The sequence below is a fragment of the Alosa alosa genome, chromosome 20, assembly GCF_017589495.1.
Source record: "Alosa alosa isolate M-15738 ecotype Scorff River chromosome 20, AALO_Geno_1.1, whole genome shotgun sequence".
Taxonomy (NCBI): Eukaryota; Metazoa; Chordata; class Actinopteri; order Clupeiformes; family Clupeidae; genus Alosa; species Alosa alosa.
The window spans coordinates 14,412,446-14,556,624 of record NC_063208.1 but is presented as its reverse complement, the minus strand read 5'-3'; the positions used below and the strand labels follow the sequence as shown (position 1 = coordinate 14,556,624).

At 41.7% G+C, this 144,179-nt stretch overlaps 6 protein-coding genes across 9 annotated transcripts in view; 3 read left to right on the top strand and 3 right to left on the bottom strand.

The window, feature by feature from the left end:
* The window catches only part of vps50 (VPS50 EARP/GARPII complex subunit), a 137,970-nt gene extending 126,479 nt beyond the window's left edge, over positions 1–11,491 (top strand). For 2 of the 3 annotated variants that reach the window (XM_048229256.1, XM_048229254.1), the window contains 2 exons: positions 3,685–3,874; positions 4,123–5,459. In XM_048229256.1, the coding sequence (XP_048085213.1) occupies positions 3,685–3,874; positions 4,123–4,242 (310 nt within the window). In that variant the 3' untranslated portion in view covers positions 4,243–5,459. Of the gene's footprint in view, positions 1–3,684; positions 3,875–4,122; positions 5,460–11,463 lie in introns of those variants that run through there. The other variant, XM_048229255.1, reaches the window with a different exon arrangement.
* Positions 11,492–30,123: 18,632 nt separating this feature from the next.
* calcr (calcitonin receptor) lies at positions 30,124–80,833 on the bottom strand. 2 transcript variants are annotated; one of them, XM_048229521.1, is made up of 16 exons: positions 80,338–80,833; positions 55,476–55,535; positions 52,916–53,087; positions 52,223–52,330; positions 50,564–50,676; positions 50,315–50,438; positions 49,678–49,788; positions 49,074–49,186; positions 47,029–47,120; positions 43,535–43,661; positions 38,692–38,845; positions 36,913–36,973; positions 36,705–36,771; positions 35,855–36,073; positions 35,248–35,289; positions 30,124–30,467 (listed from the first exon to the last, which is right to left on the bottom strand). In XM_048229521.1, exons 2-16 carry the CDS (start codon positions 55,515–55,517, stop codon positions 30,174–30,176), a joined length of 1,839 nt encoding a protein of 612 aa, XP_048085478.1. In that variant the 5' UTR covers positions 55,518–55,535; positions 80,338–80,833; the 3' UTR covers positions 30,124–30,173. The 2 variants fall into 2 exon arrangements, with proteins under 2 accessions (XP_048085478.1, XP_048085479.1); XM_048229522.1 differs by lacking the exon at positions 80,338–80,833 and having other exon boundaries at positions 55,476–55,570.
* A 6,898-nt stretch (positions 80,834–87,731) lies between these two features.
* tfpi2 (tissue factor pathway inhibitor 2) lies at positions 87,732–89,762 on the bottom strand. Its single transcript, XM_048229755.1, has 5 exons — positions 89,621–89,762; positions 89,224–89,394; positions 88,948–89,127; positions 88,556–88,729; positions 87,732–88,429 (listed from the first exon to the last, which is right to left on the bottom strand). Exons 1-5 carry the CDS (start codon positions 89,757–89,759, stop codon positions 88,365–88,367), a joined length of 729 nt encoding a protein of 242 aa, XP_048085712.1. The 5' UTR covers positions 89,760–89,762; the 3' UTR covers positions 87,732–88,364.
* Positions 89,763–91,482: 1,720 nt separating this feature from the next.
* gngt1 (guanine nucleotide binding protein (G protein), gamma transducing activity polypeptide 1) lies at positions 91,483–92,650 on the top strand. The gene is made up of 3 exons (XM_048229433.1): positions 91,483–91,544; positions 91,820–91,918; positions 92,276–92,650. The coding sequence occupies exons 2-3, from the start codon at positions 91,823–91,825 to the stop codon at positions 92,402–92,404; spliced, it is 225 nt and encodes a 74-aa protein (XP_048085390.1). The 5' UTR covers positions 91,483–91,544; positions 91,820–91,822; the 3' UTR covers positions 92,405–92,650.
* A 266-nt stretch (positions 92,651–92,916) lies between these two features.
* zgc:85777 (uncharacterized protein LOC405871 homolog) lies at positions 92,917–109,824 on the top strand. Its single transcript, XM_048229431.1, has 9 exons — positions 92,917–93,139; positions 97,360–97,480; positions 102,251–102,380; positions 102,937–103,043; positions 103,690–103,857; positions 104,173–104,346; positions 105,214–105,375; positions 108,615–108,765; positions 109,459–109,824. The coding sequence occupies exons 1-9, from the start codon at positions 92,945–92,947 to the stop codon at positions 109,547–109,549; spliced, it is 1,299 nt and encodes a 432-aa protein (XP_048085388.1). The 5' UTR covers positions 92,917–92,944; the 3' UTR covers positions 109,550–109,824.
* bet1 (Bet1 golgi vesicular membrane trafficking protein) lies at positions 109,813–112,146 on the bottom strand. Its single transcript, XM_048229432.1, has 4 exons — positions 111,992–112,146; positions 111,327–111,436; positions 111,151–111,207; positions 109,813–110,956 (listed from the first exon to the last, which is right to left on the bottom strand). The coding sequence occupies exons 1-4, from the start codon at positions 112,008–112,010 to the stop codon at positions 110,801–110,803; spliced, it is 342 nt and encodes a 113-aa protein (XP_048085389.1). The 5' UTR covers positions 112,011–112,146; the 3' UTR covers positions 109,813–110,800.
* Between the last annotated feature and the right edge of the window lie 32,033 nt (positions 112,147–144,179).

Sequence of the window (144,179 nt, the reverse complement as noted above, 5' to 3'; positions counted from 1 at the left end):
ACGCTTCCAGGGGGCCGAGGGAGCGAGATCGGAAGCCCTTTGCTTCTCAGGGAGCCTCACTTCAACAAGGCTTCCCACACTACATTTTTCTCATAGGAAGGTAACTAGGAGAGAGACGAGAGAGAGGAGACAAAAACTGATAGGTAAGCAGTGCCCTCCATCCATGCATTACATGTGCTACGCATGAGAGAGGTACAAAGTAGGAAGGCCAAAGCTATACTTTGCCTGACCGTGAGTACGCAAGGGTCAGAGGGCCAGATTTTTTTTTGACAGAACGCTTTTGCGCCCAGTTCAGGCGTATTTGTTTCGCAATGTGTGTGTAAAATCATTGTGAGGTATGTACAAACAGGCCGCAATGATGTAAAAGCGCTGATAACGCTACGTTCGCAAATGTACGTACATCTGGCCCAGAATGTTGGCGTGAAGGGCGTGAATGTCCTCATCAGAGGGCATACGTGCGACTCTCAGTGGACGTCCGTGGCGTGTACCCTTCAGTTTTTTGCGGCGACGCAGAATCCACTACGCTACAAGGGCACCAACAGTGCATACATTGACCCCAAGTATAATGAGAGCAACTACGGGTCCACAGGTGCCCATGTGCACGTCCGGAAGCGAGTATGATCAATGACTGCAGGATTGAACACAAACTGCACTGAAGTTTCTTGAGGACGCAGTGTTTGAAATGAATGTTAAGCCAAGGGACTGGGGATGAAGCGCGATGGGTAGGGTAGTGTGTGAGTTTTGTTCGTGTCTAAAAAGAGAAACGGAGCTATTATCAGAAGACAGAAGACGGTCCTCTGCCAGTTATCTGAGCAGATGAGTCATCACCGCAGCAGTGGGGGGGTGGTTAAGAAGCGGGCGGTTCATCGTGGGGGAAAAAGAGATGCGTCATGTCCCCCGTCTGCACCGGAGATGAAACAATCTGACCTGTCCACGAGCAGGGAGGGACAGGAGAGTATGACCCCGTAAATCAGAAAATGATGCACACCAAGAATTGATGAGCACACACTGAAGAAAGTGTCACACACATTGACTCTGTGTAAATAAATGTCTCTTCAATAAAGGGGACTCCCTGCTTGATGACCTTGAGGAAGGTCAACAGGCCAAAACAGTCTACAAAATGACCAGGAAAAGATGAACACTGAATGCTCCTTTTGACTAGATGAATGGGGATGGGTGTTGATGAAAGAATACAGGAATGGAGTGAAATGAACGTCTTTTTTCCCCATGGGGTTCACACTAAAGGCGTTTAGTAGGCGTCCAAGTGTACCAATCTAGAAACCAACTGATGCATTAAGGACATACATTATGCACATAATTATGCATAGAGTTTTCATTCATATTAATGAACACGCCGATGTACATGCACCAGTGTTGGCTGCGTTGTTACTTGCTAGTCCTTCCGGTCACATCAGAAGATGCTTTTCCCAGGAATGTCCCTTTTATTTGGCGTTTCTGGAGTGGCCCTTTTAGAAACAGTCTTATTTGTTGTTCTCCATAAACAAACTCAGGCACGGACAAAATGCTATGTGTTTGCATTCAGAAGCTCTGTGTAACAGTGGCATCACAGGTGCTGTGACTACATGAAGGAGACAGTGGAGGAGAGAGAGAGAGAGAGAGGAAAGGAGGAAGAGAGGGAGGAAGAAAAAGAGGGAAGAAACAGTTGGTAGAAAAGTGCAGATAAGTTGGGAGCTCAGCTGCATCTGTAGCTCTGTAGAAAGCAATTACTCTTCTGTCAGCCAAAAAGCAAACAGGGGCGTCAACAGCCCCTCCAGCTGACTGGCTGGCCATGTTTGGAGCTGTGTGCTAACTTGCTCGCGAAAGTGTGTGTGTGTGTGTGTGTGTGTGTGAGAGAGAGATGAGAGAGAGAGTGAACGTGTGTGCGCGCATTTGTGTGTGTGTGTGTGTGTGTGTGTGTGGACACACTCACACTGTCAGTGGCTGGGTTAGTGTGGGCGTGTTGTCGGTGTGAGAGTGTGTGTGTGAGAGTGTTTGTTTGTTTGTTTGTTTGTTTGTCCTGTTGGTGTGTGGGTGTACGGTACTCGCACAGCATTCGTGCCCGCGTGCCCTCTGGAGTGGCTGCCAGCACCGGCTGTCAGACTCGGACACTCTCAACGTGACAGAGCGGTTTATATGTACACAGGCTGCTCAGCCAAGAGCCAAAACCACATGTCTACATCCAGCACCACTCTGCTGCTCCCTAGCAGTAAAAAGACCCCCCTCTTATCCCAATTCACTTTCACAGAGACATCGAGACGGTTCTTTTTACCCAAAACATTTTCTGTGCAAACACTGAAGAACTACTCTCAGCGTGCTGTCTGTTTGTAAAGTCATGATGTCACAAGTATAGTACCGTCAGCACTATCCTGAAAGAGTTGGCCTTAGAACCTAATCTAGAACCAAATCTAGAATGTGATCAATACACCTTATTGACTCTTCATGTGGAAAACCAAGACAGAGATTGAATAGATCCCCACACTGAAGATAGTCATCATATCAGCAGATCTCAGCTGTGGCAAATCATGAAAAGGCCAAGAAAAAAGAGGAATGCCTCATAACAACAACTCCTTTGTGTTGTGGCAAAAGGTCTCCATTGACACTTCAGCCTCTGTAAGAAGCTCCTCTGAGGGAATGTTATGACTAATCACTGTAAGAGGTGTCCATTCACTGCTTAGGAGTGCCTCTGTGGATCAGCAGGTCCTTGTGACTCAAGTCATAGGTGTTTGTGCTCAGGGACACACGTCTACTTTTTTGTTTATTTTTTTACCTGACCTCTGTGTAAAAAATATCTGCATGTAGTTTGCGCTCCCATTACTGTATGTGGGCACCCGGTAAGCCTGTCTGCTAAAGGCCCATCCACAGGATAACTATAAAGACTAGAACTAGAACTATAGAACTGGAACTAACAGTTAGATATACAGTATATCGTTTATCACTTATATGGTTATAGTATGCTGTTCCTATTACTGAGGCCAATACTTAAATCTTGTTTTTATCGTCACAGTCAGCGTTGGCAGTGAAGACGGACATTGTGGACAAGATTAGCCTTGTGGTTAATTCAGTCACTCTTTCGCTCACTTAGCCCGTTTTTATGATTTCTGCTCATACCATGTCGGCTCACAAAATTCCATGCAGGGTGCCATCCTCCTCCCATATCTCCGTAAATCTCGCCGTTAAACAATGCGCCAGAGCTCAGACAGAGGAGGCGTTGGAGGACTTTCAAATTTACCAAACGCGTTTTACGAGCTGGATTTAACAGTCCGGGAGAGAAGAGGAGAAAGGGTTTCTCTCTTCGACTCGTTATTCATTCAGCAGCACGTCTGATGAGGCAGCGGCTGTGTCGGAATCAGTCATCAAAAGCGGATAAGTAATGTTGCCTGGCAAAGCCCATAACATATGCGCCTCTTTGACTGGCGTGTGTTATGAAAATAAACACACATTCTTCAAAAAAAGGGTTACCCCAGGAACATTTTATGTGTGTGTGTGTGCATGTATGTTTGTGTGTGTGTCTGTCTGCGGTTGCAGTTGCTTGAGGTAGGGCCCTGAAGTCATGCAAAGTATTCCTCAGGAGAGAGCCCATCTAAACATCCCCTCCTCTTCTCTTCTATCAATCCCTCTTCTCTTCTCTTCTTCTCATCCTTCCTCACCTCTCTGCTCCTCTCTCTGCATCCATCTGTCTGCCAGCTATGCTAATGTGAAGAAGTGTAGCAACGAGGGACGTGCCCTCATGCAGCTGGACTTCCAGCAGTTCCTCACCAAGTTGGAGCGCCTCACCGACCTGCGGCCCATCCCCGACAAGGAGTTTGTGGAGACCTACATCAAGGCCTACTACCTGACCGAGAACGACATGGAGCAGTTCATCAAAAACCACCGGGTGAGGCACCGATGCTCTAGAGGACAAGGACAAGGCTATGAAGTTGTCGCCTTAGCTTTGTTGGAACGTTGTAGCTTGTTATGGAAACTAACAGAGTAAAGTACGAAGAGTTAATAGACTGGACAGAGGTGAAGCAACTTTGGTAAAAATAGACCTGTGTTAATTCCATCCACAAAAACACAGTTCATGAGTGTTAACATTCCCATTGTCTGTCTGTCTGATCCTTCTGTCTGTCTTTCTGTTTCTAGGAGTACTCAATGAAGCAGCTGGCCAACCTGGTGAATGTGTGTCTGGGCTCTCACATCAACAAGAAGGCCCGGCAGAAGCTCCTGGCAGCCATTGATGACATTGACAGGCCCAAGAGATAGACACCATTCACCCTGAGACACACACACACACACACACAAACACACACAAGTTAACACCATTATGTGTGTATAAACACCAACTGCAGCTCCAGCCGTCCTGCATGACTTTGCAGTCATCATAAACCAATGCATTTCAAACTCAACTCATCTTGAGCTTCTCTGCTTGTTTGATCAAGTTCTGCATGAATCTGGCCGATTCCTGTCTCTGCCTGTGAAAGATACAGTCAAGGACATGGTGTTCAGATATCAAGTCTATGGACGTTCCCTGATGGTGCAATGAAGTAACAGTCCGTGCACTGGTCAATGGCTTCTGTTTAGTGCTAAAGTGGAGATCGGCGAATGTTTGGGACAGATACTGGACAACTGCTTTGGACCGAATGCATGTAATCCCTTTTTTGTTGTCGTCTCCCCAGAGGGGGTGAAAAGCAAACCGGACATCTGACCTTTTTGAAGAGACTATTTTAAAATGCTGCCGGAAGCAAGTGCTTAGCTACCTGTTCCAGAATGTTCGTTGTTTTTTTTTTTTTTGTTCTTGTCGTCAAGCACCACATGTTCCACAAGGCCCACTTGAGTGTCTTTCTGTATGACAGATTACCCCATTGTGTTGCCACATGTACACTCAAATCAGCACTACTACTTAAGAGCATCTATAAGCCAGCCCAAGGACCACGTGCACAGTAGCCCGCACCGTAGAGCAGTAGGGCGAAATGTTGAAATGTTGATGTGCTCTGTACGCATTTGTGTATTCACAACAGTTATTCTGAAATCCTACGTAATCTGATCAAGAAGCTGTCAACTTATTACGTGAATGTTATGTTAAAAAAAGGAAGGGTTTGAATAAGCATAACTGCATATATTCTTGTTGATTAAAGATAAAAAGATGTGTCAATTTAAGATGAAAAAAGATGAAAGTGTACTATCGCACTCAGGCAAACTGTTGCATTCCATTTGATTGTGTGTGGATTGGGAAGAACTATAGCTTGTATTGTGTATATGAATGTGTGGACATTATTGTTTATTTATTTCCACTACTGTAAGCTCACATCCGAACATGGGCGAGGATGGGTCTTAGCCTTAGTTAGAGTTCTGTTCTTGGCGTTATCCTGTACTTGTCCTCCTATTTATCTTTTTTTTTTAAATGGTCAAGTTTTAAAAGAATCATTAACTGTAGGATGCTTTGATTGAAATCCTTAAATAAACACACTAACTAAAACTGAGAAGCTCTTCAAGATTGTATCAATGTATCAAATGGAGAATGGAAAATCTGGTTGTGTTTTATAAGTAATCATGTGTATGGAAGAATGTGAAGAATATCATAGTGTCCAGTAGAGTAGTGTCATACACAACGGCAGATTGAGGAAGGCCATAAGTTTATTCCTCACAGCTGCAGGGTCACTTGGAGGCCACAGGAAGTTCTGAATGACCTCGTGGAGCGGTGAGCAGCATGCGCTTTACATGCAAGAGCAGCAGATAACACCGAAGAGCACAGCGACCTGGCAGCCCTCTACCGCAGTCATCCAGTGGCCCCAGGACCGCTTGCTTCCTGTGTCGACATGTGCGTCCACCACAGCCCACCCATCTGAGGTGAGTGTGTGTGTGCAGAACCTGTGACCAACAACTAGACTTGTTGTAACAACTAGAGGTGTTGTAATGTGAAGACGCAACCCCCAACACAAACACACTGCAGCATTTTTTTCTTCCTCTCCTCATCTTCTGACCTGCTTCTCCTTCACTGTCTCTTGTATCTGTTTTTTCCTGTGTATGTGGGCGTGTGCGTGCGTGTGTGTCTGTGTGTTTGTAGAAGCGGATCTTTGCCGAGTGACACATCACCCTTCAGGTGGACGTTTCCCGCGCTCAGCACCGAGGCCCCTAATCCCCGTGTGATAGCATCCGCCGCTTCGCAGCCCAATTAATTAGCTTGTGCGCTTCCTGTAGCCCCCTTCGCTTTTAATTCCCTGTCTGTCAAAGGGAAAATGAGAGGAGGTATTGATCCACCGATGAATCACTTACTCGGATAATGGCACTGGGGAGTCCAAGTGTGTGTGAGAGAGGGAGTGTGTGCACAGTATGTATGTGTGTGTGTCTGGGTGTTTTTGTGTGTTTGAGAGAGAACCTAGAGGGAGTAATTGTGTGTTAGAGAGAAAGAGTGTGTGTGTGTGTGTGTGTGTGTGTGTGTGTCCACATGAGAGAGAGAGAGAAAAGAGACACAGGGTGTGTGTTCTCAGTTAATGTTTCAGCAGGGGTGCCGTTTAACTTAAATTTCTGGAGCTAAGCATATCTCTCCAGCACACACACACACACACTGAATATATCAACAAACGGAGGGCACTGCACTAACAGGTGCACACAAACAGTTTCATTAGCTCCCTGGATACACACCCCTCCCCACCCCCGACACACACCAGCTCTCCTCAGTCCAGCCTAGCATGTCTCAGCCAAGGCAGTGGCCACCTTATTTAAACCTCCCTGATCTCTCTCTCTCTCTCTCAGTATGGGCGCTGGCAGTGGAAACCTTAGTGCAGCTCACGTATCCTCATTGCCTTTAAATAAGATATCTACAGGCAGAGTTTTTGTTCCCTTGTGTGACAACATTTAAAAGGAATTTAAATGTTTTAGAATGTACTACAGTTCAGTAACTCTAATAGCAAATCATTCATCCTAGTAATTGGTCATAAAACAATAATAAAATAAGAATTAGAATCTGATGATGTAAATGTAGTATTTCAAGTATGAAGTACAAATATCCATGAAATTATCAAATTTCACATTATGAAAAAGATGTGGAAATGCTATTAATTGCCCCTTTTAAGTACACAAGTATTCTGCCATGCTGACATAACAGTGTGTACCACAGTGACCAATCCCTGCGCCTGTCCTCTGGGTTCCATGATTACTACTCAAAGCTCACACTCGCTATTATCCAAAAATAGACCTATTTCTGCTAGACCAGAGTTTACCTTGAAGAGAAGCGTACTGGGAGAATATCATTGTGAATATCAAGTTCTATTTCACTGATCGTGGACGTACATCACCTCTGGCCCGGAGGACCAAGGCTCGTATTCACTGATACAATCATACTCCAATCTGACCGCTATGTGCCGCCTCCCATTCGTTATTCATCTTGGGAGCTCTAAGCTAATCTAATCGGTGATCAGCACTCGGCCGCTGCCTGAGTGCCAGAGAGACGGTCATCCTAAGCAAGAGGTCTCATCCATCAAGAGAAGAATGGGCAGTAACCTGCTCACACACACACACACACACCTTCGGCGAGACTGCCAGCAGGTCACGACCAGAGCACACACTCCTGCCATCAGTTGGACACCAGGTTGTGACCTACTCCCACCCTCCTTCTGTCAGTCTAGGACCAGGCTGCAGTGTGGGTCACACAGCCCCTCCATCAACTCAGGAACAGCTCACAATAAGCCTACGCTCTCCCTCTGACCGCATGAGACCAGGCCTTGAGATCTTGCACCTTGCCTCCGCCCACCTTGGACCTGGACACAACCAACTCCCACTCTCTGTGTGCCCAACTGACACCAGGGCAGTGCCCTGTCCATCCACACCAGCTTCCAGCCATCAATCTCCCATGGAGGAGCACCATGTTCTCATTAACCTTTAATGGGATTTTTCAAATCTCATTTGACTCGCTATTTGTTCATCTGGCCCTATTAACCTTTATAAGACCCCTGTCTTCCCCTTTTTATCTCTCTCTCACTCTCTCTCCCTCTCTCGTTATACTTGTGTGTCAACAGCTTTTCTCGACATGTACTGCACTGCACTCTCCCTCACATTGCCTATTCCGTCTGTTCTTTTTTTGGAAGAGAAAAAAATGGGACTAATCTCTATTCCCCTTTTGGCTTTTTGCATCTGTCTGTTGTTCGCACTAATGCCCGGGCCCCCTATAAATCTATAAGGCCCTCGGCCCCAGCTGGATTAGGAGACACGCTCCGACCGGATTACTAACTCGCGGTGTTAGAGGGGGCAGCTGCGGGTGGATGAGCCCACAGGAACCCCGACCTTTGACCCTTGTGCTAATGTATAAAGAGCAAAAAAAAAAACTCAGGATGGACCACTGCAGCAGCTGCTGGTGCTGCTGTTCATGACCTGTCAATCACAGAGTGCAGTGCAGTGCAGGGGCAGACAGTCGATGGAAGCAGGAGATGAAAGCACATAGATGAGGTGAGGGTCCTGTGAGATGTCGGTAGACATTAGGAATGCAGAAATGAAGGGAGTGAAAGAGATGGCGTGGAGGGAGAGAGAGAAAGAGAGAGAGAGACTCCTTTATGGTCCCTTGTCGTACAAAATGAAACACAGCCATCTCAAACATTGCCATTGCTCTGTTTCATCTGTATCTATAAGATTTTAGAAAATGGATTAAGTATATACAGATGAAATGGATGCAGAGTGCTTGGTCACTGTATCTGTATTGAACATTGAGCACAAATGAGAGGTAGAGATAGAGAGAGAGAGGTAGAGAGAGAGAGAAGAGGGGCCCCAGAGCCGGAGGAGGAGGCTGCAACTGTGTAGCGAGTCCCTGGCGCACCGGTGGGGCCCCTGGCTGGGATGAGCTGTCATCCTGAAAGAGGTCATCTGTCAGTTAATTTACCTCTGTCCTCCACACTCCATCGCTCTGTCATGTTCACTCGCTTTTCCCCTCATTCCTCTCTCTTCCCTCTTTCTTTTTGTCTATCAATTGATTGCTTTGTCTCCTCTCGTTCAACAGGGTCTTTCTTTCACTGTCTCGTGGTGTCTTAGCTTTCTCAATGTCTATTTTCTATCCTTCCTTACTGTCCTATTCACTTCTGCCTCAGTGTTGCTGTCATGTGCATAGTCCTGTCCTTTTTCTCTTATTGCCCCTGTCGACCTGCCGCAGTTTAAAAGACATGCAGCCGATAATGAAACCGAACCTCACACGGTCTGGATGGGGCAGAGTGTTGAAGAAATACTCTGAATGTCACAGAACTGACGTGAACAAGAAATGTCAGTCTTCAAAACACATTCATCGTGATGACATCTTTTGATCGGATGTCGTCATTAACTGGACTGGATTAAAGTGAAAAAAGAAACAGGTTGTTGACAGAGATTTAGAGTTATGCTATGACTGAGAACTGACAGACCCACCGAAGGGGGTGGGGGTTAAGAAATAAGGTTAAGGTTGTCCTGGGAGAACATATTATGCCCTATGCCAATAATGTGGCTTGCCGGAATGCTAGTTCACGTTAATATCTATGTGACAAAGTCAGGTGCTCTTTGAGTTCAAGGGCATGAATTTAATGCATTCCAAAAGTTGGCTAGACTTGTTAACAACATGTGTACTGTGTGACATAATATCACACCAGTACAAAGAAATCAAGAAAATCATCAACTGGAAAATCATAGAAAGCGACTCATTACTCAAATAAGTGTTCCCAGTTTCACCAGTTGTGAGAAAAGCACCAACTATAGGACACAACTGGGTAACACTTAAACACAATAATGGTACACTATTTAGAATTAGTTAAGCATTAACAAACACTTAATACATAATTATTAAGTATGTTTTCAACATTACTTAAAGATTAACAAATGTGCTTTTCCTCATTAATAGTCTTATTTCGTAGGTGTTATCAGTGTGTTTTCCTTGTTATAAATAATGAATTCCTAATGTGTACATACTGAACTCATGATGAATTTATAAGGTACAAGGAGTAAACTAACTCATAATTCCTAAAACAGTTGAGCTCATAAGTGTATGAACCCATGCTAAATGTGACTAAAAAGAGGAATAAAAAATCTTTTGGAAATTGATCTTAATGCTTTAAGGAAAAAAATGATAGAAAGTATCTAACCTTTAAAGACACCAATTTTCTTTGTGAATGAATAATGCATCGTACATAAATAAATATTCTTCCTTAAAATACAGGGGTCATAAGTATTCAGACCCCTATGTTAAATTCTCATGGAGGCAGGCAGATTTTTATTTTTTAAAGGCCAGTAGATCCAGGATACTATGCATCCTGATGAAGTCAAATTATATTTGCTGTGAGATCTTGAATGAATGTCACATTGTATTGCTGTTCATGATACAAATAGCCAATTATGGCATGGTAGTCACAATTAGACGCAGTATTATCACACCCCACAACAGTACAGAGAGTGTAAACAATCATCATCATTTTAGGGAACTGCCACAACACTGAGAAAGCATCTGCATAACATCATCTATCATATTCTCAGAGCTCATCTCAAGAGTTTCCCACATAAACATGAAGATGAAACTGACTTCACTCTTCTGGCATTCTCTCTTTCTCTCTCTCTCTCTCACACACACACATACACTTGTGCTTTCTCTCTCTCTCTCTTAGCGCACACATACATATATACACACACTTGTGCTTTCTCTCTCTTTCTCTCTCTCTCTCTTCTCTCTCTCTCTCTCTCTCTGTCTCTCGATTTCTCCCGAGAGTTACCCTGCATGATCATATCATATCCCAACAGTGTGCATCACCATGTTTACCATGTTAAATATTACTCAGTTACTCATTAGTCATTGTTCCACAGACCTCCCTGTGCTTGGATTTATGGCTGCACAAAGAGGCAATTAGGTCACTCATTTATGAATAACTGCATATTAAACGTGGCTCCAGTGCAGCTCCTAATGACTGCTTGGGTACTATAAAGTTTTATGAAGCTGAAGTAAGAGCCGCCCTGGCTTTTAAAGCGTAAACCCTCATTCAGAAGTGCTCCATTGGGACTGCGTGCGTGTTGTTTCTGCAACCAATGGCACAACTTTTGATTTATAATGAAAAAAGGGTCTCATGGCAGATTGTCGTCAAGCTTATTGTTATTATTTGTCTCGACTAAGACATAGTGGCTAGGCACGGAGCGTGCTCAGTTTGTCTTTATCATGTCAATTTAGCCGCATGGCCATGCTGAATCAATTAGATTAAAACATAACAAGTCCCCTGCACATTATCAATGAATGAAACCATCTTCAAACCCCCAACACAAATATTTCATCCTAACTTCTTTGGTTTCCCATGAGGATGTCTGGGTTTTGACGGATGGGACTGTTGTGGGAGCCAGTGTCAGCATGCCAATAGCATTTCAGCCAAGGTGGTGTCTTTTCCAAGGTAATAGCCACCGTCTGAAAAGAGCATGTAAGTGACCTTCAGCATGGGCTTAACAGTTTGGGAGAAAGACTGTGTCATGGCCAACAACAAGGGAGGCCAGAGCCACACGCACACACACACACACACACACACAGAAAGCCCTTTTCCTCTTTCACCACAGGCAGTCGAGAGAGACTAACACTGATTTAGCACGCCGTTGTGTGAGCCCACATCATCACATCATGTGCTTCCGAAGGCAAAGCTCTCAGCTGTGAGGATAACTGACTCAAATCCTCCGACCCGTAATCAGAGGAGGAAGGAGAGGACTCCTGCTGAAGCTAGCCAGGAGGGCTCACGCTGCCTAAAAGCCTATGGTGTCTTTTTGCACTTTTAACTATCTCTGAGCGTGTGAAAATGACTGGGTAGGCAACATCTGCAGAAGGCTGCGAGTGCTCTGTGCCTATTAGGAGATCGTACTGTCCTCTCCACCGACTGACCACAGGTATCAAACTGAACACCGGTAGCATGATTCAGATTTCCAGTCATTTCTAGAGGAAATAGGCTAAACTGCTTTATAATGCCCACTGTGGACGGCGCTCTATGCTCTGTGGTAGGGGAGCATTAAATTACTGCGCATAATTGAAATGGCAGGGGCCTTAAGTGTAGTGGAACCACCACCACAATGTGCAGAGAACAGACGATGCTTGCCAAATACACATTTGTGCATTTTCCTTGCCAGGGATTTCTTAATTTTATGCCTATTTTCTTTGGCCATCTATAATGGTCTTATTTTCTAGACAGCAGAATCTCAGAAATGAGCATTATGTAGTTGTTTTTGCTGAACACTGCACACTTTGGTGAATGCTGAAGTTTTTTTTTCCCACCACCACCCCCCACAATTAGCCTGGTCCTTACCGCCTGTGACTACGTTTCTCTTCGTCATACAGTCTGGAACAAAGTAATAATAATCTGTCTCTGTAATGGGCGGATGCTTATTTTGAGGTTTAAAATCATTGGAGTTTCCTTAACCAATCAGCAACCGCCAGGGCAGTCTCTTCGTAGTGGATATATCTCTTAACTTGCGCCAGCCACAGACCGAGAGTTGTATACCAAAAGCGTCACGACACCAAGATTATATCAGCTCTTGTCACACGCCAGTTTTCCCTCTTATCTTTTCTCGCCGCTTATCAGACGATTGTTGTTCTATGCAGCCAGGTGACTTCGTCGGAGCTTACTTCGTTCTCCATGGGCTGTTCAGACTACACTCTCGGATAAGTTGGATTGTACTGACGACCTACGTGTTATTTAACCTGGAGCTTGCTCAGTTAAACTAACAGTTGTTCGGCATAAAACAACGCAGCCTCAACTTGAGCCACGCTCGGTGACTGGCTAACATTACTGTCCACAAGCACGGTAGCCTCGCCTGGAGCCCAGCTCGGCCACAGGCTAGCCTCTGTCAAACACAAACATGGAGCGGTTTACCTTGAGCCCAGCTCGGTAACCGGCTAGCTCACGTCAAGACACAACGCCTCGGTAGGCTAGCTAGTAGCTAACATTCCATTCCTTAAGTAGGCCTATGCCGCATTGATTTTGTTAAGGTAATTTGAGAGTAGGGGGGAGAATAACGAGCAGCAAACATTTATTTGAAAACATGATAAGTAGTGATGCATGTAGTACACTTGTGCGTTTAGGTTTAGTTATCACCATCTGATAAATCAAACTTTTCCCAAAGCCAGTTGGAAGGAGAGTTGTAAGACGTCCTTGCCATTTATAAAATTGACAAGACAAGCCTCTTGTTCCTGCTTTAATTGCGTGATGCTCTCGAGAGTTGAGACAACTTCGCGGATAGCTTCTAGCGTCTCTTCCTCAGTCGCCATTGTTGCTATGCTGTTGAACTACAAGCTTCGCTGGACTACAAGCAACTCGGCAGGCAAGTTCCGTCTCATCACTCAACTGTTCGCTGAATGGCTCGGCTACACGCGAGCCGTGTAGTGTGGGTTGGGCCAGACTACGTGCGAGGCTGAAATCAACTTTTGGCCGGAAGTACGTAGAATGGTAACGACCAGGCTACCCCACAATGGAGAACTATTTTTTCCTTTTCTTTTCTCTGTCTCTTTTTTTCTTACTTTCTTTTCTTTTTTTCCATTATAATAATGATCATAAGGAGACAATACAAAAATACATCACTCATGAGTAATAAGAATAATCAACAAATAATAATAAACAAAAACAGTAATAACCTCCTCCCTCTGCTTTTAGGAAGTGTGCCTATTTTATAAAGCATTCAATTATTTAGCATATTTATTTATCTATTTGTCCGTCTACCCATCTTATTTTTCAGTCTATCCATCTTTCTGCTTCTGTAAGTTTAGCCCATCTTTCAGCATACATAACCTTTTTTGATTCATGTGCCATTTGACATTCAGTTTTACAATACAGTTTAATATCATTTTTAAATCTATTAATATTAATCATATTTTTAGATGTTGATCTAAAAATAAAAATATATTTCCAAGTAGAATAATTATATTTTGTATATCTTCTGTCTCTGACAGTTTACCAAGTAACACTGTAAACATATCTATATATAATTATGACCGCCGCTTGGCGGCGCGGTCATATAGGTTTAGTCAGATTTTTTTTTTTTTTTTTTTTTTTTTTTTTTTTTTTTTTTTTTTTTCTTTTTCGCATGCCCAAATTTCCGTCAATGATTCCCGGGACACTGAAAGACCAGGGTACACGAAACTTGGTGGACATGTAACCCCACATGGATAGCATGGAACCATCGTTTTTCGTTTTGATCTGTAGCCCCTCCGTTGAATTGGACCCCCGAAAGGAGGAAGTAGGGCAGACACAGTTTTCTGTGAATATCTCGAAAACCGTAGGGTTTAGGAGGACCATTTTTTTTTTTTTGTATGTTGATCTCAAGGGGCCATGTCAACCCATTCCATAACCACTCATTTCATGTATAGCGCCACCTAGTTAAACACAAAAAAAGTAAAAAAATGAGGTGGTGTAATTGAAGGTATCTGTGACCTAACATAGTCAAAACTGCACAAAATTGGAAGTGTATGATCATTATGACACCCTATGTATGCACGCCAAGTTTTGTGGAATTCCGTTCATGGGGGCCACACATAAATTAATTTATGTTACTATACACCAACTGGCCTGTAGGTGGCCGGAGACAGTTTTCTGTGAATATCTCGAGAACCGTAGGGGGCTAGGAGGTCCACCTTTTTTTTGTATGTTGGTCTTAAGGGGCATGTCAACCCATCCCATTACCACTTATTTCATGTATAGCGCCACCTAGTTAAAAATTAAAAAGCAAAAAAATGAGGTGTTTTCATCTCAATATCTCTGGCTGACAAGGTCAAAACTGCACGAAATTAAAAGAGTAGGATCATTATGACACCCTGAATGCATGCCAAGTTTTGTGTACTTTCGTTCATGGGGGCCTTACAATAAAATAATTTATGTGTACATTTAGTGACGATACACCAACAAGGATTCCCGGACACTGAAAGACCGGGTACACAAAACTTGGTGAGCATGTACCCCCACATGGATAGTATGGAACCGTCATTTTTTCGTTTTCATCTGCAGCCCCCCCCCCTCGCTGGACTGGACCCCGAAAGGAGGGTAGGGCAGACACAGTTCTCTGTGAATCTTTTATGGTATGTTGGTCTCAAGGGCCCACATCAACCTGGCTAATAATCACTCATTTGTGATTTGCCCCCCCGTAAAAAATGAAAATCAGTAGGATTAAAAAGAAAGCCAAAATAAATATTCATCATCATCATCATGGCTGCATTTTCAGTATTGGCGAGTAGTCGCTTGTCCACTAGATGGCATCGTTGCAGTGAGACGCAATTTTGTTGGAAGTTAAAAGTGGGTTGGAAAACAATGGACGCCTCATACAAGGACTGTAATTTAACCCTCTTAACATCTAATAAGGATAGGACGATGTTCACATGAAGTGTAATTCCCATTTCTTCTTGAAGCCAAATAAATCTAAGGATGTTTCTCGACATGCTTGGTTTTACTGCAGGTAATGCTTAATCTTGTAATATCAATAAGGACCTAGGTAATGTTACCGTTAGCGTTGGTTGAGTGATGGAGGCATTTGATTGATTGCATTTGTAGAAAACTATAAATGCGGTTATACCAAGCAAATTGATAGCAGCACTGTTTGTATCTTTCGACTGTCATTTATTGCAACAAAATCATTCTGTGCAATGGAAGATTTACCAACGTTACACCGGTCTGATACAGTTTTGCCTATACATGCCTGAGACTGAGACGCTCTGTTTATTTTGTTTTGGCGCGTGCAGGGTGTGAGAGAGGGGAATCGATGTGCTTTGATTACAGCTTGGTAGTTGTAGTCTGTGAAATTAAAAAAAGCACGTGTGTGAAGTATCCAAACAATGACACCTTCATTTCATTATGGCTGCTTTTAGCAAAACACCTTAAGCTACTGTGTAGTGGGTCCCATTTAGAAGTGGCTACTTCATTCGCTTTCCTTGACTCATGGAGCTGCGTGAATGTTATTACAACTTTTCGCCATGGTATGACAGTTTAAGTCCAATACTGTAAGGCGAAGCCATTGGTTTCCAAAGGAGATTTTATTTGTGTCGCTATATTCTATTGACAATTTATGTTGTCAATAGGCCTACCTTATAATCCTACCTGTAGCTTAGGGAAGCTAACAACTTTCTATTAGGATCTAGTTTGTTAGTTACCGTTTTGTCATAACTCCCTGATGCATTTTTGCATTTAGAATAGCGTGGTATATCTCAATCGGAAAATTAAACAATATCGGGTGCCTATGGACTAGGCTGGGTGAACCCAGCCTGATCTGCCCGCTATTTATTTTTTTGATTTCTTAAAGATTGAGCTTGGTCTGATGAAAGCCAGACTAGCCATGGACCTCAGTTAAACAATGCAAGGGAACATGAATCAGCCTATATTTGCACTAACAATAACGGACAAAAGCTTTTCAACTTTGGCCCGCTAAAATGTGTATGAACAGTCTAGCGACGCATTTCATCAAGGCCCATTTGGACATGTCAGTTATTTGCACCACTGGTTAGATGTAAAACAGCATTTCGCTTCAGACTAGGCTACTGTTACTTAATTTGTGCATTAACAATAACGCTTTCAGACTACTGTTACTTAATTTGTGCATTGACAATAAAGTATTACATGAACTAAAGATGACTAAAATCTTATGTAGAAGAAGAAACATTCACAAAAAAAATCCATCCATCCAAAAATGACCTTTGTTTTTGATAGCTGTTGAAAACGGCATGGAACTGACAGAGATGTTTTGTTTATAAATACATAAAAAATAAATAAATAAATAACATTATGCTGATACCTTTTGCTTTTCCCAAATACAATGTAGCCTACAGGTGTAAGTGACCTTTCATCAATCCAGTTGCAATGGATGAACTGTGATGAACTGCCCTACTTGTGATTGTTTAGAGATTTTAAAGGTTTTATAACAATTCTACATCTTCTTTGGCTATTCTACAATCTATTCACCTTTTCAGCACCAGTAGGGTACTTTCTGTGCAGCCACACACACACTCAGGCATGCCAAAAACAAGCATACACAAAAAGTTTCAAGAGTGGGGATGGAGTAAAATATGGAGACAAATTGAAGTGTGATTTATTTTCGGAACGGATGTACAGGACTGAGCGGGCGGTCATATTTTGTACCGCTTATTTACATCTAGTTTACTTTAATTTTAGCGATCCATTTTGCCGTTTTCATATGAGGTCTACATACCAAATATGATCCAGGCAATTTTTCAATGTATTTTTTCCATAATTGAGGCATTGATCCAATTTGGTTATATTGTTGCAATGTACCTATGTCACCAAACTTCTGTCTTACCTGTATATATGATAGGATTCTACCACCCTCCACTATGTCCTTAACAAAAATAATTCCTTTTTGAAACATCCATTAAAAAAAAAACAATTTCCTCCCATCAATATGTTGGAGTTTAACCACAGCATTTGCTGTAATACTTGCACCGCTGCAAACTAGCAATGCTGAAGTATTAGCTTATATGATATAATGTAATATAAAGATAATTAATTATTACACACGGTTGCATCATTGCCTTAGAGTTATATAAGGTATTACACTTTACAGTACCTCAGGACCTTTGAAATATCCATAAAACCTTGAAAACTATATTGTGATTTTTTTTTTTTTTTTTGCTCTATGCTGAGATGGTGACATTTGAATGACTGGTGTGACCTTTGACCTGGAATAGAGAGGCGGAGCGAGCGGGATGGGGTTCTTCCAAATCCGCTATGCGTGCGATTGCACCAGGCGCTCATTTCTAGAGAGATGGATATGTGTAAGGTCAGGATGTCAAAGTGCGCCCCTCACGGATTACGGCTTTTACGAGGATGAGAAAAAGCTCAAGCCATATACTGTGCTGCATCTCTGCTTTTTTTGGGAAAAGTCAAGATCGCAGTGCAATCTTGTAAATCAGTTTTATATGGCCTAACAAATCAGAAGAAGAAAAGGCCGCTACCTCCCAGTGTTTTCTGGGAAAATCCGGTCCGTACAAGACGAGGCCGTGAATTTTCCTGTCAATTCCTCGGTGTGTCATTTCACCGTTGCTCGGGAACGAAAATGTCCGGGACCTCCCCAGAGTTTCTTCCGTGTTGCTTCTCCTCTGTATTCTGTGCCAGGCAACGAGAGGGGTTTTTTTTTTTTGCATTTGTCAGCTGTCACAGATTTGTCTGGTGTCTCCACACACCGGTCATGGTGTCATTTGCTGCATGGCAGCCCATGACACCTACAAGCAGGTCCGGCTCAGGTGTCATCGGGCAGAAAATGGACTTTGAGGTGGACAGACGCGATTTGGAATGCCACAGTGGTGCTGCTAATAATGCGAGTGCCAGTCTGTCTTGCCCCACTGGCTTGTCACTGTGTGTATGTATGTGTGTGTATGTCAAGGCATGTGTGTGTGTGTGTGTGTGCTAGTGTTTGACAAAGTAGAAGTGTGTCTGACTACAGTATGTGTGTGTCTCTGTACAAGCAAACATGTGTCTATGTGATTGTGTGTGTGTGTGTGTGTGTGTGTGTGTGTATGGGTATAGAGACAGGCTGATCCTGTATAATAGGGTTCTTTCATAGACTCAGGAAAAATGATTTTTACCCTTTCTCTCTGGCTGGTCAGTGCTGAGAGTTCTCTGGCAAACAAGACTATCCCATTAGGGCATTCATTTCGGGGCTTGAGACAATTGCCTAATGCCTTGGAGTCCAACCCAGGCTTGTAGGTTTCCAGAGTCTTTACACTGGTGATGTTGCTTGTGGTTAGACTTTTCCTGAGAGGAGAGCAGTTTTGTGTGCATAGGCAAAGTGCCACCCATAAGACAGGTGCTGTTTTCTTCTCTTACTTTCTTGTTTCATTTTTCATTTTCTTGCTGTCCTCCATCACTCCCCCCACCCATAATCAGGCCCCAGCTGTTCTCTCATGACTGTATCTCTCCAAACCAGCAAGACTCTTTTTTAAACTTATTTTGCACTGATTGCTTTTGGAGCGTAATTATGTTCGCTAAACCCAGGCATCTGTCTTAAGCTTAACGACCAGTGAGGGAACTACTTGACTTGGAAGAACGTCTCTTTTTCGATAAATCTACGTTCGAGCAGTTTGTCTTTCCCTCTCCGCTCGTACAAAAAACCTCGGGTCCCCCATCCACGTTGTGCTTTGCCATTTTCTCATTAGTGTCACGGGTAAAATAGAATTGCATCTCCTCGACTCTTAAATGGTGACGTCTTGAAGCAAAGTGGGCTCTGTGAGTATCACCGTGGCTGTGATTTAGTCTAGACCGAGAAGAAAAAAACAAACGGTAAATCTGTCTCAAGACAGCCTTTGAGAGCGGACTTCAACCAAATGATGATGCAAATGGCTCGATGTGCTAATGAATTGGTGGTTCTGCCTCAACAGCTTGTGAGCTTTTTCCTAAAAGTTTCTGACTTTTTTCATTCCATGAGACTCGTTTAGAAATCCCGCATGATCGATTGCCCTTGTCAGTCTGATGTTTTGATGATTTCCCTCAGCCTGAGTAGTAGGCTATGAAGTTGTGTTTGGTCAGAAAATACTTGTGAGAGTGAATCATCACCTTGTGTCTGTTTGAAATGCCAGGACCAATGAGTTCTTGATATTTTCATGACACTGTGGGGACGATAATGCTAGCCGTATGACATTCCACAAAAATGCTAACTCACATTTATGACCATGTCGAAAGTGCTGACGGCGCCGGGCAACCTTCTGTCCAAGGGGAAATGCCTGCCGAGTTGAATCCTACCGAGGCTCGGTTGTGAAACAACGATGACTTCATTAGAAGAGATGCAATCGCAAAGCAGCTGCAGCTGAAAAGCAACATCCTCTCGCCCCTTTACTGAGGTTTCAAGCACTCAAGTAATAGTGGAGTGGGCCTAGATGACTTGGAGTTGGAGACATTACAAGCCCTCTGGTAGTTGTGAGTTGTGAGTGGCCCTGTGCTTCTGTAGTCTCAGTCTGTGGAAACAAATGCAAAGCAATTGGTTAGAAGCTATTATTATCATTAACAGCGAAAAGTCCTTTGTAAAATTACATATAAATGACATTGAAACAAATTACAAATCAACCTGAAGGGTTAAAGAGGAAAGAAAATAAAACGTTACATTTTTAACTAAAAATTAATTCAAGGTTTTTTTTTCAAAATAATATGGTGTGCGTCAAATGAGAGATACACATAAAACAAACTCCTCTTGCCGCTCAGACATACCGGTACAAATCGTGTGTCAAACAGAGCCACCACCTTCTCTTGCCATATAAAATAAACCCCAATATAAAAGAAAAATATAATAAATGAATAGTCTGTTGTGAATCACATTGTCAAAGGCCTGTTGACTGTAAACCCTCTTCTAAAATGTAACATTTGTCAATCAACTATTTTCTTAATCACTTCTGTCTTTCCAAATATTATTCTGCCATTTTAGTCAGGGGGCCAATTCTGAAAAAGGCTTTCCTTAAGACTTTTGTGGATATGTTTGGGTACAAGCTGACAACCTATGTCTTATTTAGAAAGGACCCATGGGTAAAGTTCTAGGGTGGTTGTCAAGTTGAACCTTTCTTTTTGTGACTTTAACAAGCAATTTCAGGCCAATTTTGATGTTTCCTTTTGAGGTTTCAAATGTTGAGGTTTCCTACACGACATGCCCACAATAAATGTTGAATATCTCCACAACCACAAGGACCATATACATAAACATGGTATCAAATGAAAGCTAACACTTCTGGGCTGTCTGCAGAAGTATCAGAATCAAACTGTATTTTATATTGTAAGAGAACATATAAGAGAGATACAACATGTAAAAGTCAATCTCTGTCTAAAGAAAAACTGAATATCATGAAAAAAGTGAATATCGGCATGGAAACAGAATGTAGTAGCCCAAAACCTCTATCAATCAGTATCCCTATTTATGGGCATGAGTCATGCCAAGTTTAAAGCTTGTAGTGTTAGACAATGCAATGCTGCACAAGTTATAGTACTTAATGTCCAGGAAGAAATCTAGAATTCTAGACAGTGGCCTATGGTGCTATTTGACTTTATTCATGTACCAAAAAAATTATTTCATTTACATATCACTATAGTTATAAATTCCACCCATGCTGTCTCACTTTCTTAGAGTTAGGGTTAGTAACTACTGGCAGTTTGTACAGTAGTATTAACTACTGTATGTCATATGGCAAAGGTATGTTTCTCCATCCAAACTGTCGTGCTTTACATTTTAACATTTAAGGTACAGAGCTATAGCTACAGCAATATGATAACATTTAAGCTATTAACATTTAAGCTTTTAAACTACAGAGTTATAGCTACAGCATTAGACTAATGTTTAAACTACAGTGCCGAGGAGACTATAGTTAGGAATTGTCACTGCATCTGTCAATACTAGTACTAGAGAATAGGAGTGCCTACATATTAAGTACTAGTCAAAGTATGTACTGTAGGAGGAGAGGTGGTAGAGGGAAGAGGGGGAAGAGTGTGAATGTAAGTGTGAATTAGGTGTGTGAGATTGTCATAAGTGCTAGGAGAGGAGGTATTCTTGGAAGAGTTGTGTCTTCAAGAGTTTTATTGGAAGATAGAGAGGGACGCCGCTGCTTTGATGGAACATGGCAGATCATCCACCATCAGGGGATCACAGATGGAAAACAGTCTGGATTGCTGTGGTTGTAGGTGCCAGACAGCGTTCCTTGGAGGAGCGCAGTGGTCGATGAGTAACTTAAGCTTTATGAGAGCACTCAAGTAAGAGGATGCTGTTCGCCTGGCTCAAAGCAAGCAACAGAGTAGGGAAAGGCTACACGCGGAATAGCAATATTATATTTATTAAATTAATCATACTTAACAGAATTGGGTTAAGTAAAGTCAGTAGTGTAGTTGGATTTGGAAAATATAAGTGTAAACAAGCAATGTAATGCAGTGTAGTGAATAAGCAAATCAAAATCCTAAACGGTGTGGGAGCGATGGAGCGGCGGTGGTCAACAACCCGGGTTTTGTGAGTTTTTGGGTGTCAGTGGTGCTGTGGATCTTATCACTGCAAAAAGCCTTCTTTGCAGCAGTGACGCTGGATGAGAAGGAGGACAGAAACGGCCGGTAGCTTGAAAGATCAGTAGGTGTATTCATTTTTGCCATTTCCTCTCAGCAGCTCTGAGGCCAGTGCACAGAGTTTGGAGGGTATCGTTCAACCATGGTTGTGACTGGTTAGGACAAGCAGGTCTGGTGGATAGAGGGCACAGGGCAGAGCAGGGTGGGAAAACATTTTGACCGGAGCTGTCACAATGATGTCATGGTATTCAAAGGAGTCTTATTTGTTTGATGGTAACAGTGTTGTATATTTCCATTTGTTGGAAATTAGCAGGCCCATCCCACCCCTCCATCCAGACTGGCGGGAGGTATGAGAAAGTGTGTGGTTGACGTAAAGCGCAGCCAGGGACCAGGGTGGCATTGTTTACCGGTTTGATCCAAGGCTCAGTGAGAGCCAAGAGGCCCAAAGATATGTGGTTAGTATAGAGGTAGAAATGAAATCTGCCTGGTCGGTGTGATAATATTTTGGTATTTATTGATTATTCAGTTTTAAGTTGGATGATATTGCAAATGTGCTCAAAATTACAGGAGTAGGTTTAGAAGAATAGGGAAGCAGATCCGAAAAATACGATTTTTACCATTTTTGAGATTACAGTGATAAAATGGACAAAACAAATCTAAGCTAACAGCCGGGCTAGAACACATGTTAAGGGGTAAAATATAAATCTGGATAGATTGTCAGCTTTTACCCAGAGGTGTCCGACAAAGTGGCAATATCAGTTTTGGTCCCCTGACCATTTTAGCTAATCAAATTGATTGGATTCTAAAAACCAGCATTGACATCAGGTACTTAGCATTGTCAGTTGTCATTCCACAACCGTATAGATTGCCTTACACTTTTTCATATTCCATCTTTTGCTACAGGTTTCGGGAAACAAACGCTGCTCTGACCTGAAAGACACTCTTCACCAAGCCTGTTACCATGTGTCTGTCATGGTGTTTGACATTTACCGTCCTTTGATATTCCTCTCTGTCTTCCCCCTCTGGAGGCACATCGCCAGTCGACAGCATGTGTCTAAAGACGCACTGAGGCAGAACTAATGCACGTCATGTTTACATTATATACAAACATATCCCGCCGTTCACCTCTCCCATTTCTGTCTCCTCTTTACTCCCTTTGCTCTTCTTTTTCTTTTCTCAGCCCAAGCTGTGCTCTCCCCCTGTTATTCCATTCATCTTGTGGATTAATGTGTGATCCCCTTCACACAGGCTGCAAACTGCGTATATATCTCCCGCGCTCCTGAGAGGAATGCTACTCTCTGCTTTTTATGTTGGTGCTCAGTCACGGATTTGTTGACAAGTTCAAAGAACTCTCTCTCTCTTTCTGTCTCTTTCTCTCTACTCTCTCTACTCTTCCCGTCTCTCTCTCTCTCTCTACTCACTCGCTTCACAGGCCTGTGTATGGAAGCATCTGTTTGTAAGGGGCTGGTGGGGGGTGGGGTGGATGATTCTGTTCTCGCTTGACTTCACCACTACAGTAGACATATCACTGTGCCCAATCCCCCATCCTCAAAATGGGAAATGCCTGCAGAGCTCCAGAGGAGAAGCCTGGCTTGGGTGTAAGAGATGCTGGGTAATTGATTGTCAGGACTGAAGTCCCTCTTTTACCAGAACTTCCAGCTTTGATCTCAAATGGATGATGGCTGCCTACCCGATGTCAGCTCCCGCACACCCACCTCCACCTGCAACCCCACCCCCAAACCCATCATATCCAACCTGAAGAGCGGCAAAATCACCATCTGAAGTGAGCCTTACTGAAATATTTCTGCTTCCCCCCAAATTTGAGAATAGTGGACTGTCGACATAGCCCACCCCCACCCCAAGACTTTCCCCTGGCCGGTCCAAGGATGTGCGGCGGCTGTTCGTAGCAACAGGTTTTTGCCTTTTTTATTTATATCCTCGGGGTGAGAAGAGGAAACACATTATTGCCTATCCCGCTGTGTCTGAACAACCTTGTAAAACATTTTTTACTACCGTGAAAGTACAGGGAGATGGAACGTTTCAACATTCGGCTATTCTCGCTCTCTCTCTCTCTCCATCCACTGTGTACGCACTGCCGAACGCCATGGCAACCCCCCTCTGAGTCCCATCTCCTGTACACATCCATCATGTTCGGAATCCTGTAATTATATAAAGCATTTAAGACTCCATGGCAGAACCGTTTTATTCCATTTTCCTCTCTACCTCCCTGTCTGGGTATGGTGAAAAATGATGGTGTTTGAGACACTGGAGAGACATTGATCAGTAATCTGTTAAATTCTGTGTTGATTTTTTTTTAATCAAGGGCAATTAACGCTGATGGCTCAAACTCCACAACTGCGCTCATTAAACCTATGGCTAGCAGTTATGCAAAGTTTATTCTCAAAATGAATTCAACTTTTCATCAAATACCCAGCGGAGTGCAGTGCAGATGATGCACAATTGTCACCAAGCAACGCCGTCCATATCCTGTTGATTAACTGCTTGTGCCATGGGGTGTCAAGTAGCTTTAATAAATCTACTTTTTTCTTTCACAGCAGAAGGAAGTGATGATCAAGGCCATGTTATGGAGACCTTTTAATAGAAAACAATGATTTGCCTTGCAAATGTGCTAATGGCATAATATTCTTATGAGGACCCTCAGATGCCTGAAGAGGGAAAAGTCATCCTGGATGTTAATTACCACTCTCCTCCTTACACGGTGAGTGTAGGGGGCAAATGGCTCTAAATATGTTTCAAAGAATGTCATTGAGAAACTAGGCCTACTAAAAATGGCCAAATGCAAGAACATTATTGCTTGTTCTTGTTTTAGTTCAATTAAATGAAATGTTGCATTAAGTTATAAAACTGGGACTGAAATTTGCTCTGAGACCACTTGAGTGGCTCCGAGCTTGTGCTTTGTTTTGAAGTCTTATCCACTGATGTCCACACAATGAAGTGGCCCTTCAGAAGTAGTTTCTCTTTCAGTTGATTAGCAGTGAGCAGTGGATCAGAATAGACTTATGAGGGATGCTAATTTGTCAAAACAATCACTACATGAAGTGCCTTTGTGCCTGATGGATGTTTTATAGACTAGACCCTCTGAGGTTTATCTGCACTGAAAAAACAAACCAGATGTCAGAACTCAATAGGAACCACTGCAGTTTTGAAGAAGTGCTCTTTATTATGCTAATGTGGATTACATTTTCTTTCTCTCTCTCTCTCTCTCTCTCTCTCTCTGTGTGTGTGTGTGTGTGTGTGTTTGTGTGCACTTGCATATCAAATGGCATGTGACTGGGGGTGTTTGCAGGTTTATTGTATTGTGTTTATTTTTAAGAGCACCTGTGTTCTTGTAATTCAATTTTGTAGAATTAGTTAGACAGGCATGTTTTGGTGATACCCTACCCTATGTGCTTGTCTGGTTATGTTCATTGTCAACCCTAATGTGCGTGTGTTAGTGATATTTCATAAACTAATAAAGTATGAATTACAGTAATTAACAGATTAAATTGCTGAGTACTAAACCACCAAACACCTGTGATCATTTCTATTTGATGATTTAATATTTTCATTTCAAAACACAAGTAAACAAACAAACAAACAAACAAACAAAAAAAAAAGTAAATGATCTAAAAGGCTCCCAGCTGCATAAATACAGCTCCACCATTAGCCTATTTGATTATGGAGAAATATTACTATGTAAATGGATCAGCAACCTAATAATGTTTCCATTCATTACAACCTTCAGCATAATCCTAAACTCACCCATATTAATGAGTTTTTAAAGTGGTCCTCAATTATCTCCATACTGTATGTCATGAAATGTGCATATTTATGTGATGAGCTATGGAATATACTGTATGTGTGTTAAAGATCAGCAGACAAAGGTGTATATTATAAATATATTTCTGATTGCATTAGCTTAACATAGAAATGGTTCAGTCTGTGCATTTTCAAAAGAATGACATAGCCATCTTAGAAAGCATTGCACCGGGAAGGGCAAACAATGAAGGAACAGGCAAAATATTGTTTGAAAAAATTATGCTTTAAATATTTTCACAGTGTCATTGTGGAATACATATTTTACACAGAGCTTTCAACTGACAACCTTATCTTACACTTAGCCGACATACACAGTAACTATCTGCCATTGTGTTTACTGTCATAAGTGTCAAAAAACAAATTTCAGTCCATAGTCTTCACCGCTTTAATTGGAAAATAAAAAGAATGAGAAAAGGAAATCAAAGATGTGTGATGTGATTGTCAATTTGACACTGTGCGTCTGAAAAAAGGGGGTTCAAATTGAGCATAAGTGTCAGTTGCAGGAATCTATTAGGTTTTAAGTAGGCTACTGTTGCATCTACTTGTTTCTGACAGAAGGCAGGAACAAATATAACAAGACAGAAGAAAACAGAAAAAATACAAAATATGGAGACAGAAAATGACAAAAACAAGGCGAAGAAAGAAATAAAGAACATTTGCAATAGTGTTGGGGTAGGATGAGCTATTTGGTATAGGACAAAGCTGTTTGGTAAAGAGGAGAGCTGAGGCATTCGCTGTTGTCTGCTACTAGCGTTAGTGGTAGCATCGAGACATGCCACTACTTATAGCCTCCACTCACTTCTTTTCAGGGATGCAGCTGGCCCTGTGGAATGCTGTGTGCACGGAGGCTAAAGGAGCGCAAAGGAGTTTGCCGCTAACTGAGGAACAGAGCACGTTTGTCAGTCCAGCACCTGCATGGAGTGAAGCTAAACGGGAGTGACACCCTTAACAGAAATATCTTGGGCCGCTGTTAAGAGCCCTAATTGGTCCTTTATGGAGTGCTAAAATTTTACAAGTACGCGGATCCATGAGATGCGTAAAAGACTACTCGGCAGACATGGTTTGACAGTTTAAGGGTGCACTGCCCTTAAAGACCACCATCTCTTACTGGGTGCCATCAGTGTTTCCACAAAGCTGTACAATATAAGCTTACAAAACCTCACGGCTTCATTAAGATGTGATGGGATATTACTTACCCCAAACACATAGGCTCATAAGGCTGATCAGTCAAGTATTGGCCAAATTGTACTCTCCTGCCATCAAGTCTACTGTTGTTTTTTATCCTGGCGGTGTGTTAAATTAGTCCAGGCCTTGCACTGTATAGTGAGTTGGCTTTAGCGGTAGTTTTGCTTACATTTTGCAGCAGAGAGGGGCCTGAGTGGCCACGTCTGTTATCCAGGTTAGTAGGAGTACGCTGGCTTTTTTAAATGAACAATTCAGTATAACAGATAGCAACAAAGCATTATATGAGTACCTAGGCAATTGAAACACACACGAAAATTAGTTTCCAACTGAGAATATTTAGCTGTGCTTCAAAATAGATCCCAAACGCTTTTCCATCAAGAAATAAGGTTCCTCATAAAGTTGAGCAAGAACCAATACATTTGCTTTTAAGTAAACATAAATGTCTGGCTGTACCCTATAAACAATGGACAGTTTGATAAACACTGAACACTATGACTGAAGTGGGAAATGACCGTTGTCCACAGCAACAGGAAAAAGATCAACATAAACAAGGTGACACTGTTGTTTTTTTTTATCTTAGGTCTACAGGTATGTTAACATAAAGAAGAAATCTGAGCCACATTTCACAAAACAATAGATAGAATCATAATTTACATCATCAAAGGAAACTGGAGGAAAAATACATAATCTATTCTTTGTATATTTCCTTTATATACATATGTAATTAATGTACAGGTTTCATCATATGCTCAGTGTTCATAGTATTTAAATAGTACTCATCATTCATTTAGATAAAAATATGCTTAAAGAAGCTTTTCACACCAAAATGAGCCCTTTAAAAAAAAAAAAATGTTGTTCTTGTTCTGAAACATTCCTATGATTCTCATGTTTTGTCATTTCCATCTGCCACAGCAGGAAATTAGAGCTTGATAGAATAATTAAAAAATAAAGAGAATATGGCAAGATGCTCAAGTGGCCTCTGTTTACCATTAAAACCACTTGGAGCCCAGCTTAATATATGCGGTCACATTTTTTTTTTTTTTTTTTTTTTTACTGCATGTTTTACAGAGTGACAATTAACTGTTGAGGAAAAAAAGTGAACTGAGGGCTAGATACTGATCACTTGAGGTCTGTATGAGTACTGTAGCATTCAGAGGAGAGGAATTAGAACCTGCACTCTGTGCGCAGGTGTTCCATGTAAGACAATGGGGGTCAAAGTAAATTTTCTTGCAGTGAACAACTGCACCTTGAAGTGCTTGTGCAATTGATGAGCTTAAGGACAATAATGAAAAGACAATACAAGTAAAGTTCAGTGCAAAAATTTTGAAAAATTAGTACAAAAGTTATGCATGACACACCGTCGTATGATTGAGTCACGTACGTCAACTCTTCCGGAGTTCTTTTTTTCACTCTTTAAATTGAGTCATTCTCTATCTGCCATACTGTACTTGTGTCACTTGTAGTAAACTCACTCAGATCGTTTGTTACACAAATTAGTGCAAAAACACATTTTGATTTTTTTTTCCTTTACGTGTCATATCTTTCATCTGATATCAACCCCTTTAGCTACAGACTTTGATTCAACACACCAGATAGGGGCAGCCGTGGCCTACTGGTTAGCGCTTCGGATTTGTAACCGGAGGGCTGCCGGTTCGAACCCCGACCAGTAGGCACGGCTGAAGTGCCCTTGAGCAAGGCACCTAACCCCTCACTGCTCCCCGAGCGCCACTGTTGTTGCAGGCAGCTCACTGTGCCGGGATTAGTGTGTGCTTCACTAATTCACGGATTGGGATAAATGCAGAGACCAAATTTCCCTCACGGGATCAAAAGAGTATATATACATACATACATACAGATAACATGTTGACAACAGACACATGGGAATGGCTTTTTAAGTATGACCCTTTAAAAGAATGAGCGTTCATATGGATAAAAAAGACAGAACATTGGTTTGTTAAAATCATAATTAAAAACTCACATTATAAATGAAGGGAGACATCCACACAGAAATGACTGTAAAATGAAGCTCTTTGCTTAGGAACATACAACTTTATAGGCTACACAATGCAATGATTTCCAATGTTGTGACCATCTAACTCTTTATATTTTAATGGGTTTACACGACCCAGCACTATGCACAGCACACATACGGAAGTATGTCATTCTCTCTCTCCCTCTCTCTCTCTCTGTGTCTCTCTCTCTCACTCTCGGACGTTTTTCTCTCCATGCACTCTTTTTTTTAGACAAAAACACTGAAAGCACAGCTGCACTAACATTACAATCAGAGGCCTCACAAGACAGACAAGCTATTTTGAGGTTGCAAAATAGCAGTCAAGAATAAAAAAAAAGAACAATTTCCCAGAAAACCCCTCAGCAGACAAATGTTGGGTGAAACTGGTGAGAATATATGCACAAGATTCCAGAGCTTAGGCACAGGGTAACACTTTCAACTGCTCACCCAACAGAGGAGTGTGGTGTGTGTGTGTGTGAGTGTGTGTGTGTGTCTAGATGTTGTTGCGTGGTGGACTTGTGTTTGTGTTCAGTCTCAGTTCCGATGCTTGGTTCTGTAAGTGGTCTGATGGCTCTGGCTTGGTTCTGTGAGGGGTCCGAAATCTCCACACGGTCCACCGGCCACCACAGCCTTTGGTTCAGGGTGAAGCAACGTCTGGGTGGTGGACCATCAGGTCCCGTCATGAAATAGCTTACACACACCTCTTCTGTTTTTCTTTCAATTATTCCATTTATTTGGCCTTTGTTTGTTGCTGTTTGTTTGTTTGTTGCTGTTTGTTTGTTTGTTTGTTTGTATGCTAGTTGAAGCAGCAGGAGCAGCAGCAGCAGCATGTTAAGGACGAACCCAAATGAACACACGCCATTTGGATGTCTCTCAGGAGATGTCTTTGCCCATACACCCACGCCAACACATGCCATTTCTGTTTTTCTTATGTTGTTCATTTCACAAAGCTATAGTTTGTTTTTCCATCATTGCAATCCATCATGGCCTTACTCCTTTACCCGCTTCCGAGGCTGGCATAAAGGGGAAGCCACACAGAGTGGATGTGAGTGGGTGGGTGGTGGGCAAATTTGCAGTGTTCGGAACACAGAACTTTCTAGGTGTTCTCCACATTACATGACCCCCCACCTCCAACCCAACACTCCGCAGGCCACACTCGGCAAGTACTCCCCTCTCCACGAACCAGCGCCCCCTGCTGTTCAGGAGGCCTCCTCTCGCCCCCCTCCTCTTCCTCTCTCATAGGCGTAGGTGTAGGTGTAGGTGTCCCCAAACTTGAGGGCAACCAGTTCGCAGTCCTCCACGGGCCTGCCGTTAGGCTGCTCCCCGACCCCATCCCCTCCTACTCCTCCGCAGTCGTGATGGTACATGAAGTTGGGCACCTCGGTGATGGAGGTGGCAGTGTAGGAGGTGGAGCGCATGGAGCAGTGCTCTTTCCTGCGCTGGCCCCACTGGGCCTTGTACTGCACCCACTGCCTCTTCAGTGCCCCCTGGACCTGAACACACAGGAACACAGCAAAGGGTTCTGGAGGGTTAGACAGCTGAGGAGCGACTGGCAAATTCATCAACATACTGCCAAGGTTATGAGCCTAATATGTGAACAGTTTTGCATTTCCCAGAATTTAATGGAACTGCTCAGAGATGAGCTGCTCGGAATAGTAAGTAACACTTTACTAGATGGGTGAGTGGATAGCCTATTCATCAAACCATACATGACATAAATGCATAATATATTCAGGAAAAGGGGAGGCAACGTTCACGCACTGTGTTACATTACTGTGGTATAAATGTAAGGTAATTTTCTTCCAAATAAAAGTCCTTTTTAGCAGACATATTTTCAAGTCAACTGCAATTAATAGCACTAAATGACTTGGTCTGGCCCCTTCTGTTCTCCGAGTTATCAATTGTCCCTATGCTAAAGCAAAAGAGTTTATGGGCAATTCCATGGAAAATTATTTTTTGTAACATCCATAACGCCAATAAAATGTGATGGTATGATGTGAATGATTACATGAAATTTGAGCATTTGCTATTTTTGGCTGAAGAATGCACATGAGAAAAAATGCATATCATGAATTTTATCATTCACATCATACAAATGCCAAGGCATTTCACTGGAGTTATGGATGTGACAAAAAGTCCATTTTCCGTGGAATTGCCCTTATATTCAATATTTTTGTGAAATGTCTTTAATTGTGTTTGTACTTTCATTTTCTATTCTTCAAAAATCACTCAAAAGATACAGACTGAAAATGAAAAAATAGGATGAAATTAAGTTAGGTCCACTATCTCAAAGATACACTATGCAATATTCTTACTTTAATATAACCATTTCGAAGCCAATTTGATGGTAAATGAACTTGTAATAGGCGAATCGTTCACCTAGCATAGCTATACAGCATAGACGTAATGAGTCGTTACCGAGACAACCAGCCATGCAACTTCAAGAACGGCGACCCGACAAATCTCGCGAGAATCGTGAAACATTACCTTTTTTGAAGATATAGCTCTTTGGAGATAGTTTTTGCCTGTTGTTAATCCTTCACCTCCACAACAAAAGCATTTTCATTGTGTACAGGGGGTACAAGTCACGAGAAATACCTAAACCTGCATAGTATACCTTTAACTGAAATTCTCGTAAATAATTGATCGCATCAAAATATTAATAAAAAAATTATATTGTCAGAGGATAAATGTAATTTGATTGTTAGGCTGGCTGCAGACTGCCGGTGTGGCGTGAGTGTGTCAGCTGTGTGGAGTGTCCGTTTTCATATCGGCTCCCATGTTAACAGGTTAAATAAGTTAACTTACTATCGGAACTCCCCCTATTATCGTCAGTCCCGTATTTCCACCGTCTTGCGTGTATAGTTCACTTAATATCCATTTCTATACAAACCAAGACGGCGGACTCCTAAAGAAATGCAAATTACATTTTACCGTGACTCGAAGAGCTGTAAACAGTGTTGTAAGGCTGCGTGTACACAACTGCTTGGAGCTCCAGTGGAATTTTAATTTCATGACGAGAATTCTCGGTCTAACCGTTCATGTGCAGTTGAAACGGTGTAAATAGGCGACCCATCAGGCCAGCACTATAACTCCGAGCGTGGTAAACAAAATCGGATATTTCAGGCAGTAAATGCTCCCGTTAAGAACCAGACCAGATTTTGTTCTAATCTACACACCTATGGCTACTGAAAAATGTAAGGTTGATTTAGCGAATGTTATTAAAAAACATCGTTCTTTTAGAATTTCTGAACAAAAGTGGTGATAATTGGGGGTGTTACGATATCTAGCTTAGAAAACACTAACAGTAGTTCATTAGGAGCTGTGTGGTGTTAGTCCTACAAGCAGTTAAGTGAGTAAGTTAGTTGGGCACTGTTCTTTTCCTTCTTGAACTTGTTGCTTATCTGTTTTATTTTGATAGATATAGCTGATTAAACAACATCCTTTTTACAACTGTAATATTTTTTTTTTTTTTGAAAAAACAATAAATCCACAGTTATGTAACCTAGTGTATGAATATGAATTCTTGTTTTATGATGCATTTATAAAGATATAAACACTATTACAAAGACACACACACACACACACACACACACACACACACACACACACACACACACACACACACAGTGACTCGTCTGTTCAAACAGGTTTTGCTTGATCGAGCACATCAGCACAGTTCAGAAAGGATAAAGTCAATGGTCAAAACACACATGTGGTTGTCAAGCTCTTTGTGGACATGCTGGGATGCGACAGGCAGTTTTACCTCAGATTTATCCTGTCTGAAGTACACTGAAGCCCTGTCTGACTAAGCTGCAATTTAATTTATTGCTCAAAAGACTCCTCACCAACACCATCAGTCATGCTTTGTGTTGCTTTGTGCTTTTTGAGAAGATCTTATAAGACTTTGTTGAAGAACTTTTTTATACTCTACACCTTTGATTGGTATTTCATTCTTTATCAACCCACTTGTGCAGTCAGGCTTGGGTTAGGATGGGGAAGGAGTCATAAAGGAAGCACTTTTGTGGAAAACAAATTAGTGCTTTAAAATGTGATGGCTTTGAACCAAACTAGAGCAGTGACCAGAGACCATACCTCTTCCTGGAGAAAACCTACGATACATGCATATGGTCACTCTGAACGGGCTCTGGAGTTTTTAACAAAGTGTTCTCTCTATGAACTAAGAAATTACTTTTATGGATGAAAATGGACTAACAGACATTTTGAAATTGGTATTATATTTAATTCAAGGGTTTAATGAACTTGACGATAATGAAAACCATGTTGAATGACTATTTTTGCTGATAATTTGGCAACTGCAACTGTTTTCCTTGCACTGCACCCTTTGTCAGTTTATCCAACTAGACTGACATTGAACTCTGCTAAATTAAAAAATTAAAATAATAAGAAGAATAATCTGACATCACAGCTAGCATAGGTTCAAAGCAATTCTCTAACTCCCCCAGTTTATTTTTCCATGATCAGACACAAATCAGTCAATGTCCACATTCACTACAAAGGCAGTAGTCAATGGCATCAACTACAAATGCAGAGGCAACGAGGGCCAGCAAAAACCAACAAGACAAACAAACATCCTGAGCAGCCTGAACTATTTCTGCGCACACGTCCAAATTGTTTACCAGGCTCAATTGACGCTGATGAGTGGCGACTCCTCATTTGTGAGCTAATAACTGACCCAGTTCTTCAAGCACCCGAAAAATAATTCCCATGTATAAAACATAGCTTCTCCTCAGGTCCTTGCCAAACACACTGTTTAATTCAGCACACACACACATCTCGCCAAAACCTAAAACCTCATGCTGAGTAGCATCATTCGATTTTTAGTTTGTTTTTTTAGAGGTCCCCACATTGTCCTTTATGTCCCCAGACAAGACAAAGTAGACACAGGGGAGACAGTTTGGCCTTTGTTGTGTCTGAGTGCATAATTTGTGCCTGGTACTGGCAGTACAAAAGCACACAGGCAGAACTGTCACTGTTCGAACAAGGGTGGAGGAATGGAGTCACACTGTGCTCCCTAGTTTGTTACAGGCAACGGTGCCTTTTAACAATGGGGGTCTATGGGAGAGATGTGATGGTGTCGCTAGGCTTCTCATATTTGAGTGCTCTGAATGGTTGTGTTTTTGGGTGTTAGTGACCCAAGTGATCCATATTTTCCATGACCTGCCCCATCGACCCCTGGCCCTGAAAGCCTTTAATGAGCCTGTGTGAGTATGTGAGTCAGATTGCGTGAGAGTGTGTGTGTGTGGGAATATTTATCTACATGAGGTGAATAGCGAATGAGACCTACATGCAGCTCTACTCAGAAATTATATGTTGCCGTCTCTGTGACAGTGTTTAGTGCATGATGGTGTGTGTGCTGCAGGTGCATGTTAACAGGCATGCGTGTTAACTTATATAGGTGAGAATTCTGAATGTTTGCGACCTTGCATGCATGCTTGTGAGGGTGTGCATTTGTGTATATATCTGTATATAAATGTGTGTGTGTGGGTGTGCCATCCCGCCAGTGGGGCTTGTACCAGTGCGTCCCTCTGAGATGTGTCATAATGTATTGCCCATCTGCGGCCCTTAGTCACCTTCCACTTCCTCATACACACACACACACACACACACACACACACACACACATACGACCGGCCCCCTTGCCGAAGCTAAACGAGGTGAAGCTCAGTGCTCGTTTGCCACAACACGCTGTCACTGTGGATTTGGGCAGGGCATGTAACATCTGATGACACAGGTACAGAGAGCCTGGTCGAGACCTGACCCAGAAACGGTCTGACTGAATGCTTGACTGACCAGTGGCTTCATGCATCAGCAGGGCTCTTGCTCAGCGAGGCTTCTTGCACAGAGCACGCCATCCATCCATTCATTCATACACACACACACCAACACAACAAACAAACAAGCGATATGGTTGAGCAAACTTCTATGCCGTCAATTCTCTATATATAGAGACAGAGGCTGCGTCACTACATTGCATCAAGTCTATACTGCAATGTGTGTTGACGTATTCAGTTTGCTATGTACAGAGGAACAGAGACCGAGTCTCTAAATTTGCATCAAGCCCATGTTATGCCAAGTGTTGACAAGGGACTTTGCTATTCACTTAAGTATGCATGAAGCAACAATTCACTATGAGATGCACCACACAGCTACTGCCTTATACCTTGTGGAAATATGGCTTGTGTAATGTTGCATTTATTTGATGTGATGTGATTGCTGAGGGGCTTTTGATAGGCAAACAGTGTTGCTTACCTCTCCATTGAAAAAGCAGAATATTGTCGCTACCAGCAGTCCCTGAGGAGAGAGGCGTAGAAGAGAGAAGTGATTATTTGGCTGAGACTAATGCCTGGTCTTGTTCATCTTGACAGGGCTTTGGGTGTTTCAAAACGGCAAATGTGAGAATGAAGTCCTGATGCACAGGCCTCAAAGGGCCAACAAGTGAGGAAAAGGAAACACTTTCCTCTCGCCTACTGCAGCTACAGATGGGAGTGGGAGGCTGGAGCTCCTTCTCCTGGTTTCACAGCTATTTTGATTAGCAAATACATGCAACTAACAAAAACAAACATAGGATTACTGTGAAGTTTCTCTCTTCTCAACATACTATGATTACAATAAAAGTTGCCCTTATGTCTTTCCAAATATCTCTCAGTCTACATTTCTCTTTCACTCCTTCATTTGCATCAATCTCAAACACTCTCTTTCCTAAGAGTGACTTTTTCCTCTCTCTCTCTTTCTCACACACACACACACACACACACACACACACACAAAGACCTGGCAGGTGGACAACATCGTAGATATCTCAAGTCCAGTGTGTCCTACATCTGCTCTGCCTGCCTAATCTATCGGCCTTTCTCACCTGGTTGTGCATGAGCATGTTGATCACGACGTCATAGATCTCGCCGGCCAGGCGGTTCTCGGGTCGCCATAGTAGGATGACAAACTGGATGCCCAGCAGCGGCACCAGGATGAGCGTGGCCCGCACCGCCTTCATGTACATGTTGGACTCGGCCCGGTGAGTGTTCCGCAGCTTGGTCACCAGAACCCGCACGATGTTCAGCAAGAAGAACAGATTCACCTGGGGTGGGGTGGGGTGGAGGAAGAGGAAGAGGAAGAGAAGAAGAAAAAGAAGAATGGGAGGAAGAGAAAGAGGAGGAAGAAGATTAAAAAAGAAGAATTGGAAAAAATAGAGGAAGAAGATAAGAGGGAAATTAAGAAAATGAAAATGAAAAGAAAAAGCAAAAAGGGCAGTTGTGAAGAAGTAGAGGAAAAGGAAGAACAATGAGAAAGGGGAAGAAGAAGAAGAAGAAGAAGAAGAAGAAGAAGAAGAAGAAGAAGAAGAAGAAGAAGAAGAAGAAGGAGAAGGAGAAGACAACGATGATCTATGTTTGTCTTTACCAAGACCATTTATGCCTGTGAGGGCCCATTTTAACAGGGACATTTGCCAACTATAAATAACACACCTGCACCTGAAAAATGATTTATGAGGGTACAAACATGGCTCTCAGATGGATCCATAAAAGCTGGATAAGTCATTAAAAGTCTTCTTTCCTGCTGTACACAAACTACAGGTCAAAGCCATTAACGGCGTCACAAAAAGAATAATACGCTGGTACTATGGGTAAGCAGTTTTCCATCGGTACTGGAGCGACCATTTCAGATAATGGGTTTGCCTCCGTAAACGTGGAAAGGAATGGGGTCTGACTCACCAGCAACGCTGCCACGATAGGTCCGTGCACCACATAAAGCAGATGGGTTTCTAAACTTAGCCAACAGCTAGACGGCAGGGAGTGGAAACAAACAAACACAAACAAACAAACAAATAAATAAACAAGACAGACAGAGAATTCATTATAGCTCAGCTCAGCTCTGCATGTTTAGCTTGTTTCAAGGAGGAGGCTGTGGAAGTGGACTCACTGGTCATCAAAGTACTGTTTTCTGGCGATGGCCAGGATGACTGTAGGCACCAAGGGGAATCCTATTTTGGGAAAGAGAGAGAAGGAAGAGGGAAGGAAAACAGAGAGAGGGAGAGAAAAAGAGAGAGAGGAGGAAGGAGAAGAATGAAGGAGAAGTCTTGTTAGTGTGACATTCAAAGCATCAATGTCACAATGAAAGTAAAATGGCAGTTAAAACCGTGAGTCGCCACCAACCACAATGTTAAAACATCTGGCGCATCGCCCAGGTACAAATCCAATACAAAGTTGCAAAGTCTGCACAGTGTCCAGGCCACACAACATGGTGCAGCAACTCAAAATGGTGCTGTGAGACTTACTGCGACCACAGTGGTGGTGTTGCTGAACCGCAAAACTCTCTAGTCAGCCCACTGGCATTAAAAAAAAATCCTGTTTCCAACTATCCGTGTTGGGATGGACTCATAAACTGTTCTCCGTTTCTGTCCACTGCCCGGGATCAATTGCTTTCATGCTGACAGCTCTCCACTGATGATGAGAGTAATTAATCATTAGGGCCGCGCACAACATTTACGTTAGCCCCTTTATTTTTAGCGCCAGCCATAAACAGATGAGACCGGACGGCTCGCTTTTAAAAACCCAATGAGGCCTGACTGCCCAGCAGACTGTCCACAGATGTAACTCTGCCTGTCCATTGCTCGTCCTCTTCCCAACCTCCATCCCTCCCTCCCTCCCTCCCTCTCTCTCTCTCCCTCCCTTATTCTCTCTCTGTCCTGCCTGAGCTGAGACTGATACTGTCCAAGGTTATCGCCGCACCATCTGTAATAGCGGCCCACCAATGGCTGGCGACACCACTGACTGGCCACTTATCTGAAAGGCACTGGCAGCAGTAGTAGCGGGCGGCCCATGCAAACACAGGGCGCCGACAGAGACATTTAAGAGCGACCCTGAATGGCTATTAAAGCTGATTTATGTACAGTAAACAGACATGGCATAAACGCCGGGGCGGAGGCATTAAGTGTGACCTCTGGCATTAAGTGGCCCTCTGAAATCACATCGCTACGGTTGTTTGTTTGCATTGGTGTGTGTGTGTGTGTATGTGTGTGTCTCCAAGCTGATTTGGCATTCATATCCTCATTAGTTTTCCTTCCTTTTGTTCAGCATTGAGTTTGCTCTTTGAGTGTGCAGATGTTTGAATCTCTCTCTCTATGTGTGTGTGTGTGTGTGTGTGTGTGTGTGTGTGTGTGTGTGTGTGTGTGTGTGTGTGTGTGTGTGTGTGTGTGTGTGTGTGTGTGTGTGTGTGTGTGTGTGTGTGTGTCTCTGTGTGCAAAAACATGGTGTAAAGGCAGTAAACTTACTTCTGTGCAGTAAATCAGACTATGCGGAAGGCATGTCGAGACATGGGGTCAGAGGAGAAGGGCTCCAGTCGCTTGACTTACTCTAAGTTGCCATGTCGAGTGTCACACATGCTCGTGATTACGTGGGAGACGGGAGACATCACTCACAGCAGGAGGAGTCAGGGGCTTTACGGGGATACTGAATAAAACAGATCGGACTGAAAGAGAGGAAGGTGGCCGTGTGACAGGGGAGGGGATGGGGAAAGTAGTCACCCAGAGAACTGTGTGTCAGTGACTCATCCCAGCCAGCGGGACTGTGTCTGTGTCTGTGTATGTGTGTATGTGTGTGTGTGTGTGTGTGTGTGTATGTGTGTGTGTGTGTGTGTGCGTGCGTGCGTGCGTGAGTATGTGCGTGTGAGTGTGTGCGTGTCTATGTGAGAGAGACTCACCCCATCCTAGGAGGTAGTACCAGTACAGGTGTTGTTCCTCAGCAAACACGGCCACCACGATGAGCGTGTGCAGGTACACACCCTCACACAGCATCCAGAAGTATGTGCAGCCCAGCAGGTACCAGTTCAAGCACTGCAGCATCTTACAACTCATCTGCAGAGAGAGACAGATACAGAGATAGAGGGAAGGAGAGAAAGAGGGAGGAGAAATAGAGAAAGGGGTAAAAGAGAGAGGGATGGAGAGAGGAAAAAAGGCACCAACATCATTCACATCTGTCAGTGGATGTCAGTGCACATAGAGGTTCTATTTGACCTTTGCTTTTGCACCGCTTAACATTTTTAGAGGGTTTTAGAAGGGAAAATCCTTTAAATATTATGATTTTATAGCGGACAGAGTCAACATTAAATGATTGTGTTTAAATCAAATGCCAAATTTATAACAATGTCATTTCCATTTTTAAATCCCAGACTCATATGCTAGCATGTGTTTTAACCGCTCATTGACCTGTTCCGGTGCCAACGTTTGTTGACCTCCTTAGCAAGCTGCCTGTCGAAACTTGACGGCTTTTCGACAGAGTTCAATTCCCAGTGGCCAGTTGAGCCACTTGTTTCTCGCAGCAGGCCGCTGTCTCTAAACGCTGCTGAATAAGACAGGAGCGGCCAAATGACTCATATTCACCACCTTGCTACTGCAGGCAGGCCCCCGCTGAAGGTCAACAACAGCACAACAATTTATTCAACGCTGCTACTTGTTTCATTTTTTCTGTTGCTGCTGTTGTTGTTGTTTTTTTCCCCACATGTGTCTGCAGGTTCCAGACACAGGATTAGACTAAATGAAACATGTCTACAATTGAAAGATGGCAGGAGGGATAACAACCAATACAAGTGTTTGTGGGATAGGCAAGTGCTGTGATCACAGTCAATGTTGGTTGGAAGAGTGGGCTTGTTTTTTCAGTCATGACTGCATTTATGAAATAGTGTTTTAAAATTGTGAGTGTCTAGGAAAGTGGTCATTTCAAAAAATCATGAAAGAAAAATGATTAAAAAGATCCATAATATTGACCACCACATTCATGCCTAGCCTAATTACTATAATTAATATTGACATGTTGCGATAAGAGGACTGGACGGAGCCCTGTAGTAGTGCCAGTGTTCTCTACCACATATGGGCTCAGTGCCCACGGGGCCTCGGGTTCGAGTCCAACCTGAGGTCATTCCTCGAATCTGCTTACAATCTCTATTTCTGCTCATTTCCTGGTCACTCTTCACTGCCGTATCAAACTTAAAAGACCAAAAATAAAAACAACTTAACGAGCATTTCAAATGTAGAAATACTGCAGAGGCATACTTTATTTCTCCCCGTTGAGTGGCTGTGTGCGTATGTGTTGTGGCTTGGGCCCCTTGTTATGTGTGATGCTGTCACTGGCACTGCTGCTGCTGCTCGGGAGGCAGTGTGGAGATTTAATGAGGGGCTGCTGTGGAGGGTGTTAGTCTTTTGTCCCTGAGGCCAGGTTACGCTGGCTTCCTGAGTTCTATCACTCATTCAGCAAACTGTTCTGCCATATGGTTAATAAGCAAGCCATTAACATCTTTTTCCCCTCTTCTCCCTTTAGTTTGCTTGGATGCTTGTTTGTTTATTTAAAACTGGAAAAGTCATTTGGCTCTCTTTTGTTCATGAGCTATTTGTTTATAATTTGTTTATCTATCTTTTTGTTTATGTTTATGTTTATGTTTATGTTTATAGACCTGAAATGTAAAACACTCTCATAAGCAGTCGAGCGCTTGTATCTACATTCTGTTTGTAAGTCATACACCCCCATCTGGACTGGATATACAAGTCAAACAACACTGCAAACCAAACTGCCCCCTAAATAACAAGTAATCCAATATGAAAATGAAAATTCCAACATCACCTGTGCAATCTTCTTCCTGTATCCAACCATAAACAATTCCTATATCCACCTATATACTTAAAATGGAGCACATTGCATGATCCAGCAAAATGTAATTGGTCAGAGAAAAATGACCATCATTAATCTCAACTGTATATATGAGATATATGCTATGAGAGAGCGTCAATAAGATGCTATGCTTTTTATAACCTTTAATGTACCACATGAGAAATATGGCCAATATTGTTTCTGCTGGCATGAGGAGGAGTTGAGGACAGAATCTTCATTTTACACCTTCAGCACATAAATCACACACTCCACTTCCATCTGGACTTAACCCCAGTCTCAGGGACATGTTTATGTCTATCCACCAGAAGCTCAATCACACAGATAAAGAAAAAGGGGGAAGAGACAGAGAGAAGGAGAGGGAGAGAGAGAGAGGGCGATGGAAGAGTAGTCTGATGGACAGACCAGACACTAGTGTAGCCATAAATCTCTGGAAGACTCAGAGCCAGACTACCACCAACAGAGAAGGCGTGCAGCTTCCTAAAACAACACGTGTAGCAAACACGAGCAACAGCACTCAAACAAATATTGATCAAGTCGAAATTGTGATATGAGTTAGTGCTTTATTCACTTTAACTAGTACTATTCAAAACTAAGATTAACGAGGTGGGTTCTCCATCTCAAGTATTTCTAATCGGGTTTAGGTTTTTCTAAATATCAGCTTAGGTAGTAGAAAAAGAAAATGTAACAAACTTAATAAAAAGACTGATTAAATTCCAGCCATAGTCTTTTTCAACTAGCTCGCTCTTGGAATCCATTTCTGGCATCCAAAAGCAATTTGTCTTCTGTAGCTTGGCCATAACATAAAAGAAAAAAAAACACACACACACGCACAGAGAGAATACACTGGCAGGGGCCACTTCTAGTGTTCGTGCTGATACATCTCTATTTGATTATTTTCCACTGCAGTCATTTCTTTCCGGCCGTCTCGCACAAAAGCGGGATGACGGATCTGAGCGAAGACAGGGGTCCGACTGTGCCAGAGGGATTAAAGCGAGGTGAGAAACGTGACGGTATCAGCATTCGAGACCACAGAGGAATGACGGATCAGATCTGACTGGAATTTCGTTTCTGTTCCTGTTTTATTCCGATGGCTACCGAGTAGCGTGTCAAACGATCTAATTATAACCGGAGAAGCTCCCGCAGAGCATCCCTTATTCATGCACTTCACTTTGTTCATTCACAATTTAGACGACTATTGAATGAATTAAAATAATTGTGAATAAGGTGGTATTGTTAAATGCATTGCAAGCAGAATCTCACAGCGCTGAACAAACAGAGGGGTAGCTCAAATAAAATAAATAAAATATATATCTATATATATGGATAAAGGTGGACCAACCATATCAGAATGGTAATTTCAAGCCATTTTATTTCAGAATTTAGGACTATTTTTGGACAATCTACTTTAGGAAGCATCAGGACCAATTGAGGTAGTTAAACTCACATTCCAGTCTGACAGATTTATAATTCCATGTCAGACTTGGAGGAATGTTTCTCTCCACCTCCAAAACCATATGGTACTTGGAATAAAATATGTTCAAGGTCCTGCGAAAGTTTGGAGACTGTAGTTTTAAAATAATATCAGTATAGCTCACGGGTACATCGTAAATGTCTTATGCCTTATAATATTATTATGATATTTCATTTAAATCAGACTGGCACCTTATCACCTTATCATCGTTAAGTTTTTCTACAGAAATGTTGGATTCCATATCTGAATACATTTATGATATGACTACTAGTATTAAGATAAAAAAAATGCCAGAATGGCAAAGTATACGGCTCCAGCTAGAGAGTGGATTACTCATTGATTGTTTTAATGCTGTTTCATTGTGTTCCTCTGGAAAACGGTTCGCACAGCTTACACCGAACATGAGAAACAATCCCTTAATAGATTTAAGTGGTGATCATATTTGACATGGGATTTAGCAAATAAAAATAAAAAATTCAATTGTTTGGCTACAGTAGACAGTTTTACACGGGACATTGAAATGGCTAGGAGATTTTAGACATCTGTTCCCTCCTCACCGCCTGTGATGCATGGAGCGTGTGTGTTGATCTTGAGATATTTTAGGAAGCATGAAAAGTTTCTGTATTACCTCTAGAGAATATCAGCATAGATACCACAGCGTGTATCAGTCCAGCTTTTCTTTCCAACCTGACAGCATGACCCCAAGCACACCTCCAAGCTTTGGAAATCCTATCAGGAGTGGAAACTTAAGTCTGAACTGGAGTGTTGTCTGTCATGGAATGCTCTGACTGAGCTAGCATAGGAAGAACTGGACCGCACATCCCAGTGTCTCAATGACTTGAACAAAATGTTCAGCTAAAGTCTGTGAAGATCTAATAGCTGCCAATTGTGCCTTTTTTGTTGAATCCAAAGTGTTTTCTACATTGTAATTTCATTCAAATGTTTAATTTAATGGAATATCCATTCCTGGTTGCGTTCCTTTTCAATGCAAAGTATTCACAAAATATGTTATCCATATACTGAATTACGAACAACTTTTGTAGAGCAGTATATGTAGGGAGGAGTGATAATCTTCGCCTGAAATGTATGTACTGTAGGCAAAGATGTGTGTGGACTGTCCACAAATCTAAAGGAACTTTACAAAACAGTAGAAATGAACGGTAGCTTTGTCTTGTCACGTGCATGAAATCAACCTAAATCTAAACAAATCTACACCGTCCCAACTGCTGACTTAATTCTACATGCTCACGCATTTCTTATGACATAATAGTTAGAAAATTAAGAGCACATTTGTAACTTGTTAAAAAGGGTTATTTCTGAGAAAATAGAGCAACTTACAGGATAATGTGCCATCATTTTAGGATTGTAACTTGTTAAAAAGGGTTATTTCTGAGAAAATAGAGCAACTTACAGGATAATGTGCCATCATTTTAGGATTGTTGACCACGCATATGAAATAGATGATGGTAATGGTGGAGTTGAGCACGTAGGAAGTGAAGAGGTTCTTGTGCAGTGTAATCCGCTGACAGCTTAGACTCCTGAGAGAGAGAGAGAGAGAGAGAGAGAGAGAGAGAGAGAGAGAGAGAGAGAGAGATGAGGTGTGAGAGAGATGTCATGACAGTGCCTGATGTGTGAAAGTAAATGCTAAGTGAGCGATTTTTTGGATAATTGGAGAAATCCATTTGGCTGTGGGAAATAGCAGTGTGGGAACAGCAAACACTGGGTCTTTCTTGAACTAATTAAAAAGAAAACATCATCAAGACAATAGACTGTCATAGGTCTGCCTGCGGACTGTGTTACCCTTTCAAATATTTATCGATTGCACTGCGTGGCACAAGAAAAGTTCACCATTATTGAAAATAAATCCCCAACGATGGATGACCTCACCACTGTGGATAATCAAAATGTTTTGTGTCACATTAGGGTTATTGATTGTTGCATCTGACAATAAAAATCCATTAATTTATAGTATCTCGTATCATCCTGAGACTCCACATCGACTTGAGAGGCTTCAGTGAAGCAAACAGAACAATAAATAACAAAATGGACAGAATGAGTCTGGCTGGAACCGCTGTAATGACATTATCAGACGCAAACTTCTCAGACCAGTGAGGAAAGAGATGAGGCATTAAACAATATCCCTAAGCCTGATTCACAAAGATGAAGGGATCCTTGAGCGAGAACCATTTTCTCTTAAAGGAAAGATACAACTCTCATAAAGTTACATATATTCTTACATACATTCTGAAATTACATATATTCTAAACTAAAGGGTGAGATTAGAGACAAGGAATAAACTTCAAGTTGGGTTGAAATAAATAAATCTTTCATATGAGGACTGTATTTCATGGGAGCACACAGTAGCTCTATTGTCAAAAATCCCATTAGTAAATCAGAAGCAGTTTATGATTAATAAATGATATATACATGAAATGTTTGCATGCATAACTACACAAGATTAAATATTAAGAGCTTGGAACCAATGCTTTGTGTCATTTGAATGTATGCAAATCATAGCAGAATTGTTTTGTTTTCTCATGTTACTCTCCTCATGTTACCTTTGTAATCTTGGTAATCTTTCAGAGTATCATAGACTAGATGAGCACAAAGTGATTTTCTTCAGGGAATACAATTAAAACACCAAAATTAATTTGCACACCAAAAATTGATATACTGTACCCAACGAGACTAGTTCCGATTGCCAAATCATAATGTGTTCTTTTCACCACCACACCCAAACAATCGCACTCCGAAGTGGACACATCTTTGGGGAGAGATTAATCGGGTCTGAAACAGAGGCACTGTTTTTCCAACACAGGCCGAAGTATTCTTAAAGAGAATCTGGCCATGTTTAACTGGTGCAATAAATAAAGGGAGAAACTCCCAGCTGTATGCCGTCTCATACCTCAGTAAATTTCACATCTGGAAACGGTTAGATCTTGAATTTAAACCCTGGCCAATTAAGGATACTGGGCCTTCAATATCACGCCATTGTCATAAAAGTATGCACTTCTGAGACCAAAATTGTTGCCCAGCAATTGGTTGGGAAATTATAAGCAGGACTTGTTTTTTGCACTACGCATTTTGGACTTAAATATCAATGGAAAATAATGTTTGACAAATGGGCTTAGTTTACTGTTACACATATTTTGGATTAGGCAGCTACACCTGTATCATGCATCTAAGTTGTATATTTACGAGTTGCTATAAAATGGCTGCTGATTACAAAATCTTTGCTCGGATTTAGGGCCCACAAACACGGCTGTTACTCAACCCACCGCGTTTTAGTACTAGGAGAACATTAATATATCAATATTTAGCACAAGAAAAATGTGGACCTAATCAGTGCTTTGTTTTGCGAATTGAGACACAATGAACATGCACAGTAATTTGTGATACTACACACGTACATAAGGCTAAATTAGATAAAAAACAGGGATCATATTTTAGCCTCACAGAATATTTTTTAATTAGCCTACCTGCTTGACAACCCCCACCCGCCAGCTAATTCTGAAGTGCCGACTTCAGGAATAAGAGCAAGACTTCTGGTGAGTCTGAATACGCCAACGAGCCCTCATTAGCTTTGAAGTGATTGACCTTCACAAAACAACCCTCTCCGCAGCTGCTATTTACAACCCAATTTTTCCACTTCCCTTTGCCTGTTTCTGAAATTAGAAACTCCATCAGATAAATATGTGTACGGTGATCAAAGGGCGGGGAGTACTAGTTATGTAGCAGAGCGGGCCTTTTAACCATCTCCCATCTCTCCCAGTCATTAGACAGAGCCATGAAATACCTTAAGCCCTCCGAAGTATGCCAGTGAAGGGATGCTGATGGCGTTCTGAAGGCAGAGCTAAGCTGGCATGAAATGGAGGAAACCGAAAACCTGTCAGCGGCACCACTTTCAAGGCAGTCACAGTTACCACCACAGTAGCAAATTTCATTCTCATGGACAGGCAGGATTACCAAACACAGGATAGATGGACAAACTCGGAGCAACCCTAGAAAGCCAGAGAAACTGAAATATATGAAATATATGGCTGAAATATATGAGACATGTGTTTGTCATACTTTTAGGAGAGTCTAGCTGAAAATGTACACACTCAAACACAATACATACAGTCTCCTTCACATCCAATAAATCAACAATGTTTATAAATTGGAGTGATATAGAAGCTCTCACTGCCATTAGAAACTTTATTGACCAGAGAGATGTTGTATACATTCCATCGTCAACATGCAAACTAAGTCATTCAGGCAAGGACATGAAATGGAAATCATTGTGGCTGATGGCTGTGCAGAAATAATCACCTCCATTCAAAGTCATAACTTGACAAAAATAATTCTCTCTGCCTCTCCATGGAGATCTCCACAGGTGTGTGTGTGTGTTTGTTTGTGTGTGTCTGAGAGTGTGTCACTGCCAATGGCGTCAAACAAAACGTCGATCCATCTTTTCAATCCAATTTCAATTGGGTTCGGGTGATGAATGACAACAGTTAATGTGTAGCGGTAAATCACGACACCATGGCGCCAGTTGGCTGGGGCCAGGAGCTATTGCACTTTGAATAAAATGGTTCACCGCCAACCACCCACCACCACCTCTTTCTCCCCATCCCCATCCTTTGCCTCGCAGAGATGGCAAATTAGCCATCAGTTGCATTTAGGGCCGAGAGACAGATTGAGAGATAGGAGAGATGTCATCACGATAAAACGTCAAGTCGCCAGCCGGAGCAATGCAAGTTGCATGAGAAAAACCGGGTCATTATAATTTTTTTATGACTTCTGATCTGAACAAACCGAAATACCAAACAAAAAAGAGTCTAGGTGGAGGCTTTGCGAGTCGTCCCTTTGCATAATTCAGCGGCAGCTGTGGAGAAACGTTCCGTAACATAAATAAACATTCACCTGAAATAGAAAAATATGGCCAGGGAGATCAGGAGGGACACCAGGGAGAGAGAATGGCCAACCACCGCCATGTAGTAGAGGACGTACACCATCTGAAAAACAGAAATAGAACATGAATTTTCAGCATTGGAGACAGAGACAGAACCTTTTATCAGTGGTATTTGCACATCATGATAGAAGGTTCTGCACCCTTTGGCAGATTTTCAGCAGGTACAACTATAATAGATAAGAAACTAAAATCATGAGCAGACAATAGTATAAGGAGGAAGTCTGATGATAGAAGTATTAGCCCAGAAAATAACGTAACAGCACATAAATTCATAACATAACATACATTGCTCATAACATACCATAATCTCCTCTAACTCTCTATAATTCAATGAATCTTACTTTATCACAGTTTAACATAGTTCTGTGTCAAAATGTATCTCTGCTGGTAAAATCTGTCAGTAAGGACAGGCACACTTTGACAGCCACTCTGACAGAGCCCTGTGAAATCTGTAGGTGTGAGAGGCACTTAAAAGACTAAAAGGTGTTTGGGTCGAACAAAGATAATTAGTCCCTGGTGTGTGGTGTCACAGTCAACCAACAAAGTTAGCGGCAAATTAGCTTTGTGAGCTCCTTCCGTGGTTACCATAATGATATAACATGGTCACAGGGCTATACCGGGTGATTTTAGTCAGACTAGACATGCTAATGTTCTCCAATCAACTGTGCTTGCTGCAGCATTTGAGATCAGTTTCTAAATGCAAATGTAAAAAGATTGTATTGTAGACCTATGTAAAAATGAACAGATGCAATCAGATGCAAACGGGCTGCCTTAACAGCTGTGCATTCCCAGCTGCTTGCCACATGTTATCACAAATTATTAATGAATATTATTACTGCAGATGATATATCCACTTGATTAGGAATAGTAGTCACATCTATGTTGAAAGGGGCTTTCATGTTTAAAAACATGAACTCACAGTCTATGTTTGTGTCTCATTAAATGGGAAACTGATTGAAATCGTATCCCTGCTTCTCTCAATAGACTGATTTTTTTTTTATTTTTTATTTTTACAGGTCAGAATCAGACGAGGCAGATCTCTGTTGGCAGACAGACTAGGAATTAAAAAAGGAACAAGCACGATAGGGACGCTGGATTTTAAAATGGATTGACAAACTAAGAGAAAGCATACTACAGAAGTCGTCTGGGCATGAAACTGTTTCAAAGGACGAAAAACAAAACATAAATAGATCATAGTTTTCAAAGAATTAAATAAAAAATTAAAAACACAATCTCCAATGAGTGTTCTGTAAATTATCGTACCATTATTACAATGTAATTACAAGCACAAGAACAAGTACAAGCATGTAATAAGCATGTTACAGCAATTTATCAATCTGGCACACTGCACTTAATTGAACAATAAGATTAGTGGTAATAAATCTTGTATAATTTCATGCAACCTCTTCCAGGCACTATGCACGCAGAGTTGACTGCCATGGGTCTCACTGGCACTAATCAAATTGAGTGTTTGTATTATAAACATAAAATATTTGTTGTATCAATTCTAGTTTGATTACTGAGGTGTTACCATGAAATTAATTCTGTGTTCCCACAACCACCTAGTATGCTATCAAATATCCACATGTGGATGTCCTCTAAATGAATTCTTTATCAATAAAATATTCAAGCAAGAGCTCAATCAATATGTCATTGATCACTGTGTCTGAATCTGTGAAATGTTCTCAGTCACACAGGGAGCACTGCTGATGCTCTGTCACACTGATGTGGAGCGCTGTGTCCCATTCTCATCAAGACAAACAATCACACACACACACACACACACACACACACACACACACACACACACACACCCAGGGGCAGCGGCAGCACATCTTTTCCCATTACCACAGCTTTTTATAGAGGAACACAAAGTTGTTTGCCTCCGTCGCCGTGGTTTCTCAGTGCTTGAATTTAGACGTTGTTCTTTGTTATGCGTTCTGCAACCGGGAAAAGAAGAAAAAGCAGAGAGGAGAGAAACATCGCCGTGTCTTACCCTGACTTTGCCATACGTGTACGCTGTGCACAGCGTGTAGTTGGACCAGCTTCTGTTTGTGTCAGGGTGCCGGAACCAATTCCCATGCTCGTCGCAATATTTGGTGACCTTTTCTACAGTAGCAAGGCAAATAGAGGAGGATTTAATTCTCTAATTATTATTTTTTCTCTCACAGTATTTGATTTGGAGTAGGGTATGGGTGGAGGTGGAGGTGGGGCACCCACTCATCTATATGAGCTTTAATTAAAACTTAAAACTCAGAGCAGGGCTACTGTATATCTCTTGACAATACAGACATGTGTGAGTAAATTATTCCACTTTATCAAGGTTAGAAAGAATTACCTGCATTTAATTAAATATTATGTCTAGAAAGCTCTGTAAGATTAGACTATGTTTGTCCCTCCAGCATTACCTGCATTTTATCAATTATTATGTTCATAAAACTGTATAGAAATAGACCATGCTTGCCCTTCTACAAGACATATTAAACCACTATTGAACCAAGGAGATAAAAACACTTCTACCTATATAATTAAATAGAAACAAACGAACTAGATTTGATACTACTTGATACTAAACTATGAAACCAACCAAGAGCTCTTACCAGTGGGATCAAAATCTGGGAAGTAGTTGGGGCAGTTCTGGATGCCGTAGGTACCAGCTGGAGTGTCGTCCCAGCACATCCACCCATCCCAAGTCCGGTTGCAGAACAGTCCTAAACCAGAACCAGAAGAAGTCTTTACAAATTTCTCTGCCACAACCAAATTTTGCAACAGTCAAGCACCAAGCATACAACATTATGGGACAGCAAGTGCTGAGAACAAGAAATAGAGGGAAATAAGACTGTTTCAGAGAATAAAAGATCTGTTTTTGTATTTGTATATTTGTATGTTTTGTATACCTCTTCAGTTGGCTAGATGAGGTAATTAGTGAAACTACCTGTTGGAGTAGAACATGGCAGGGTTTTTACTTTTGAATATTTTGGAGGTCATTTTGCGTTGAGGAAGATAGGAAAGTTGAGAGTGAAAGGAAATTAATGGGAGAGAGTTAGGAGTGGGATTGGGAAATGATCGCTGACCGGAATCGTGGGCATTTAGCCCTGTATGTAGTCGGGAACCTGCCGCTTGTGCCATAGTTCTCCTGGACTTTTACTTCCTGAAGCCATGTTTTTCTACCTCTACTGGGAACCGCAGCTGACACTGTAGTTGCTGTGCCATGCTGTGTGAGAGTGGTACTGATACCTGACTTGTTGTACGGCCGATCCATGTTCATCTTCTCAAAGCATTTGTATTGGCCGTCCATAATTTTTGTCCTTTCCTCCACGGCATTTGGGTTGGGCTCCAGAGAACCAAGGGTGGATATACTCTGTTGCAATTTATGGGCCAATGTAAACAGCTTAGACACAGGGAGAGTGACCACATCCAGGGGAAACCAAATAATCTATGACTTTATGTTACCAAAGAAACCCGTGAAAAAATCACTAAATTTACCTGCTGTATTTTGAGCTTGTCTTTTGGATACGCGAGACAATGAGCCCAGGTCCTATTGACAGAAGGACTTTGGAACCAATAGCCAGATTCATCACAGTATTTGGTAACTTTCTCTGCAAGAAAGCACATCATTACAATATTAGTACATTGACTTATGATATGAAATATCATACAATAGGATAAAGGGCATATTGATATGCACTTCATTGTAAAAAGACAATCAAAAACAAGACGTGCTGTTATGGTTCCTGCTGTGACTTGTTCTTATCTCGCAGTCTTATCTAATATCCACAGAATCAGATGACAGACAAAACTCCAACTTCATTTGTTAATTTATGAAGTGAACAACATGACCTAATTTTTTCCATCATGCCCCCTCGTACCATTGGACCAGATTGTGGAAGAAGTGTTGAGGAGAAGGAACAAGGTACAGAGAGATAAAGAAAGAGGGAACGAGAAAGAGAGAGAGAGGGGGTGGGAGCCATAGAGAGAGTTGAGTTAAGATGTTCCCATTTTCATAGTTCTCCCTTATGCAGCTGTTCACTCTCTGCCTTCAGCTAATAAATTGTTTCGAGTCGCCAAATAAAGTCCGACTGAGCTTTCCCAGAAGCTCAGAGAAAGAGAGCGAGCGAGCGAACAGGGAGAAAGGACAAAAAAAATCGCTTCCCTCTCGCTCCACTTTCATTGTGCACATAAACATTGATGGCGCTCTTGGGCAACCATGAACACATCCTAATGGATAAAGTACAAATAGGAGTCTCTGCGACAAACCCACACGTGGAAGTAATTGTACCAGTGAGGAGGCCTGGATCACAGACCTCTCCATGCATAGCTCCTGTGTGAGGTAGCCCTGATTGTTATGTAGCTTGAGAGATAATGTATAGACCCTTTCAAAAGAGTTCCATTATCAGCATCATAGTTCGCCCCACAAGGCTTCCGTTTTAACATTCCATATATTATCTTATTACACGGCTCTTCAGAGTGCTGCAGAACGTTCCATTCACATGAATGGGCCTTCCCAACGTTCGGGCCTATGTTAAATCTACATAAATCACCGGCAAAGCATTTAATCACCGCTGTCAATGGCAACAGGTTTTGTGCTACTGATTAATGTCTTTCATATCACTACGCAAGGACTGGAACTTCATTCAAACGTGAAAGCAGACGGTTGATCAGCAGCTGTGTTCTAAAGAATGTTTGATTCAAGTTCAGCAGTGTGTGTTGCGAACTAGGCCTATTTGTTTCTCAGCAAATGCCACGATGAACGGTAACAAATAGGCTAGGTTATGTAGGCTAAAGTCATATCGTGGGGAGTTTATTATTTCGTTTTGGCAAGTAGCCGTATAATAAGTGGGATAATGTATAGAACGCCCGGTCATTACTGTGAAAATAAGTCCCTTCAGGGCGAACAAGACCCCTCCGCTGCTGGCGTCGGGGTCCGGTTAAATCGGGACTTATTTTCCCAGTAATGACCGGCGTTCTATACATTATCCCTTACTTAATGCAGAGGAAGTAGATTGGGAACCAAATAGAACGTTCAACCATTGTTTTTGTTTTTATTGTTGAAAGGTTCTATAGAACGGCGGTTATTATCGGAAAATAAGTCCCAACAGGGCAAACAGGACCCCGACGCGCCAGCGGAGTAACCTGAAGTCGTACCTGAAGTGTCGAGGCCCGGGTAGTCAGGGCAGCTGAGGGTGGCAAAGGTCCCCGCAGGTGTCTCATCCCAGCACAGCAAGCCGTCCCAGGTTCGATTACAATAAGGCCCTGGATCCATTAAAACAGTGCATCACCAGAGAGAGGCACAGAGAGAGAGAGAGATGAAGAGAGAAGGAGTCAGGCTTATATTATTTCATTATCATACAAACAAAACCTGAAACTCAAACAGCTACAGAACGGAGAGAGAAACGTGACAATTCACTTGCATAGAAGACAACTGTCTAAAATGGCTACTTGACCTTTGGCTTTAGCAGAACCAGATACAATGGCTAACACTCTTTCCTGTGTTGTTATAAAATACAATTTTCCACTGTGCAGCGTTTTATCACTGAATGACTGTGAGTAACCAGGATTTTTTTTTTTAGGGGTGCCTCTGCACAAGGATGTCTGACACTGTGTAAGATCAAAGAGCCAGGGCCACTGTTGCACTGTGTGCTTTTCTGCTGTCAAAAAGTAATACAACTCTCAACCTTCTTCTCAATGACACACACATACACATACACAAAAATATAAAATGCTCAACTCTTTTCTCAATGACTGACACACAGACACACACACACACGCGTGCACACACATACATAAACACACACAAACAGCCAGATGCTGTTTTCAAAAATACTTGGGAAGTCTTACCGGTTCTATTGCGAGGCGCCTCGTGGCCCAGCATCTCCATGCACTGGTGGTGTCCGTCCAGCATAGTCTGCCGCGCGCTCTCCATGGCCGCCAGCGCAGGCTGGAGGGACAGTTCCCCTGGCGCCAGCGCAGGGTCCGGACTGGTCTCCGTGGCTCCCGTGGCCGGCAAGCCCTGTGGGAGACAGCCATGTTGATACAACCTCAATGGACCGAGTCAAGGCCACTTTTTGCCAGAGAATCTAAAAAATGAGCTGTTATGCCGACTAGTCTAAAAAAAAAAAAAAAAAGCCAATAGGGCTGTGCTTTCAATATCGATATATCAATATCATCACTTGCACAATATATCATATTGCCACTGCCGCTAAATATCAATATTTTTTATTAAAGCATTAGGCTGTGTAAAAATGTCTATACAGCTGACTACTGTTTTATTATTTGTCTGCTGAATTTTCAGTGTAATGTGATCTACATATTATACTGCCCAGGTGGTACGGAGCAAATTTAGTTTCCAGCTGTATTTTTACATTTTCTGTAAACAGTATTACAATACTGTATGTCGCAATATGTATCATATCGCAATATACTGTGATGTATTGTATCGTGACCCATGCATCATGACGCGTATCGTTTCGTGAGGTCCTTGCCAATACACAGCCCTAACAGCCAGGTGCTGCACTGCACTGGCACGCTCAGACGTGCTTGGACACCTGAGCAATCAATGTGGAGCGCGTGGGCGGCCAAATGTGTTCAGTGAACAGAACAAACACACAAGGCATCCCTCCACACACCATCTGAGGATGTCGGTGAGCGACACCTTGCAAAACACCACACTCCACCGACTGCATGCAGGATCTCTGTGTCTCTCAGTGATTTTTGATTTGTTTGTGTACAATTTCACACTTGAGGAGGCTCTCAGCCATCAAATATCAAAAGGACGGTGAGAGGTTGAGAGTTTCTCTTATGAAAGGCTCCTTCACTCTCTCACCCAACTCATCCCAGCATTGTGCAAGGTTTTTCAAGAAGCTTAACAAGGAGGCCTGGATTTTGAATCGCAGTGAGATAGAACGTAAGAGAATGTGTGTGAGAGAGGACCGAGGACTAAAAAAAAAAATCAGGATTGGAAAAAAAGTGTCGCTAGTATGACTCATCTCTCTGTGGACTCTAATGGGGAATTAAGAGGCCACTCAAAGCCATTCTCCCTCTCTATCTCTCTCTTTCTCCCCCTTCTTTCTTTTTCAGAACCTTTGTCTTTGCACATTAATGCACCTTCATTAATATTAATGCAATCACATATTATCATCTCTGCACCCACCTTTTTTTCTCTTCAAAGTCACACTACCCTCACCCCCAGTGATACACAATCCTTACCTGGAAACTCATGGAAACAAGAGGCGTGTATGACACCGAAGTGGACGCATTCATCAGATGTCAGGGTTTTTTTGGAATACTGATGTCCCTTGTAGCAGTTTAGCAGCCGTACATATGATGTCACTCCAAACATTGAAGTAAATGACGTCATACATACGACCACCAGGCCACCACCCATATCGGCTTGGCTTTGTTTTTTTGCTTGTTTTTTGTTTATTTGTGTGTTTTCTCCTCATTAGCTATGGAGCTCTGACAAATGCATTGAAATCACTAATTTGACACTTTTTCCCCCCAATAACATTTTACAGCAGAAACAATTTTACAGCACATCACAATTCAGAATGAAAAATTAGTAAAATCAGCACATCCTATCCAATTGAATAAACGCTAGTTGTCCTCTACAGCTCTGTCCAGCGTTTAATAATATTGTCCTTCACAGCCTGAAATGGAATACAATAGTGTAGGCAACAAGGTCAGGCATGGTATAGAATTTTATTTAATTCTGTAGTTTTCCTACATTCACATTTGTACCAAAGCAGGGCTTTTTTGGAGGCAAATTTAGCATGTTCATGTTGAAATAATTGGATGTCAAGTTCCATTACCTATAAAAAATCACCATTTGATAACCAATTATGCTGCACTGTCCACATGCAATTAAAGAAAATGAATGTGCATTTATGTGAAAGGTCTAAAATGGTTGAAGGTGCGAACCTACTGACACCAACTAATCCTACACAGGAAAATAGATCTGGTATTACACACTCACACATACACACACACACACACACACACACACACACACACGTACACACAGTATGTATATCACGCTCACTAAAACAGTGAGAGTATGGGGCTTCAACTTCATGCCTAGTTGACTTTCTGCATTTCTCATCCATTCGTGCTTTTAATTACCAAGCGCAGTCAATTAATGATCAACGGATTAATGGACCTCATCAAATTAGTTTTTTTTTTTTACTTTTCTTAAACAACCACCAGGTCTTGACTTTGGAAGATATGGTGAATATTTATCTCCATTTTAACAAAAGGGCATGACAATATATTTCCAAGAAGATATCACAGGAAGGATGTCACCATGAGAATGGCATAAATTAGGGAGAATAGTGGGAGAATAGAGAATAGTGGGAGAATAGAGAATAGCTTATGAAGGCTAAACATAAATTTCCAGACTCACCAAAATGAAGGATAGCAAAAACAAGCTGGTCGTTGTATCCATCCTGTTTGATTCCAAACTCTGTAAATTAAGAAAGAGGGTGGTTAAATAATTAGACAAAAAACAATGTTTGTGAAAAATGCAGATGTTTGATAAGCAGTTCACTCAAGGTGACCCTCAAGACCAGAAAACAGAGGACATTTCGGAACTCTTACAAGAACACTCTGCTCACTTCAACCCCTGGTGTGCGTACTGACCATTGATGGTGATTGCGTCTTCCCTTCGAAAGAGTGAGGGAAGAGTAAAAAAAAAAAAAATGGTTCCCAAGCTCAAGCTCGTTTTCCCAAGTCGGCTGTTACAACACATTACCAATCACTGCCATTCCCCTCTCTTTCTCCTTGCTTGGAGTCCATTTTCCTGAGCCAACAACTCCTCTGAGGGCTCCTCTCTCAACTCTATTCCCCAGATCTTCACTTACTTGTCCACACCTTTGGCGCTTCTATGCCTCTGTCTGCCAAACATTTAGGCGGATGACCCTGACGGACAGACGCCGTTAATCACTCCCTAAGACGGACTTGTCTTGCCTGACAGTATAGCTCAGGTGGCTAAGTTATCCTTGGCTTTTTCACGGGCGGCAACCACCTCATGAAAATGATTGGGGATAATGTTTTAATGGCTGAGGGGGTGCATTCTTTTGCAAATTTCTGCCTATCTCGAGTTGTCACTTTTTTGCACAGCTCTTAAAAGCAATTACGTGTTTACGGTGGTTAGTGTTGTCCTTACTGCCATGGCTGATGTGGACCATAAAAAGTTAAGAGGCACTTTTGATGTGAAGTCCTCAACAAATGACAAACACACCGCTCCTGATTAGCACAGGACAACCTGGGAGAACGTCTTGGATCAGGGCGGAGGAGACGGCAACCTCTTGTTATATGACAGAGGCAGGCATAGCCAGGGGTTGGCCACATTCCTTGAGGTTTTTTACTTTTCTTCTCTTCTACCCCTAGACCCACCACACACACACACACACACACACACACACACACACACACACACCCGTACCCCCATCCCTCACTAGACTAATAGATGACAAAGTATGAGTGATTAAATTTATCCCAAAACTCAACAGGTGGCGGTAAGCACTCTCACAAAAGGAAAAAAAAAATCAGCCTGTTTTTAAGGACTATAGGCTGATGGAGGCTGCTTTGTTGGTTTGTTGCCGTGCCACTTCCATCTCTTAATATGATAAAGAGCATCGGTTGGCCCGGGGGTTGGTGGGACAAACAGACGGATGGAAGCAAGTTGAGGTATCTCCCCTAGCTATGTCTAATTCCCGTTTTCCCGTTGTGTCGTCTTGGCAGATGGCAGCAGTGGCCATGCCAGGTGGCAGTGGACCGTGGCGCAGTAGGGATATGGAAGTTGGCCATGCTGGCCCGCCAGTGAAATGATGCACCCCACAACATGGCATGGAAGCAGCGAGACAGGAGAGGAAATGGAATCAGGGAGCCATGTTGTCCCCTGACACACTCCCGTGGGTCTCTGAGACTCTTTATTTCTCTCACTCTCCCTCTTTATTCTCTGTCTCTCTCCCTTTATATTTCTCCTTCCTCTTCTCTCTCTCATTCTCACATTTCTGACACTGTAGCTGGAGGTTGTGTCAGGAAACAGTGGGCATCATTCCGAATTCCAGCATCAGTTATTTTCATACATAGCTCATAACAACTCACTACTATTTTTAGATATCCATTGCTTATACAACACTATGGCCAGGCAGAAGTATTAACAAAGCAAATATTTCATTTTTGTATAGAAGATGTGCCCAAACATGTCCAAACATCTTCCAACCTCTGGAAAAGAAAGGATGGGGTCGACATGTTGGAGAATCCCTGCATTCATAAATCTAATGACCTAGATTTCAGACAGTCAAACAACAGGGAGTAATCTACTGCTGAGACATACCAGGGCTGATGAGCGAGATAAAAAATTAACCAAAAAAAAATACTATACTGTGAAGCACCCGACTGTAAGGACACTCACTGTCCGAATGCACGCCCACGTTATGCGCCGTCAGCCTTTATGCTCAGCATCCTCGCAGCCTTCAGTGGCACACTCCAGGAAAGGAATGGGACTCATTACAAACAATCTACTTCCTCTGTCTCACACTGACACGGCGCTCTGCCGCCAGATGGATGGCTCGGCTGTCCGCGTCAATATCGTCGCTCACTTACCAAAATGTCATAAGTGAATTGTGAGCAATTACCGTTCACAATGATAGAATGCCTTGGTCACAGCAAGCCTGAGATCTTCACATACAGTGCTATCCAGACCCATTTTCTTCTCAGATTGATTGACATAATACTTTTATCTCTGATCCAGGTTGTGAGGTCTCTTTTCTTCCTCCTCAGCTCTGGACTGACTATTTGCAGCTGCCACTGCTGTCAGTTTTTCATATTTTTTTCACATTTATAAAATAATAGGTCTACTGGAATATGGATCCATCTTAAGGCCATTTTCTATATAATAAATATACTTTAGGCACTCATACTAAAGATAATTATGCCATTTGAGGGGTTTGGGGTTCTTCTACACAGAGCCAGGATCCTCACAGTTTCCACCCGTGTTCCCTTTCATTCAGTTACGTCATTGAGTTTTTAGGTCTTTACCGTAACTGAGTTTAACAAGAGCTTTGTGTAAAATACAGAAATCCTTCCTCTCCATTTTAAAAAGGGCATGAATTGCAGGGTGCAATTTTGAACAAAGGACGACTAAATGCACTCGGCAGCACTCTGAGTATCCATAATTCAGAGTTTCGTCACTGCTGTGCTCACTGAGTTTACCATGCTGCTGAGGGGAATGCAGGCACCTGTACCTGGATGTCCTCCGCGGTAATGCAGATCAAGTGGAAGGAGCAGGTGCTGCCGTTTGCTGGAGCACCTTTTAGGCCAATGCTTTGCTCTTTTTCCACTACTACGGCTTTCTGGGAATGTCTGTGTGTGTGTGTGTGTGTGCGCGTTTCAGTAGTGTTTGTGTGTGTGTGTGTGTGTGTGTGTGTGTGTGTGTGTGTGTGTGTGTGTGTGTGTGTGTGTGTTTGTGCGTACGGTAGTTTTGGAAAGACGCTCCTGAGTTGAAGCTATTTTCAAACCAGCTGCACACAAGAGGAAGCCACTGGAACATTAGAACAGAATAGTGTGAAAATATTTGAGTCTAACGAGCTTACAAAAAACCACATTCAACCATAATACAAACCACATGGGGGATGTTTGTTAAATGTGTGTTTTTCGGTCTTTCTTAAAATACTTTATACGACTTTAAAGCAGCTCTTCAAAAACAAATAGAATTGCTTGTTTTGAAAATATGCAACCAAAGTCTGATGAAAATACACATCTTTAAAAGCTTGTAGTGAACCTCAGGCTCAGTCTCATCCAGCAGTGACTCTCTCCCATCTGTTCCAGACCGCCGTAGACTGGGATCCTCAGTGATCATACACAGCCTCTAATTTGTGATGACTGATTTGCCTTCACCCATCTCAGCACAGACTATAAGGGCCCAGACTTATCCGTAAGGAGCCATTCCAAGCAAGTAACTCCTCCATCTTCTTCTCTTCTTCTCTTCTTTGGCTGTGGACTAACAAAATGGCACGTCACAAATTCTGCTCACTCAGATTTTTGGATGATGACTTCCAAGTATCTGAAGGAGAAAGAAATATGTGGTGTTTTGCTTTTGCGGGGGAAGAGCACCACATGTTTTCTCGCCATATCTAAAGTTTTCTTTCCTGCGGTAATTTTCAAGACCATTTCAAGTCTCAAGTTTACTGTGGAGACTATGTGAAATAACAACACGAAACAACAACAGTTCAGTAACACTTAGGTAACCACAGCCAAGGGGGAAAGAAATAACACTGGCTTTGCAACTGCCTCTCACTCCTGTCCACTCTAAATGCCCATGGGGCTCTGGCCAGGTTTGGTGACAGTGAATAGCCCCAGAGGGATGCAGACCTTCAGCGCCTATTTCACACTTCTTTCCCCTGCTACGTTGCCCCCTCATTCGCCCTACTCTTGATCTCTCTCTTTTCACCACTCTCCTTTTCTGTCCTTCTCTTTTTTCTCCCTCTCCATTCCTCCCCTTCTTCTCCCGTGTTCCATTTCTCCCAGTCCTGACAGACACAAACTCACACACACACACACACACACACACACACACACACAGACACAAACTCACACACACACACGCACACTGATACACACACATGCTTTTGCCAAGTGTGGCTCCACATGGTGACAAGTCACATTTTCACTTAATCCATCTTGGCCAGGGCGACCTGAGAGAGCCTCGCTCCCACGTGGGCAACAGCTGCTGACTGTGACAGGCAGCCCTGAGGAGACGCCGAGAGACAGCGATGGCCACAGTCATCTCCACCAACCAAGTAGGCTGGCTGCAGAGACAGTGATGGGGGAAGGGTGGTAAGAGACCCTGAGAAAAGCTCTGAAAATATGGAAACAAAAAGGATGCCAAACAGAGTTTGGGATTTAAAAAAGAAATTGAGAAGTCTGAACGTAATGGTGTTCTATGCGTAATTAAACACGGAATGGTCCCCTTTATGGGAAGCAATGTTCCACGCCCCGGCCGGACGCCTCGGATATATAAAACCGCTGAAAGGACACAAGCTCGTTTCTCAGGCGATAGGCGTCTAACACAAAACCCTTCTGGAAAGAATTTGATAAGGTTCCTAACTGGACGTCTTTACACTGGTGCTCAGCAATATTCACAACAAGCTGGCCAGCCCCACGTCTAAACAATAAATTGGATTTGTAAAATCTGTGCCCTCTGCCGATTCGGAAGAATGTAACACATCCGGTATAATCTCTTTTCATTAGGCTATTTAAAGATGAGGGCCTTATAAAAATCTCACTTGCAGTATATTGCCTCATTGCACATAGAGTGCGGCCGACTCGACTACATTTTTTTTTCCTTCTTCTTTTTTTTGCAAGTGCCGACCAAACCCATGCCCAAGTTTGACTTCATAAAGCATAGAGAGCATGTATTAAATCCAGCTCATAAATTCAATATGCTTTTATTTAATATCTTGAGCAGTGTGGGTGGAGATACTAGTGTTGAAATGTATGCTATGGGGAGCTATGAGAAAGGAAGCAGATGAAATTATACCCCACGAAATAGGGCTACGAACACGAATGGCCCGGGGCAGTGGAAAAGGAAGTAGTCATTCTTCTGTTCCCCTCTCAACTCCCAACGGTTGAGGCAGAAATAAAATACCCTCTTACATCGCAAAGCAGGCCCCGATGCATAGTTTATTTTATGTCAAGGCAAGTGGAAGTTGGAGGATTCAGCAGAGGGTCGAAATAAAGACCTTTGATGCCCTGTTATTAATTTGCTCTCTAGAAGAGCAAAGCGCTGGAGAGTTGCGCTTGGAGAGAGGGGGAGTCAAATCCACAATGACAGGAGTAAGTGTAGGCCAACCGTCATTTCCACCCACGCCGTCACCCGCCCCGTGGAGGACAGCGTTTTCACAGACTCGCCCTGACCTGAATAGTGCTCACGGCGCAGCATGGTCCGAGTCGACCATATCAAGTGCACTGGCGCGTCACTGCGATATGAGCAAGGCGAGGCCCCTTGTGTGCCGCTAAAGTACTTCATTTCTATCTCATTCAGCCTGACCCCTCCTGTTCACCCCGCAAGCGAGTGAGCGAGTGATCGGCAGGAGCGCTTACGAACGCTGCTTTCGGATCGGAGGGGGCCCGAACACAGTGCTGCTGGGCCCTCGTTAATTTGACGACATATGAGAGAATTGCAGAGGAGAACTCCAGCAGCACAAAGCGAAAACAGCAATCATAAGGTACGACAGGCTGAGCAAAGGAGAATGGGGGGGGGGGGAGGGAAATTGAACCGGAGGTGGAAATGGAGGTGTTTTCTTCTGCCTACTGTGGAAGGGTTATGGGCTTTGGAGTTCCCATGCTGTTTAAAATAAGGGGGGGGGGTTGTGGTGAAATAAAGGTGGTGAAGGCGGGCCTCCTTTCTCTCTCTCTCTCTCTCTCTCTCTCTCTCTCTCTGTCTCATGGTTGGTGTGAGGTTGGGGAGTCAGTGGTGAGTGGACCGGTGTTTGGTCGCTGTACCGCAACGAGTGTTCTGTTTAAATCTCTATTTCTCACTTTACTTCTATTTTCTTTCTTTCTATCTATTACTTTCTGCTGGAGTACTAAAGATTTTTGCTTGGTTTAGTTTTTCTGGCAATAAACAGGGGTTTTCCCCTAAAGCGACTGCCTCCAGTCTGGTGCTGGAATCATGGCAGAGATTTTTGGTCAACTAACTTCGGCGTCATGCTGTTAAAATAGCATCGGCAGCCAGTGTTGAGGATTGTAGTTTGGCTGCGGAGAAATTGTTGGTCATGAGAATATCGTGTCAGCATCTCGCATGAACAACGCGATTGTGCTTTTCTTAAAATCAATTGAGTTTGCCAATCAGCTGACGGAGAATGGCGCAGTGATAGATGGCGTTTTTACCTCTGTTGCCCCTCTTTCTACGCCTTCCAAGAAAGTCATTTTGTCTAATGTCCCCCATTCATTTCTGTTGAGATTCTAGGACAAACACTGTCGCTATGGGCAAAGTGGTCTCAACAATTAAAAAAATTCGATTAGGTAAATCTCCGTTGTTGAAACATATCGTGTCCTTCAGGCGTTTAGGTACATGATCCTTAAGAATAACAATGATGAATTGGACTTGACAATTAATGTGACTGTGGATAACTTTAATTATGCGATTTATGCAACAACTAAGCGTTATGAAATGTTTTGGTTGTGGACAATCGGGGCATCTACGTCTTGGCGTGTCCTGATAAAAAGGATGACACGAATAATAGTGGAAACAGTGAAAATAGCAATGAATCTAGGGTGATGTGGCAGAGGGAACGTCTAAAGAGACCAACAACGAACCTAATGTTAACTTTGGTGCAAATAATGAGGAGGAGGCTGCTGCCTCTGCTAGTGGGCCGGAGAGCCAAACTCCTGATTTAACGTTAAATTCAGTCCAAGGGCACGGGAAAATCACGATGTTAGATCGGCTGATGGGGAGGATCTTTCCGCACTTTTGGGCGAGACTATCACTGATTCTCAGAACTGTCAGGGGAGCAATGATGATGCCATTAATGGGGAGGTTTCCGTCGCTATGGAAGACATGGAAACCTCCGTGTTGGAGGAGGACAATAATGTGTTTAAAGCACCGTCGAATAAAGGAAAAAAAGAAAGCGCATTATACAGAATAAAGGGGACGCGCTCATATAGAATTGACTGATAATGAGAGTGAAAGTGATCTTTCTGACTGTAGTGTAACCTGCAGCTTGCGACTAAGCGGCTATCGCACTCGCAATTATAGAGTGGAGGATATAAAGAAATTCCTTAAGGACACAAAACATTCTAGGAAGGTCCGGGTAGACGAATTTTTCCTGACATTGAACAGTTTATGAACAAATCACGAGCATTTATGCGTGATGGTAGCATCACTGATCAAGAAGGATTTCGTCTAAAAAGATTCTCACAAAACTCAATGTTCTACTGAATGCCAACGATGACAAATGTTAAAAACAATTTCCACTTTGTGTCCTAGGATGGCTGATTGCATATGTCTATATTTATTTTTTTATTTTTTCTTTATAATGATGGGTGAATTTCGTGTTGCTTCTTTAAATGTAAATGGCGCAAGAGAAAAAAATTAAGAGGCTCTCTGTGTTTGAAACAATCAGACAGAATAAGTTTGATGTTCTCTTTATGCAAGAAACGCACAGTGATGCGTCTAATGCAGCTGCTTGGGCTCAGGAGTTTGATGGTCTGTCCATACTTAGTCATGGTACTTCTACTAGTGGTGGGGTTGCAGTTCTGTTTTCTAAGTCCTTTATTCCCATCACTTTTGATGTTGATGAAGTTATAGAGGGAGAAGACTTTTAAAGGTCAGAGCCCAGTTTGAAAATCGTTTTTTTTGTTTATTTGCATTTATGCTCCTACACTGGCAACAGATAGAATGCTGTTTTTAAATACTATTGGAAATGTTATAAAAAATTGCTGTTCAGAGGATATTCTTATCCTTGGAGGAGATTTCAATTGTACTGCACAAAATTTTGACAGAAATCATGTCGAGCCGCACATGCCCTCTCGTAGACGGCTTGTAGAGATTATGAAGTCCAATGATCTTAGTGATATTTGGAGGAACTTTCATGGTGAACAGAAGCAATATACTTGGGCACACTCATATAATAATTGTTTGTCTCTTGCAAGACTTGACAGGTTTTATGGTTTCAAACATCAGCGTAGTCTATTCAGGAAATGTTCAATAATTCCAGTTGGCTTTTCTGACCATAGTTTGGTTTTCTGTTCTTTATTTCTAGATTTTGTAAAACCAAAAAGTGCCTACTGGCACTTTAATACCAATTTGTTGGCTGATGGCCATTTTAGAGAAGTCTTCCTTTTTTTTCTGGAAGGAATTTAGAACCACGAAATCCTGTTATAAGTCTTTGCAGCAATGGTGGGATTGTGCCAAGGTACAAATAAAACAACTCTGCCAGGAGTATACAGCCAATGTCACAAGGAACATAACACTCTCAATGAAAAAAATAGAGGAGGAAATAATCGAACTTCAAAATCTGGCAGAACAAACGGGTGATCAGGCACCCACTGAAATTCTTAACTCAAAAAAGAAAACATTGGCTGACTTTTTAGGTTTGAGGGCACAGGGAGCTCTGGTCAGGTCCCGCTTCCAGAGTGTGGAGCTGATGGATGTACCATCAAAATTCTTTTTTAACTTGGAGGTAAAGAGTGGACAGAGGAAGTTCATTCATGCTTTGAGGTCTGAAGATGGGAGAATCCTTTCTAATTCTCCAGAAATACACCAATAGAGCAGTACATTTTTTATAAGGAGCTTTATAACAGTGAAAATCCACAAGATCAGGCGACTGACAAGGCTTTTCTTTGTGACCTACCTAAGGTATCTGAAGAGGCAAACACAGCCCTTGGAAGGGTGTTGACCCTAGAGGAGCTGGAGAGAGCCCTCCACAGTATGGAGAGTGGCAAAGCACCTGGGGTGGATGGCCTGCCAGTAGACTTTTATAAGTCCTTTTGGCCAGAGTTGGGCACAGATGTGCTTGCTGTTCTGAGAGACAGCATCACCAGAGGGGTGCTGCCACTGAGCTGCCGTAGAGCAGTGCTCACTTTACTGCCAAAAAAAGGGAGACCTGACAGATATAAGGTCCTGGAGGCCGGTGTCAGTCCTCTGCTCTGAATACAAACTGCTGTCTAAAGTTTTAGCAAATAGACTTGGGGAGGTTTTGGAGCAGGTAATCCACCCTGACCAGACCTACTGTGTGCCAGGCAGATTGATTCACAACAATGTTTCCTTCATCAGAGATGTCTTCTATATTGGCAAATACTTCAATCTGGATTTTGGTGTGGTTTCAATTGACCAAGAAAAGGCTTTTGATAGGGTTGAGCATAATTATTTGTGGAATACCTTGTCAGCCTTTGGTTTCAGCCCCAATTTTATTCAGAATGATCAAAGCATTGTATTGTGACATTGAAAGTATTCTCAAGGTTAATGGTGACTTGTGCGCTCCTTTTAAGGTATACAGAGGTGTCCGTCAAGGATGTCCCTTGTCGGGCATGCTGTATAGTCTGGCTATTGAACCTTTCCTTGTAAGGTTGAGGAAGGAGATTGTTGGAGTGAAAATCCCTAACTGTGATGATGTTTTTAAATCGTCAGCTTAAGCTGACGATGTGGCTGTCCTTGTTAATGGCCAGAGAGATCTTGACACGCTTTTAAAAATTTGCAATGAATTTAAGGTTGTTTCTTCAGCAAAGGTAAATTGGTCAAAAAGCATAGCCTTGCTGGTTGGGAGTTGGGTGAGTGGCGAACCTGGTCTGCCTGATGGCTTAGTTTGGAATAGGGGTGGTTTTAAATACCTGGGTGTTTTCTTAGGTGATGATGCTTTTATTCAAAAGAATTTTGATGGGGTAATTGAAAAAAGTTAAAGGTCGTCTAGAGAAATGGAAATTTCTTTTCAGTATTACTTCCATTACAGGGGCGTGTTCTCATTATTAACAACCTGGTTGCATCCTCTCTTTGGCATCGGCTGGCTTGTGTGGATCCTCCTTCAAACCTGCTACCGAAGATTCAGTCAGTCCTGGTTGATTTTTTCTGGGACAATCTACACTGGGTACCTCAGAGTGTTTTATATCTGCCTAAGGAGGATGGTGGACATGGACTTATTCATCTACAGAGTCGAACTGCTGCCTTCCGTCTGCAGTTTGTACAGCGTCTTCTCACAGGATCACTGGACTCAAGCTGGAAAGCTGCAGCCTGTTGTATTTTACAACTTTTTGAAGGGTTGGGCTTAGATAGGTCTTTGTTCTGGTTTAATCCAAATAGAATGAATTTTAATTTACTTCCTGCATTTTATAAGAATCTGTTCAAAGTCTGGTCTCTGTTTATAATTCAACGCGCCCGACAGACAAGCTCATTATTCTGGTTGTTAAAGGAGCCTCTGATTCATGGTTCGGTTCTTGATGTGAGTCAGGACTTGTCCCTGGTACCTACTTCTAAGCTTATCAGCTCTGGAGTTACAACCCTTGGGGATCTAGTAGAGTTTGCTGGTCCTGATATCAGTAATAGCCATACTTTAGCTCAGCACTTAGGTGTGAAGTCCATTAGGATAGTTGATCAGCTACTTGGGAAATGGCGGTCTCTCCTAACTGGGGAGGAGATGCAATTGCTTGGAGATTATTTTGGGGGGGAGTGTAGTCCTGACTGCCATGACCCCTTTCCCAGACTTACTCTACTTCCAGATTTAACAGGTTGCACTGGTTGCTTCTTACTCCCAGATAGTTTAGTTTTCCTGGGTCCTACAGCTGCAACTAGTAAATCATTGTACAAACTGTGTGTTCTCTCCCTAAATAAAAGGTCTCTGGACAAGAGGGTGGATACACCCTGGCCTTGGCGTTGCAGGTTGAAAATGATGTCAAACCACAATGGCGTCGTTGTACAAGTCACCATTAACTAAAAAAAAGCTGGCGATCTACAATGGCGTATTCTGCATGGTGCAATAGCAGTGAATGCTTTTATTTCTGTTTTAAATCCAATGGTTGATCAGGGGTGCCCTTTTTGTTCTGTAAGGGAGACTGTATTCCATGCCTTTATGCACTGCCAGAGGCTCAGACCTCTTTTTGCTGTTTTGATGGCACTTTTCTTTAAGTTTGATGAAAGTTTCTCTTCGGAGATTTTCATTTTTGGTTTTAAATATGTACAAAAGCATCGCTTCAAGTGTCAGCTCCTAAACTTTCTGCTTGGGCAAGCAAAGATGGCGATATATGTTAGTCGTAAAGGAAAAGTTGAGCAGGATGTAGATGTTGATATCCTAATGGTGTTTTCTATTCTTGTAAGGTGTCATTATGTTGATTGATTTTCATTTTTTATAAATCTATGAAGATTCTTGATGTTTTTTGAGGAAAAAATGGTGCTACAATAAGCGTGATGTGTATTGTTGAGAATGATAAGCTACAGATTGCACATTACTTTATTTAACTTTCCTAACTTTTACTTTTTGAGTATAGTGTCAAGTTGATCTTGATGTATTTTTAAGATTGTAATAAAGAGTTTTTGAAAATTCAAAATTCTCTCTCTCTCTCTGGCATTGGCCCTGTAATAAGTCAACAGTGGGGTCGTCCCCCGTGATCTGCACACCAGCCGCGCTCCGAGGATATGACTTGAGTGCCGTTTTACGCCACGCACATAAATCACTGGGAGTACATGTTCTTCATCACAAGATTATAGCAGAAAGAGAGAAAAAGGGGGTGAGAGAGAGTGAGAGAGGGAGAAAGAAAGAAAGAAAGAAAGAAAGAAAGAAAGAAATGGAAGTACTCTACATTAATGGCCTGGCTCTTGCTTTCATTCACATTTACTTCAGGCACGGAGGAGAGCGTGCAATAAAGGCACTTTGGTGTAATACAAAACATTCTAGGCCATTTTTCCCCACATGCTTCAGCTTTGCTTTTCATCTTCCCAAGTCCACATATCCCCCTGTACGGGTGCTTGTTGCGGGAGTGATGTCATTCTCAGTGGAAAGAATCATAATTATTCCTATTATATACATTCCCAGCGGAGATAAAAGGTTACATATAAAAGCATTATCTAGCTTAAGTTGTAAATCACACACGCATACTTCCCTTTTGTAGTTAGCCGCTTTTTTCAAGTGGACCTCTTGACTGGTACATTTCCCACATTCTCCCCTGATAATGATAACATATGTGTGTACGAGGAACAGCATGCTGTCCTAACGGACGCTGTTTAGACGGTTAATTTTGCATTACCCCTGAAGCATTACCCCGAGTTCAAACACAGGTTTACAGACATGAGGGAGCAGAGTCAATCAGACGCTAAATGGACAATAGGTCGTCCTCGGGAGAAAACAATACCAGAGTCACACACACACACACAGGTAACTTGGCCAGTGCTTTGTAGGGGTTGAGCCGTTGTGTACAGTTTGGGTTTCAAAACAGGCCTTTTGTTTTGGGGGAACAGCAGTGGGAAAACTAAGCAGTGGAAAACATCTACTGTGCCAAATCGCCGGCTGTCAACATCCTTCCGCACCGGATTCACGTCATGATGATGGCAACGCCAGTCTGCTGATTACCTTCATAACTACTCCATCTGCCTGGTAATCAAGGCTTGATGTTTTTTTTTATCTTGTCGTCAATCAATCCCTTGTCTCTCTTCCCTATTAGTTCCTTGTTTGCTGTTAAGACAAACAAAATGTCAATCAAACCCAATCAATTGAACTGGCCAGTGTGGTGTCCCCTTACTACACCTCTCTCCCTGTCTCTCTCTCTCTCTATTCCTCCTCCTTGTCAGTGGGCTCATCGATTAGTGGAATTGTGTTTTTTTCTGTGTGTGGGGAGAAAAAGCGGCGCCATTTCATCACGGCAATTTTGACCACGCCAAGTCGGCCCACTCCTCTTCCTTCCCTCGACCATCCCAACCCCCAACCCACACCCCCTTTTAAATCTTACACATCAGGAATTTGTCAAGGCAGCAGCAGATGGATTTAGAGAGGCACCAGGCCCTTGCTTCCTCCTACATGCCCATAATGATACGCTCCACCAGCACCAGCATCAGCACTGTGTAACATGTTAAAAGCTTAGCATGAGTAATGGTGTCTTTCTCGAGGAACAGCGGAGCTGCTGTGAAGCATAGCCAATGCCAAGCAGATAAATTAGGAAAGAAGTTAGAAAGGAAGAGATGCTCTCATCAACTCTGAGGTCTGAGGTTACTGGACACACAAATCATAGGCATGTTTTTTTCCTAATACAATAAGCCCTTTGGAGTCTGAAGGGAAGAAGGGATTCAGAACGACTTGAAAACGACTCCATCCCTCTATGACCGTGCGTGGGCGCGGCGAGGAGTGGGTGGACAGGGGAAAGACTGGACTTCATCCCACAAGTCAGCCCCAGGTTTTGGGCGGATGGAAGCCACTGGAGACATAAACGTCTGTCCACACTTAAGTGGTACGTGTGAGTAACGGCTCCCACACACAGTTGTGTGCGTTGCAGGGCTGGAGACGCATCCCGTTCACTTTACATGGGCTTACGTCATCCGTTGCCGAACTGAATTGTGGGTCCGTTGTGTCGCGTTGCTCCCGTCACTCATGTTGAGAAGTTCAACTTTTGCTGCACTGACGGACGGCACCAGCCAATCAAATTACGAGCAAGCAAACAACAGACGGCACCAGCCAATCAAATTACGGTTATACCTTAAGTCATCTGCATAGCTACCGTTGGGAACACCCACTGGCATGCGTTGACGGAACGCAACTGTGTGTGGAAGCCGTGAGAGAGAGCTTTGGGTGAAAGCTGATGTGTTCTGCGAAACATATGTTTCCGTGATGTACCTAATAGACAGCAGAAGAGGAGGAGGACGAGAAGCAAAAATAGCTTCCTGAGGTAGATCAGATGCAAGGAAGAGCGTTGGCAAATCAATGAATACGCTCGAGACATATCAAACCCTCAAAAGGAATACGCTGAACACATAAACAAGTCTTTTCTTCCCCACGTCTTCCACTGACTTAGAGAAAGCCCAGACAGATTACCAAACTGAAACGAGATTAGGCTGTACCCAATTTCCACCAAGATTTATATGGAATATTTGAGTATCATAAAAAACAAATTGTGAATCGACCCTGAGGGTATTTGGGGAGTCTAATCTTGTTGTAGTTCCTTTTGTATTTTTTTTTTTTTTAATTTCAGTATGTCACTGGGAAATAGCATAAATATCTCCAAAACAGTACTTCGAATGCAAACGTGTCATGCATCAAAACTGGCAGACGAGCCTAGCCATATCCATGAGAACATTATGACAATCACAACCTGGGTATGGGGAGGCTGGGGGAAGAAGGAAGCAGCATCTGGAGAGCAGCCAGAGGAACTGAATGTTATCGTCTGTCTGCCGTCTGCCATCCCCACACCCACACCACCCCCAACACCCCCCAGCTCCCCTGTGTCAATCAGCACATTTATTGTCCAATCTTTCTCTCTCTCTTTCTCTCTCTCTCTGTCTTTCTGGTGTTCTATCTCTCTGTCTATCTGTATGTTTCCCTTTCACCCCATATTTGTGATAATGGATCTTCTGTTTTGACCCTGAAATTGATCGGTTTCGGACAACATTGCTCAACAGTGCCGGTAGTCCATTAAAACAAAGTGGAAAGGCCTGTTGCTCTCAGAAAGCTGCATGTCTCTTAACGTTTACAGCTGGACTGGACAGGGTACGTAGCACTTCTATCATTAGTCTGTCATTCATTTTTGTACAAAAGAGTTTTCACTAATGATACAGAACAGTCAATCTTTGTGCACATTGCACTATAAAGCAAGGAACAGCTGTCTTGGCACTTGCGAGGGTGAAGTCATGCAAAAGTATGAAAGAACTCAAATCTGATCAACATAGCTCTCCGCCTAATCAAAATAATTAATAAGGTCTATAAAAGATACAAATTTACGACCTCATCCAAAACTCTCTCAAAGAGTCAACGCAGTGTCCACAAATCAGGAATCATTTCTACATTACTGACATTCTACATGGCTGTAAACTCAGACTTTTTTTTTCAGACTAATGACTACATTAGGTCAGGGAAGGCTAAACAAATGTTTAGCCATACCAGAAAATTTCCCACGCTATAAATCTTTATTGAGCATCAGTTGAATTCTCACTGGCACAACTGTTCTACTAATCGTCGATTATGGAGTCACTTTTACGGGCCCCTGCACCAAAGACCAGGAATGGCCAGCATAGTGCCAGAATGGCGAGAGAGAAAAGAAATAGTGGTCATCAGCAAAACAATAAATAAGACGAGTGTAGTACTCATCACCTTCAATGTATTTTTTTTCTCTTCAAATCTCAGCAGGAGATTCCATCTAGATTCTCCTCAGTGGCTTATCATAAGACAACATGGCAATGAGTACATACGAGCAAAGCAAAGTACCATAGACCCATGATAACCTCCGAACAGCAGGGCCTCTTATTATTAGCTATATTTTATTGCATACAGCTACACACACCAACCCATGCGATACAAATGGCAAACCCTCCTTGAAAAAAGGCCCCCGCTGTTTTATTACGTGTCAAGTAATGATTTTTCTAATTTCGAGCCACCACTCCGCTGACCTCAGTTGATTTATTCTTCTTGGTGGAGTATCGGCCTCTGCCATCTTAAACTGACCTTTCCCGATGCTTTTGTAAACCACTTGACTCCCAGCGCTATGCTAAAAAACAGAGGGCTCTTTAAGACCAAAAAACAAAAAAAAAAAAAAAAAAAAAAAAAACAAAAAAAAACTTTATGAGCCCAGCAGATGTTCAGTTTAGGGAATTGAGGGGAACAGAAAGCTTCTTTTTAATCTGGCAAACATTTAGTCAAAAGTCTTCTAAATCTGCAGGGACTTCAAGTGTACCCCGCACTCTGCTGTACACAAAGGATGATGGATCTGTGATAGTCAGATCTGTCAGCTCATCGAACAACTCCCCAAGAACATGGAAGCCTGTAGAGGAAGTTGTACGACCGTGAAGTAGATTCGGCTTGGGAAAAGTCAGTCAAAAGGTACAAGAACAAAATAAACACAGATGGATATTGCTATGCCAGTTTCCATTCTCTCATAAATCCTGACATCATCCATCAGAATAATTACTACCCAAATTTATGATCTGTAAAGGTTTTAATCGGTGCAGTTAAGGGCTAAATAAAGTAAGGCGTAAGAGTGGTGTTCACTTTTCTGACACATTTTTCATATCAGAGGTTTCTTTTATGAAACTTGAGTGAACAACAATTTTGCCAGCAAGGAAAATGTACTTTTTGGACACACACACACTCACTCTCTCTCTCTCTCTCTCTCTCTTACTCACACACGTACATTTTTACACAAAAATGCACACACATACACACACCATAGCATTAGCGGAAACTGGCCTCATAGCAACCACTTAGGACACAGGAACTGGCTGGGCTGGTAAGAGCAGTTGAAATCACCCCACTATTAACTAATCAGCAAGAGAGCGCACGCTAATGCTTTTTATGGGCTGCAGAGCCATCCACACGGACTCTCTCCGGCTAATGTGTCCTAGTCCCCACAATCTGGGCCACAGGGAGGACGACGCTACATGGACCGTGTGCTTCCATCTCACAGCAACATCTACACAATGCATCCAGAAACTCTCATCATTTCACATGGGCTGAACAGGAGTGAACAGATCATAAAATGGAGGGATTTAACAAACCTGTTGAATGACAAGTTCTTAATTAAGCTAACTAAGCTTGATGTGATTATTAAGAAGCTTTCATTCAAGTAGGTAACAGAGAAGACATGAGAGACGAGAGAATTACCACAGAAGCACGATGGATAAAATAATTGTATCACTTGTCAAACACAGTTTTGTTACTGTAGGAAAACACTGTGCGTCCAATGACTTATATTTCATTATTTTCCTTCAAATTATAGAAAAAGTCTATTTTCTGTGCTTATAAAACAGGCAGAGCATAAAAACAGAAGCTGGCGAAGCAGAAGGTTTTGATGCGCTGAAGCTTCCATGGTTATATATCTCTGGCTACACATGTAAATTTAGAAGCAAAGTGCTTCGAAGTCGTTCCTCAGCATAATTTAGTGCTTTTGCAGGGGCTCAGAAGCAGTAAATACTTCAAATAATATTTTTAACAGAAAGTTATGAGAACAGTTTGATAAGAAACATGCCTCAAAGGAAATATTCTTCGCAGAAAAAAAGATTCACCTCTGCATAGAACTCATAGTGAAATAATCATATTAAGTTAGATAAACTGACTGAAGAATAAATTGTCTAAATTCACATATTATTTTATTTAATATACATTTATATTTTTTCATTCATCTTTATATCTTATATAAAAAGATTCAGTGCCACTGAATATCCTCTTAACTAACATTTGACATTTTTTAATCATACATTTGGTTTTGGCAATGCAACATTAAGAAAGTGAGGCCTTTTTCGCACTGTGACAGGTACTATGCACAGCCTTACAAAGGTATCTCTGAGCAGCTGTACAACTCAAAGTTTGCCTCCCTGTCAAGTGGTAGACTTTTTGCATTCTTTTCAAGCATGCTTCCAATTACTGCCGAGAGGACAAATCTGTCAAAAAGGATCTTTCTCTCTCTCCTCCCTCTCAGATTTTCATTCTTTCCCTCTCTCTTTCTTTCTCCCACTCCTCTATTCCAACTCTCTTATCTATCCAAACCTATGCCTTAATTTGGGTCCTTCTGAGAACACAGTAAACACCAATGGACTGTTTCAGTATTATATTGTACTGATACAGTATGTCTCATTGTTAATCCAACAGCATGGCATCAACAGTGCTACAGCACTTGAACAAAGAGTGAACTCCGAGGTTGTCTGTGCCATTGTGTAACATCAGTATTTCATGCACACTGTTGAAAATGAACTAATGAACTAATGAGAGGATTCTTGAGTGGCGAGCGTTGATGAAAGTGGCTTACCCACTCCATTAATGCGGAGTTGGGGGCTAATACATTTTAATGAAAGGGGTAGTTCAACATGCTGAGCCTGAACATAATTACTAGCAGTTATGCACCACTGATATAGGGGTGTCAGTGGAGTGGTCATCTTTAACTGAAACCAACGGAAGTAAATAAATTAAATAATTAACAATTAAATATAGACCCTTTCAAGAGAGTTCCATTATCAGCATCATAGTTGGCCCCACAAGGCTTCCGTTTTAACATTCCATATGTTATCTTAATGCAGAGGAAGTAGATTGGGAACCAAATAGAACGTTCAAGCATTGTTTTTGTTTTTATTGTTGAAAGGCTCTATACAAATATATAAACAATTAAATAATTTGGTTGTCTAAATGGGCATAGATGACTGAGCCATCGACCAAACTAATTGGGAATTTAAAGGATTATGTGACCAATAGCATCTCCACAGTGTCAGTCAAAATTCTACTATTTCAGTACTGACTGTCATGACAGATATTTCAGCAATTGGGATGTTCTGACGGCTGACATATTTTTGAACAATGTCTCTCCCCAATGAAACTCTGCCCACAACTTGCTGTGTTCCCACACAGTGTGCATGAAGACCATGGTTGAGTGACAGCACAACAATTAAACAAACATTTGTCATTGGCCTGCATGTGCGCGCACGCACACACACACACACTTACACACCACCCCCCTCTGCGACGAGAGGGTCCCCCCCAACTTTTCCCTCTGCACAGTGGGAGCAATGCGTGTATCCTCCAGCTGAGAGACATGCTGAAGGCTCAAATCTCTCTGATTGGGACTGCCTCCTCTCCCCTTATCCCCTTCTGCCTAGCTCCAGCTTGGAAGGCAAATGCTAAGAGGAGAGGGGTGGTGTGGGAGGTGCAATCCAAGAGCTCCAGCAAGACCCACAACAACCAATGGCCCTGTCTCATGACAAATGCCAAACAAATACTGCCCAGTGCCCAGCGGCAAGTCCTAGTGACACCATGGGAGCCATTTTGAGGTTTATGGAGGAGCAGCTCAGGTCAGCGCTATCCCATGACAAGTCTCTGGGTTCTCGTTTTGGCCACTGCAACGAAAGCTGTGGCTGCAGCCAACCAGGAGTGGGACAACCAGACACCATATTCACACAGGCATTTATAGGCCAAAGGGGGGAGTGCTCCAAAGACAACAAGGATTCAACACTACAACATGTCGACTGTCCTCATCTGTCTCTTTGATTCATTGATCTCAGTCTCTCTGAATCTTTATTTTCTGCTGCATTGTGTGTGAAATGACTGGCTTTGGGTGACTGACACCCACACAGAGACTCTAACTGCAGTACACTGCACTCACAGGCTTTCACAGGTGTTTTCACCCCAATGCAGAAATGGCCATTTTGGCGCCAACAGCTCCTAATGCATTTTCTATCACAGTCGGTTATGATGCTTTCTATTCCAGTTACACCTAAGTAGTAAAGTGCATGCAGTGTGAACACACAAAAGGTTACAGGAACAACAAAAAAGTTATAGGAACTACAAAATGTTACTCCATCCAGGGCTAAAATCCTTTATGTTTTTCAGTACTGCTAGAGAAACACCTATGGCCAGAGACAAATTCCTTGTCGGAGGTTACAGTTAGTATCCATTCTTCTCCTCTCAGTTCAACCATATCTTTCAGCGGTTCAGATGCAGCTATACTTTTTAAACAGTTATATCTTAAGGCATGTTTGATGTAGACATCAAAAGCTAAAGGAGAGCAGTTACAAGGATAAAAGGTCGGAGAGGATACCATATTGATCCCCCCCCCATCAGGCATCCCCTTTCAAGCCTGTCAGAGGAACAGACCCCCTGGGTCCACATTCAATTGGCCAACACTAATCACAAGCGATTGGACTTAATAGAGGACTTTATGACTAAAAGAAACAGTCACTCAGCCAAGGGCAAAGAGACATCAGGGGAAAACACAGGTCAAAACAATAATACGTTCAAACACTCGGACATTGTCAAAGCTTAGCACAGGCTATGTTACTGCTGCACTAGAGTTTGCATTCGAAACAAGGCTCATTTTACCCACCGCATCTAGTCCAGTGTGGCAGCCCCAGGGTGATGCTGAATGCAATCAGCAAATTCCCATCATTCAAAAGGCTTTATCAAAATATCTCGCTGTCATACAAAGGTCTGAAATGAAAGTCATTTCAGCTCTGAGGGGATACGATATGATCTTGCAATGAGTCATAAAACAAAGCACATTGTGTTTGTCTATCAATCAACACAGGCACCCTCCCTGCCACTTTGAAAGTCAGCTGATATCATTTTCACACATCAATGGATAAATCCTTGCCTGATGTGAATAGATTAGAGGCAGTAGCCTTTTTCCGAGACAAAACATCAGACATTTAGCGTGACATTTATGAGTCCGAAAGGGACCTGATACGTGGGAACTGAGATGGCTATCAGGTGTTATGTTCATTGGAGCGGCAACATTTATCCCCCTTCTTAATGAAAAACCCATACTAATCGTGTGTAGACCTGGCATTCTACCTCAGGTTCTAATGATTAATGTCTCCAGGTTGGACTAACTCCACAAGTCACATATGCACAACCAATTAAGACAGATGTCTTTAGCTGACAGACAGACAGGCAGACAGAGTCCAGGCGCAACTCGGGGAAGGCACAGGCGTAGAAAAACATGGCTTCGTAATCCCCCAGTTCAGATAAACTGTCGACGGGAGCTTTCACCTTAGCACTGGACCTGGAAGTAATTAAGAATGGCTGGGGCCAGCCACAGTGAGGGGAAAAGCAATCAAGAGACACTACACAGATAGTAGCATCGGCCTTAAGATAGAACACAGAGGATGTGCTCTCAAACAGCCCAAACAGAGAGACAGACAGAGAGAGAGAGAGAGAGAGAAAGAGAGAGAGAGAATGGAGTGGATGAGAGGAGAGAGGCAGGGAGAGGGATGGATGGAGGGATGGATGGATGGAAGGAGGAATAAAGAGAAAGTGAGGAGGAAAGAGACAGAAAGAGGTTGGAGCTCAATGGCAAACCAATGAAGCATCCTCCCGTCACACAATGCCCACGTCTGGGGCCAAGTGAAGAAATAGACTGAATCAAATAGGCCGCAATAAAACGAGGCATCGGAGCTCAACCTGGCGAGAAAGAAAGTGACTGCGTTAAAGGAATGTGAAATCAGCAGCGCGGGAGACAGGCGAGCGAAACAGGCAGTAATGTAGGGAGGGAGAGAGAGAGAGAGAGAACAGACTGCAATGAGGACTGAGCCTGGCAGACCACTTACATCGAGGGGGCGGCCACCGAAAAAAAAGCCTTGACACATATAAACAGACACACACACACACACACACACACACACACACACACACAAAAAGACAATGATAGTGAGCAGTACAACATTTGCCATTATGGGAAATATGGTCCCCATACAACATGCGAGTCAAATCTGTCACATTCAGTCAAGAGCTAAAGATGGCAAAGACATTATGCAATATCCTGCTCATGATAGAGGTTCTTTTTTTACATGCAAACACCCCACCCCCCCACACAGACCGAACAAAACAAAAACATTTTATTCATAGGTTCAAGGAGGTTCATTGGTTTGTGTGATTTAGTGAAAAGCAAACAAAAATATAACTTTAAAATAGCTTTAAATACAATATGTATGTACATGAGATGCAATCATCTCTCTGTAAAATTATAAATCGGAAAAAAACTAATGAAGAATCATGACTTTGATGAGAACAGGGAAATTTCCACATTTGAAAATAAAAGTCAATTTGTAAGGATAGTGCAAAGAGATAGCCAGCAGAACATGCAGGGCCATGTACCTGTAAGTGTGTTAAATAGGGCACATGATATCAATCCAGAAAATTAGAGAATTAGAGAGAGATTTGAGCCTTCAGCATGTCTCTCAGCTGGAGGATACACGCATTGCTCCCACTGTGCAGAGGGAAAAGTTGGGGGGCCCGCTTTTCATCTCAAATGAGATGACTAAGATGACTAGTTACAAGAAAATCACCTTGTTGTTTCACATGAAATATATAAAACATCTAAGGAGCGGTTGGGGACATGAACAAATCCATTACACACTTCAACGTAGCAACATAATTCACCATGCATGAAATAAAAGACTAATTGACAATGCGAACACAAAAGCAAATGTGAAACAGTATTATGTTTTTTTTAGGAATGTATACCACTGAGTTTTGCCACATCAGTGGTATAATCTAAAATCTGATATGCATCAATACGCTGCGTTCTCAACCTTTCAGTATTATGCTGTAGCTCCACCTACTGATACTGGGTGTTCAATTGAGGGGTGGATGAGCAGCAAACTCTGTGACTGGCTGCTCTGCTTCCCACTGGATATCTGTAATTAAACAGATCTTACAAAAGAGACTGAAAAATAATTTTGCTAACGCACATAACATTGGTTTCCAATCAGATAGTGGGAATAACTGATGATAGTTATATGGCGAAGTGTTTCATTGGACGTGTTTCAATATAGAGGATTAAATGTACTGCTTCCTTCTCAAATTGATGATATCTAGAAAAGCATTTAAGTTGAAGCCAAACACGCTGAAATGCTCATTTACTATCCAGTGTTTGAGTTATACAGGAGCTTGCTATTCATTTCAATCTGTTGACATCACAAACTATTTAACAATTACAGGGGGGAAACAATACATGTAATAGAAAAGTTATGTGACAACATCTGTGAGATATTAAGACCGTGCACATGGGACCTGTGTTCTTTCTATGAAAGGAAAACACATAATATTGACGTCCTAATCTTTTTTGCCATAATTGAGAGAAGAAAATAGGCAACTACTGCATACATCAACTGCATACATCAATATGAATCGTTATTCTTAACGCAGGCTGTAGAGGCAGTAATTTCAGTCCAGTCTTAAAAGGAAAATGTTGCACTACAGTCGGAGTAGACTGTTTGTTCATTTGAGGCCATTAGTGTCCGCGGCAAGTATCGCTGCCTTGCTAAATTACCTTTACCAAGTGCATTAAGCTCAGTGGACATGTAAACAGGGTGTGCAACTGGGGAGCAATAGGCACATGTAAACTAATGAATAATACATGAGCCATTAGCTGAATTAAGACTGAGGCACAGGGAAGAGTCTATCTCCGTGACCCGGACCAGGCGAGAACACACTCGGCAATATGCTTCCATTCTCCTCTCATTACGTGATGTGCACGCCACTCCTCCCCCGAGAAGATGGATGCTCATAGTTCAACATCTGCTCCATTTTTTCTCTTATTGTCTTGCGTTCTTTTCTCTCCATTTTCCTCTCTCTATTTTCCTCTCTATCTCTCTCTCTCTCTTTCTCTCAGCAAAGCGAAGCACTCTTTTCCATTCTCATCAGTCTGACATATTTGCATCATGGCTGTTGCTTAAAGGACAGCAAGGATGACAAATGCGTCTCAGCTGCACTCGTGGACACACACACACACACACACAGATGCACACATGCACACACCCACACACACTACACACAAATAGACACACACACACACATACACACAATGCACACACCCACACCCACACAGACAGACAAATGCAACCAAACAGATTTAACAAGACTAAATGTACAGCCCAGAGTAGACTGTCTGTCTCTCTCCATCCTTGGATTTGAACTCGGCACCCTCATCAACCTTATGAACTGTTAAAATTGCAGGGGGAGAAAAGAAACGGGTACTGGCCCGGGCAACTCAGCAGGAGGCCAGCATTTGTGTGACGATGATCCTGCCACAGAGGGATTCCTCTGAAGAATCCCTCTCATTATCTGGGCAAAATAAAGATGACTGACTTCTGGCTCATAGGACTGAACACAGACTTGGGACACAGTAACTATCATCTTTGATGTTGTGTCAAATAGGAATGCCACTCATGCACTCTAAACCAAGGCACATGCCGTGAGGTGACAGTTCAACCCCTAACATCCAAAAATGTCGTAGGCGTCTTGACTTAAGCAAAGCAATGCTCTCACATGCAATATGGGTAGCTGTGTTTGCAGCAGGCAAGCAACTTCAGATATTCATACTTCAATCCATACATCCTTATAAAGACCTGCTCCTGGAATATGATGCAAAAGAACAAAAAATGGCCTTAACAGCTGGAGCATGGATATTGATCTCACATAAGTGTGAAGGTAATCCCTGATTATTGACAGGGAAAGATACAATACATTTCAGGAAAATAAGATATGAGAAGCATGGGCTGATGATGCTTGCTTGTTTTAATTTATTCTATACTCAACTTGGGCAACAAGGAGATTCTTGTCTTTCTTGGTCTTTTTTACCTTGTCTTCCATGACAAAGTGGCCTGCCTTGCAATTTAAATGTATATTTTTGCTCTTAGTTCCTCTAAAAATGTTAAAAAATGTAGGGTATCAAAGAGCTTATGACTGTAACACTGTTAACCTAGTTTTATAAGGGAAAACATAATCTAGCACAGGAGATAAAATATTTGGGTGCACCTTCCTCAAACACTAACTGGTGCACTACAGGATCACTTGTGTCTTAGTGCAATGCCATGTACATAGTTGACCATTCTGTCCTAATGTAACACTTCATGAATTCGTGTTGTGCATTGCACAGACTACTCAGAGGTATGCGCTCATGTCAATTGGTCGAAAGGTCATGGCTAATAGTGATAACCATAAGAGTGAATCAATAAATCAAGTTCTGCACATGTAAATATACACAAGATCAAGATTATGTCAAGACAATCAACACAACCTTTTCTGCCCAGCAGAGCCATTTTGGAAACAGCTCAAATATGATATAATCAAATGTAAAACTGAGCTTACCTGAGGTTAAAACGACGGTGTCAGAACAATCTCCAAACCCGTATTTAAAGAGTTGGATCAGGGACAGCACCACGGAGTGAGCTGAAAATTTCACGTCTGAATTCCATCGTCTGCGTCTCCATTGAATGCCACAGAATGACAGCCAGATTCAAAATATTTCTCTAAGTCATAATATCCCCTTGGTTCAATCAAGCAATTAGGTCGTTAACTAATGACAAAAGCAGTGTTCTCTGCTTAATTGAGGACAGCAACCGACTACTTTTAAAACAAGCGCTCTATCGACCTTAGTCAGCGGTTGTTAACGTTGTTTCACTTCACCAACCGGTAATCCAAGTGCATCTAACAACCCCTCATTTCGTACAGTGAGCCAGCGGACTCCTCCTAGGTCTAATACAGGGCATAATGATTCTTAAAGACATAGGCTACAATGTGTACACTACTTGATCGCAATGTGCGCTCTTCTGAGAGTCTGTTCCATGACTCTGAGGTGAGAGACGACCCGACTGTCGGCTGACTGACAGTGCACACCCGTGGGGTGTGGTAATATACGTGCAACCCAATAGAAATTTACATCCATACCGATCTGAAGTGCGTCGCTGCAGTCGTCATCACCTCCATCATTCTCCTAAGTGGACATCTGACTTTCTCGTGAGGGAACATTTGATTAAGTAGCCATAACTTACCGTTCCTTCATCCATACCTTAAATATGTATCAATAGAACAGATGTAAATGGGAAGTTCCTTAAAGGCTTCACTGCGTAATTATAGACCCCAAACTGCGTAGTGAAAAGTCCTATACGTGGTGCACGTGGGCACACATAGATGTAAATATGCCTTACGTTATGCAAATGTCTTATCTTTATCCATCTTGTTGTCCATTATTTGCATCAACTCTTTCAACTAATCCTACCAACTAGGTCCAGAGTCAATTCAAGTGAGTTGAGAGCACCACACAGTGGTTCTTCTTGGTGCATGCTGAATGCGCAGCCTTTAGATTGGTTACCGTTGATGCTCGCTTTCGCATTTGAGGAGAGATCAAAGTGGCCTAGGCTTTTATAGCGCGAAGACGCCAACCAGATATAGAATTAGTGTGTTATAAACTCCATTGTGCATACGTTCAGCAAACATAAAAGATCTCAGATAATACACACAACTCTAACACTGACTATGCTGATTCTGAATACTGATGATTAGAATAATGAGAAAATATCAGTTTTGTTCATCCTTTATTCAGAGCCCTCCAACAAAGTAGAGAATGTCCTGAAAAGTTCCTTCAGATTTAATTTAATGTGCAGAGGGATGACTTCAGCAAGAATGCTTTACTTATATTTAGTGAGCCACAAGTTTTGGGGTGTTGGTATAAAGATGTATGATTCATTTATTTCTGCCAAGTAAATAATGTTTCCAATGTCATTTGTTTGATTCTCTGTTATCTAGAACTATGCAAAATGAACTGGTATTTTGAAACTTGGAAGGAGACAAGGCAGCATAGAGGAACTTTTAATGTTACAGCAGTGGCATGCCAAAGTGTTGATGCAGTGGCATGCCAAAGTGTTGATGCCCACATTTCTTGTTTAGCAAAAAAAGATTACATGCTTTCCAAAATTGACACTTCTTTACATCTTAAAGCAAGATTCCTTTTTCATCTTTTGCCCTTTCAAAATACCACAAAGAAAAAGGACCTGAAGCATGGGTTTGGGGCCCCAGTATGGTCAGGACCTCATATAGCACCCCATTTGTTGAAATGTTATCATAGTAAATGTTTTTATATGGGGGGATTTTTTCCATTTTTATATGCAAAAGGCACTTTGACATTCTTAGACAACCTTGCATGCTCTTTTGAGGTCCATCCACAGAATTTCAATGATGGATGTATAGGGCCACAGTAGAACCTTCAGCTTGCACCTCTTGTGGTAATCCGTTATGGATGTTTAGGATCAACATCCTGTTCTAGAAGTCATATTCTTTTCATCTTTAGCTTTTTTTTAACAAATGGTGTGATGTTTTCTTCCTTAATCTGCTGGTATTTAATTGAATCCATTCATCCTACCGGTAAACAGTTCCTTCACTGGATGCAACACAAATTGATCCACCCCAGTGTTTGACAGTTGGAAAGGTTTTATGTTCATGAAATTCAGCCCCCCTTTTTTTTCTCCAAACATTTGCTGTTTGTGGTGAACATGCCTATTTTAGCTTCATCAGTCAATGATTTGCATCAGATTTGTTTAAACGATCCTTTGCAAACTTCAGACACATGAATTTTATGTTGTATGTTATTATGTATGTAACATATTTTATGTTATATTTGTGTCACACAGCCGTCATACTTCTTCTTAATCTTTTTGAAGTTTTCTTGCAGTCATGCTTTGCTCTCAGAATTTTTTCTTGGTCTTCCAGACCTCCACCATTCCTGATAACTGTCATTTCTTAATTGCATTACGAACTGAAGAGAAAGCTTCTTGGAAATACTTTGCTATCCCAGCTCCTGCTTTGCGGGCATCAATTATTTTCAATTTTGGAGTGCTAGAGGAGCCCATGGCTTCTGAATATTGGGACAAGATGTCAGGAGCTCGGGTATTTTTTAAAGCTTTGAAATTTGCCTCACCTGATCTTTCTTTACGATGACTTATGCACAAGCATAATCCTAACAAGGTTATTAAGGTCTGAGACCTTGATAAAAGCTATCTGAGAGCTCAGATCTCTTTTGGGGCCCAAACTTGGTGATAGTGCTGGTACTTCTTTCCTTTTTTCACTCTAAAATTGCACAAAATAAAACAATACTACCCTTAACTTCATCAGAATGTTGAAAAGCATTGCATGCCTTTTGGATATCTTCAACTTGCCTAAACTTCTAATTGCTACTGCATATTTATAAAAGCCAAGACATTGCTCAAAATCATTCTAAGATTTCCATTTTCAGTCCAGAAATCATGCATACCCTTTGAGTCAGCATTTAAAATCAAACTCTCTCTTGCTATCAGTCATGGTGTGTACTGTAGGTTCTTGTTTTTTAAAAAGCCTGCAAGACACAGCTCTGATACTCACTTCCTCTTCCACTGTGAGATATCATGTGGTGAACTGGAGAGGAGGCTTTCCAAAGGGCAACAACACCTTAGTTAAAGGTTATGTGCGGCACGCAACACAATGGGCGAGCTGTCCTCAGCCCACCCCACAGACACCTGCTCGGAGCCTCCTGAGGACAGAAAAAAGGCCACAAAAGGGTTCCTCTAAGGTCATCTGCTCAGTGATGAGCTCGTCATGTCAACCTCTTTTTCAGAAGAGGTGGGTATTATGTCTTGAATGTGTTTCATAAGCATACCCCATTCAGTGTGCTTGTGTGTGTGTGTGTGTGTGTGTGTGTGTGTGTGTGTGTGTGTATAAGTGTATTTTTATGATGTCGGCAACAATATCATATCTGAGACGTTTCCATTTGTAGTTGTATGTCCCCATCCCTTATCCCCACCCCCTGTCCCCTAACTCTTCACAGGACTGTAAAGAGATAAATAAACCTGCCATCACCTACTGTGCATCTAATACCTCCGCATACATCTTGTTAGGAGATTACATATACCCAGGGTATTGAGAGTTGCTGCAGTGCACTGAAGGTAATGCACATCCTTATTTACCTCAAACAGCTTCGATTCGAATTGCCTCCTCATAGGGAAGGCATCCGTACATCTATAAATCCCTGGTGGTCATGGTTGTACTCTCTAATATAGTGTTATGCCTGGTTCTTCCTAGAGAAAAACAATTATTTCATCCTATGATCCTTTTATCTCTCCTCTCTCTCTGCTGGATCCAAGCTTGGTGAGGTCTTAGGGTCCACCACACGCCCAGGCATGTTTTTAGAACTAAAGTCGGGGAGCCCTTTATCAAATGAGAATCATATGAACAAATAGCAGCCCCTAAATCCAAAGCGCACACTTCAGGCTCATTTTCTCTCCTTCCAATTTCCTTCCACTTCCACCATCGATACCCTCTCTGTGTGTGTGTGTGTGTGTGTGTGTGTGTGTGTGTGTGTGTGTGTGTGTGTGTGTGTGTGTGTGTGTGTGTGCGTGTGTGTGTGTGTGTGTGTGTGTGTGTGCGATGTGCCTTCCTTGTCTCTAGCCATTTGTGACAGTGAGATACCTCAGCCTGCTCCCACTTCCTCAGTCCCTTGACTCTATAGGAACTCAGAGACAAGCCTTCTAATTTGGCACAACAGGGTCTCTGCTTGGCACAAGGGCACAATTAGAAAGGCACAAAGACAGACGGCGGGTCGCATGCACTGTGCCCACTTTGCAATTTCAGGGTTCAGAGAAAACCTGCAGCATTTTTTAATTTATTCTGAATCTGTTTCATGGCTGGTGATTATGGATTAAGGTAATTATTTTCAACTGAGCGTTAAGTGTGTGGGGAGGGAAATAGTATAGCAATATGACCAGCTGCCATGTGAGGTAAGAGCAGAGTCAGACATGTTGGCATAGAAAATGGTTCAAGGTAAATGTCAGTTTGAAAAATAAACAGTCGTCAATATCAAAACAGAGGTAATAATACAAACGGCTTATTTTCCATGAGGTGTCAGTCTTAGATCAGATTTAGTGGACAAAGCTTAAGTGGACTTTTAAAACTGCACAAGTGGGCAAAACAACATTTCCATTCATTTGCATTTCACCTTTATTTTCACCTTCAAATCCCCTCCACTTTTGTTCCCAGGTAGGTAAGACAGTCATACAGCCTATGAGCATTACATGAGTATTCACCAACAGGCAGTAGTCCATGCACTCCAAGATCTTAATTATGTCATTCCTTCCTCTCCTGAAACCGGCGAAAGGAAGAGCACCGTATTTTTCAGAGGCTGAGTAGTCGAGGCTTACGAGGAGGAGAGAACTGTAATAACAAAAAAAGAGTAATACTTAAGCGCCTGCGTCCGAGACCTTGCTTGGCAGAGAATAGCCTAACTGACCGTGTAAATTAATGTTTAATGTCAAAAGCACAATTAAATAATTCACTGGACATCATTGTAGGCCTATTGACTGCTTTGAATGATGTTTTTTTAAACTAGCCTACCTTGTCACAGATTGAGTGGGCCATAGAATTCTTTGAGAATCCCTAATGTAATTTTCTATTTTTACGCGGGTTCTGCAGCTGTGGGCCAAGTTAAACTTTTGCGCTCCATCATCGGAAGGGTGAATGTCGGAAGGCATGGGTAGCCTATTGGACACATTTCGGTGCACATTTGGAAAATGATGCTGATCTGCAAGTTTCAAAGATCCTTCTTGGGTCTACCCATCAGAATGTCCTCCTGAGTGTCCTCCTAAGTCTGGACTGAGATTGCCTGAAGGGCAAGCTGAAGTGTGCTTGAATTTTCTGGAGTTGAAAAGACCCTTGAGGTGAAAAGGTGCTGCCCTTTCCTGAGCCGTACAGATGACTCAAAGAATCCCTGGGGGTTATAGATAAAAACCTTCCAGGGTTTACAACCTTTTAAGGTTTGAGTTTCTGTACAAATTTCTGTTCCAGCCATGACTTGTGCTAGAATTAAGTTACCCCTAATGCCTGTGCATAGGGACTGTTGTACATTGTGCATTCCGATGCGGTTTGTGAGTTTGCAACATGCTGATACAGCGTAGAAACATATATGCAATGATGGTGGAATTGGGTACCCTTGTGGGTACCTGTCACCTTCAATTTACAAGGGTAATTGCAAAAAAGAGGATAAATTCACTGACAACACACTTCACGTATTTGGTGAACGCTGGGTTCTCCTTTTGAGAGTACTGAAAGTTTCAAGGGACCTCACCTCACCATGTACAATTTCATCACACAGATTTGATTGTGCCAACATGTTTGCCTGACAAATGTGCCACCTCATTTCTTCTTAATATAAAACCATTAACCTTTGCAAAATACTGCTTGCGCACACTGCTGCTGGTTGATGGGAATAAAACTGATGCAGACAGCCATTTGTATGCAAAGTGTGGAAACCCATTCCATATTTTGATACACTGTAACTAGTTCTTTATGGCATTGTTTTGTGAGGACACTGCAATGGACAATGTATGAATACATAGACCTACAGATTTTTGCTCCAAGTGACAGCGAGACAGATGTCGTTGCAACACCATAGGTTACAGATGTGACGGAAAGGCTGTAGGCTATGCTATTGGCAAATGCACATGTGAAAGGGAAAACTACAGTCTTCTCCGACCTACCAGCAGGTGGATGAGTTAGCCTAAGGGGCCTCCTGTCATTAGACTAGTCTATAGCCTAATAACTGCACGAGTCAATGATGCGACACAAGTGGCCTATAAAGCCGTTCAGACACGACCGTTCACCAGCACAGCGTCATTTTAATTAGAAAATAGTGTCGAAAAATCCTAAACCAAACAAAGATCTTCCCGGTAGGGGGCGCAAACGAATACCCTATTCACGATTGCGCTACATCTTCCATCTGCACTTCCTCTCTGCTACATTGTGCAGGCAAAGTTCTTCCCTCAATTCTAACTTTAAATGTAATCTCTTTTTTGTGACCATAATGTGAAAATAAGAAAAACAAACATAGCCTACCCTTAATTCTATTTTGGTGATAAATACTGATATCTTCCATGAGAATTCAGAAAACATGATGGAATATAGGCTAAGTTAAATAAAAGTGGTCCATTGACTTTGTACAAATGGTCTTGAATTTGTTTAAAACGGACATCTCTCTGAGGAGAATATTTTTTTCCAAAGATGATGTAATGTTATGAGCTTGTTTCAGACATGGTAATTAAGTTGGTTCCAGCTGATGTTTACAATCACCAGAGGCTGCCTGAGACTTTGATATCTATTCTGAAGTGACACAGCAAAAACTGGTGGTTTAAAGGGAGCAGAGTGTTCACATTTTGGGCTCTGCATTACTGCTGTCTACCTCTGTATTTTATTGTGTGAAGTTTGAATCACAGAGACAAAGTAATGTAATTTCTGTTATATTCTGCATTTTGATTATGCCATGTTTTTACAATCTTCTATCAAATGATTTATCAGTGCAATCTCACTGTACACCAGCTGAGCACTTCTCTGACACTGTTTACAACTTGGGGAAATAGGTTGCCGGTCACTTTTCATGTCCTCAATAAACTATTGTCATATAAAAACAGCATAACTTTTCTCCTTCAAAGAGCAAATGGCAACTTTGTGACTCTGTCTTTTTCTTTTCATCTGCTAGGCGATGATTGTGTTTGTGGCTGTGAAAAAAGATGGTGTGTGCTTCACTCTTTCATCATTTGTCAGGGTGAAACAGTGAGATGGCGGGGTGTCCTACTGTTTTCAAGGGCACACAAACACATAACAGGCCGTTGAGGGCCCTACCAGCACTCACCAGTATTTACCAGACATGCCAAGGGGAAAACAAAACTGCAACGATTCCTTTCAAGAAAGTTTCTTCAGAGTTTTTGTTTATTGCAAATGTGATTCCTGGTTACATTTGGTCATATTTTTGCACATAAATTGACAGGTTAAATTCAGTGATGACAGAAGCTCTGAGTGTCAAACAGCAGTGTGATTTGGCAAAATATTTTTTAAAAAAAGCAAACCACTATGGTCATTGTCAATATATCACACATACACAAACACAAAGTAAAAAAATACATAACTTTGAAAATATAAGTGCAACAAAATGTATAATAAAATATCACAATAAAATACCAAATATTAGAAGCCTTTTATCCTGTTGTGTGTGATTTAAAAACAGTATCATACAATAAGCAGTACAAACAAGGATATGTACATTCACATTTTAAACAGTAAAACTTCTGTTGGTGCTCAGCAGAAAACCATAGCTGGATTGTTATTGGCACATTTTATCTGGATGGGCTGGCAACCAATACTGGAGACGAATCGGCCTCTTTCACCAGAGCCAGGCCCTCAGTGCAGATAGTTCTCTTCAGGTCTTGTAAGTGCTCTAAGTTATAGTGACAACTTCCCAAAACATCTTCTGCAAGCAAGACTGCTCCTTCATAAAACCAGAGCTTAAGGGGATGCAGATATAGTGTTGTATTTGTTTTCCTTTATGATTGACGTCTAAGAATTCTTGACCCAGACCTCCTCCTAGGTTTCCTAGGCGGCTTCCCACCTGCAAGTGACAACAGACAGTGCATACATGAGTAGACCATTCTGTGTTACAAAAACTTTAAGCTGATTTATTATATGTTCTCCTTGGAAATGTCTTGGTTAGGTTATGTGAAACATTCATTCCTACCTTTACCACAGACATCAATGCAACTTTGTCTTGAAATAAAGTTGTTATTGCTTCCTCCACAACCAGAATACTCAAACTCCTTACACATCTTGGTGACGGAGTTAAAGTAGTAGCGAGGTATGGAGGCAGAGCACCGGCCTTTGTCCAGGGGATCAAGACACACCAAAGGGAAAGCTGTAACAGGGAAAAGAGTTAAATTGTCATGCTCTATCTGGACAGATTATTTATATATGGACAGTCTATTAATTGTTAAATTGTCATGCTCTATCTAGACAGGTAGATAGATAGGTTATCATTTAGTCTGGCATTTACTGATAAAACGAATCCTTGTGACATGGACGCTTCAGTTGGCTATGTGTAGAATAGAAAGGATGTCAAAGACATAGGCCTACTTTTTCGAGGTTTGCAGTATTCTAAGCAGGAATCCATACTGTCGAAACGGTTTTCGTTGCCATCACAGCCACCGTAAAAGAATATTTCGCACTGCATAGAGGTCATGTTGAAGAAATATTTCTTGTGAAGAGCACGACACGGTCCCACATTCATGGGAAACCTGCAGATCTGAGGGATTTCTGTAAGGGAGAGAGGGGAATAGGCTATTAGAATTACGCCAGTGACAAATAGGTGCCTTACAACGTAGCCTAATAAGGGTTAGTGTAGCCTCGTACTTGGTATCTTCCAGCATGCTTTCTGACATTCAGCATAACTATTAAAGTTGTTCCCGTTTCCCTGGCAGCCGCCGTAGCTGAATTCTTCGCAGCGCTGACTGCTTCTGTTGTAAAAGTAACGCTGAATGTCCGCCCTACATGGCCCCTCATCCATTTCGAGCAAGCACACATCTGCAAAGGACAAAGATTAGCGTTGGATTTTCCTTCAATAAAACAAAGAGGCAACACCCTAGGCCTAGGGCGTTGTATGCAAGAAAAACAAATTCCACAATTAATGCAAAATCAAAGAGGGAACCTTGGCTGACTGATGCAAAGTTATTTATGAGGCTACTTATATGCTAAATGCAGGCTAATCAAAAATAATCTACATGGTCATCAGAAGAATAAATCCCGTTACCTTTAGACTTCAAAGTTGAAACGTTTTCAAACAAAGCCATGAGAAGAAAACTTAACGCGCAAAGATATTCCATATTATAGAATTGTTGTATCACAGTAGTTGAGACCGTCAACCTTAGGCTACTCTGAGTTGTGATCATATGAAACGTGGTCTTTTATATTGTGTGAAGTTTCCCCCAGAAGTTGGAATGGGCGGGCACGTTGACTCATTTCCATGTCATTATTCTATTATTCCATGTCAGACACTAAAGGCGGTGTTTGTTAACGAACCATACGCTTACGCTATACATGCCTTTGTAAGATTATCTGTTTGATATTGATAAAGTTGCTGCTTTTTACATAAACAATTATTACTTTTGAAAATGAAATTAAGATAGGACCAGGCTATCAGATATTTAGTTCACAAATGTCATCATCAAGACTAATAAAAATATTGCGTCATAGCTAACTCATCCATGCAATGACGCAGGCAACAGTTTCGTTCTCAGTGATAGGCGCAGCACCATCTGCACTATTTTTTCTGTCCCTGTCCCAATGGAATAATTCAGCATTCAAGTTAAAATCGAGTTCCACTGACAACCTACAGTGCACAGCGCATTTTTCAGACCCATTCAAATTTTCCTCATGTTTCAGACTCATCTTAAAATGGATTCAAATATTTTTGATAATCTACACACAATACTCAAATAACACTGTTTGGAGTGTTTTGTAAATGTATAAAAAATAAAAGTCTGAAATATACATAATTTGGACCCTTGATGACTCGGATGACGCTTGCAATTGAACTCTGGTGCACTTATCAGTGGTCCTTGAGATGCTTCTACAACTTGATTGGAGTCCACCTGAGTCTAAATAAATCCATTGGACATTATTAGGAGAGGCACACATTGGTCTATTTAAGGTCTCACAGTTGATGGTGTATGTCAAAGTGAAAACCAAGCCACGACGTTGAGAGAATTGTCCATAGACCTGTGAGACAGGATTGTGTCAAGACATCCAGGACGAAGGGCTGAATGAGTTCCATGAGATCCATCGATTCATGTTTAAAGATGAAAAAACAGGCATGCTAATGACACGCCTAATAGGCTATATCAAGAGAGTTTCACAATATTGCATGTTTCTTAATAGGTGGCTGGCACTCCTGCCACTCTACTTGTCAATTGGAATTCTGGTTACAGCATCATTTGGCAAGAGTAGACAGCACTCCACATGATAAGGATAAGGTTTTATTTATGAGAACTCCATGTACACTTGTGTGAACATTTCAGAGAAAACAAACCTCTACCCCCACCTTTCCTAAGCAGAGGGTTAAGTACCAGAAATGTTGTGTTAAGTGCAATTGCCACAAACAAGTCATTATTGTTGTTGTTTAAAGTGTAAAGAAGTTATATTTTTCTGCAAAACATATGCTAATACAACATGCTAATTTCTCCTCATGGTCCTGGGCCTCTGAATTATTATCAAATATGATACAAAGTTTGTTTGCATGAACAGCTAAAACAAATTCATAGGCACTGTTGGAGTGAGTGCCAGAGAATATACCTATGACAGGTTGAGGGTAAACACAGATTATCATTCTTATCGTAGTTACCTGTAATGCTTTGCTTGTCCCCTTGACCTATATTAGCTTTGCTGCATCACTGTTGGGTGTGTCAGTCTATTGAATGTTTTTTATTCCTGAAACATAAATAAAAATTTCTCTCTCACTTGCACACATATGTTCAACAATAAGATGCTTACATTGATTCACTTTTATTTTTCAGTGCTAACTAATTTAATGTTTAATGATTTAAAAAGGATAGTGTTTTAATCAGATTAAGAGATTAGAATGATAATACAGATTACTTTATAACCCGGATTGAGAGAGAGAGGAGTAGGATTCTCAAAAAGTTTTCAGAGGTGAAGACAACTCACCATAAACGGCAGTAAGTGTAACAAGAAATATCTTAAATTTGGTTGCATGTTTTTATAAATGTTTGTGTGTATTACAGAAAAAAATATCTTGACTTTTTTTACATGCCTCTGATGTGGATATTGTAATATTTTGTATTGCCTAGTACATTTCAAAAGGCTATAGCAAAACCATTTTCTTAGTTGACTGAAGGATTTAATTTAGAACATCAAATTGTACAGTTTTCAGAATACAACACAGTTGGAGATTTTGCTCTTATCCAGAAATGTCTCTTTTCTTTTGCTGCAGACAATGCCGATCATAGACGTTGAAAACTTAACAGACTTGGAGAAAGCTAAAATGGAGGTAGATCAAAAAAAGAAGGAAATACTGCTCGAGCGAGCAATGGTAAGTTCCTCAAACAAGTTCATACTTGATATGCAGAGAGTGTGGTTGAGAGTAAAAAAACAACTAAAATTATAACCTTGGTCCCTATTTATCAATCTATTCAAACTACTTCAAATGGTTGTTTACTCAGACCTCCTTGTTGCTGTTAGTGTCATAGGAGGATTTAGAACAATAATCTGAATCTTGCCATGACTAGATTATAGGCTAAGGTTTGCCAACTCAGTAAAACTGTCCACAGAGAGATAATCAGATAAAGAAACAAATCAATTAACATTAGGCTACAAATGACCTCCATTTTTGCATCAGGTATTTTTCAGGTTTTCCCTAAATGTTGTGCTGTTGATGTATAATTTGCAGACGTCAAAATGCTGTACTGAATTTATGGAGCTTGTCCAGGCTGGAGCTGATGAGGATCCCCTTGTGAAAGGCATTCCAGAGGACAAGAACCCTTTCAAGGAGATCAAAGGTGGATGTGTCATTTGCTAGAGTGGACTGAGGAATCGCCTTCCTTTGTAGCCCTACTTCTAGTGCAATTTGGAGACCTGCTGCCACCAAATAAATCATAGCCGGATGAGCAGGATCCATTAGAACATGGATTGATATGCAAACAGATTTGAAAGTTTTTATCACACCTTTGTAAAAAAACAAAGACTTCTCCTAATCAAGGCCCTTTCTGATTGTACAGTGTGTTTCCCCTTGAAAGTGACAATAAATCACAAGTCGTTTGTGCAATGATTGCTCTTGTTTTGTTTAATGGGTTCAGTGCCTCACTATGTGTCAGGCCTATCTGAGTCTATTTCTCTCATGCTTGTTTAAAATATCTGTGTGCATGGATAGCCTATTGATAAGTTAGTGATAGCTGTTCACAATAAACATTTTATTTAATGGTATGTCTATAATAAATGGAGACTTACTAACACAGCGTGTATGCGTGAATAAATGTAGGCCTATCAACTTTCGACCTAAATGTCACATAACTGTGTAGCCATTGCGCATGCGCAAGTCAGACGCGGTAGTAGACCAGACATGGCTCTTTTGGAAAGATCTCTCCGTCTTTACCTGACTGCTAACCGTGGTCTCTATAAAGCAACGGCGGTTTGCATCAAAAGACAGTTATCAGAGAAAGCGTCCTCCAAAGCCAAGGCCACCAGCAGTCCCGAAACATCTGATCATATTCTTTATACGCCGGAGCATTTTGCACTGAAGGAATCCCTAAAGAAGGTAGCTTTAGCAAGCTAGCCTAGAGGGCTAACTTATTGTTGTTGACGTTTTAAACTGTCTAAATTAATTTCAGTAAGTTACATTTACGTTTATTAAGATGTACTCTAATCTTAGTAGCCATCATTGCAAACATAGCAAATTTGTAGAAAGGGTGTAATGTAGTTAATTTAGACACCGGGCTATAGTAGGTGAGAGGTCAGTGTTCTGTCAGTACACAAGCTCCTATCAAAAACCCTGGCAAATCAGACAACGTTACGTTTAGATTGTCCAATGTCTATGAAGGGGTATTGCTAGTAAGTAAATATACACTGCACGATGTTAAGTCTGTAAATGTTAAGCCTGTACAGTAAGCAATTGTGTCATTGGTCACTGCTACTCTGAGATTTGATGAGGAGAGAAAATAGGTCACAGGATTCACAGTCAATGTCAGCAATTTTATCTAATGTTAAATACAATTAGCGAGTAAGATAACCAATATCTGGATATTTGTCTTTTTTTTTTTAATTAGATTCCTGACAGTTTACTTTGTAACATGTCAATCAGTTCCTTCTTAGAAATCGTGTTCGTGTAATGTTACAGGCAGTGAAAGGAAGATTGTCAGTGTGTATGCATATGATGGTGGATAGAGGAGGTGAAGGCCTATGCTGAAAGAATACGGTGTTATGGTTATTCTATTTGCCAAGTCACTGCAGAGTTTGTGCTCATTCATTCACCCAAAAGCCGCATTGCAAAAAAATCATAGGGGACAGAAGCACATTTCTGAAGCCTACGTAGGCCCTAATCATGTATGTGAGGTAGTGTAGAAGTGATAACAATATGTGTGGATGAGGACAACATGAATTTACTCGACAGTAAGACAAGAAAAAAAAGAATGAAATGCTGTATTTAGGTCCATATTTCAACATCTGAATCAAATTGAATATTTGATTATGAAATTAATTCATGCATTAGTAAGCCATTATGGGTAAAAAGTTCAAAATCAAAATGAATAATCTTGGAGCTATACTTAAGTTATATTATGTTATATTTAGACAACCATTTAGCACTTTCCCCCAGTGACAACTACATTGCCGTAAAATAAGAATAGATGTCCTTCTTCTTAACCTTCACACCCTCTCCTCTGCCACATTAACCCTGTCTAGACTCGGTTGGTTACTGTGGTTACTAAGGATCTAGGCTAAACATTTGAGCATCTAAAAATAGTTCACCATACAACAGTCGGAAATATGAAGTGGAGGGAAGTTGTTATTATTCCGCTGCCACCCTCAGAGGATGCCGGGAGATGAAAATAGGCAGTTGCGGGGAACACTCCCAATACAGGAGAGGAAATGGGATGCTGGGAGACAATGCAGTTGAGAATGGAGGTGAACATTGTAGACTGGTGAGTGTGAATCACTGCAGTTATCACCTACAGTAAGGCCTAGAGGGATGTGCTCCAAGACTGGCAGGTGTGGGGAGGAAGAGGATGCTGTTGAGGTTCCTGCCCTTCTGCTCAGCCCCACCCCAAATCGCCACAAGTGGTTAGGAGCGTCCAGTGTAGCGCATGATCTTATTATTCGTTTTGAATGTAGATGTTCAATACTCCATAATGCTTGCTGAGGCATGTTAGTGTTGTTTGTCAGCATTTCTAGATAACATTTGCCAATAACAGATATTTTAGGTTGCCTCCTCCACTGTACAGTACATCAGTGTTGAGCCATACACCATAACTCTCTCATGTATTGTTTTAAAAGGAATTTCGTGGTCAATCAACAACTTCAATTACGTATTTTCCTGTGAAACATCATCCCCTTTGGGTGTGAGAATGTGTTCAAATGATCATTGACATTGCACATTCATTTTCTAGGCGGGATATGCTTCGTTGTAAGCTTTGTTGAGTGGTGCTCTGTGGTGTTGGTCATTACTGTTGACCACAAATCTTAGGCCCAGTGATAGGAAATTCTTCTGCAAGGACCAAAACATCACAACAGTCTCAAAAAAGAGATAACTGATTTAAGGCCCCCAGGGAGAAGTGTTTCCCTTTTCCAAGGCTCGGAGGAAACCTCCCTTCCTTTTCTGCACTATCCATGAGGATTGTTAGATTATATTTTGCTCCATATTGATACCTCTGGCTGTTGTGTTGACTAGGCTGGTGTGTTTTGAGTCTTGTAGTTGGGTCTTGTGTAACTTCAGTAATTTCCCCAGAATGGGTTACTTGCTCCTATTTTGCCACTGTATTCAGACAGTATGTTTCTGTTGGCTTGTCGGTGAAGCCTTGTTTGTTTAGTTTGGAAGAGGGAGTTGAGTTCCTGTTTCTCTAGGCCTATCTGTCTCAGACTTTCAAAATGTAACTTCAGTTGAGAAGTTTAAAGCACATGCTGTAAAGTGCTCTTGGTCTGCAAGGACATTAGGCTATGCACTATGAGGTCATGACGGAGAAGTAATTTTCAGTTTGTTACAAAAGTAAAACATGTTCTAATTCAGACTAATTGAATAATGCTTGTTAAAACAATTAGCAAGCAAAAGAAAAAACCTTGACTCAGATTCTCATAATGCTTGATAAATTGAATAAATTTGGAATATTTCTGCATTAGATATTTTCCTAATTTAATAATACTTTGCAGAACACTCATTCTCTATTTTCGAGTCCCACAATGTTCTTCCACAGGAAAGAGCCAGATTATTCTCTGGTTTGTTTTTAAGGACTTGTTGACACTCAAAGCAACTGAAAGTAGACTGGGGGCCTCTTCATTAGCTTTCCAAAGTGAATGGAAAATATGAAAGTAAAAATAATTCTTCCAAGGACATCTGTTTTGCTGAAGGGCTCCAAAGTTATGTTTTGTTGTGACTTTGTGTCATTAACCCCCTCTTGATTCACTATTTTTGTATATTTGATGTTTTGTTCCTCCTTCTTTTGCTTAAGGGAAATGTATGTGGGCAATTCCGCACAAAACTGTCACATCCAGGCAGCTGTGGCGCAACTGGCTGGGGCACCTGCACCGTATGCCGGCGACCCGGGTTCGATTCCCGCCCCGTGGTCCTTTCCGGATCCCACCCCTGCTCTCTCTCCCATTCGCTTCCTGTCACTCTCCACTGTCCTATCAATAAAGGCATAAAGCCCCAAAAAAAATATACTTTAAAAAAAAAAAAAAAAACTGTCACATCCATAATGTCAACACAATTCCATGGTATTTAGTTGCTAAACTTATGGACGTGACAGTTTTGCTTGGACTTGCCCACATACATCTAGGTTATTTTCCAAATTTCAGGCTTGACCTCAGAAATCTGTGTCATCGTGAAATACAATTAAAACCATTGTATTCTGTGACACTGCCATGATTTAGGCACTCTGGAGAAAAAAGGCATGGTGATAAGATGACTGCGGAGAGGATTCCAAAGAATTGCGCAAGCATAGGTTTTGGCACTCACTGAAAACTATCAAATCTCTGGGCAATTAGCCTAGTCTGCTGTGTCTGTCTTACATAGAAACAAGAGTTATTGTTTATGTCAAATTGTAAGTGGCGTAATTGTCGCAGTATGTCAACCTCTGACAATAGGCATGGGAATCGTATGTCACCACTGCTGAAATTGCCTCAAAATGATTGCTCTTCTGTGTGAAGTGAATCTGATAAAGTCAAGATACTTCTGATATTCAATCATGTTGAAACTGATCGCAAATCACTGCTTAAGGTGCAGTCAGGGATGTTTACAATAATTAGCAGATGCTTTTCTTACCAAAAAAAAAAAAACGTACTATATAACCAAGGACCAAACGAAACGTACCAGCGAGGTAGCTCACCCATACTTTCAGTATTCCCAGATAAATGCCCCCACGTTGTTTGTTTCCAGTTTTCGGAGCCTGGACTGCCTACAGAGACCAGGGTTTTTCACAGTGTGATCACGGGTTGGGCAGCTAGCGGTTGTGAGGAGATGATTGCTGAATATGACAAAAAATGTTATGGGCTTCAAATCGTGTAAAATCCCTGACTGGCAAATCAGATGGTGGAAAACACATCAAGAATTCATTTCATCCCCTATACCTCGTGTAGGGTAGGAAAGTAAATCAAATTATGCTATTGGATGAATTTATTATGCATAAGTTAAAAAAAAAATCTGTCTACACAACAAGCTATGAATGCCTCCTTTAACACAATGTGGACCCTGCAGTATGAAAGTCTAACATGCATACACAAACCGACCTACTCTTTTGTTGTTGTATCTGAGTGGCCTGTGTTTTATAGATTGTGGACCAGGAGATCAACCCCTATGTGGACAAGTGGGAGGAAGAGGGATTGTTTCCTGCTCACAAGATTTTCAAGATCCTTGGAAATGCTGGGTTTTTAGGAGTCAACAAGCCCGTTGGTAGGTTGACCAACTTTATGTTCTTTTGAAACTTTCTGAACTTCCTGAATCTTACTCATCATTGTTACACAGCAAGTTTTCACATTCTTAGCCTTTGTGAAAGTTAAAGCACCTCAGCAAATATGAATACTGTACAGGTTGCTTTAAAGAGGTGTGCCAAATGAATAGCCATGTAGATAAATGAATAAAGGATAGACAATTATCTCAAGAGCAAAAAGCGGAAATCTATTGTGTCTGTGAGCACATAGGCGCCAGGACTCCTAAAAAGGTTTAAAATGATAATAGCATAATAACTGGTACATATAATTTATCATGTACAAGGCAATACTATTGTATTTTGTCAAGAATTGACATCATCCTCTGGGAAAACTAGTCATGAAGGTAAAAGCAGAAAGTGAAAAGAATGGCCCTCAGATTTCCTTTTGTGGCGCTAGCAGACATCATTAGGTTTTTTTTTTTTTTTAAATGTCAGCCATCAGCAAGAGCTATTGCATTTGGGGTGAACCGTTAAGAGTCTGTGGAACAATGGTACATTGGTAATCTATTAATCAGCTTTTTCAGTTTGAATATTTTCAACTTTACTTTCTGTTCTATGACAATATAGAGCAGATAAGTTTGGCATGTGGACAAAACAAGGCATTTGAGGGCATTTGCTTTGCGAAACACTTATTAGTATTTTTTCACCATTTCCTAGCATTTTATCAATCAAACAACTAATCGGTTATTTGAGAAAATAATTGATTGATTAATCAACTATGACAAAAAACATTAATTGCAGCCCTTAATTCATTGATTGCAGCCATTTCTAGCCTCCCTCTCATGGCAGAAGAAGAGATAAATGCATTCACACTTGAGAGCTGTGTGGTGACTGATCAGCTGGCCCCATAGGGGGGAAACGGCTTCATAAAGGAGAGAGAGAGAGGGGGAGAGGGAGAGAAGGAATTAGAAAGTGCTGACATCTGAAGAGTTTTGCATTAGCTCATCTGGATTACAGGGCAGCAAGGGCTGTTCCCGGTACAAGATTACCAGACTGGGATATTGGATAACCTCAATAAAAGATGGTGCCTGCTAAAGGAGCCTAGCCTAGATAGACGCACCCTAGCAGCAGCAAATGTAATTTGCTGCCATGGTAGTCTAGCAACTCTCCGTTGGCTTGCGAGATGGAAAAATTAAACTTTGATAAGGCCAATCACATTGTGTATAGAGTCGGTAGGCGGGCTTAACATAATGATTGATGGCAGAGTTGCAACGGTTCTACGTGAATTCCCTGCTACTTAAAAACAAAGATGGATGTTGCTGTTGCCGAACAGCGTGACACAAGTTAAGATTTTTTTAAGTTGGCAAAAGTTTGAACCAGCCAACTAGCTCCGCTGGTGGGAAAACGCATGGGACTCATGAGTTATAGCGCTATCCTATTGTGTGCAGAGGGAAAGACAACCGATTATCCCACCTGCGAATGGTGAGTCCCCAGACCCTACATCTTGATGTGGGTCTGGCTCGTCAGGCTAAAAGGAGCCACAACATATCTGAGAAATATCATATTGATATTAGGCTGCTGTGAGCATTCAACTTGAGCAGTGACAGCAGATCTATTTTCCCTGCTCATAACTCCTACCTCTGCCGACAGTTACAGTTATCAAAAACTCCCACGTCATTTTTCATTGGAGATGGTCACTCACCAATAAATGTTAATGCAGGTTTATTTCCTCATAGTGAAAAACTGACAGGTGGTCTTCTATGATCATAGTAAGTAGTACGTCATTGTATTATTGTAATACTTTGATTGATAGATAGATAGATAGATAGATAGATACTTTATTGATCCCCAAGGGGAAATTCAAGACAGTGCCTGGAAGTGCCTTATCCCAGGAAGACTATATTGTTCCAGGTAGCAAATGTGACAGAGGATGTTTTCAGTCAATGCAACATGAGACTAAGGGCTTCCAGCAAGACTGAAGACGTGCCAGTAACACGAGGTCTTTCTCTCTGAGTAATAATGCTGGGATATACGGAATTACTTTAATTTTCAAATAAGTCAGGGAATGAAAGACCTGCATCCCGTACAAGGATTGAAGGAGACTGGAGGAAATGACACCTTACAAACTTCTGGCACAGCATTTATTTGGCTTACTCATGGTCAACACTGATTAGATAATCAATATTGTAGTACAAATGCATAATATGTACCACATACACACACACACAGACACAAATGTCTGCCGTTTAGTGTTCAGCAAAGATTTGCACTGTGATATGAACAGTCACACAAACGTAAAAATACATGCACAAGAACACACAAAAGAGACAAAATGCACTAAAACAGCCAAAGTTTGGCGCTCAGTACTCTGTACTTGCTAAAAGCGGAAGCATAGTCCAGCCTGCCAACACCGAGCTCGGACGTAACACCAGTGACCTCTCCTCCCATGTTCTCATTATTCAATCTACAGGGAGTTTTCACAGTAACTCCTCTGCGTTGTGAAGAGCTGGCAGTGAAAGTATTTTCCCAAATCCCAATTTTTCCACTTGCCTCATGAAATGTGAAATCAGGCAGCAGTGGATGACATGATGAATTCAAAGTTCATTCTGTACTTCTCATCTTCTGATAAGTACTTAATTAATGACTCAAGAGCTCAGACATTTTATGTCTTCACAGGCCAAGAATAGGTGATTAATCCCGCCAATAACTATTCTTCCCACCATAGCCTGGCCTTGAAAAATATCACTATGACAATTATTTTTGTTATGTAGCTAAGGAAATGCATTCTGGTCATATGAGGCATATGGTCCTCGCCCAACATATGAATGTTAGTCATACAATCAGGCTCGACTCGCATTGTAAATATGGTAAAATTGTTCTTATGTGGTGTTGTGTGTGGTTAACAACACAATCTCATGTGCCTCACCCATGCTGTCTTAATAAACCAGCATGTCGATTAAATGGATTCTCCACATGTCATAAAATTAATATTTGCTACCTCGGAGTCACAACCACATATAAACACACAAGTGAAGTCATTGGTGTATCTGTCCAAGTGTCGGGCACAGCTGTGATTCTTGTTTTCACTCTAATGAAATGGTCACTGGCCCTGGTGGCCCTGTGGTGGCCTCTTTTCTTTTGAGTGGATGTCGGCTCTTAAGTTGAAACAGCTGTCTTTGTCCTCCTTGTGATGTTTCCTCCCCCTGTTGCTCAGTGCTCTTTTCATCGTGACCGCAGCCAACTGCGACATCGAACCGCCCCTGTAGATGAAACAACGACTCAATTCCTTCAGGATTTGTTTTTCCAAGTCGGCTGCACCAGGATGTCAGGGTGTCGGACCTCAGATCCGCATAATTGGACGTTTTTTTTAACCTGCTCAAATATTTACTTGACTCACATACTCGGTCAGATGTATGACATCCTCAGTTTCCTGTCCGCCCAGGTTTTGAAGAACAGTTAACAAATGACTTCAGTCAGATACACTAACATTGAATTTCACAAGCTGGTCATCTGATATAATAATATGATATAATCTTTCTAACGTGGAACTATGTTACGCTATCTTGTTTGGCAAAATTATTGGCAATGTCATGCTGGTAATGCTTTTTTAGATTTTAGTGGGGTGTTTTTACCTAAACAAAACTGCATTGTGCATAGAGTGGACAGCCAGCGGAAGCAATAGGTAGTGTGTGTCCTTCACACATCACGACCATATATCGGTACATCAAAATAATTTCGAAGATGATAAGAAATAGTTGTTATTACGCATAAAAACAAACATCTCAAAAAGTGGCAGATAATTGCACGGTGTTGCTTTAAGCTTTGGCCGTTTCATACATTCGTTTTAAAAAGTACAAATGCAAGGAGTCACGTTCATGGAATGTTGGGCAAAGTGTTGATCAGGTTTTCAGCAGATAAGGTCTTGGAATAGCTGAAGGCTACAGTAATGTTATTTCATGTGCTGTCATCACACATATCTAGATAAATGGCCTGAAAAAGCCGTAGTGGTGAGGTCTCTTCAAAGTAATTGCTGTCTAAGTCAAGACACGTACAGTTTTAATGTTCTGTGAAAATCTACCAAGCGGATATAAATGCAAAGTTTTAAAAACGTTTGTGCCGGAGTGATCTTTTGTAAGCCTTGTGCCCCTGACATCTATCGGCGTGCTAAGGCAATGGGTTCAACATTACTGCTGCATGGGAGATTTTCAGTGCATTACTTCTACTACTACTTTGAAGAGCAACATTAGACATAATAAAATACATAGATGTCTCCCCTGCATGTGAAAAGTGTTTCTCAGATGATCCGTCCGACCTCAAGCACCTGCAAACTCTTCATCGTTATAATGGCTTTGTAGAGTCTTTGTCTGTTCAGTGGTTGGGTTTTCCCTTGAAGCATGTCTGGTTTAGCTTGGCCGACTTCAGATGTCTCATGTAAATCATCAAGGTGAAATTGAAGGTCATGGCAGAGCAGAGAGCTTACTCATCATGTAGTCATGCAATCCCAATAGAAGAATAGAATGAAGCTATTGGACCTGCATAAATTTGTCAGTGTTGACATAACAACACGAAAGGACGAATGTTATTAATACATAGTAATAGTATTAATTATCCCACTGCACATGAAAACATGCTTGTGTATGTTTTGCTATACACAATACGTAATCATAGATCCTTTAAAATCTATTCCTGGCTGAGTATTATTTTCTGAGGAATACCAAGAGAAGAAGATATTGGAAAGAGTTATAAGGGAGCAATGTGAGAAAATAAATGTTGGTGTTTTGTGTCAATGCCAGAGTATGGAGGCCTGGGACTGGACTTCAGCTACAGTGTAGCTGTTTCAGAGGAACTGGGCAACATCAACTGTGGCGGGATCCCCATGGCCATCGGAGTTCAGAGCGATATGGCCACACCTGCGCTGGCCAGGTAAGGTCTACACACAAAAGCATATAATGTAGTGTGTAGTGCAACTGTGTATCCAGACAACCACGTTCAACCATGCTAAGATTCTGTTCATGTGTTGGTCGGTGTTGTTCACACAAATGACTGCATAATTTTCGCATGTTAGCATCATATCTGAATCAGCCGAAGGGTCAGACCTCCGTTTGACAAAGATCCGCATATAATGCTGAGGACATGTCTGAAAGCAGCTTATATAATGTTTAATAAAAATGCTGAAGCAGAACTTTGAAAAAGACATTTACTGAACAAAAGCTGATACATAATTGCAAATCTAACTAAAAATGTGTTTTCATCTGGACCACTTTGGTTCCGCCCAAGGCATCGCTAATACATACTTATGTGACCGACAGCTATGCGCAGACTTGGGTGTTCAACTTCTCATTAAAGCCACAATGATGTCCCACAGTGTGCTGTGCATGTATAATTATGTTTTGCAATGCTGTTCTGTGAGAGCAAGTGGTAGTGCAGCCCCTCATCCTCTTTGTTCTCCTCTTTCCCCTTCTCGTCCTGGGCCCTCCAGGTTCGGCTCTGCAGAGCTAAGGAGAGAGTTCCTGCTGCCCTCCATAATGGGGGACAAAGTGGCATGCCTGGGGGTGAGCGAGGTTGGGGCTGGTTCCGATGTCGCAAGTAAGTTCCCTGCTAATGACAAGTCATCATCAAAGGGAAGTGTTTTTCTGCTTGCTTTCGCCACTTCCCCCCTAGGGCTCTATCACTGCAACATCCCCTTAGCTGGGAATCAGAAAACATAGTGCGTTGCAGGCTTCAAAGCCAGTGCAAAGCAAGCAAGTAGATTGTGAGATAAAAGGGCTCAAATACACGGTTTGGTGCAAGGCTTCTTTTTTTTTTTTTTTTTTTTTTTTAAAGTAAGTGTACAATCATTATTTTGTTTTCTGGAAGAGGACCGCAAAAGATCACTTGAGTCCTTGAGAGCCAACGGGGCGTCCTTATGTAGGAATGGTGTGCTTTTCATCTCTTAATTGCTGATTTCATGGAACTTATTTCCCATTGGATAACTGTCCTGCAGCATGCATGTGCATGACAGTAGTCTGATGAGGAAAGAATGAGGAGGGGGGGGTTGTGCTGTAGGATGAGAGGATGACTGGCTTAGCCATGTCTCAATGACTCATTGAGGTTTTTTCTTTCATTGTTCAGGTTGGAATACATGATTGAAGCCACGTGGCAAAGTCATACGCAGATATTGCGGAAAACAGCGTGACAAGGAGAAACAATTTTTTTCCCCTCTATCTTTACTTTTCCCCCCTCTCTCCACTAGGCATTAAGACAAAAGCGGTGCGGAAGGGGGACGAGTTTGTCATTAACGGGGGCAAGATGTGGACAACTAACGGCACTCAGGCTGACTGGATGTGCCTGCTAGCCAACACCAGCGATGGTCCCCCGCACAAAAACAAGTCCCTCATCTGTCTGCCAATGAACTCACCAGGTGACAACAACAACATACCAGAATTAAGAGTCAGTACAAGGAAAGAAAAGATACAGAAGTTAGATTCAGTCCATGTTGATAGATCATCAATCATCAATTTCCTTTATGACCTACAGTATAGTATACCATGGTCCATGTGTCTGGAAAATGTATATAAAACTTGGGTTCAGTCCATGTAGAGAAAAAATGTTGGACTACAGAAATCATGTTAAATTCCATCTTGATGTACAGTATTTTCCCCATCTGTCTGTCTCACTGGGAGTAGCCCAGACAGGGGACATACTCATATATTGTATTCATTTGCTTGTGTCAAAGGGGTCCATATTGCGCGTAAGATTGGTAAGATTGGGATGTGGTCCTCGGACACGGCAGAGGTGTTCTTCGATGACGTGCGAGTGCCATGCAAGAACCTCATTGGCCAGGAGGGGATGGGCTTCACCTACCAGATGCTGCAGTTCCAGGAAGAGAGACTGTGGGCAGTGGCCAGTGGTAAGTGTATGACCCTTCACCTCAGACTGCCCCCACCGTGCACGTTGGCTGTACCTTGGAGGCAGGCCTCTCTTGCTCCAGCGTATTTCACAACATCAGGAGCAGCAGGAGGGTTGTGGGAGGTGGAGAGTAGAAAGGAGGCTTTTCCTGTTAGTGTGAGTAGAACCCCATAACGGATGGCTTTCTGAAGGGCCCATTAGTCAGTGGCAAGATGGTATTATTGTGTAAAAGTAGTTGTAACGCATTCATGCCTTAAATCTGTCTGTCCATGTGAATGGAGGAACCCTGTTTGGATTCTTGAAATTGAGCCAAACACAAGACGCTAGAAAGTCCCTTTTCCTTTTAGCAGGGTAGACTGGTCATTTCCTCCCCCCTGCGGTCAGCTGAAATTAACCTCTCCCTGAAACCTGAGTCATCCATTCTTTCTCAGCTCCCACTGATAGATGTATGGGGACGGGCGAAGGTTGCGCACAAGCACAGGACACAGGACTGCCATATCGCTCACATTTTTACCCACGCACCCTGTGACTCCTGCCTGCCCAATTGTGAATTAAAAAAAAACAATACTCGGTCACTTTGTTCTCTGGCTAACACCCCTAGAGTGCAAGTGGTAGCTTAGAACTAATAATGCCAAGGACATGTATTTTGGAGATGTGGAAGTAGTGAGACATGCATGTGATTACTTCCCTGTATTGTGTGTGTTCATATCTGCCCTCTTAGTAATCAGAATCAGTCTTGGCATTAGAGCGATTACTGAGTGACACCAAATGCCTAAGTAAATGTTGTTACCCCCCCCCCCCCCCCCCCACACACACACACACATTTAGTGAATTAATAAATAAATGCTAACTGTGTCGTTGCTAACAGTCATGTCCATGATGGAGAAGGTACTGCAGGAGACTATCAAGTACACACGGCAGAGGAAGATCTTCAACCAGCCCGTGCTCTACCACCAGGCTGTGCACTTCCGGCTGGCTGAGCTGGAGACGGAGGTGGAGCTGCTGCGCTCCCTGCTGTACCGCGCCACAGGTGGGTCTGTAAGGCGCACAGTCGAGGCTATCTTAACTTATCCTAGCTGAGTGTGGATTAGGAGATTGATTTGATCGTATCTGGTACCACGTCATTGACTGAATAATTGATCCCAATCCGCATTTAGATCAGATTACCTCATGATTGACCCCAGATGTTTTTATGTCTGGTGCCAGTAGACTAGCTACCGACTGAGTGACAGATCAGTTGAGTGCTTACATAAGTGCACAAGGGTTCTCTACTGTAGTAGAAAGAAATGGCTGATCTTTATTGCAATATTTACATTGCCTATTATCAGCAACGGTTCATCCAATGTTCCAAAGGCACATTCTGTTCCCTAATCTGATATCAATTTTAAAGGCTAACTGAGAAAACATTGGAGAACCCTTTTGCAATTATGTAAGCACATAATGTAAGCTGCTGCCCTGATTAAAAAAAACAATGCATCTGATCTCAGCTGGGATTCTGTCTATAATGGAGTGGAATGGAAATTTCTAAGTGACCCCAAACTTTTGACCGGTAGTGTATGTAGCAGCTTGCATGGTTGGAACTGTGCAAGCATTCCCAAAATATCAGTTTGAACTATGGTGGTGCAACTTACATACAGTAGTCCGATGCATCATTAAGCGACACAAAGTGTTTCCCCAAAACTATAGTTCCAGCAAACGTTCGTAATCACTGCCGTAAAGTTATGTAGTTTGTAACATACAGTAACTACAGCTTTCGCCCTGTGGTTGAAGCATAGTAGAAGGATTTAAACCTCTCGGGTAGGTGACTGTCATGTGAATCAAGGCTAAATAACAGTAGAGTACACAACTGGTTTCACCTGCACATTTAAATGATACATGTATAAAAGTTAATTCAAAGCAGTTATCAATTTACAAAGTCAGCCTATGTGAACAAATTAATTAACCTAATGACCTAGGATTAAATAAAAAAAAAAGCGGAGATGATTCACGGATAACACTGAGATAGTCCATCATAAGTCCGTTATTTGCAGGTGTCCTATACGTCATTAACCATGTTAATTCAAGCTACTGAAGTTTGGAAACTATCATGGTTCAAACAAAGTATTATTATTCCAACAAAGTCGCCACAATGTTCTGTACATTCTGCCCGCCTCTGGTTTGGCGCGGTATTGCACTTATGGTCGGATGATTTAGCGATAAGATGTCCAATAGACTTCCTGTAATACCTCATTTAAAAGAGGAGGGTCTTGTCTACAAAATAAGCCCTGATTGGGTTATCTCCGAACATAGTGACCAATCCTATGGGTGATTTATTAACATGAGTCTCTGATTTTCTCTGATTTCGCCAAATTTGTCCCGTAACAGTGATCTGTACACCGCTTTTGGATACGATTTAAACACACATTTTACACTGTATAATGTATATTTACATTGTTGAATGTTGGTAGATTACGTTGTTAATGGATAGGTTTGTTGATCAATACGTGGTAAGGATTATTTTAGGATTTAGCTTAGATGTAGTTTAGCCTTACCAGCAAGTCATTTGGTACTTCCATGTTCTTTCTCTGATAACTAATAGCCTACTCTTGAATAAATCAACGGAAACTCCTCAAGTCATTGTAAGTGTGGTAGTGACCACTTGTATTATAAATACAAAGTGTATCAAGTCACTGCAAAGAAGGGAACATAGAAAGGTGGCACATTTAAGAACACTTGTGAAATATGGGTGCGCAACACAACTCTGGTTCAAAGTACATGGAAGGGGTAGCCTAGAAATCTAGACGCACCCTAGCGGCGGCAAATTAATTTGCTCAGCCTGTACGTCTAGTATCAAACCATAGGGATTTCTATTGGCTAACACCGTGGATGTTATTCAATCACAGCCTCTATTTTGTTAGAGAGTCTTAAGGCGGGCTTAACAGGATAACGACAGTCCTCGCGACGGTGAACAACAAGGAAGGTGGCTATGGCTAAACGAAGAGCGGTTGTTTGAATCGGCGTTGGCGTCAACTTTGGAGAAGTGGGACTTGTGCTTTTCTTTGAAAGTTGAGCAACACAATGCACTTAAGTCATTCCTTTCGAAGAAGGATGTATTTGCCGTTTTGCCGACCGGATACGGATATGGTCGTAGCGCTGGCCTATTGCATGCCTAGGCAGTTTGAAAGACAATTCTCTGCCCACCCCTTGGATTAAGCGAGGTGAATGGTTCGATGCCAGACTATACATTTCAATGGCGAGGAAAAACTCCCTAGAATTCGAGCAGATCCACGACTCAAGGGCCAGACACATCTGCCCAGGGTCAGTTACAGGGCAGTAAGAGAATACATCAGATTAAAGAGCAGTGGGCTTAGAGAATGCATCAGATTAAAGAGCACTTGTAAGACCAAAAACAATATTGTACAATATTTGCACTACAATATTTGCAATATTTATACTATTTACAACTCCAGCTCTAATGCCACCTGGAGCGAGACACTGTTCTCGCGCTTGTCCATTACCACTCACCCTCTGGTACCACACTGACCCCCAGGCACTCTACCTGGGTTTAACTCATAGTTGGACTGTTTCCACTAGCATCACCCTCTAAATTAGCACGTCAGTCTTCTAAACAAGTGGAATCATGCTGTGAGATCCACAGATAACTGGATCACTGTATCCCCAGGTTCACCTGACTGAACGAATACAAATGAACAATTGAACAAAGAAGTTGAGCAATTACACATCTGTTATATGACTTCAGGAGTGGTGTGATCAACTTTTGTGTCCTATGAGTAACATTACACCAAAATGATTGACTCAAATTTCATGAAACTTAGTGCAAAAATTAAACATAGGATAAGGAATTGACCATAATTTTCTGCCCGGATCTGACTCAAGGGGTAACTCCTTTTTTCCACTTTTACACTAATATTTTGTTCCACTTTCACACTTTCATGTAGCCAGATAAGGCATTTGTGCTGTGTTTGAAACTGTTTACCTTTTAAATTGGTCACTATTGCCCATGTTTAATAAACATCGCCTATGATTAGATTTCCATTTCCACGGGAATTTCCATAATTATTCGGGCGGATGTGACTGAAGGGGGCGGCTTAAGTCATGCGTGATCAGGCATTTGGAACATAGCCTATGTTTAGAGGGAAGTTGTTTGGGATTAAGATGTAGGGATAGACATATGACGTTGGGACAGAAGAGTCGAAAGAGTCTAAAAGGTCTTTTTGCAAAGTTAACAACAACAAGTGTGACTGATTCTCCTCTTCTTCCTGGGGACAGCTATGTACATCAAGGGCCAAGACGTGACCAAGCTGGCCTCCATGGCCAAGCTGAAGGTAGGCCGACTGGCTCGGGAAGTGGGGGACAGCTGCCTGCAGTACTGGGGAGGGATGGGCTTCACCAGCGACGTGCTTGTCAGTAGGTTCTACAGGTGAGCCAGTTCTGGCATGCTCCAGTCAGCTGGTACCCTGCCAGCACAGATATATGCATGTCAGTCTTTCTCTCTCTCTCTCTTACACTCACACACGTCTGCAATCGTCACTGATCAGTACTCACACCAAGTGATGTGGTCGATTGAGTAAGCGTGTGATTATGGAATTATTGCTCACTTCATTATGACATTTTTCTCACTGAAATTTGACTTTTATAAAATTAAGTCTGGCACATTGTTTCTTCTCAAACACCAAAGCACACAGAGCAGTATTGGTGCCTGTCGTGGATTTCAATAACAGGATGAAGAGCACTTATTTATGTCATAGTGGTGGGTGTGTTACAACATAGACCTTTCCAAGTAACCTATTGAAGAGTGACTTTTCCTGGCTCCTTCTAGAGTTCTACGCAAAGGGTAATTGTCCCATCATAGTGCGGAACTCATCACATATTTGTGACCGTAGTCAGAAGTGTTTGTCACTTATTTTGAAAGAAAAATTATGTGTGACATTGCTAGGCAGTTTGAATGAGCATGACCGATTTCTTCTGAATAGCAGATATTAGATATCCTTTATAGTTTTACATTCAATGTATATTTAACTGCAGTTTAGGTTGAGTTTGTAGTGTTTGATGTAACATTCATCACTGTGAAATCATAAAAAAACATCTCAACAAATATTTTCTCATAAACCAGGGACTCCAGATTATTATCTATTGGAGGTGGAGCAGATGAAGTCATGCTGGCCATCATATGCAAGTACATGGACACCTTGCCCAGGCAGTGACATCACAATAATCCCAGCTTTTTCATTATGAAATGACACAAGTGCTCTTCTGTCACAATATTTGATAAGAATAAGATGGCAATGTCTCAGTAAGAATGGTTAATTCAGTGCCTTAATGTTTTATTTGTATATAATTAGAATGATTTTTGTTAATCCTTTTCTTTGTAGATATATAGTGTGAATATTGTACAGCTCTTACACATTGTACTTATGGAATCATTGTGTTTATAACAGAGGTAAAATAATTAAAAACATGAAACTTCTTACACATAAAATGTTTAATGAACTCATTTTCCCTCTTATTTACAACTTGACATTTACAGAGAAATTTGATGGATTACATGCACTGTTTACAACTCAGAATTGGTTTTGCAGTTCAGATGCTTTTGAGCAAGAGTTGCTGCAGGAAAAAAGTATCCAAATGTAGGCCCTTCAGCTGTGTGAAGCCCTGTGGTATTAAGCAGCTTATAATGAACCTAGATCAAATTGAAAGGTATTTGAATCCAAACCCAAAAATTAGGAGTGTCCTGGAGATCCAGAAAAATGTATGTGACTGTACAGAGTGGAATGTCCCTTTGCACACTATCAAAACAGTATTGCATTTTCCTGTCATCTAATTTATAGACTTTGCTGCTGATCCTTTTTTGTTTGGGGGGTGGGGGTGTAGTTGCACTACACAGTTCTGTTTTCCATACATTAGCCCTTACATTTTTGTGGACAGGCTACAGACTGATTTTAAAGATGAAAGTAGTAACAACTTGCCATAAGTATCTGAAGTCACCTCACAATCTTTTGTTTCTTCTAAATTATACATCAATTTAAAAAAGATGTTTTCCTATTAACATAAGTGTCAGACTCCGCTCAAAAAAAAAAAAATAATAATAATAATAAAAAAAACCTGACCACCTTTTGAAGTTCAACGGCAATCATGAACCAGTCCTTATCCCAAAACTGAATATATGTAGCTCAACCTTCAATACAACTCCATTCCAGACACGTAATCCTACAGTGTGGAAAACTAGACAGGGCGGTATTATTACGGTACACCTATTCATATTGGTAGGGTTAAGACACTTCCTTAGGCTATATTGCACAGTTTCACATATATGTTTCATTGTGATAAAAATACGCTTATGGCAATTTGTTGTCGTCACCATCAGTCCCATTGTTTTTTTTTTTTACTGAACCAGAGCAACATGGCACACAGGGAGAGCATGACAGCAGAGAGAAGAGACGTCAGGTCTCTGTTCATCATCTTAATCTAATGACCCAGTACAAAATGGTAAAGACGAAAAGGGCAAAGAGCAACATGTAGCAAAAGACTTTGGTCTGGCTTCCTCTGGACAACTGCTTCAGTCTGCCCATTGTGGCTCCTAGTAAACCTCCTGTCGAGTCAAAATCAGAGTCCTGGGGAGAAGATCAATGCAGAGGCTGAATCAAAATTAAACCATTGGGTTATGGTGTAATTATAAACCTAGTGGAAGGGACTAGCGGAATAGATGTATTTGAATCCCTAAAAATGGAAAACGTAGGTGTTTAAGCATTAATATTAGTCATTTTAATGTGTATTCTAATTCTCTGGCTGTGGTGAGGAAACGTACCATATCTTGCAACATCTGGTTGTGATGCTTTACTTCTGCCCCAATGTCAATAGACAACTGAAAAGAAAGGAGAGGGAAATAGGAATAAGCCACTCACAGAGTATTTTGTCGAACAGTAATTTGATTAAATTATCAGTGTAAGGGTCCCAGACCCATGTTGTGCTGTGGGAACTTACATGCTTTAAAGCACTGACTTTTGCCCTCAGACCTTCTTGTAAATGTTCATTCTCTTCCTCATGCACACTGTATCCACTGGCGACATAGCTGCCTTGAGGGCCTCCTTCACCTTTTAACAATTAGGAAGAGACATGTTGAGGTCGAAATTAAATGACTCGTTGTAACGTTAGAGGATTACCATCTTTACGACAATCACCTGGGCCATTTTACACACTAGGTTGTCAATACTGACAAAGGGGCAACAGTCATGTTACTACACTCACTGCTACAGGCTAGATGCCAGTTGTAGACCTACTTGTCGTGTACTTAAAACGTCATGGTGAAAGTTAGCAGATTGTTTGCATCGCTAGTTTAGAATTATGTTCTATCTATGCTGTTACAGTTAGCTGCCATCATACATCGACTTACGTTAGCTAACGTTAACGAAACACAGTTCGTCAGGGCTAGGCTATTAAATGTAACAGTTAGTCATATAGAATATTTTTGCAGCCACGAATACAAGTAAACACAGTCCACTAACAATTACAATATGTTCTTGAGTAAAATCTTAGGCCTAACTTGAGCAAATGATGCCGGGCCACCAATCCAGCCTGCTAGCTAGCTAGCTAGCATAGCTGAGTTTGTTAGGCTCTTATGTGATGAAATGAAAGCAAACCCTTCTTACCCAAACCTGCGCGCCTCATCGTTATTCCTTGAAGACAATTTCAATTTGAGGTAATGCGTTTATCTAAAATGTTCCTGATGATTGATCCACCACTATGTAGCCTATCTCACCTTTTCAATGTTGCTCTTTAGACTACGCCACGACACCATACGGAAGCCCATAAGGAAAATGTGTTTTCCTGTGTCGCAATGGTAACTGGGTAAGTGAGTTTATTATGGGTGATGATTTACACACAGAACACATGGTGTGGGGCAGTACAGCTGCCTTAGAAATATTTGTACATTTTTAAGATGATAGATACCATAACGTTAACCACAGAAATTCATTGTTTAAAAGGTTTATGCTGACTTATGTTTACAGTCTAGATTCTCTTTACAGGCCTGGGCCATTCTATGAAACAGGTGCCTAACATTTGAAAACAAAATTTCATAAAAAGTAAACTTTTTTCCATTTATCCACAGCATTAAAGACATGATCTCCTTCCAAAAAAATAACAATGTGCACACCTCAGTATACATTTTTTTCCACATTGAAATATAATGGGTTAAAATATAATAAATAGACCTACAATGTCTAGTTATCCACGTGGTCAAGCTATTGGCCTAAGAATAGGCCCTACATGCTTTCAATAAGATATGTAATTTGCTTAGCAATGATATTGTCAAAACTGTAATAAAAAAGTTATTCCTGTCTAATTTGTGTTACAGGGTGTAATTAAGCTTCACGGACCCCCTCACCAAAGAAACAACAAATAAACAATGTAAAAGAATGTCAGATTTTTCTGCTTAGTTTATTGGGTGCTCTACAGGCAGACATTATCAAAAAATTGTCTTTGTGATTTCATTTCAAGTAACAGTATGCTATTTACAGACGAAACAAGTTAATGTGACGGAGTGAGACAAACGAAAGGGACGCAAAAAAAATCATACAATATTCACCAAAAAACATCATTTTATTCTGAATAAATATGTCTTATGCCATCAGGAAAATATATTTAATTCTGAAAATAACAAAAGTTTGATAAGAATATCAAATTGACATGGTGATATTTTAGATGTAAATGTCAACCCGGACACGGTCATGCACTTGTGAAAAATGGTTAAAAATAGTGTGATACTCTTAACAATAGTATTTTCTTGTACATTGTGTTAACAAGAACGCTCCTTCACGAGTGGGAGGCTCAGATGGTTGGAACCTTTAATTTCCTCCTTTAAATACCCAGGATTTATGTCTTGATTTGCCTTGTGAATCAAGTGTTAGACTCTGCTCATATATATGGATTAAAAGGTCTAAATGATATATGAAGCAATAAAGCACAAACGGACATCAGGGCATTTTCTCTGCTGGGTTCAAGACAGTAAACACTGACATTTCCAAACTGCAGTACCACGTTCACAGCAGTGCGGATATTCGATGAAAGTAGACCTACAGAACGCACGGCTCGACTTAATCCTCAACAACTCCTCCAGAAATTGTAATTATTATGCAAATGCTCACTGCTGTCTTCATTCTATAGACAGTGCTTAGCCTATACTTTTGTCCTATATGAAGGTTTCCATTAACTTGCATGACATTAAGTCGCGCCTTCACAGATTGGCTATTTGAGTAATTGCAATACCATTTCTATGTCCGGTATTTCAGTCAGTAATTCATTTCAGATAAGTGGCTTTATATGAAAAAAACACATTGGCAGATATTCTCTAAGATTACATTTCTACTCGTGCTTTACATGCTTTGTGGCCTTTCTGGTCTGACAATGGGGAATGTGCATCTCTCAGATCATAAATATCCAAAGAATTCAAAAATGTGTTTACTGTGAATGTAGCTATAGACTCAATAATTGTCAGACTCAGACTTCTGAGTGTGCATGACTTGGAACTGTAACTAAAAACAGTGTGCATTTAGAAAGGATCATCATTTATAATCTCCCCTGATGAAAGTGTTATTGTTTTGTGGTTAGAGAAAAAATATGTCTAGTGATAAGGGATGGCTGTAGTTTTGGCGTGCCCTTTTGTCAGTTACATAAAGCACATACATGTATATAACAGTAGGGTTGCAAAATTCCGGGAATTTTCAAAGTTGGAAACTTTCCATGGGAATTAATGGGAATATACGGAAATTAACGGAAATAAACGGGAATTATTGGGAATAAACTGGGAATTTTTAATATGGCAAGTTAGTCTATAACAGGGAACTTAAATGTAGTGGACAAAACCCCATCTTGCAGAATAATATTAGTCAAAACAACCTGATTTAATGCAATTTCAGTCAAATTTCTACCCTGCACATACGTCAATCCCATGCACACAGCAATCAGCATAGGCTACATAAAGGAAACCTATGGTGCGAAATGGTGGTGTGAAACTGGGGGAAGTTTGCAAACAGAGTTGCCCAGTTATGGGCTTGTCGTCACTTTTGTTCCCATTCAAATGGGTGTACATCATTTTGCATAAGATGTAATGGGACAATTAATCTGTCTGATTAAGCTTGACAATTTATATATAACTTACATAATCTTTAAGGTTTAAAGTAAAAATGTCATTATATTTTTATTTGTTTTACCATTTTCTGGGATTCTAACTGAATAAAATGATAGTCAGTCAATCCAACCAATTGGATTTTGTTGAGTAGCATGGTGTCTCTTGGGCAGTTTAGTGGTTTCAGTGTTGCTAGCTTAGCACGCTAGTAAACCATAGGCAGAGAATGGGATTCCCGCTAGCATGGTAGCTAGCTTTGTATGCTAAGCTAAGCGAAAATACGAACAAAGAAATCATATTGCTTATTACGAAACAAAATGTTAATGTCTGTATATGAAACAGTAGGAATTACCAAAAATTCCCAGTTAATTCCCGTAAAATTCCCATTAATTCCCATAATTTCCTTTAATTCCATGAAAGTTTCCAATTTGGAATATTTCCAAAATTCCCCAGCTTAACTTCCCATGGAAAGTTTCCGGTAAGTTTCCGGAAATGTTCCGCCCCTTTGCAACCCTATACAGTACCACAAAGGAACACCAAAGTCACAAAAGAAGCACACACTATTTATATGTTTCTTTCAAAAGTTAATGGTTTAATTCCAAGTTGCTTTTAAAATTTATATCGGGATAGTTGTCTGGTTTGGGCAGTTTTAAGTTTAAGTCTGAATTGCAGCCTGAATTGTACTGAAAAAGGCTCATATATTGTGTCCAAACAATAAAGGCCTGAGCTGGCCAATAAAATTTGTATGAATCCACTGGCCTATTTTTAAACACTCATGTCATCACAGAGGTCGGAGTCAAAAAACAGACATTCCTCCATATGTTTACTGTGGTGTATGGCAGTCCCTAAGACCTTTTAATATCTGTTGTTGCGCAGACACGACACTATTTGTTGCTCTTGCCAAAAAATCCAAAGTTTATTGGATTTACACCATTTAAAAGAAACAAATATTTTGGTAAAACTCTACTGAAAAAACAGATAGTATACCTCGGTTGGGTGTGCAGATAGGCCTGTGTGAGTGAGACGAAAACCAATGAATGATGATGGGAGGCAACGTTTTGTGAGGGGGAGACAGCAGGCACACACCCTGGACTCACCTCGGCATATAGTTTTATAACGAGGAGGACGTTGTTGCAGCCACACAACTGATTAGCACTAGTGGAGGCTAGACGCGTGACTCAGACATGCATGATCAATTAAACTGTCTTTGTGGTTTAGACGGTCTTGATGTTTTTTGGAACACAACACCATGGATGGTAACAAAAGCTCACAGCAATGTCATCTGTTTCTCATCAAAACAAGAGTGAACTTTGGCATGCAGACCAGGGCTGTATACAGCATAAAGGAATACAACCACCCACATGCATTCAAAGCGGCTTGTTGTGACCCCTTTGGGAGAGTGCAACACCCACGCTGTGTTTTGTAGCAAAGACTATTATGCTCTACGAAACACTGCCAACTGCTGTCGGCTCTTATTCACTTTATTCACTGTGGCCTGGACATTGATAGCCCAATTTGGCGAGGGCCAAATTATGCTTGAGATTATTATTAAATCAGCTTGTAGGAGGCAGTGAATCAAAATTGCAGTATTCACTATAGGGATAAACAATAACATGTTCTCCTTCAAACCGGCTCAAACATCAAAATTTCTACAATATCAAAAATTTGACCTTTTGTCTCACCTCACCTAATAGCAACCATACTGTCCATTTCAAGTAAATGACAGAGCAGCTATTGACACATGAGACAGAGAAAACACCTAGTAAGCCTAGATAAGTGACCAGAGGAGATTGATGCTTAAGTTGCGCATGTTTCTCTCACTCACATTGAACTGGGATTTGTCATGACTTTAAGACCAGTATCATGAAATCACATGCATGCTTGATGGATTTTGACCACACACACACACATATTCAAAAATGCTCAAAATGTCCCCCACGTTAGGATTACTAGCTAAGCTTTAACAAATGATTTCTATGGAAATCAGTATGACTTGAGTTGGCTCATGGCCATATTTCCATTTTTCCACACCCATGCATAACTGTCTGGTGCTAAGCATTTTTTTTTTTCAAACTGGAGACATTTTATGCCATGAGGTCAGCATTTGCCTGATCTCTCTTGGGAAAAACTCCTGGTGTAAGGACATTAAACAGTCACTGCTCACTTTATTAATTTCTCTGGAGAATGCACTAAGCTCTCGTGATTGACTGAGAAACAAGCAAGGAGATGAAAAACGAAACAGCCCTTGGAAGATAAGGTACTCTTCCTTTTCCTCCATGAGAACAAGACACCCACTTCTTGGCATGGCTTTGAACCACACTTAAAACAGCCTTCCAACCTTGAGCTACTTTAAAATTCATAGCCATTTGTGGAATTCCAAAAGCTCCCAACTATCAGTAGACAACCAAGCGCTCGCATTGGGTATCTCCTTTCGTCGAGGTGACAGGTTTGTGTCTCAACTGGGCCTTTCATTGCACTTGTGGGGTCAGGCACTATTAGGAACAGGACAGATTTAATTTCTTAAAGATGGGGACAAAGGCAGAGGTTTGTATCACCATTTTACTCCTATACTCATGAGCAACACCTACTGGTCGTTTGGAGACACACATGAGGTAAATTGACTGAGGACTATTTGAGTGAATCTTTCTTTACCTTTGCTTGTATGGAAGAACTGACAGCTCTAATGTCCATTGATAACAATGTTAAACGTTACAGTTGAGTTTTGAACATTGAGATAAACCAGCAGGTTTAAACCATGTCCTGTAGTTTTGTTTAATGAAGGATCCTTCAACCATCCCTTTTCAGATTGTGAATATTGTCAGCATTACTCAGAAAAAGAATGCTGAACTCTTTCCATAATTGATACTGCCGATGATATTTTGTCCAGAAACTGGGCACTATCTTTACAGAAACAACATATGCCCATTGTCTTGTGGTGAAAGCAGGTAAAACATGAAGCAATTTAATTTATGTCAATTTCAATGGCTTAATGCTTCATTGAATTTCACTTGCTAATTTCACTTCTTGGTGACAGCCTTCTCCATTTAGGTGACTAATCCTACCAATATGTTGGGAAGTGGCTTTTTTTCCAGTCAGAGTGTTCTTTGTGAGAAGAGAAGGTTCTGGCATGTTCTTCTCTGGGGTTTTTTTCCATAATAAATTATTAAAGCATGTTTTGCCATATATTAAGCAATTCGATATTTCTTGAGTAGCCTATCATTTTGTAAGGTTCCACAGATGGGTCCATGACCCAGCATTTTATATATATAACTATTTTCTACACACAAGCCTGAACAATCATGAATGCATTTTATATGGACAAAAGATATAAATGGAAGACTGCATATCCACAAAACCATTAGAAACGGAAAAGCCACATAATTATGATTATTTTTCTTTTGGCCCATTTAAACAGGTGATAACAATGATTAGGTTGGACTAATTAGTTCTTCATTTGAAGTACCTTGTTTTCTTCATTTGAGCACTCTGTTGACAACTTCAAAACTATCTGTGTGGAATAATTTATTCCAAGGAGATTACGATAATTAAATCCCAGCCCTTATTCATTTATCTTTAAAGTGAAAGTCTGCTAAAAAATGAAATTGTTTTTTCTCAAATCACCTCTGCCTCATCTTGTATTTTGTCATTAAAGGTTGCTGAGTGGGGGAAAGCATTCTAAATGCTGAGATCAGCTCAAAGAGTGGTTGGAACCACCTGCCAAGGAAAGTTGTTTTGCAAGATATTTGCAATACCGTGGCCTTTAACATCACATTTAAAATCCAGCTACACAACATGTTGGGGAATGGTCTTCCTGGCTATCCATGAATACATACTGGATTTTGATGATGCCCCTGATGAGGTCTTGATCACAGATCATCTCCTTGATGTACTGTGTATGATGCCAGACACATCAAATCTAATCCCTAGAGTTTAACATCATCTCCCTTACTAACACAATTTCATTAGCACTCAATCCTGTTTGTGTGGATAAGGCTTTAAACTGTTGGCTCTACAGTACATGTAGCTCGGCTTCAGACTGTTGATTTTGCACATTGTTAAATGGTGAACAGACATGTGGGACAGATGAAAGCAACTGAGAATTGTAATCAATTGATTGTTGCTTTTTAATCCTCTTGTGTTCTCTCTTTCTCCCTGTTTCTCTCCTTGGCTCTCTATCTCCTTTCTCTCTGTCTCTCTCTGTCCCTCCCTGTGCACTGGTCTTCAATACGCCACTGCATGGCATTTACTGGAAAGGCTGTTAACACATGCATATTAGTGCATACTAATTGTCTTTATAAAACTGGAATCTAGGCCATATTAGCATATCTCGTTATATTGTATCTCCTGTTGGAGTAGGGGTTGGTACACATATTCGTACCGAACCGTTTAGGTACAGGACGTTAGGTTCAATATAGATGTGTATCGAATGTATCAAATGAGTCTTAAAAAATAATTAACAGTAGGCTTTTGTGCGTGTGGAGATTGTTTTAATTTTGAGTTCCAACACAGACAAATCAAGTGGAGGACTATATGTCAATTTAGTCAATTAACGTCAAAAAACATTTGAATCCTTTTCAAAATACTATTTCCGCGTTACCCATCAGCAATATTGTTAGTGAATTTTAGGTTAGCTGTACATACAGGTTTACTGTACTGAAAATGAACTTAACCGTGACTTCAAAGCCAGGGTACAGACCGAACCGTGGTTTTTGTGTTCAGTTACACCCCTATGTTGGAGAGTTTGAAAAGCAGGAGTAATGGAGAGGCAGGACTAGCCAGCTTTTACATCTTTTCAACAAAGATGTAAAGGCAGTGTCAAGACTGTCCTCTACTTGACACTGCTTTTTTACCCTTTACAGTGCATAGCCTGTTGTTATGTATGTATGTATGTATGTATGTTGTATGTTGTTATTTGTCTGTAGAATGGACCCTTTCAAGAGAGTTCCATTATCAGCATCATAGTTGGCCCCACAAGACTTCCTTTTTAACATTCCATATGTTATCTTAATGCAGAGGAAGTAGATTGGGGCCCAAATAGAACGTTCAAGCATTGTTTTTGTTTTTATTGATGAAAGGGTCTATAGGAGAGGAGACTATTTTTGTAATGAAGCTTAAAATCATCGGCTCTCCCCCTCCCCTTTATCTTTATTCTGCTCATCTCTTTTTTTAGCTATGCAGATTTGCTGACATGTTTGGGCTTTGTTATCATTTGCAGTGGTTGTATCCTTGATTGGCTTTGATATCAATTTTGTTGTTTGTTTGAGCCCGGCAAAAATATGACAGTAGCACAATGTAAAACAGATCAATATGTCGTCAAAAGATCTAGACATTTTTAATTGCTTTTTTAGATTACCTTTAATTTCTGTTTTAGATTTCAGACTTAGATGACACTGGCCACCTGGGATAGATCGATCATCAGGATCTATGTTTCAAAAAGGGAAGCACAAACTATTGGGCTTGTATGACCAGCTCTAATCTCTCGGTGGTCATTTTGATGGCTTTCTAAGAGAAAGGCATAACTTGCCAGTAACAAAAGAAATGAAACGCAATGGAAGAGAAGATGAAAGCTGTACGAAATTGGAGAGCAATGGCTATAATGGTGGGAGAAAAAACGATAAGATGCAAGAAGGAAGTGATCTCCTGCTGTGAATCGCTAAGCTCAGAAGAGTAATTTCGGACCATTTAAGCCTGCATGACGCCACTTTTATTCTTCTAATGCCTCCTCGAGCTTGTTACATTTTGCAGTGCAGAATTACTGCCTTCAGTTATTATCCTCTTGGATCATCAGACATCGTCTTTTATGTCCTGTTTGAGAAGCTAAGGCAAAGATGGACGCTGACATATGTCTTCATCACCAGACAAAAGTGCCATCAGGCAAGTAATTTATAAGTGGGGATGTCTTTTAATTAAGAGAAGATCAATTGATGCACTAAGCTAATTAGTTAGCTGCTGTTTTAGTTTTAGTGGCGTGCCGCATTATGCAACATGAATGATAATATCATGCTGGACTAGGTATTTTTCCTCCTCATCTATTAACTTCACTGGGGTCTCAACGGGTAGATGCCTTGGCACAATGAATGTTCATTGTGACCTCTTTTAAACAATCAGTGGTGCTCATCTGTCACACTTCTTCTGTGGATTCACAGTCAACTGTGTGGAATCTTACATGAGGACTGTCCCTTAATCACATCCAACAGGGTTCACCCGATTGTCTCAATGTTACGCCAAGTCCTCGATTGGAGGCCTCAAGGTAAATTCAAGAGAGGCTACCCAGTTGCTACATAGCATAGAGCCCTGGATTCAGAACTGAAGACCATTCCCATGACCAGGAGGAGGCAGAAAAGATTGCCCTGGATCAACATTGATGAAAGTGATGTTCTGCATGAAACAGAGAGTGATGATGATAATGCTTCTGCTTCTGCTGCCGATGATTATCATAATGATGGTGATGATGATAGCAATGGCAATCAGAGGGACCAATTATGATAACTTCACACGACATAAAATGAGGCCTTTAGTAGGCCTGTCTGAAAGGCTGTAATCATTCCTGTGTCAACCATGAACATTCATGAAGAGCAGTGATGCCTGACAGTGTATTTTTTATAACTAACTCATTTCATGGTGATTCCCCCTCAGGCTGTGCGCGTGCCACCTCAGCTTCAGTCCACTCTCTCTGCCTCTGTCGACCTTACAATGGGCTGGGCTTTGACAAACAGTTCACAGTGTCCCGAACAGAGCGAATACCTTTTCGAGGAGGCCTTGAGGGAGCGTAGGCTCGGCCAATCACGTCTCGTGTCATTAGGGAGTCCAGGCACGTATCATTTCAAGATGAGCATCATCAGTGTGTGTCGGTATCCCTTTAGTTCTGGCTCTCTTTCTTCTCTATTTTTTTCCAACGCTGCCAGTGGATTTCCCCTGAGTTATGGCTGCTGCTGGGGAAGAAAATAGAAGCGACAGACTACAAGCATGAGGGCGACAGAGACATCTAAAAAGCCTAATGAGGTGCTTTTCCGAGTCTCCACGAGCGTAGAAATTCATTCACATTCAGAAAGTCTTTGGACACACACACACAGCTCTCAGCGCAGTGCTTTGCATCACAGGTAATTCGGAACGACTTAAGCCAGTTCAGTTGTTTCAAATTAGAATGTGTTGGATGTGCAGCTGCAAAGGCATCTGATTAGATATATAGAAACAGAGTTTGGCTTCCCAGGAAAAAAGGGTGACAGAGCAAAAGCCTTTCATTTTTTTTTACGTTCATCTTGGCGCTACCACCTGTGATAGTGCGTCTAATTAAAAAATGTAATTTAACAAGTTGAACTCTTAATTGGATTTCTTGCACCAGGAAATCAGCAAGCCTCTCATTCTCTCTCTCTCTCTCTCTCTCTCTCTGTCTCTCTTTTTAAAAAAAAGAAATTCTGGTCATGTACATGAAAAATAAGGAGAACAGTAAAAAGCAGTTCCCCTTTGAAAAAACACACACAAAAAAAATCTTGCTGCTTTGATGTGATGCTAACAAATGCAATGATAAATTCCATGCAAGTCCTATGTCGCTGCTGTAACTAATTTGCGGGAATGATCAAATGACAAATGAACATGACCTCTAACATCACTCTCAGTGGTGTTTATTTTCAGAAATTGATTGATACACTGTGGATCCCATGACACTGTGCATCGCTCATTTAGATACGCCACTTGGAATTAAACATGAAGCCAGTGACAAGTGTCAGAAAGGTCTGGTTTATGAGTGAACTGATGATGTTAATAATCAGGCTATGCCATGCTGCTTCCAGACTGAGAGACAACAGTGCCATCTACTGGATAAAAAGGTATGCCTGCATGATGTTGTCTGGTCTCTCTTCTTGACAGTGTATATCAGTATTTGACATGGATATTTATTTCAAAAGACCAACACATTTAAGAACATGCTGTCTGTGTCAGAATTTGTATTACCCAATCACAGAATAATCATTGTTTTGTCATCAGTTATTTCATTGTTTGTGGTATTTGTATATGATTTGATTTAGTTAACATACCATTAAAGCCATTTCAAATAAACAAGCATGCAATAACTATAACCATCCGAGATTTAAAGATTTCTCTGTTAAGAAATTGTCATTCAAGACAAACATCACCACTCTGTCTTGGCAAATGAAAATGGGCATTCAAATGTATTTTCTCCTTGACAGGACAAATCTCCTTTCATGTTTCACAAACCTCTGAGGACCGCCTAGGCAAATTATTTATTTCTACGCTAAGTACTTTTCCTGGAGGAGAGCCAGGTCTATTTGATGTGTATTTTTTCTCCTATTTCTTTCCCTGTAACCCCCACCCCCACCCCACGGCATCCCACTCGCCCCCCCCCCTCGAAAAGATATGTTGTTTCCTGTCGTGCTCTATTAGACCTGAGAACAACAAGACTAATCTCTAGACCGATTCTAATGTTCAGCTGTTTGGGGGAGTGGCTGCAAAGGCTTCAAGTTCATCAGCAAGCCTCAATTTAGGTGGAAAGAGAAGATGCCACCTGACAGTGCTAATACACTGTTTTTGTAGGTTCTGTGTTTTTGTAGGTTCTGTGTGTTTTGTAGGCTCTTTGTTGTTGGCTTGTAGTGCTGCAGGACTTGGGGAAGTGTCTTTGCATAGTGTATGCTGCAGTTATTGCAGGAGAAAAACACTCCGAAAGTCAAACTACTTCTGTGCAAGAGGCTGCCCTCTCTATAGTGAGCTGAAATGCAAAGGGGTTGAAGGATTTTTTTTAATGCAAATGTTTCAGATACTGGACACCGACGTCCTCTTTTTCAGAAATATTTCTTGTAACGTTTTACAGTTGCATCGATATACCTGCCAAGTTACTTGGATTTGAGCTGACCAAAAATATTGGAAATCTCTACATGTAGCATCTTGATTCAAGCATTGATTTTCCAAACACAGCAAATCCCCTAAACCTTTTAATTTATCTTACTCCTGGCCTTTCCCAACATGCGTAGTCATGGTATACTTGCCTTCATTAAGTCTAGGGCAAGAGAAAAGTGAGAGTGTGATTCATCTCCTCTTTCCGAGCCCTAATTACAGTTATTCTAATCCTCTTTATATTCATTGTCATTTCCATCGGGTTCCTTCAGTCTGGCCGAGGAGAACCTATCCCTTATCAGATCACATTGAGACCCTCTCTCCACATGGGAGATTGACTAAGGACAGTGGCTGACTGTGAATTATGGCCGTGTGACAGAAGGACCCAGAGAACAGATTATATTGTCTTGTGCGTGTGTGCAGGTGGAAATGAATGATGCCGGGGTGCGACTGGGGAGTGACGTGAGACCTGAATGTAAATTCAGGTGCCTATGCTCGGCTTGGTGGAAGCTTGATGTTATGACCATGGTTTGATCTGTCTGTTTTATGATAAATCCTTCCTGCTTAAATGTAGTGACAATGCATGGAGGATTTAGAAATGTCATCCCTCCATGAGTATGGAACTCATACATTACAATGCTAGGTTGTATTGTTCAGTCTGTCAGCAGGAGTAATTACATGTTGCTGCATCTTAGGTAGATGCAATGCAATGAAAGCTGAATTTTAAATAGACAATGGTTGAGATGTAGATGTACGCCCAGGGTTGATGGATACTCTTGAAGGCAAGGTGCTGGCAGATATGGCTCGGACAGGAGAGTTGAATTGGAGGTCTACACATTTCCTGCCTTGGAAGCTAATGTGATTCCCCCATATCCATTCACTATTCATCTTGAGAGTCAATGCACACTCACAGCCTGCCTTTGATGTCAGATCCTTCCTTCCATGGTTGATAAGGACAAATCCCCCTTCAGGCATCGTCAAGAGTAACATTGAATATTCAACATGACAAAACAGCACAAATGTGCATTGTTTTGTTTAGCTCTTGCATGAGTAAGTGGTGTAGGATAGCACCCTTAAGGATGAGTAGGAAAGGCAGGTTAAGTGATGGAATGAGTGACTGAACTATTCAAACAAGAACACTTGTGTATAATGTTATCATTATACACAAGTATTAGAGCAATTTCAATCGCTTCTCACACCCGCTAGCTGCCCATTCTGTGAGTATACTGTAAAACAAACAGTCTCTGTATACAGCCCAGGCTCTGAAAACTGGAAACAAACAGAGGGAGCAGCCTGTCCCCCAAACGAAAACTAAACCCTACGTGGAATTTCTCTGGGAATACTGAAGGTAGACGTGAGCTAGCTACCTCTCTGGCGTGTTTAGTTTGGTCCTTGGTTAAAATATAATGTATGTTTTTTGCACAAAAGCGTCTGCTAATAAATTTAAAACATAAACAAAACCACAAACAAAAGTGTCAAAAGCGAAATCCCTGACTGCACCTTGCACTTAAATAAAAATTGCATAAATAAAACATCATAAAACATCATGATAAAAAAATCATCCTAATAAACGGGCATAATATAACATTATAGATGGCAACAAATAGAACTTATTATTATTATTATTATTATTATTTTGTGCAAATGTGCATGAGTTTTGTGTGTATGTGCAGGGTCTTTGGTGCAATCTCCAAGGCCCTATGATAGAAACTGTCTGTCTGCTGGTGAGGCTATGGTAATGCAAATGCATAGTTTGCATTTGCATTAGTTAATGGAAATGGGTAGTTTGGTGGTTCCCTTGATGAATGTGGACAGTGTTGCCACTGATGATACACAGGCCAACATGCTATTATATTTTTTTGACTATATTCTTTTTTGACTAGATTCTTTAAGCAGTTGCTTTCATCCAAAAATACTCTGAAAACATGTCCATGTGCATATGTTACATTATGGGAATCAAGTGACTCGCTTTTGTTGTGTCTTAGCCTTACTTTACTAGAAAGTAAGTAAACTTTACTTTTAGTTAACCAAATAATTAAAACTATAAGGACCTGGAAGAGTTGAAGAGGGGGCCTAACTGCAAACAATGTTCCTCAGAGTCTTCTGATGTCCTGAGCGTTTCCAAGAAGCCGCCCTGCGGGAGGTGATGAACACATGCGCATCAGCCCATGCTATTAGGTCACAGCATTTGTGTTCACACATTCTAGTCACTTCGCCTCTATATTTACACTGCTCCGGGCTCATGAGCTTTTTCATTAATACCACATTTGCAGACTGATGTTGTTGATGATTTACACCGAGCGAGATGATGGCACATACATAGGCTTGTAATGACTAATCATTATGGACACAGCCATAGGCTATGAAAGGGCCAGGGTATTAATGCACTTTGAACATTCATTAACTGTGGCGTTGCCATTATCTGAGTTCATGCATGACTGGGTGTGAGTGTGTATAGTATACCAACGAAAAGACGAATTGCATTTGCACTGAGCGCGAATCAATTGGCATGTTTGCTCTCCTTCAGCATTCAACATTCTGACATGGATCTAATTAAATCTGACTTATTGCGGGCATATTGCTGTGAAACAGTGTGATGAATCGCTTTCCTCTGTCTAAAGGCCAATTCTGAACCAATGTAGTTTAGCCAATGTGCTTACCTGACATTCCTTTAAGCTATTTGTTTAGAAACTATTCAAACAAGAACACTGAGAAGCAAAGCATAAATCTCCTTAAATAATATTCTCTAAAATACATTTATATTTCAGCGGGCTGACGCATGGTCACCTTAGGCATTCAGGGAGGCTCTATTTTCAATCGGGCTCCCTAGAGCTGCCTTTCAAACGCACCAGATCTGTGGCTTCTTGGTTGTGGTGTGTGCCGAGTAAAGTTGTTGTGACACTTCATCTTTATTTATGAGCACCGTCACATGCACCTGCCCTCTTCATTAGCAATTATAATGTATGTAGATGATGTGCTCATTTTTAAACTCCTCTGTATCCTTGAGCCGGACGGGTGGAGTTGGGTTATAGGGACTGATGTTGGGGCATAAAGGGACGGAGAGGATTCCCTGAACTGGAGCTGGAGATGGCCTGTGGTACATTTCAGGAACTGTTGAATTATGAGATGTAAACCTAGAGGGCCCTCATTTAAGTGATGTACAAAGAGAGTCTAAAGTGTAACTAAAGCTAATTTAATTACTATTCTTTCACACACACACAAACGGGTATCTGTGGGCGTTTGAGGGCGTTTTGGGAGGTAACCAGGTGCAAACAAACGCTGCATCGCCATTGAGATCACATAGTAAGGAGCTGGCTCAAGGGTTATAAAAGTATTTTCCCGTGTTTAGTTGTATAATGAAGACAAAGTTTTTATAGCCATCCATGCGTGTTCACTTCTAACTCCTTGGATATCAATTTGGTAATCATAACGGTCTATTTGAAGTCTTTAGAACACTAAACATATCGGAGGTGTCAAATGTTGAGTTACTCCAGTCTAGATTTTTTGACGTTATTCACTCCTATGATGTATTGGTATTGTCTATCCAAAGTAAAATTCCTGTTTCGAAGTTAACTGATGGTCAAATAACCAAAATTGTTTTCAAATAACCGATTGTTTGCACCTCCAAGTGGTCTGTGACGTACGTCTGTGATGCGAGTTTGTGCGAAGGAATGCAAAATACCATGAGCAAGATCCTAAACACAAACATACCGGTGTTTGGGTTAGCTGAATTCTCTCACATGCAAAATATTAGCTTTAGTTTATTTATACCGGTAAGACATTGTGCTCATTAATTGACTTTGCCCTTTGCCTCTCATTTCAATTAAGGTCCCGGAAAGTTTATATTTCTCAAGGCATTCCGAATTTCAAGCCGCACCCCATGACTCTAGGGTTAGAAAAGCCCAGGCCAAACTGCAGGGCAGACAGTGGTTGACAAATGATCTTAAGCTCCATAATCTCAGCACAGTTGGTTATATTTCTTATCTTCTGCCCGTGTAACATTTGAAATACATAAAAGTCTCCAGAAAGACACACACAGAGCCATATATGGTCAGGCAAAAGCTAAACACATTCAAACACAGTGAGTGACTAAAACAAAATATTTATCTCACAGGATTTTGTGGAAAAGCACTGATAAAAGCTGGAAACCTTTAGCGTAGGGAGCAAGAGGACATCATCATTACATAATTGAGGTATTTGAACAACAACCTATCAACAAGTGACACAAGTGACACTAAATACACCTACACACAAACACACACACACACACACACACACACACACACACACTCCACTACATGAATATGAAAGGGGAACATTTACTTTAGTGTACTGTGTACAATCACTGCCCATCTCTTTAAACAAAGCTTTTTTCTCCCTTTTGAATAATTCACCAGAAAGCTGATACAGTGTAGGTGAGGATAATGCACTGCTGAATACAGAAGTACCTTTGACATTTGCAATTATGACTCACACAACTCTGCTCCCTTTTTCTCACACAATTACATGGTGATTACATAGACAGTAAAGGGTGATTACCAAAGCTCTGACTTCTTGCATACAGACATGTCCATTCAAACACATCAACCTTCCAATGAGCAAAAGAGAGCCTGCCACTTTGCTGCAATTTCCCATCAACCTTTACAATGTCCTGACTTTAAAGCAAAGGTCCTCTGGGGACATTTAAGCTGACCTGATCAAAGACTTCTCTGCCTGGACCGTCAGATCAAGGAGAGAGGCTTTGATTGCCATAGCTCCTCTACCTTTAATGAGAGAATGTGCTTGAAGCTTCGGGGTGAATTTAAAAAAATCCTTGAGGGTAGATTTAACTAGGATAAGGTAATATATACTTTAATATATAATAATATGTAATATATACTTTAAATGAGACCAGTCTCTCAGAAGGAAACATTGAAATTGTTGGAGAGAAAGTCTACGCTCTTGACCTTCACCTTGCCATTTTTTAGCTACTCTCGCTAATAGCCTACAAACCATCAGCGGAGGGGTTCAGAATGCACAAAATACAAAATAGCCTATGTGTTTGTTTTTATCATAGCTGGCCACCTATGTATGTTATTTTCCCCTTAGTTTTCAAGAGGATAGACAGCTGCTCAAACCCACTTACCGAGAACAGACGGAGACCACTTGGCTCTCCCTTCCCTTCAAGTGTCCGTGCTCCGTGGTCGGGAAATCAGGAGCACGCTGGACACCCCGTGGTGCTGGACGCAAAGATGATGAACTGAGTGGGGCGAGGCCCATGCATAGCTGCCACTGCAAAGTGGTCCTGGTTAGTCGGTCCGCCGTCTTTTATTTTAAAGAAGATAGTTGTGTTTTGATGCACATTCATAGGCTACATTTCTCATCAAGCTTGAGTGGGCCTTGATGAATTGTTGTTTGCCAGCATGCAAGACAACTTGTGGGGTTTGTTGACTGTCAAGTAGCCTAACAATGCTCACCGATGATTGATTATTAGAAAATTATAAGAACTAGTCCACACTATTCTCATATTGAACACAGAGCAGGTTTCAAATGCATCCCGAGTTAAGATGTTGGACAAGGCAATCGCGTTTTTTTTACAGTGACATTTTTAATCTATCACCAACTCCCATTTGATCACTTCATCAGTAGACCTGCTGAGATGTGAAATGGAATCTTCTCGCCCTTCTTCCCCAGCCGTCAGCACCTATACCGTGCTGCTGGTTGGTGGTCGTCTGTGTGAGAGCGCCACCAAGTGGAGACTGGCTGACTGATTATGGTGTAGACAGAACATGGTGTTCTACACTTAGAAAAGAGCCAACACAATGCAGATTAAACTATAGTCTTTGTACATGTCATTTTTAAGGGTTTTAGCTTTTAATTCATTCCAGTTATTGTCAGAATTTATATGAAGAAACATAAATGGAGAAAATGGTATAGGTGACTGCTAGAACTGTTTAGAAAACCTCCAGTATAAAGAAACCTTCAGGAAATTATTACAGTGGAAAATGTTTTTTTTTTTTTTTTTTTTTTTAAATCTTTCAAATTTACTATGAAGCTTATAGATGTGTATGGAAGTATATTTTAGCCCTGTATAGGGCAGAGTCCTGGTGTATGTAGAATTTTTTCAACCAGAAGAGGATGCTGCTCTCTTACTCTAGCTCTTGCTCTTTCTCTCTCAGGCAGGGGAGAGGATAATATGTGTGTGAACTTTTGGGTGGGTTGTTGTCTTCCCTTCTAAAAGAACTGTCCTGAAAAATGTTTGAAGGTGGGTTCTTTGATATCAGTTTGACCATTCAAGCAATACTTTTGCACTAAAATGTTTGGTGAACCCTACATTTGTGTTATATAATGGAGTAAAATTTGTTCATCAAGGGACCACTCAAAACAGCGTTAAACATTTTAAAATGTCTGTACACATACAGTATTTGGACATGTACTTCAAAACAAACATACATTTGCTGGAACCTCTTCATTTGATACTTGTTTTGCGTGTTTGTGAATTTTGCATACTGAAATGGTTAACTTGCATTTTTCACTTTCTCTCTTTGTGCCTCTGCCTTACTCCCTGTTTCTTCCCCTGTGTTCTGGAGAAGTCATTTAGGGCTCCTTAAGATGAGGGGGGTGGTGCTGAGAGAGAGAGAGCGCTGCACGTTTCACCCATTCGTTCCAGAGGCCTTTAGTGTGAACCCTCCTCTCACACACACACTGCGTTAAGAACTTAAAATAAATAAGTAAGTGTTTGATTACATGTTTAGAGAACACACACACACACACACACACACACACACACACACACACACAACACAAACAAACAAACACAGACTCATTTTAACATACACACTTAATTGTTTTTGCATACTGTCTGACTGTCTACGAGAATAATGTTTATATGACATTCTTTCTCAATATAACCTTATGCTAGTACACTGAAGAACATCATCCTCACATCACGAGCATTAAATGCAGCCTATAGCTGTTATGCATCATATAACTAAAGCCCTTTTATCTGGCCAATTCCAAGCTATGTGGAGAAAAAGTTATGCAGAATTCCACATGCATGGTCCTAAAAGCACAAAGCTGTAACGCCTTCAAGACATACTTTCTATACAACCTCATTACAGCTTATAAGTAAATTACATATACATATATTAGACTGTTAGCAGACATGAAGAGGGATAGAAAACAGTGGGGCAGGAAACAGATCTAACAGGCTAACAAATGTTGGGCCAAAATGTATTCTTGCTAATTCATCCAACTAAGACTTTAAACATTACTATCAAATATTCCCAATATTCTTGCGTTATATAGAAATATATATGTAATGTACTTGTTGTTTAAACTTGCGAGAACGCATTAGAGCCAATAATGCAATCATTAGTTCAGTATATAATGACAATGATATAACAACTTCAGTCATAACACAGCTGATTATAGATCACCTGACACTGAATGAGGAATGATAAAGTGCCATGTCAATGATATGACTCAGTTCATAATTCATATAATCTGTCAATGTTGAGGTCATGTCTGAGATGATGACCGTGGCTGTTCTCTTAAGCCATAGGAAACCTTGAGTTTGCACACATTATTTGACTTGACGTGTTTTTTTGTGTTTTTCGTGTTGGTGTCATATCTATGAATGAAGTTTTTCGTGTTCGTGTCATATCGATGAATTTCACAAAGCAGTGAACTGCATGATTTCATAGCAACTGGAACAAGTTCCAAACTCTTTTTTTTATTCTTTTATTTGTTTTCATTTAATTTGTTTTCTTATCCTTTCTTGTCTTTTGCCTTCAGTTCTTGCCTTTCTTTTTCTTTTTCTTCCCTTTTCTTTTCTTTTCTTTCCGTATATCAGAGGTTGTGACATTGTCTTCGTGGCAGAGCTGGTGTGAGCAGGAGTGGGGGAAGTCACAGCGGCTCAAAATGGGTAAAAACAGAAACTTTCTCCTCCTTCCTCCTCCTCCTCCTCCTGTAGAGGGTTAAAGTGCCAGCAGTCTTTGCGCTTTCTGACCTCCAGTCAGTGCGAGCTTTGGCGGTTTGGAGAATGGCATTTAACTTGTACAGCTCCCAGGAAGCAACTCAATTACAGTGACCCTCCCTCCTGCCCTGCGGAAAAAAACCCACATCTTAGGGCCCAGACTGACTGAGGGACCAGGGCAGGCCCAGTGGAGAGGAAGAGTGAGTGAGGACGATAGGGACGTCAAAATGTGGAGCGGAGTGAACTGAGGAGAGAGGGAGTGAGTGAGTGAGGAGGAGAGGCGTGAGAGAGAGAGAAAGGGAGAGAGAGAGAGAGAAGATGAGAGAGAGAGTGAGAGTAAAGAGAGAGAGAGAACACAGTCAGGGAGGGGAGAGAGAGAGAGAGAGTGAATGGAAGAGACAACGTGGCAAAGGGTTATCCAGCGTAGGCTTTTGGAGACCATGCAATCACTTGAGGGTTCATCTGAGGTAGCCCAGTAAAAGTGTGTACATCACCAGGACTCCAGGCTATGGGTGCCTTTGGGTGACCTTGACAAGTGGGACTCTGTCTGATCACTACCACTCAATTACCAATCTTAAGAGGAGTATCGTATTGTTACTCTGTGATGTGCACCAGTTTCCTCACAGGAACAAATATCTTCCTCTCTGGATCCTCCTTTGTCTCTATACCTAAAATGCCAGACTGAACTAATATGCTTTGTGTAGAGGTGGAGGATTATCCACAAATTTACAGAGGGATCCAATCCAACTTCACATCAAAAGTGTTTCAAGTGCAAGCATGCTTACGGTCAGCAGCTGTCATTGCCCTGTATTGCACATATGCCTGTTAGTGTAATTGTTTGCATTTCTCTCTGAATAACCGAATGATAACAAGAAGACACTCCACTCAATACTCTGAAATGTGAAGGCCTCTGAAGTGCTTCCTAACGATAACGATAACTATAACCATAACGATAAAAGCATTCACACTGAACAACGATAAGTAACGATAAGTCTCTCCTTGTGTTAATGAATGTGACGGCTAAAATTTGATGGGTTCTGATTGGCTATTAGCTTTTTTTTTTGGTCACATTCATTAGTAACCAACCATAACCAACCATTCCCTTATGCACTGTGTGAAGTAGATCAGGCAATAGTGTTTGCTGCATTCAGACAGTGTTCACTCTGGTGATGATGAAACTGTCAGAAAGGAGGCCACAGCTCCCAGACTGTAGCTTGGATTTTGTCTGATTAGCTGATAAGCCTCCCCCACTCATTGTAATGGCTCACTTCCTTGTTTACATGTTGGGACTACACATGAGTTGTGGGCTAGAAAAAGAGTGCTACTTTCAAAAACATTGTACTGTAGATTCATGCATATTTTATTTTGCTTTTTATAAGGAATATTTCAGTCTTTTTTATAGCAGAAACTGCAGGGAAAAAGTTCTAGCACTGCTCTGTAAATGTCCTTAGATGCTCATCTGTTACATTTGATGTTGTGAGTGTCAGTACAGTGGCAGCTTTTTGGCAGCTACTTCCTAAGGGAGAGTCCAGACAACAATAAATGATGGTTAGACTAGTCTTGTATATGTATTAATTACTGCATAAAGTACAGTGATATAAAGATACCTCACATAGATTTGGGCCAAAGGTGCTTTTGAGACACCCCTGCAAATGTATGTACAGTAGGCTAAAGCTATGCAAAGTTCAATGCAAGTGCTATAATGTTGGAAGGGGTTCGGCTCATTAAATTGTATGAACATGTCCACCGCTTTTTAATCCCCCAGTGGACACAAAACTCCAAAAATGGATGAACAGCAGTGTTTTCACCTTTACCTGAGACCACTTTCCTTGGAGATCTCAGACACTGCCTATTAGTGCAGTAATTGAGAAGTCCTCTATCACAGGCAGGCACCTTTCAATTGTAGACTTTACCACCCCTCAAAATACTGCAGTTCTCTTAACATGCAATCAGTGCACGTGCCTTTAAAGAGGAGGTATGTCTGTCCTTGAGCATATAATTTACTGCACACCAGGCAGGCTGGGTCTGAATTTGAATGCCTCCAGGCTACTGTAGGTAGGCCATGGTGTACCACGATAATCTCAAAGTGTGTCTGTTACTCCCAATGCGGTTTCGACTACATCAGATCATGCTTGATACTAACCTCAAGATGTCTGCAGTGTTGCTTTTGCTTTTGGTGGAATATATTTTTTTTAATTTTGTGATATGATATGATAAGCAGGTGGTTGTTGAGCTTATCTGATGATCTGATTTGAGATCAGGTTTATCTGCCATGGGGCCTTTATCCAGGCAATGCTTTTTGTGTTAAAGTAACACAACAACTTTTTAGGAAATTAAATGATTTGCTGTTTACCTCAGAGTTAAATAGGAGGATACATAAATGCAATAACCCAGTCTGACACTGTTAGCCTAACCTGGAAGTGAGTTACACAGTTAGCTTATAGCTCACTTTTAAGGACTAGTAAATAAATGACTATTATTCTCTATTTTTGCTTTTGTTTATGTAAAGCACATTGAATTACCCCAATGTATAATATGAGCTATATGAATAAACATACCTTATGATGGTAGAATATTAAGAATGAAGCTTTTGAGTTACCTCTAGAGGAATATGTGCTGTCAATTTCCTAAACATTGAACTGGCTCAGTGTTCATCATGCCATTTGTGTTGGTGCTTTCAGAGTTTGAAATGTCAACACTGACCTGCTGAACGCCCATGATCTGTTAAAAGCCCCCTGTAAAGATTACGGTGTGAGTAAAGCTTTGGTGAAGTGAGATAGGGGTGTTTTTTACAGCAGTGTGTTAAAACCCCTCATCTGGAGGCGGGCTGGGTGAAGAGCTGCTCAGGCACACTCACACCAGGCTGCCGCCTCACCGAACCTCAGCAGGGACCGGCACTGTCGTAGAATGAGCGTTCTAAAGGGTCCTTTGAAAATGAGGTGCAGTTTTATAATTATACACCACTGATTAATGTGTTCTTTTATTAGAATATTCAACACACCACTCAGCTGCCTCACCACCCTTAAGCAGTACTGTCACAACCATCTCGTAGAATAAACGTTCTGAAGAATATCGGGGCCCATCGAATATAACATTCTTTTATGAAAATGTTCAAAAGTCCATGCTTCCACATCTCAGCAATAAACCCAATCCTCGGCCTTCCATCACAATGACATGGAGGCTCCCCTGTTCAGAGCCAGATCTGACTTAAAGGTGGGATGCAGCCTAGGTACAGTAAACTTTAGCAGTCGTTTAAGACTACAGTCTGTTAGCACAGGGTCCACTACCACTAAGTGGGTTTTCAGGCCTACCACAAGAAAGGCTGTATCTTGTTTCGGTGAGGTAATCCCCATTCAGAGACTCGACCAGGTGAGGTGGACTGAGGTGGAGTCATTAGGGCACGTTAGCAAACACTGGGTGGGAAAAGAAATGAGGAAGTGTGGAAGGGAGGAGTGAGGGGAGCAAGGGAGGAGAGAGAAAGAGGAGTGGAGTGTGTCAGGGGTATGTGTGAGGAGGGTGTAAGAGAATGAAAGAGAGAGAGAGAGGGGGGAGAGAGAGAGGGGAGAGAGACAGAGGGAGTGAGGGAGAGAGAGAGGAGGGAGTGAGAGAGAGAGAGGAAGGAGTGAGGGAGAGAGAGAGGAGGGAGTGAGAGAGAGAGGAATGAGGGAGGGAGGGGTTTCACCATGTGTTTTTTCATTTTTCCACTTTCCCCTCGTCGTCAAGAGGAAAGGAGCGAACAGCTGCAGGCCACTCCCCCTGCATTAGCTTATCAGTCGGACGCTGACCAACCCCTCAGATCCTTCTCTCCAGGGGGGTCCGGTGCAGGACTACCACCCCTGTCTCCCTGCCTGTCCAACTGCCAAGCCAGGGAAGGGGATACAGGGGTTAAGGAATCATGGCTACGGTGGGAAGTATGGATATTTTGCAAACAGAATTTGAGAAGAATGTGGTGTCATTGGCCCTGCATGTAAACAGATAGGAGGTCCAGTTTGCATAACACTTTTTTTTGGTCTGGGCAGTGGGAGGCTAGAAGCATAACAATCCAGCAAGCCTGAGTGGCACTTTATAGTCACTTGCCTCAATGGCTCTGGTGAATTGCGACAGGATTGCAATGATGACCCGGTTCATACAACAACACCATACATGGAGCATCCTCTAGGCTTAAGGGGGGTGGCTCCGCTCCTTTGCTCTGTACTCTGCTCTGCCAGTGTTTTCCTCCCCTGGACAGAAACGCACACACACACACACACACACACACACACACACACACACACACACACACACACACACACAAGCACACACACACACACACACACACACACACACACAAGCACACACACACACACACACACATGCACACGCACACAGGCAACGACTGAGACACAAGGAAAATGGAGTTTAAGGGAGGTGGAGGGCATGGAATGGTGGTGGTGGTGTGTGTGTGTGTGTGTGTGTGTGTGTGTGTGTGTGTGTGTGTGTGTGTGTGTGTGTGTTGGGGGTATACATAGCCATGATCAGACGGGGGGTGAGAATCCTGGAACCCGGGTGGGAGTAAAGTAGAGAAGAGAAGAGAAGAGAAGAGAAGAGAGGGGAGGGCCCTTGTGCTAGAGCTTCAAGATGTCCATGGAAAATGAATCATGGAGGCCTTTTCCAGGGAGGGTGGTGGTATGGGGGGAATAGAGAGAGAGAGACAGCAGAGAGAGAGAGAGAGAGAGAGGAGAACAGAGAGGAGACACACATCTGGCTGGAAGAGAGGAGGAGGAAAGAATTAAGAGCAAGAAAAGAGGAAAAAATAAAGTGTGGGCTACTCTTCTGTCCTCTGGGCTTCAGGAGTCTCCCTACCTTCCTCTCTCCCTCTCTCTTTCTCTCTGTTTTACTCACAGAGAATGCATCATGTGCTTTAGGGCTGAGTGCATTCTCAAAGATGAGCTGATAATGCTAAAATGTTGAATGCAGCTGTACACTGTGTTTCCTACAACATCCTATCTTGTTAAGAGCCAACATGTGTGGCAGAGGCGTGGGAGCCAAACTACCAGGGAGACAGACGCGCAAGACAGACAGAAATGTCCAGTCACCGTCGCCTTACTGCCACTGTGCCTGTAATTCCATGTTTATCTGGGCTTGGGAGGGCTCCTTTAAATACTGACCAGTTTTCCACAATCACCAAGAAGGTCGGAAGGGAAACGTACACCAGTGCAGCACAGGCACCAATCCAGTCTGGCTCGCCCTCACGTGTCATTAAGATTTTTTCTTTCCTCTTTTTTCCTTCCTCGTCTTCTTCTTCTTCTTCTTCTACTGCAGTGATGGTCCTTGCAGACTGAAACGGGGCTGGAAAAAAAAAACCTTTGTTTCACAGAGCCACGTCATCCAGCTCTGTATGTCTGTGGAATCAACTGCACAAAATGCAGTCAAAGTCTGCCTTACTGTACCAAGCCCTCTGTTTTTAGTTGCAATGTCTGCTTGGTTTGCATTCTTTGAAGAGAAGTTTATTGATCTAATGTTTACCATAATGAATATTACCAGGATGACAGTGGTCATCAACACAACAAGTCTGATGTTTATGGTTAGTGTTATGTTAATGGTTTGTTACTTTGAAACGAAGGAAAAAGAAAGTAAGTGAAAGAGTGGGGCCAGGATGGAGAGATGATGGGAGGAGAGAGAGAATGGATGAAAGAAAGTGTAGGGAAAGGGAGAAAAGGCATACCAGACAGCTTGGAGGAAACCCAGACCTTGGAGCAGACTGAGAAGAGCTGGGATCTCAAATGTGAAGCTCAGCCCACTGCTGAAAAAACAGACCGCTCTAGAATGTTCCCTTTGCACATTCTCTTTCCCTCATCCCCCTTTTTTCTCCCCCTCTCTCTTTTCTTCATTCTCTTTTTTGGTCACTTCTCAACTCTAGGTGATTGAATTTAGATTGGCAGTAGGCCTACAGTCAACAATTACACAAGCTACTATCTCACAAGCTAATTTGAAAAAAGAAAGAAAAAAGAAATGGTATTGCAAAGAAGTTTTTCCTCTGCTTACAAAGTCTGGAGAAACCTCTGGTGAAGGAATTGTTACATTGCCATGCAGACATGTTGTCTTTCATGGGAAGTAGATCCACCTCTTACGCTGAGCCGTAGTTTGCCTTCCCCAGTCGGGGAAAGACCTCACCTGCGCAGTGGACCATTACATCACCTGGAGAATTTCCGGCTGTAATAAGGGCTTAGTTTGAGTTGGGGTTGGGGAGTGGGGTGTATCATAAGAGCTAAGCAAACATCTGTGGTAACTCGGGCACAAGATTATTTCCCCACTAGAAACACAGACAGACTCACACACACACACACACACACACACACACACACACACACACACACAGACACACACACACACATACTTTCTCCCTTCTGTCACACCTTCTACATTTTGATACAGTAGGATCAGAGAAGAGGGGAGAAAAGAAAACAGCCTCTGTGGCGTGAACTCTCTGAGACATGGCCAGGCAGAGGGGCAAACGCTCAGAAGTGTTTATCTTACTGCCCCTGGGACTGGAGGTGGGGGCGGGGGAACTGTGAGCAGAGCTTTGGAGGGGGTAAGGAAGTGGACAGGCAGGGGGGTAGGGAGGATGAGGGGGGGAGGGAGGGGAGAGGAAACGGAGCTGATTCCAGCTCAGTGTGGCTTATCCTGCCCCGCCGGAGGCTAAGCAAATAGGGGGCGAACGCAAGCGTACAAACACACTCGGGCGGGCTACACGAGGGTCAACATCCAAACCATTTCCTCTACCTGCATGTGCGGCCAGGGCCGGCCCGTCGGAGTGCTGACTCGCAGACGTCTGAGACACATGTTGACATGAGACACATGCTGGGGACATGGGGGGAGGAAGGGTAAGGAGAAGGAGGGGGAAGAGGAGGGATGGGGTGCTGGACAAGTACTCGCTGTGTGATCTGTACAGAGTGGCACAAAGCTGTAAGATGTGACCTTACACAGTCAGAAATGATAGATAGATAGATAGATAGATAGATAGATACATACTTACTTACTTACTTACTTACTTACTTACTTACTTACTTACTTTACTTTCTTTTCTTTCTTTCTTTCTTTCTTTCTTTCTTTCTTTCTTTATTGATCCCCAAGGGAAAACACAAAGACACGGAGCTACCTCGACATGCTGCCACTCTCGGCGGCGCCGAAACCGGAAATCTGCATTCTCGTCCTGCTGCAGTGTTGAAGAGATGTCATCACACACTCACCCCAGCCATCCGAGGAGTGTCATCCAACATTGTACTCTCAAATCCTGCACTGTGTGTGATCTTACACTACAAGAGTAAACACAAGGGGAACCGGGTTTATAGAGTATACAGCTGCATGAAACAGATGCTGATTTTGGAGAGGCAACATCAACAACATCAGCTTTAGCTCAGAGATTTTCGAGGGAACTTGTTGATTTCTTACTGTGGTGTGGTGGTTCCTGATGCCGGGGCAAATACTCAAAAACATTGTTTTCTGGGCCTGTGTTCTAGAGCTAAGATATGCAGCAGTGTCTGTAGTAACTGCTGCAGACCTGTCCGTGTATGGATGTATGATCTGTCCCTATATGCTGTGGATGTATATGCTATGTGTGCACCTACAGCTGAATCCAAGATCATTCATTCACATGATTCCGATCTATGATTTACTGTACAGTGCATTTTTATTTCACTAAGTTTCAATTGCCTGAAAATTGCATGATCATTAGACAAAGGGTGATACATTGTACCAGAGATACATAAAAAATATAAAAAATAATGAACTATTTGAATGAATTGAATTAAGTTTAAAAATTGGCTTGGGTGCGAAATAGGGCTGAGCTACACAGTACCCAGCCATTGAAGAGGCCAATGGGCAGGTTGGATCAAACTCTTTGCGCTGCCGTGGCAGCTTGTATGAAAAAGAGTATGTTAAGGCTACAGTATTTGGTTTTATGGCGGACATTTTTGTTTAAGACTGAGTTCAGTTTTCTGTGACTGTCCTAAAAAAGAAAGAAAATGCTGTGGAAGACTCTGAGGAGAGAGTGCCTATCCCAAGCCTACAATTACATCAAAAGGAAATAAATATTTGCTTCACAGAGTGGGGAATTCTGAAGCATAAGAGTCCTCTGTAATAAAGCTATTTTCTGTCAACACTATACTTTCACTAATAACATAAATTATAAGATGGAGTCTCTACAGGTAACTGAAACTAATTCCAAAGCTAGAAAGAGTTGAAACGGCTACTTAGATCTCGTAGACCTCTAGGTTTTCTTTTATGAAATAGTAGGAAAGGGTAAAGTTGTTACTGTAATGTCAGTCTATGCTTTTTAGAAGTCCTAGAAGTGGAAAAAAGAAGGGTAGCCTTGCACAGACCTCTTGGGCAGAAAAGGGAGAGGCATTTCAGCGCTTTAAAAAATCTTGCTATTAAGGAAACTGTTTTGAACCTTACTGACCCTCGTAATTGGACACTGACCACAAAAATGCAGGTCTAATTTTGTACACCTTTTAAAGTTTCAAAGTTCAGAAAAAGAATTAGGGCCACACTCCCTGTCTTATACATAAACAAAGGAACAAGGTGGTTGTTTGAAAATGTTTTGCCAGCCACTTCAAGTGTCAAGAATTTTATAATGGCATGGATAATTTTAAATAGGTAAAACGGGTTGGTTAGGTGTCTGACACAATCTTGAAAGGGCATTAGTATAATGTCTAAAACTTAGTTGCAAGACAAAGTTCGCTATACATCAAAGTGATCGAACATTACACTTAAAGATGATGTGATAATAAACTTTTCGTTTTGTTTCTTGTCTGCTGCAGAACAGTTTAAGCTGATAGTTACTCTTTCAATCTGCTTCTCCTCGAGCAGTGGAAACTCTGACCTCAACAAATACAGTCAACAGGCAGTAGGGGGAAAATGGCTAAAGTGAATAAGGAGAAAGAGAGGAAAAGTTGTGTGTCATCTCTTTCACACACACACACACACACACACGCACACATACACACTCACTCACTCACTCACACTCTCCCTCTAACAGAAGCGCTCTCTCCCCCCCCCCCCCCAATATACAGCACATTGTCTCATGAGGAAGCTTCTCCAACACACATATTGCACACTGCCCTCTCCCCACATACACAGCACACTATCCCATCTCCCCTGTCATCCCCCCAACACACACACCAAGACCCCTGGCAGTTGGGTTAGCCCCTTGAGCCGTGGATCTGCCCAAGGTTTCTTCCTTGGTAAGGGAAATACAAATAGGCTGACACCAGACATAATTTCACTGCATTTCTTACTTCCAGTAACTATATGCATGTGACAATAAACTCCCTTGTATCCTTGTATCCTTGTATCTCTCTCTTCTACCAGGGTGACATGACTACTGAAACACCAGTCTGGGCCTGCCCTCCCCAAGCTACTCTCTACAACTATGACCTGGGGTAGCACATATCTACACTCCCATTAACCTACACGTGTGTGTGTGTGTGTGTGTGTGTGTGTGTGTGTGTGTGTGTGTGTGTGTGTGTGAGTGAGTGAGTGTGTGTGAGTGAGTGTGTGTGTGTGTGTGTGTGTGTGAGAGAGAGAGAGAGTTTTGAAGTGATGTGTTTGCAAATTGTTTATCTATTTTGTTTTGCAAAAGCCACAAATAATTAGCACATTCAAAGAGAAAAGACAAACGCAGCAGTGGCATGCAGTTCCATGCAAAATTTCAGATTGCATGCACCTTTGTATAGATGATATGCTCTCCAACGAAAGCATTTGTGCTCTCTCGGAAAGCAGCACCAGTCTCTGTGTAATCTATGAGGAGAGGAAGTGGAGACACACCCCTGCATTAAATTAAAGACCAGCCATTACTATTTGATCAAAATGCTCCCTCTAGCTCTGTGAGAGGTCCCTGTTTGCTCACGTCCAGTGCTGATTATAGCTCGGTGGCGGTGGTGATACTTTATGGTGCCGGCTGGCAGCTGCGTTTCCCCTGCTTTCATGGGAGGGGACATGAAGGAGATGCTCACAGGTGGGCACAGTGGGTGGGTGAGTGGGTGGGTGTCCCCTGTGTCTGGGTCGTCTTCGACAGTAAAACAAGAGCCATCTCCCCTCGAGCCTTGCATGAGAGGACTTGAACCTGTGGGTGTCCAACTGGGGTTGTGTACTAGACTAGTAGGCTATAGTAGAGGGTTTCCTGTGTCCCTGTAGTGTGATTTTGACAGTGGACCTTTACTCTATGTTTTAATGGGCAAAAGCTCTCATGTCAATGGCATGAATTGGGTGAAAGAGTCTTTTAAGAGAATGTGATAATAAGCCTGGAGAAATCGCTCTGGACAGCTGATGTGGTCCCGAAGCTCTACAGCGTTGCCTGGCTGGACTGTTCATGCCAAGAGTCACCATTCACCATTGGACGTATTATTGTTTTTGTCTTTTCCTGTGCCTATGTGAAGCGCTTTGAGAAGCCATTGTGTTGCCAATTGCATCATATAAATAAATTTACCTTACCTTAGGTCATTTGAAAATATGTTCTTTTACTGTAAATACTCATATGCCAACAAAACATCTTAATATGTAATAAGCAGCATCTTTTACATGGATCACATTCATCAAGAAAAGGAGTTTGTTTAAAAGATCAAATAAAGGTTTTGTAGACCTAAACTATAAGTTCTCATCAAAATATATCATAGGGAATTAAGACACGTGGAGCATTGAATTGCAGCTATCCTCAATGATATATGTAGACAGAGCTGGGGTAAACTCAAGGCTGAGGCAGAACTTGTCATGTTGTCCAGATTGTGGGAAAAAAATACTTGTGCACACGTGGAAGAAATCTGAGCTCAACCCCATTTGAGAGAAAGGGAGAAAAGGGAAAAATATATAAGGAATATTCTTTTCAATCTCGACTCCGCCTCTGAAATGCAACTGGCTAAAAATCTTCCGGCAGGAGAGAGAAAGGGTAGAAGGAGGGCGGGCAGATAGATGAAGGGAAAGGAGAAAGAGAGAGAGAGAGAGACAGACACGTAAAGGGAGAGAAAGACACGAAAAAGCACTTAAGACACACCCAAGAGCCTGTGAAGAATGAGCAGGATTTTTTGTCTGATAGGAATGAGACTTAGGCAAGCCTATACCCATCCCACCAGTTGACTAAATTTAGATGGACAAAGCCAAACCTTGCGACCACCTATGTGTGTGTGTGTGTGTGTGTGTGTGTGTGTGTGTGTGTGTGTGTTTGCCGTGTGTGTATACAGGCATTATTGTTCTTGCAAATATTCAATGAAACAAATAAATTAAATCACAGACAGAAAGAATTCCCACGGTTAAAAAATGCACACAAATTACTATAGTTCCTGTTTATAACACAACATTTCTTGGCATAGAATGACTGCCTGATAAAAGAAAGAAAAATCAAGGAATTCTCTGATTTAACAAGAGGTGGATGAGTGTTTCTTCTGCTGGCTCACCCTCCCTTCTTTCCTACGTGGACTGCTACTTTGTGGGTGAATAGCGCAAAGCATGGAAAGTTTTTCTTCAATACAAAGTCCAGGCCTTCTGGCAGCAAATTTCAACAGCAGTTTTTTGGGGACAGAACTTTGCATCTCCCCCCGTTCGATAGAAAAGCCGCTTGGTCTCTTGTCTCTCTACAGAACCTTAGACAAACATTTTATGATTCACAAATCAAATGCACCGTGGTGTTTCATAAACATAAGATAAGTAATCAGATAAGATCACTGTCTGCTTGAGAGCATATGTTTTGCACAACCTAAACAAACACAATCTTAAAACTGGGTTCTCAGCTCTGACACAGTGCTCAGTGATCTGCCTTTAGATGAGAGCATCCCCCTCAGTCTGGTCTCTCTTTGAGTCTGAGGTTGTTTCTATTTGTCTTTGTTTGGAGTCAGTGTGAGCAAGCGAGGCCTTGCAGGCAGGAGACTTTAACCAGATGCAGCAGTCTCTCCCACTTGGCCAGTGGCCAGCGCCAGCATACTCACGGCAGAGCTATGCTGTACCGCATGGCCCCCCGCTCCTCCTCTCTCTTCTTCACTCTCTCTCTCTCTCTCCTCCACTCTCTCTCACTCTCTTTCTCTCCTCCACTCTCTCTCTCTCCTTCACTCCCTCTCTCTCCTCCACTCTCTCTCACTCTCTTTCTCTCCTCCACTTTCTCTCTCTCTCTCCTCCACTTTCTCTCTCTCCTCCACTCTCTCTCTCCCTCCCTCTCTCTCACTCTCTTTCTCTCTCTCCTCACTCGGTCACGTTTTCTCCCCCAGCAACAGCCCAACACCACAAGAACAGTGTTCAGGTTCTACAGTAGACTGACGCAACACCTCCAGTCCCTTTTGTTGCTGAAGAGTGTTACCAGGAGGGTGCGAAATGATGATGTGGTTGTCACCATGTCGAAAAACAAATGTCAACACGCTTCTTTTTTGTTCTTTTTTTTGTTGAGGGCTTTTTTTTGCTCTCGTGACACCAGACTGATGATGTGAATGGATGTTTGAACATGGGTTAAGATCATGAATATCAGTAGCATGATGTTGCTGTGTGGAAGACTAAACGAGACAGAGGCTGAAATGGTTGGGGTAGGAGACATCAACTTTTGCAGTGCAACTGGTGTTTGAGACTGAAGAGAACCAGAAGGGTAAAAAATCTTCGGCTCACTTTCACAATGATGACGATTTTCCACTGAGCAAGTCCTCAAAGGAGGGAGAGAGAGAGAGAGAGAGAGAGAGAGAGAGAGAGAGAGAAGGAGTGGGAGAAAGAGTCGATATAGGAGGGGCTAGACAAAGGGAAGCTGGAAAAAAGGAAACACTCAGTCGTCTACAGCTCCGTACTGGAATTTCTGGCATCATCAACCCCACCGTATGAATGTAACCAAACGAGTAGGTCAGTAGAAACAGCACCCAGTGTTGAAGCCTCTCAGATACAGCTTCAGTAAGACAGCTCC

Coding starts and splice junctions, on each gene's coding strand:
- calcr (XM_048229521.1), bottom strand. CDS start 55,517: ATGGATACAACGACCAGCTTGTTTTTGCTATCCTTCATTTTG. Junction 49,187..49,677: donor CCCAGATTTTGATCCCACTG/GTAAGAGCTCTT, acceptor TTGCTACTGTAG/AAAAGGTCACCAAATATTGC. Junction 38,846..43,534: donor AAATGATGGCACATTATCCT/GTAAGTTGCTCT, acceptor CTCTCTCTGCAG/ATGAGTTGTAAGATGCTGCA.
- bet1 (XM_048229432.1), bottom strand. Junction 111,208..111,326: donor AAGTCAGTGCTTTAAAGCAT/GTAAGTTCCCAC, acceptor CTTTCTTTTCAG/TTGTCTATTGACATTGGGGC. Junction 110,957..111,150: donor ACCAGATGTTGCAAGATATG/GTACGTTTCCTC, acceptor TCTTCTCCCCAG/GACTCTGATTTTGACTCGAC.
- tfpi2 (XM_048229755.1), bottom strand. CDS start 89,759: ATGATCACAACTCAGAGTAGCCTAAGGTTGACGGTCTCAACTACTGTG. Junction 88,730..88,947: donor ATACTGCAAACCTCGAAAAA/GTAGGCCTATGT, acceptor TCCCTGTTACAG/CTTTCCCTTTGGTGTGTCTT. Junction 88,430..88,555: donor CATTGATGTCTGTGGTAAAG/GTAGGAATGAAT, acceptor TGTCACTTGCAG/GTGGGAAGCCGCCTAGGAAA.
- zgc:85777 (XM_048229431.1), top strand. CDS start 92,945: ATGGCTCTTTTGGAAAGATCTCTCCGTCTTTACCTGACTGCTAACCGT. Junction 93,140..97,359: donor TGAAGGAATCCCTAAAGAAG/GTAGCTTTAGCA, acceptor TGTGTTTTATAG/ATTGTGGACCAGGAGATCAA. Junction 102,381..102,936: donor GCCACACCTGCGCTGGCCAG/GTAAGGTCTACA, acceptor TGGGCCCTCCAG/GTTCGGCTCTGCAGAGCTAA.
- gngt1 (XM_048229433.1), top strand. CDS start 91,823: ATGCCGATCATAGACGTTGAAAACTTAACAGACTTGGAGAAAGCTAAA. Junction 91,919..92,275: donor TACTGCTCGAGCGAGCAATG/GTAAGTTCCTCA, acceptor TATAATTTGCAG/ACGTCAAAATGCTGTACTGA.